The sequence below is a fragment of the Salarias fasciatus genome, chromosome 15 (assembly GCF_902148845.1).
Source record: "Salarias fasciatus chromosome 15, fSalaFa1.1, whole genome shotgun sequence".
NCBI classification, from domain to species: Eukaryota; Metazoa; Chordata; class Actinopteri; order Blenniiformes; family Blenniidae; genus Salarias; species Salarias fasciatus.
The window spans coordinates 18862730-19005619 of record NC_043759.1 but is presented as its reverse complement, the minus strand read 5'-3'; the positions used below and the strand labels follow the sequence as shown (position 1 = coordinate 19005619).

Genomic DNA, 142890 nt, shown 5'->3' with positions numbered 1-142890 from the left:
TGGAGGTCAAAACAAAGGGCGGGGGGAGACATCTGGAGAGAATGAGGGATAATCGCAGGACAAACAGGACAGTGGATCCCAGAGAACGGTCCACACAGGGACGCCGGGGGCGAAGAGACGGCCAGTGTCAATATCTCAGTATTTATTCATGCTCCCACTCTAGGAAAGATCACACATGTGTTTTGTTGTCTCCCCGGCCCCCCTCCACCCGCCTTTTCTTCTTCTATTCCCAACTTCCAACTGAACACGCCCACATCTCACTTCTTCATCCCCTCTCCTCACCACCTCTCCCAAGCTCTCAAACACCAGAGACAAAAACAGCGGAAATCTGTGGATTCCAGAAATTCATCTCAGCCTTTGTGTCAGTCTATCTCTGGCTCTTCTTCTTCTTCTTCTTCCTCTCTCCTTCTCTCTCTCTCTCATCTCTGTTGGGTTTCCTAGCAACTCAGAAAGCTGTAGGTAATTATGCAAACGATATTGATCTCTGGTTTTTGGTCCCTCTCTTTCCCCTTTTTGCTCCATTGTGTCTCTTTCTCTCTCTCTTGCTTCTAATTTCACTTCAGTCCACACTTTTAATTTCCTCCCGGCCTTGAAGCACCCGAGATAGCACAGCTGCTACACAAGGTGGATTCACTCTTTTCATGAGTCTGACAGCATGGGCTCGGAGAAATCTGGACACAAGAATGACTGGATTGTTCAGCTACAGGGATGCGGTGCATCATGTGCTGATGCTAATTACCATGACAACATGATGGGAAATGCAATACAGTGACTGCCTTCAAGTGGCGTTGTGGTTTTGGAGAGTTACACCAGAGACTCGGGAAAGGGCCTGTGGAGATGTTGATAGATGACCAGCATTAGAATTGCTACCTGATTTCCCTGGTGAGCAGGCTAATAACTGTGTGTGTGTGTGTCCTGTTATTTCTGACAGTGTGAGGACTTATATTCCTTCCGCTTGTTTCATTGTGGGGACATGTCTTTCTCATGGGGTCTAAACATAAAAAAAGCAAAGTGAATGCATGTTGAATGCTCATAGTTAACTCAATCTAAAGTTACATTTGGTTTCAGGATTGTGACTGGTTAGGACTAAATAAAAAATAATAGAGAGATTCTATATTGTCTTTGCCAATGATGCAGTTTTACAACTGACTGTGTGTGTGTGTGTATGAAGATAGGATGTTATTTTTATAAATAAATGTAATGTACTTCAATTAATCAAGGCATGATTGTTTATTTCTTTTTTTTGTTTTCCCAAAAGATGAGAAGACACACACTTGTGGAGCCTTCCTGCGTTGTGGGGACATTGATGTTGTGTGGATGATGGACTCAGGTCGCAGTTTGGCTTCGATCTGAATAACATTACTCTCACTTTGGATGGTTAGGAAGAGGATGGTTCTTGGCAACAAATGTCCTCAAAATTAAAACCAGCATGTGCCTCATGATTATAGCACATCTTCTCTCTTTTTTTTTTAAACTGAAAAATAAGGTTTTGACTCTTAGCCATACATGTCTTGTTTTGCTATTTATTTGGCTTTTTTTCATTCCCTCTTTCAGTGGCGCGCACACACACACACACACACACACACACACACACACACACACACACACACACACACACACACATGTTTGTACTTATATCGTTGTGAGGACACTCATTGACATAATGCATTTCCTAGCCCCTAACCCTAACCATCAAAATAAATGCCTAACCCTAACCCTTACCCTAACCCTAACCCACACCACAATAAAGCCTAACCCTAAAGAAATGTTTTTGCACTTTTACTTTTTTCAGTAACAACAACATGGTGAAGAAAACACTGTTTCTCCTACTTAGGACCGAAAAAAGGTCCCCACAAGGCACGTCGTTTCACGTTTTGCTATCCTTGTGGGGACATTTGGCCCCAACAAGGATAGAAATACGAGAACACACACACACACACAGACACACACACACACACACACACACACACACACACACACACACACACACACACACACACACACACACACACACAGACACACACAAATTTTCTCTCAGGGCACAATTTATGTTGAACCCATCTGTCAGGAAAGGCTGACATCACACATCAGTTATTTATATACATGTGTGCCTCCGTGTGTGTGTGTGTGTGTGTGTGTGTGTGTCTGTGTGTGTGTGTGTGTGTGTGTGTGTGTGTGTGTGTGTGAGCGTGTGTGTGTGTGTGTGTGTGTGTGTGTGTGTGTGTGTGTGAGTGTGAGTGTGCACTCCTGATGGCATCCCTTTGTGTTCCTCACCTCTGATGCAGCTCTGTGCCGTCGACACTCTCCTTTCTCTCACCTTTCATCTTCATCTTTCAGTCAAATCTGGTTGTGTTTTTTTTCTGTATCTCAGCTTCTTAAAGACATTTTTATCTGTAGTGCCGCACAGATTTTAATGTGAATGAGCAAATTCTGTTTTCATTTAATGACCAAACATTCTTTAGTTGTTGGGATATAACTAAACATTCATTCTGGTCAAATCCGTGCAACTTTGTCAACATCTCCCTTTGCAACAATATAAATAAATGTTCAGTATTTTTATGTGCTGTTGCTATCTGCAGTGGTAGAAAATAAGAATATTTGTGAGATAATACCCTTTCTTATGACTCCAGATCCAAGCTACATTTTAAAAACATATCACAACAGCTATATAAGTGATGAGAGAGTGACCCAGCAATGTTGGGGCACAAATCAAAACGAAAATTAACTTGTCTAAAATTCAGCTCAATTTCTTATTAAAGTTTTTTCTAATGAAGGTTATTATGATGAAAAAAAAATATTAGGTTACAGCAATTATGCATCTATTAATTTGAAACTGGCTCCAATTGCAACTATTTTGTATCATTTCTATTCTGACGTTATAAAAACAATATTTCATAAAGTAACAGCAGCAATAAAACTGTGTTGGACAACATTACTACAGCAATTAAAACGGCTGTAAAACTGTTGCACAATAATAAATAAAATGATGTTATTGTTATCATTATTCTGTACATAAGGCAGAACATCAATACCAAACCCATATGGTATATACATTTTTAATCGTGCTCCATAACTTCTGTACATTTCATTGAAATAAATCAAAATATTAATGATGACTGAAAAACTTTGATAAATCTAGTTCTTGTCCTAAATTTTGCCTGATAAAAGTAGGTCACACTAATACTCTAGCTTTTATGCAAATTTATCAGGACACATTCAGGACTCCTTTGTTAGTCACACGAATAAATATTTTCACAACAGAAAATTCCGCTTTTGCAAATATAATTTGAAATCAAGGTCTTACAGTGTGTTTAATCGAGCTCTCCAGTCACTTAACATTTAATATCCTGAGCACTTATCATATTAATTAACATGAAAGAACATAATGACAACTGCAGAGGAGAGACACTCAAGCTGCTCCTTCGCCCCCATGTTTTTTTGTTCATTTTGTTGTTTTTTTTTTAATGGAAATGAAGGTAGCGAGGTCCTTCAACATCTAATCAGAGCATCTCTTCTGAGGGGTCACCTGTGGTTCAGTGTGGCTTCATGCCTGAGTTTTAATTAAAGCATCAAACTGTATGCTCACTCTTCACACTGTGTGTGTGTGAGAGAGAGTGTGTGAGCACACTGAGGCACCATGGCAGGACTGTAAAATGAAAAACTGGGTCCCAGATTATTTAAAGAACCGTCTGGGTGAAAATGTCTCCTCACTGACATGGTTTTGATGTCCTTCAGGGAAAAAGGGGAGAGTTTCCGGTCAAAGAGACACGGTAAAGTAAATCCAGTGAGCAAAAGATCCAGAGGATGGTACTGGTGGATAATCTTTTTTTAAAATCTACTCATGAATCAATTTATGAGAATTTTCAACAGCAAGAAGGTTTCAGGTGTCTCTCTCACTGAGGTTGAGGTTCTTATATCATTAAACTGACAGTGCTGTTAAGTGCTGTTCCCTGAGAAAAATAAAACCTGTTCTTCATTTTAAGACTGGGAAAGAGACAACAGCGACATCTTCTGGCCATAAAGGTGCATCAAAGCACAGATGAATGGCGACTCAAGCTCAAAAAGATGAGTGTGTGTATAGAATAAAGCTGCTGGAAGCCCTCAGAAAATAAAGGACCTCAAACAACAAGCCCCAACTTTATCGTTATTGGTTACTGTTTCGAATAACTTACAAGCAACAACAACAACAAAAAAAATAGTTACAGATGATATACTCCTGAACTAAAAATAGAAAAATGGAAATAGGTACAAACCATATCACAGTAAAAGTTAGTATTTCACATCTTTCAGCTAAAAATTCTGCTGTATTAATTTCTGCCACTTGTTTAGCGCCTCTCTAGATTTTTAGATCACTTTTTTGTGTAAACATTCCTCCTCGTGTATTATGGGGCTGTTGAACTTCACAATGAATAATAATAAAGGTGAAACGAAGTCGAAGATGTGATGCTGATTATTTAATTGTCACCACTGGGTGGCAGCAGAGGGACAGAAAGAACAGTGAACGATGTCTCTCACTCAGGTTTATACACTAAACTGTTTCTGAGTCGTTTCTGCTCATCTATCAGTCTATGTATGTTTGACCAAAGAGGGACATTTGAAAATGTGGATTTTATGGGGATTATAGAGTTTAATTAACCATTCCATGTGAAGACTGAATACTGGATTACTTCATTTTAATCCTTCACTTTTCAGTGAATACATCCTGTTCTGTAACTTGAGGAAGAAAATGTGTAAAAAGAAAAAAAACAAAACAAAACAACATCCACATTTTCCGCATCAGCATATCCTCTGGTCACCGTGACCTTTGACCTCTTCAGATAATGGATGGTTATTCATCACAGTGATACGGTGCTGCATCCAGGCTCTGAAATATCTTCGTCTAAGTATTTGTGTTCCACCTCCAGATGAATTCTTTATCCTTTTTGGAAGCTTTGTGTTTTTGATTATCAGTGTTTGTGAGAATAATCAGTAGTGACAGGTTGCTGTCCACGCCTGAATAAATTAGACCTGCTGTCAACAGCAGAGCCAACCCGGAGCCTGCGTCCTCTAAAAACATCATGTTCCCAGATAACATATCGGAGAATTTCCCCATTCTGACAACTCTTATGTAACGACAAGGAATTTTTTTTTTTGTCTCTGAGGATGTGTGTTTGCAGGGATTGTCTTGAGAGCCTGACATTCTTCTGAAGGAGAGACACACATATGCAACATAAAATATAAATCTAAAAATGTATCAGGATTGTTATTTTCTGTACAGACAAGAGAGAACGGGAGTTATGGACAAGTCAAGTGAAATAAAAGGTCATCTGATTAAACAATGAATCAATCGGATTCTAATCAGTTGCTGACTTTACTTCTGAAATTCTCATGGAGGCACTTCCTGAAGGATTATTCTCTCAGCTTACAGGTGGAAATCGTATCACTTTAGAGGAAATATTAAATAATCACGTCTGAAGGAATGTTGTTGCTGTTTTCTTCCCCTGCGATATGCTGGTATCCGGCCTGACTGCTTTAAGGAGTCTGAACAATTTAAAAATCCTACAGAGACGTGAAGAGACTGACCGTTGAGACTGACATCATTCATCATAAAATGCACGTGTATCCACAGTTGCATGACTGTTTTTTAGAGGATGTTTCAGCCAGGAAGAGGTTCAAGGTAACACACACACACACACACACTGACAACAGCAACAGGATGCAAACATGAGTGACATGTGGGGTTAAATCACCTGGTTTGAACTCAGAATGCATTTAGATTTACAGAACACAATTTGTTTATGGTTTTATTGACCTATTGATCCAACACATCTGGATGAATAAGTTACAGCACATTAAGTGTTTTTTATTTTCTTGGTTTGTTTGCTTGAATTTGTTTCGGTATTGTCTTGTTCTCACATTTTGTTGTACCATGGAGACGGAGGACAATTAGCAGCGAGGTGTCACCTCCTCAGACCAACCCCGTGACTGCTGCTTCTTCGATCGCAGACAGTCGAAGAGTCACATGTGGACGGGTCAGTGCTCTCCTGTCCTAACGGGAGGTTTGTAAATGTACAAATCATATAACAGCTTTAATTCCATGTCAGTGAGTGGGGTTTAAAACCACGGTGCTGTCAAACTTCTTTAAATTCCGCAGTGTTACGGTGGCAGCAGTCATGACAGCGACGTGGACGTCTGGACGCTGGTGTGTGTGAGCGAATCATTCACACCCTGCGGTCTGAAATGCCAGCTCCCCTGTGTGTTTGGGCGTGTAGCTGCGTTTAATTCTGATGTATAGCTTCCCTCATGCATGTCTCTCCACCAGACAAACACACGCATCAATCACATTTCTGTACAATGCGTCCACCCTCCCACGCACGTGCACGCACATGTACACATTCATTCTGACTGTCCAGCTCAAGATATGAAGAGTTTTCCTGTTGGAAAGATAAAATACCTAAAAAAAAACTCTCACATTTCTTCCTTTTTGTGATTCTCTGAACTCTACTGATTTGTCTCTGTCTCTACTTCCATGAAATGCGGACGCACGTCACTGAACATACTTTTTTTGTATTTCTAATAATAATGTAGATGATGGTTTAACACGTGCAAAAGCGAAGCGGCCTCTTATCCTCAGGCCCGGCGTCGATGTGCTGGCGAGAGCGGCTGAGAGGGGTCAAGGTGGGACCGCCGGGAAATGGCGGACGAGGACAGAACTTCCCGTGTGAGAGGAGAAATCCGCGCCCCGGCCCTTCATGCGGCTGTTTTAAAAAAGGTCTGTAAGTCACGCTGCGAAGAGATGCTTGGCTTCCTGCCATGCACACGCACGCGCGCGCGCACAAACACACACACATATGCACGGCATTACTTGTGGGGCCAAGATACAGTCTGTTATTTCTGAAGTAAAAACGGGAAAACTTGCAGTTTTCAGCCTTTGGTTCGACACACACACCAACACACACGCTCCCTGTGATCATGTCATTGACATGCATTCCCCGTCCCCTGACCCGCCCGATCCTCAACACAACTGTGACCTTTGACCTCAAAGCAAATCCAGCACTTTTAACAGACATTAAACATGTTGTGGCCCCACAAAGGGAGAAATAAATAAATGCACACACTCTCACTACTCACACACACAGAGGCATGCATACATATGGGAATCCCTTGTTAACACAGCCGTGTTCCTGGTCCCAGGCCAGCATCTCATCTCTCAGCCTTTGTTTACTGTCGTTCCAGTTCCATGTCATGTTCGGGCCACTGCCGAGACTCTCCTGTGGAAATATGTACGCGTGAACATGCAGAAGTGAACAAACACGTCTGAACTGAGTGCATGTGGAAATAATGGTAGAAGGCGCAATCTGAGCTGAGGCTGAGGCCCTGGGAAAATAATAAAGGAATTTACATTTCACTGTCGTGCAGCTTTCCAACATTTTTGTGTGTTGGGGCAAAACACAAGAATATTTGTCAAACGTAAACTTTTTGGACTAATTTACATTCATACAATATACATTTCAGTATACTTCATATAAATTGGTTGTTTGTTATACTGCAAATAGGATATAGGAGGATATTTTGCATCAACTGAGCCTATTTCTGAAAACAAAGCAAGTTCCTCACTCACTAGTTAAACTATAGCTTTTCATTGTGAGTCTTTGTAATAACAATGGAACAAATCGTAATTCAGACGGAGTAGAAATCATCAAAAGAGAAAGTAAGTGGCGGGTAGAATTATGAGTCATTTCGCGGAAAAACACATTTTGTAAAACAGTTGACCTACTGCATCTAAACAGCACAAGAACAAGGATGCTTTTCATTTCCCATGAATCCCAGCATAGGTTATTAATGTAATATTCGAAAAACAGAAGTTATAGCATTCGGCACTCCAAAAAATGAATACCCTGGCATTAACAAGCCTTCTGCTTGTTCTTCAAATCATATAATTTGACTCTGTTTTACATGAGAAATGCAAATTATGACTCCAAATATGACTTTTCTTTCTTATAAGGACAACACCTGAATACTTGAATATAAGACTTTATTATGTTTTAGACTGTTTATGTTGACAGAGAAAGCAGTGACATATGGAATGACGCAACGCACCCCGAATCACAAAGTACGTACAAACAGAATACTGAAACACCAGTGTTTACGTGTATGTTGACCACTTCACAGCATTTCATTTTGCAATCTGTGGCTGGATAGAAACTGAGATCTGGCTCATCTTTAACAGCGAGCTCAACAGGCGGGGAAAATGTCGGAAGATTTTTTTTTATTCCACATCTGTGTACATGGAATGCAACCAATTTTTATGTACATTTGATTTTACAATAATAACAGCACAGAAACACACGGGGAGGGAAACGGAATACTCAAGAACTGGAAAGACTTGTGCAGTCCTGTGGATCCAAATGAGTTTCCTGACGTGGAAATCCAGGCTTTAGTTAGCCGAGTGTTTTAGTTCACGATGGATTTGTTAGATTCTGCCCTAATGTGAAATATATACAGGCACACACACATACTGGCATGTTGTTACAGTAATATATCTGAAACATTGTACAGAGGAATTGTGTTTATTACATGTTTACAATTTAATTACAAGACAAAGACGTCCTTCAATTACGTAAAGAAACATTTGAAAAATTTAGTGTCACCACAAAGTAAGTAAAGAGCTGTCCGTCCAGACTTATGTTAGGTTATACTCAATTACATATTATCTCTTTAATTTTCATTTAATGACCCACTGAATACTCCACGCTCAGTAGCTATGAGTGAATACACGTTATAAATAAAAACACTAACACATGTGGTCAAATGCAGGCATACAATATCTGGGACTTGCCCACAAACGAATGTGAAAAACAGCACAATAAACATTCAAATACAATTATGATGAGTGTGCCGTTATACTGTCAAGAATCAATACAGGTTAATGAGAAAGCATTTAGAAATCATAAGAGACATAAACCATTCTTCACTCCCCACTCATGGTGACGTAAAACCTCCACATAATGAACACACACATGTAAAGAGACTGAATTAATCAAGACGGTGCTCCTCTGTGAAAACCTCACACTGGAAAAATGAAAGTGTGTTATGTCCACATCTGTGTGTGTGTGTGTCCTGAAGCACTGTGATAAACATGAGGCGGTGAAACAGTCTGGACGACTCAGTCTGGCCTCAATTCAACAAACAGCACAAAGAATCAAAGATCGGGCTTCAGAGTAAAATGCTGCGGGTTTAAGACAATAACAGCATCACTTTCATGGAAACATACTGCATTTTAATACACATTTATCATATTCTGCTTCACACTGTTGTGACTCCAGTAGTTATATTGTCTTGTACTCCAGTGTTTACACCTCCATCCTTCAGCCTTCATTCATCGCTCAGCTTTCAATACAAAACAATATTGTTTTGTGTAAAACATAAAAGCCTTTTCATGTCTTGTCCTGTGGGAAAATTAATTCCAACGTAAAGGGTACATATAATCTTTGCAGTCAGCCTGCCAACACTCACTTCATTACTTTTTATTTGAACTTTTAGTATTTGAATTAAGACTAGAGATGCGACGGTGCAGCATTAGAGATTAAGAGCAGCTACTTTCATACTTTTTTTAATTTTTTGTTTCTGCTGTAATGCTACCGGAGGATCCCTCTGTTAGTAGGGAGTATTTCCTCCAAGGTGGGGGTGGGGGGTGGATTTAGGTTTAATCTGATATCTACTCTGGTATTTTCCTTTTGGAAGGAGGCACCAAGTGCGCAGGCAGCTCTGACGGGAGTTCGTGCCCCTCCAGCTTCACTTTGATGAGGTGATTGGCCAGAGCGAACTCCTCGTCGTCCAGCATCCCGTCCTTGTCGATGTCGGCCAGCTTCCAGATCTTTCCCAGCACCGTGTTCGGCAGTTTTGACTTCACCATCTCCTTCTTGGCGTTGGCGCCCGTCACCTTCCCGTTGACGGGCGACAGCGTGTAGAAGATCTCGTCGTAAGCGGGCTTGTCGCGCGCGACCACCCACTCCGCCTCGTCGATGCCCTCCCCGGCCCCTTCGCCGTACCCGTGGCCGAAGGGGCCGTCCAGAGTGCCGTCGAAGGCGCCGCCCTTCACCACGGCGTTGGGCCGCTGGGTTTCCTCCTGCCGCACCAGGACCATCAGGCCGGCAATGTCATTGGCCAGCATGTCGTCAACCGCCTCCAGCAGTTTGGGCTTCAGAGGCTGGAACTTGGTGAGATCCTGAGCTTGTAGTTGGTCCTGGAAGGTAAAACACCCGCAAGGTTATCACAACTCAAGGATTTAGGATTGAAACCTGATCTACTCTCCGGGGTCCGTTGACGTTCACCTGCATCTTCTTCAGATTGGGAAAATCTCCGGGTGATATCTGATGTTCTCTTTCGATCCGTTTGTAGATGTCTCCCAGAGTGCCGATCAGCTCCTTCTTCTTGTTCTCTTTTCCGAACACAGAGGGCATCTCTTTCTTCAGCGAGCTGATGATATAAGCGTGCACCTGGAAACGGACGGTGAAACACGTGCTCATCGACAGTTTCAATTATCACCAAAATGGAATTTCACGCTGACTTGGCTGCACTTCTTTCACTCTTTATGAACTATTTGAGTGAGCAGGCATTCTCTCAGAAACATAACAAAAGACGGACAATAAGTCCATGGGTTTACAGTGAGGATTCATCTGTGTAAATCACTTTATTTACGCAGATATGACTCAAGAGTTTAGAGGTCCTTGAATCTTATCGTGAATTGTACACACACCCAGCTGTTAAACAGGAAGACTGCACTCAACTTTGACAAATTCACACGCATCCAAAGTGTTTCCTCATGCGGACTGTCGTCTCTAATACCTGATTATCTGTACAGAAGACAATCCACTCTGAGGAGAAGAACCACGTGTGTGGCTCAATGTGAGGCACGAAATTTAACAAGTTTAGCAGCTGGACATGTGACGGGTAGAATGGAAGGGGAACAACACACACAACTGTGAAGTGTGAAATGTAAATCTGTTTTAATATCTGCTCATTTAATCCAAACCGCTGTATCTCACCTTGGCCAGTCTGGCTCTTTTGATCAGATCGTTGAGTTTTCTTAGCGCCGCGTTTCTCGGTAGGGACTGGATGTCTTTGAATAAGTCCTGCTCCTCTGCCTCGAACAGCTTTCTGTTGTCAGGAATCAGCAGGGGATGCGACCAGAAGGAACCGATGTAGACACGGACCACCTGATGTAGAGGGAACCACAGAGGAAAAGCAGCAGTGACTTGGACTGAAGATGGAAATAGGTGTAGTTTTCTATTGCATTGTATTTCTCAGATGCTTGTATACTCGTGTGTTTTACTGTACCTCAGGGGTATTGACGATTTTCCCCAGTGACCACATCAGGGCACCGTACACTCTCATCAGCTGCTGAGTCTCGATCTGGTCCGCCTTGTTCAGCACGACTCTGAGGGACGAGAGCAAAGCAGAGGTCATATTTAACAGAAGCCTCTCGCAGAGTCGTGTTTCTTATATTCTTGCAGTACCTGATCTTATCCTCATGGTTCTTCAGGGCCTTTATCACTTCGGAGAACTCGTCCGAAATGTCCAGTTTGTGGGCATCAAACAGTAAAATGATTCGGTCCACCCGCTCCGCAAACCACTCAAGGACAGCTGCAAAGTCGTAGCCTGAGAGGTGAAGGAAGAGGAATATACACATATGAGAGAAGAGGTCTCAAAAAGGGGGCTGCACTGAAAATCCCTCAGTCCGTTACTCTTCTCATATCATGTTAAATCATGAATGCTGATCCTGAAGGCAGTCAGTGGGGACGGACGCCGGAGGAGTCGGTACAAATTACACCCTTATTGCAACATGTTGAGAGAAAGGAAGGGCTGTTCGAACATGAAGCTGAAACTGAGCTTTCTGCTCCAATTTTATCATTTATTTGGCATCATAAATGCCCTGTTTCTACTTAAATTTGATCACATTTTCCATGAAACGGGGTTCGTCCTTGGATGAATGAGGTAATGACTCCATACATGCTCATATAATGAAGCTCAATCAGCGATTGAATCTGTCAGCAGGAGATCCCCTCTGACTCCTGCGACTTTCTATCCATCTCAAGGACGAAACTCGCTCTGAGCTGAAGAAATTCCACAGGATATGAGAGGAGAACAAAGAACAAAAGGGTCAATCGAAGGATTAGTGAGCTGAAGTTTCCTTCCAACACTGAAGGACACGCTGCAGACGAAGCTTCAAAAAGGAAATAAATTATTGGAGAAATCATTTTTTAATGGGGTTAAAAAACTTGCCATCTGTTCATAGGTAGTAGCTTTATGTTAATTCAGCGCATGTCAAACAATACGGTCATAAGAATATTGCATTCTGATCGTTCAGACATTAGCCCCACTACTGCTTTAAAGAGTTCCCTTTCTGCAGAACTTCAACAAGAAAAGAAGAATCATGTACAGTGCATCCAAAAAGTGTTCACAGCACTTCACTTTTTCCTGAATTTACCACAGGTGAGCTCTGAGCTGCAGAAACATCTCATGGGATGATGATTTGTGGAAACAGGAGGCACCTGAGATCAAGTCTGAGCTTCATGGAAAAGGCTGCGAATACTCACGGACCACGGTGTGATTTCCTGTTTTCATGTTGTCATTGTGGGCCATTGTGTGTGAAATTTCGAGGAAACGAATTGAATTCAAATTTGAATTAAGACTGTAAAATTACAGAATGTGAAAAAAGTGCTGTGAATACTTTCACGGGCATTAGTTTTTAGTTTTCAGACGAGCCTGTATTGAACAAGGCGAGGAGAACGACCACACACACACACAAACACACTGCTGCCGATACCTTGAAAATTTGAATTTTAATTATTCTTCACGTCTCACATGTTGAGAGGAAAAAATAGTTTATGTCTAAAGTGTGCAATGCTCCTCACATGTTAAAGGAAAACTAGTGTTGCTGAAAAATTAATGAATAACTATCTGCACCTTCATGAGGTGCAGCTTTGGAAAAACTCAGAGGAACTAATAAATATTTGGTTGAGTTATCTGTGTCTTAATTGTGGATTCTGCTCAGAGAAAACATTCTTTCCAACATGTGATAAGACTGGTGAAGAACACGGAACAACCCTAAAATCCCTTAAAGTCAAGATATCACATTTTTAGGATTTTTGTAGCTCGCTGAGGCTCAGATTTATTTTCTCCAATACCTCCATAAAGACACCTATACAGGCTGCTATAGCCTGACAACTCCCCATCTGGACACACACACACACACACACACACACACACACACACACACACACACACACACACACAATAACAAACATTAAAGGAGCAATGCAACAGGTGGAAGGTGAAGAAAACATGTCAAACATATAACATAAAACAAATAAAATATAAAATAATAATAGGTCAGGGGAAGAGAATATACAAAAAAAAAAAGGTGCCCAGATGAGCACGCACGCACACACACACACACACACACACACACACACACACACACACACACACACACACACACACACACACACACACACACACACACACACACACACACACACACACACACACACACACACACACGCATGATTTCTTCTGAGAAAACACAGCTGCCAGTATTTGTTTTCTATAACAGGATCTATGTTCAGCTTACAGTGTGTGACAACACCTAGAGAGACATTCAAACTGAAAGAAGGAAGTAAAGCAGGGTTAAACTACGTACATATATAGGTAGTATTATATTATATAGTATTCAGCATCTGGAATTCATAAACTGTTTGTTCAACAGAGAAACAGGGAACGAAAGTCACTCTCCAGTTAAATTAATTTCAAAGTTCTTGTTTGTGAAAAAACTGAAAATTCCAGATATTTTTTCCAAATTGAACTCAACTCCGAGCTCTTTACATTTGCAGAAGCATTTGTTCAAACTTTATTTTTCTGGCTGGTGAGCTGACGGTTATCACTTTCACCTCACAGTGAGAAGATCCTCGTTCTGAGGCCGTGGGGGGATTTCTGAGTTTGCTCCCACTGTGTGTGTGTGTGTGTTTGTGTGTGTGTGTGTGTGTTTGGGTTTCCTCAGGTTATTCCAGTTTCCGACATGCACGTGAGGTTTGCGATGCGAGCCTGCAGGGGTGAACGTGAATGTTTTTCCTGTGATCAACTAACAACGTGAAGATGGAAGTGAGATGTTCACATACAACAAACACAATTACATAAACAGTAGAGAAGAAAGGAAAAGTAATGTAAAACAAAAAGGCTTCATTAAAAATGATGATTTGTCGTGGTTTGATGCCAATATTACAGATTAAATCTTTGTTCAGTTGGATGCCAGCATGAGGTGAAACCAACACTAGTTTCTCTAACGTCGGACAAACAAGAAGGTAGAATGAGAGAGAACGAGCCGAGTACGGAAAGACAAACAATCCATCTTTGAAAGAAACTTAGAGCAGATAAATGCAGCAAAGAGTAAATTATGCCTTTCTTTAATGATCCCAGCTCTTTTGTTGATGTCCGCGGTTGGTATGGCGATGCCACTGTTGGGCTTCGGGAATGTCGGCCATGTTGGACTCGACTTGTGAGAAAACGTCTCTTCACACTCTGCGCTGCAGTTCACACTATCCGGTCAACGGCAACAACTTGGAAGTAACACTTGTTACTCATCAAAGAGCCGATGTGCTGAGCTCAGTGGAAATGAACGAGCGTCAACACAACTACAAAGGGAAAAATGTCAAAAGAAATGCGTATTTTTGTGCAAACGGGAGCAGATGAGATGTTGGATGGCTTTAAATGAACCGATAATGAAAACTAAAAAAAGATCAATTAGTGTAGAACTTACAAGAAGAAAAAAAAAATTGTGGAGAATCAAAATAGTTATATTAAGTGATTTAATGGTGCTGTGGTGCTGTTTGAGGTCCAGCAGTGACTCTGGCATGCTCCCACACATCTGTCCGGCTACTCCTTCTAGTTCTTTGAACCATCAACACTGAAGATTCGGGCAGGAAACACCAGGCGACAGCATACAGCATGTCAATGAACCAACGCTTGATTTTGTAGTGACGAAATGTCAACATTTCAATTCTGACGTGAGCCGTTAGTTTTTTTTTTTAATTCAGCATCATACTGCCCAAAGTGAGAGAGAGACAGAGAGAGAGAGAGAGAGAGAGAGAGAGAGAGAGAGAGAGAGAGAGAGAAAGCATCCAGAGCTCATCTTTTTGCCGCCGCTTCCTGCTCTGTGAATAGAACGAAGCATAATCCTCCTGATAGCAAAAGCTAAAATAAACACAGAGACACGAATGTCCAAAGGAAATGCTGACACTGTGGTCCAGAGTTCAGTGGGACTGCGGGGGGCTGCAGCTGAATGGGTCCAGTGAATAAACACACGCACACACACGCACAAACACACGCACGAGCACACACTTTCATGCGAGTACAAACAGAAAACAAAAGTGCGAGTGCCACGGGGCGCGCGGCTCACCCCGGCTGATTCTCTGCTTCTCGCCGGACAGGATCCCCGGCGTGTCGATCACACTGATGCTCTCCAGCACGGGATTAGGAAGCTGCGCACACACGAACCTGCAAGACGGGAGCACGGACGGCAGAGGCGGTGTTAAGTGTTTCAGTCACAACCAGACTTTTACCTCCTTTACCCTCTCTCTTCTGCTGCCACTTTTATTTTGTCCAGCTGAATAAATCCCCCCCGCTGACAGGCAGCTTTTCATGTCTCCTGTCGCCAGCGGTGGGTCTTCACACTGAGGAAACCACCACCACAGTTTTTGGCAGTTTCTTTTACTCCTACGGGGATGACTCTGCAAAGACGACTGGCTGGCTTTCTCCGTTACTGACACACACACACACACACAGACACGCAGCCATTAACAGAGGAAAGCCTGACCCGTGAGCACAGGGAAATTCAATCACACAGGAATGTCGATCTCTGGTGTGGATTCTCACTCATAGGCTCTTTGCTCTTTCTCCTTCACTCTTCTCCCCTCTTTGTTGACATACTTCACCTTCATATGACACTTGTTTTTTTTTTGGGTTTTTTTTCAAACTACTGTTGACACCTTCAAAGACATCCAACAGCCTCTGGCGTGATCCGTCTGTGTGTCTCACCTGTTGAGAAATGCGTTTCCAAACGCGTTGAGCTTTCTGAAGGGTTTCTTGGGGTCAACCACCAGAGCGTTGCCGGGGACGACTCCCTCTGTGTCGCCGTGCATCACCGCGATGAAGGAATCTGTGGTGGGCTCGGGGCCGATCCGCATGCCAGGAAAATCCTGCTCCAACAGGTAGCTGTGGGCGAGATTTGACAAAACAAGATAAGAGGCGAGTTGTTTTTTTGACCAACTCCACGCCCTGTTAGAATAAATCAGACAGAAAAATCTGTTAAATATGATTTATGGAAAATAACGCCTGAAACAAAGAACAAAGGTGCACAAAGGCATTGTAGAGCACAAGGAGAGTTTAAGAAGAAAGTTAAATGACTTGATTAAACAGTGTTTTAGTGATTTTAAACCGGTCTGCTCATTATTCCTTCATGGATCATTACAGTGATGCTCCTCTCTTGTTTGGATGCTGAGAAGCAGCCACATGTTTGAGATCCCGCTTCTTCATTAAAAGTCTACTTGAAAGTAAGATGGTTAGCTCAGGTACCAAAAACTTTTTTATTTTTGTATTTTCTGTGTACTTACGCACCTCATGCCTCTTTTTCATTGACAAAAATACACCAACGGTAATTATTTACCCTTCTGTGATCCAATTTTAGAAGCAGTGAAATTGAGTTGACATGACTGATGAGTCTGAGATAAGAGCGTCTGTGTACATTGTTCCATCTCTAAACAGGAAGTGTCAGAGGAGGGGATCCATTTGTCAATGTATTTGTAACTGGTGGGAAATGTAATAGTAATATTTGATGATTTTAAAGCCTTTGTGACTTTCTGTTTTTGGAAAGTGGACGTAATAAGGAGATCGATTCAACGTTCTGACACGGTTTCTAAAATCACTTAACGATTTCACACCATGAGGCCACTCGCAAAGTCCCGGACATCAAGAAGAAATCCATATGACAGGAAGAAGAATGGTTGCATACTTCTCTGAGGCTTGTTTACTAGCAGACTTCCTGATGAGTACCACATTAACCTCTGGAAGACAAATTATTTCTGAATGCGTTTCTCAGCAGACGCTCCCATGACCAACCCATGATTGATCAAAGTTTTGACTTAAAACTGTGGGTGCTGCTGTGGAAACACGTCTGATTTACAACTCTAATGTTTCAGGTTGAAAGGTTGGGAAAGGTTAAATTCTCAGCTGTTAATTCAGGGACATCCCACATGTTGCAAATGAAGATTAGTCCGTTTCTGCCGCATGTCAGAATCTCAAAAATGTAAAAGCAGACCATAAAAGACATATTTAGGCTGGAGATTTACAGCTGAAAGGGTCATACATCGCAAATGTTAGTGTGGGATGTTTTAACTGCAACCAGATGTAAAGAGGCTTCTCTTAAAAACACAGTCGAACACACACACACACACACACACACACACACACACACACACACACACACACACACACACACACACACACACACACACACATATAAATACAGGCACACATATATACACATTCCCAGTGGGCCCAGCAGTGCCTGGTAGAGCCATCTCTTTGCAAAAATGTGTAGTATGAGCCTGCCTGCCTTTAAAGAGGTCGTGCAATACAAACATGCACTAATGTAGCATGCTGGATAATGTATTGTTTTGTATTCTGCACAGTTTCTTCATTTCAAAATTGCAAGATTGAATTGTAAAATCACAGGAACACCACGCACCTTTCAGGGTTGATATCTTCTAAAAACGTTCAATTGACAAAGTATATACAGCCAAGTAACAGAGATCTGTACAAGAAAATCGGTTTGGACTCCAAATAATGAGCGGAGTGAGAAGAAAATCAATAATTTCAACCCAAAACTAAAGGCAAAGTCAGATTGCAGATTAATGAAATAGCTCCAAGGTTAGAGAGACTGTGTCACCCATCACCAGCTCTCAAATTTCTATTGTTTCTAGAAACTTAGACACATGACATTAGTACATTTTGCTCTGTAGTTTTGATGCTGGTTGCCCTTTCTGTCACATACAGGATTTGAACCCTGGTCTGCTACATCCCAGGTCAATAAACAGGAGACCTGTGTAATCCTGATACATTTAACTGTTTTTAAACAATGTGCTTTACAGAAACAGATCTCTGAGTATGCTTAAGGTGAGCTATTCTGAGAAAAAAACTCGAAATAGATATTGAATCCATACTTTTGAGCAGATTTATAATTCTTATAAAGCGTTAATCTGCTGAAAACACATTAGTGCTCAATCTTTCTTTCAGTTTGTAGGAGTTCAGTGAAAAACTGAACGTTGACCACCATGCTGAAGCTCTGTACTACTCAGATCCAGAGGGGTGTGACAGAAGAGCCGCTGGATTCAGCAGCTGGAGTTACTCAGCAGTTTGAGCATTCTACATGTTCCTGCCACAATGCCGGTGATGTGGGGTCAGGCGGCTGGCTGGTGAGTTTGTCATCAGTGGAACGGGGAGGCATAGGACAGATCATCAATGAGAATCTGACACAAGGAATAAAGAAGTGAGAGAAGAAGAGAGAGCAGAGGCGTGTGTGTGCAGTGACGTCTTACAACAGGAAGTCACTAACAGCATCCCCTCTCTGGCTTTCAAAGGCTTGACCGACTAATTGCCTACAAGTGTGTGTGTGTGTGTGTGTGTGTGTGTGTGTGTGTGTGTGTGTGTGTGTGTGTGTGGAGGCAAGATGCTAACAACAGCCCTGCAGCTCTAGAGCGCTCAACACCCAGCTGCTGACGGTACCAAAGCAGCTCCCAACTCATCTGCATTAATGTGGCCCTTCACAAGGAGGTAACGCACAGTTGTCTTAAAGAAGGTTACATTCAAAATGTATGACTTATAAGAAACCTTTTCAATACAGAACTTTAGAGTTTATGAAGTTTGACAGTCTTCTCTCAATATAAAGTTTGCAGGAAAGTGACTTTCATTACTGTTTTTGGTCATAATGCTATTATGTCTCAACAAATGAGCCAAATGTTTCTTCTTCCATGCTTTTGTACTGCAACGAATGAATGAAAGAGTCCATGCCAGAAAGTTTTCACTGATTATTAACTCTACAAAAGTTGGACGAGTGGTAAACTTCCAAAAATCTCAGTATTTAAATAACTATACCACTCATAAATATACTGTGTGATTCTGTGAGACACTTTAGATGAGTAATGTCATATTTCTAATTGTCGCTTCAGTGACGTGAAACTCCCTTGAGAGCCTGCTGTACATCATTTAGCTCCAAGACAAATCACAGAATGTGCAATTGTTGCAGCGTTTTCAAATTTGCAAAAAGCAAGTAAAAATTATTGGGGGAAAAAAATGAACATGTTTGCAAGAAGTCATTTAACAAACTTTCTGCTATGATATGCAAACACTGACAGAAAACTAAATAAAGTAAATGCTTCGGATAGTTTTCTTTTGCAATGTAGTAAAGAAGAAGGTGGCAGAAGATCAAAGGGCACCCAGGACTTCCTGGCCCTCGGGGAAGATCAGCACTGCATGACATCTGACATGGCATATCCCGGTCGTCCTTCTAATAAAGCTTCAACAACTAAATGAATCAGGAAGTCATTATTGATCACACCAGTATATAATGTCCCAAAAATAAGCAGTGAACAAGTAAATAGTTTCTCCTCACAAATGAAACAAATTGACTCAAACAGAAGTATTGCTGAAAAAGTACCAAATGAAAACATCAGTATTTCATGAATACTGTTGTTCCCAACACACACTCTGCTGCAGATATTCTCCAGGTCTGCATACACCTCATCAGGGAGGGCTGCAGTACCACGCAGCGATGACTCCGTATGCAGCAAGTATGTGCACAGTGTGTGGGTGTCACGGTGTCTGTCAAATAAACTTTTTTATGGATTCAGTAAAACTTGCAGAGGTGTGGCACATTGTTCTTCATCTGAGTGATGACCCTCTTTCCTACACGCATGTTTTCTCCCTCTTTGTTGCAACATTTGTTGGCAGAACTCAAGCTTATGTTCATGCACAAAAGCTTACTCTGCTCCCCGTGGCTGTCTAATGGCACCGAAAGTCAGTTTTGGGTGTGTCAGCCTCTCCCTTTCTGTTGGCCTCTGTCACATCCATCAGTGAGCACAATGTGTGTGTTTCCTCACCGTATGAAGCTGGTCTTGCCGGTGGAGTACTGTCCAACCAGGAGGACCATGGGCTTGTTGTCGAAGTCTGCATCCTCCAGGGCCGGAGAGTGGAACTCGTGAAACTTGTAGCTCTCCTCCAGAGGCAGGAGTTTGGTTTTGTAGAGTTTCTTCAGTCCGTCGCTGACGGTCTGAAACACCTCTGGCTCCTTCTTCCTCCTGTCATCGGTTCCCAGCCAGCTGAACATTGTGGTTTACTATTCAGCTCGTTTCCAGCTCCAGAGGGCGTTAGTATTCAAAATAATGACTTAGGCGTGTCAGTGTGAACTGATCTTGCAGGATCTCAAGATAAGTTTTGTCCTTGAGGCGATGAATACCGGTTTAAAAAAGCTGAGCTTATTAATAATAATGAAGAGAAGCAAATTAAGGACTAAAGAAGACAAACTGACAAAGAAAAAACCCAAAGTGAACTGGTGGGTAGGGTATGTTTTGTGTCTTCTTTTAGGCTACAATTTGATTTTTTAAAATGCTATAAAACAATTAAAACGCTTTGAATATGTTTTATATCATATACTTTTACAAATATAAGTGAATAGCAGATACAATCCGTACTACTATTGTAATAAACACAATATAAGACTATTTTAAAATTTGATCTAAACGTGTAAAAATAAAAATAATCCAAAGCACACACGCGTGTCTATTTATCAGATGTTAAGCCAGCCCATTCAAATGCAACCTCACCCCCGAGTCCATTGGTCCTCCTAACCCTAAGTCCAGGCCAGCCCTGCTACAAAGCCTGGAAAACACAGCTTTGTGTTTGTTTTGCGAGTCGATTTCAGCGAACAAACATGTGGATAAAAGTCTAAATCATTCTCCTCAGGCGCAACATCACGTTACCGCTCTTCAATATCGTCCCTGCAGAGGAATCCTAAAAATGATGCACCGAGCTGCTGCTGCTGTCACTGAGCGAGCCCCGTTATTGTTCAGCAGCTCGCGCTCCTCTGCCCCGCGCAGACAGCCCGGACCTCTGCTGGGGGAGGAACGAAATGATATTTCTGTCGGTTTCCAGTCGAAAAACAAAATACGCGCTGCGTGTCTCGCTGGCGGTGAGGCTTATTTTCTATCGGCGCACAGTGCAGCGGCTGAGGTCCTGCACCTCAATTTAAATGCCGAGTCGGAGGAAACCTGAGCCCGGCGGAAGTGCCCAACGACTGGCAGCCCGGCCCACAGAGGACCCGCCCAGTGATGGAGGTGAAGCCCTCCAGGACGACGCCATGATGCATGATGGGGCGATGGAGGAGACGCTGGGCAATCTTATAGCGCCCTCTAAAGGTTGACACGTTGTTTACATGTTAGACTGCTGGCTTGTGGACCCAAATGAGGCTCTTCAGCTTCTCAGAGGCTCTCAAATTATATATGTAAATGTGTATAATTTTAATCCAGGAGAACTCTGTCCTTCTGGATTAAATCACACATTTTTGTTTATGAACAATTTCACACCACCATGTTTGAAAAAGCCATGAGGAATTTGATTTAAAACACAAGGCATAAAACAAAATAAGGAATAACACGATAAAATACAACTAAAAAAAATTGAATAAAATGGGTTTAAAAAAACAACAAAAACCCAATAAAATAAATAAGGTCAACAGTCAGTGAGCAGGTTTCAAGATGGCGTTTAAAACTGGACAAAGAGGCCTATCTGATGTTTTAAGACAGATTGTTCCAAAATGACTAAAAATACAATTATATCAAAATAACAAGAAACATTTTACAACCTTTTAACCTGAAAAAAGTAGGAGCTGAAAGAGTCAAAATGTCTAAAATGGCTTCACTGGATGAAAACTGCCTGGAAAGTAAAACTTCTAAAGACATCAAATTGATCATCTGGCCAAGATGGATTAAAAAATAATAATAATAATAAAATTTTCTAAAACAACACAAATGGTTGAAATACCTAAATCATCTAAAATGGCTTAAAATACCTAAACTAGAAAAAAAAATCACCACAGATGAAAAACAATCACAATGGCCAAAATGGCTAAGAGAGTGAAAGTAACAAAAGCATTTCAAAATTACTGAAGTAAGTGAAAAATGCTTTTTAAACAAAATTGAAAAGAGGTTGTAAGAAACAAACAAGAGTGTCAAAAAACGGAAAAAAGTAACAAGTGGCCTAAAAGACTGAATCCACAGAAAATGGTGAGAAAGGCTAAAACACTTCAAACTGTCCAACTTTCACAGTTATCTTTTTGAGACTTCGTAGATATACTGTAGCTTTTGTTTGTCCAGCAAAACAATTTATATAACTTAATGAGCTTCATTATCTTTATTACTTTGGTTTTGTTTGATTTTTGGTTCGGGTACGTTTTAAGTGTAGGAAAGTGTTGAGCAAAACACCTGCTGTGATCATAAAGACCGCACCCATCGTCCATCGAATTCCTTCACCTAGACTGGGAGTGTCTGGATTGATTTATTGGTTACATGGGTGTCTCAGCTGCCATGGCCATTGTGACCCCATGAGCACTAAGCTGGGTGTATATAGATAGTGTTAGAGCTATTTATTAGTCTTTAAGTATTTTCTGAATATTTTCTTAATTATGTTTTGTTTGTGTAATTTCATATAGTGTTTATTTTGTTTAGATTTATTTGTTTATTTTGCATGTTTGTTTGGGTAATTGGCACATTATTTTCTGTTAGGCTTGCTTTTGTAGAGTTAATTGATATCACCTGCACTTGGAGGTTATTTAAGGAGGTTGCAGGCAGAGGATCAGGGTGCACCTGGGTGGGGCTATGGTTTTTTATCAGCGCGAGAGAAGCAGCAGGAAGTGATCGCTCCAATTGTTGCTTGCTTTGGAGAATAAACCATGACAAACCTCACTGAATTTTGTTGGATTATGATTTCTTTTGCCTGCGTAAACCACGACCCGGTGCACCAGTGGCAGTTTGAAGTTTGAGTTTTGATTTTTGATTTTTGTTGCATTTTAGACAAATAGCCACTACATAACGTAAAAAAACCCGCCCTTGGATCTAAAGGACATTACCCCTCTTCAATGAACTTGTTTGGATTTTGGATTTTGGATGAAGATTCCCGGATCATCTGGTTTCTCGCTTTTGGAATTTGCTTCTTCAACAAGACGGCATTTGGATAAGATCAGCGCAGCAGCTCACCGATTGTCCTCGTCACATGCTGGTATGTTCCTGCAAAGCTGTAATGGAAAACAGCCAGAGCGATTGGAGTTCTGCAAGTCTGAAAGTGTGATGATTCGGAGTGAAGCAGCCTGCCTTGCTACTTTGCGCATTTAATGCGGAATGACCGGACTTTGATTGTGGAGCTGCAGCAGTTTAGGAGATCAGAATGTCTGATGCTGCGCCGTTGAAGAGTGACGCCGAAGGGCCGTCAGCAAAGAGAAGCATTAAAATGACTCCTAAAGGCTTGGAATTTTACATCAAAGTGTGTCAAGAAAAGAGAAGTTCCAAATGTAGACAAGCCAAAAGGTACATGGAAAAAATCCGCAAATTAATGGAATCAAACGAAAACATCCGGTTGGTGAACTCTGAACTTTACAAGTTTATTTCCTGTTATCAAGATGCAACTGAAACGCATGAAAGCTTCATAAGCCTACCGTTGCCAGACGATGAAGTTGCAAAGCAGAAGGATTATTTCCAATCAAAAATGACTGTTTTTTGTGATTTCACCAGTGAAGTAAAAGCCTGGTTAACTGAGAAAGGACATCCGTTTGTGCTGCCGGATAAAGAAACTCCTGATGCACAAAGTGTTGCAGATTGTGAGGAAATAAATCCTGAAGACAGTGTTTCCAATATATCGCGTGGAAAATCACAAATTTCAAAGTTGCAATCGCGGGTCTCACGGACTTCCTCCACATCATCTGCACGCATCAAAGCTGAAGCTGAGAAAGCAGCGCTGACGGAGCGCGTCGCTGCGCTCAAGAAAAAACATCAGCTCGAAGCTCAGGAGGAGCAGCTGAGGAGACAAGAGGAAATGCTGAGAAGACAGGAGCAACAGCTGAGGAGACAAAAGGAGCAACTGGAGCTTGAAACGGAGCTGGCAGTAACAAACGCAAAGCTTCATGTCCTAGAAACCAACGCATCTCAGTGTGGCTCACACAGATCAGATGGCATGAACTCTTATTTTGAAAGAAACTGTCAAAACACGGAAAAGCTGAATCCTGATGCAGACACATTCGTTCCAACTAAAGATGAAAATCGCGTTGCGTCCGTTCCCGATTCTGTACCTCAAATAAAGACTGGCGGGTCTCAACAAAGGGCAGACACCCAAATGAACGAAGTGACAACTAATGTTGAGGTCCCAGCTCCATCGGTACGAACAAGGGATGAAAATGAAACAACACATCACGTTCAAGCTGAAAATCATCCAGACGACGTTGTCACCATAATGCAAAGGCAAAACGAGATCACTGCTTTATTGGTGCAGCAAAATCAATCCTCTACTCTTCCATCTAGAAACATTCCAGTGTTTGATGGAGACCCGTTTCAATACAGGTCCTTTATTAGAGCATTTGAGAATGGAGTGGAGGAGAAAACAACTAATTGGAATGACTGTTTGCACTTCCTCGAACAATACACCAGGGGGCAGCCGAGAGACCTGGTGCAAAGTTGTCAGCATTTACCTGCAGAACAGGGATATTGTAGAGCCAAAGATCTTCTTGCAGAACACTTTGGGAATGAGTACAGAGTTGCTTCTGCTTATACGGAGAAGATTCTTAACTGGACACCTATTAAAAGTGAAGATGTTGAAGCACTACAGTCATTTTCCCTGTTTCTGAGAGGATGCTCAAACTTAACGGAGCAAATGATGCACATGAAAGAGCTCGATTTACCATCTAATATGAGAAGCATCATTTTTAAACTTCCTTACAAATTAAGGGAAAAATGGAGAAGTGTTGCTTGTGATTTGCATGAGCGATGTGGTCAGAGAGCAGTTTTCACTGATCTTGTTACTTTCATTGAGAAGCAAGTTAAAATAGCCTCTGATCCACTTTTTGGTAACATCCAGGACTCACAATCCATCAACCCCAAAGCTTCCAATGCTAGTTCCATCAGGCAAAGACAGAAGGGAAGTTTTGCTACCAGTGTCGCTGAAGTGCAAGATGCAGTTGTGTCTCAGCAGACAGGACATAAACCCAAATCACCCTCTGTTCAGAATTGTCTGTTCTGCTCACAAAAGAGTCATTCGTTGGATAAATGCTCACAGTTTAAAGTGAAAGCTCACCGGGATAAGATTAATTTCATAAAAGAAAAAGGAATTTGTTTTGGTTGCTTGAAAGTAGGCCACACGAGCAAAGACTGCAGGAGTCGTTTGGATTGCAGTGTGTGTCACCAGAAGCACCCGGGAGTCCTTCACATAGAGCGACAGGATAAAGGTACATCCTCGGCGCATAGTCAAAGTTCTGCGAGCTCTCCAAGTGTTTCCACTACTATGACTCAGACCTGTGGCCATATTGGGGCCGGTTGTGAAGATAATTCTATCTTTTCTATTGTGGCAGTTAAAGTCAAGAGCCAGAAGAGTAATAAAACGGTGCAAACATACGCTTTTCTGGATCCAGGAAGCTCAGGCACGTTTTGTACAGAAACACTGGCAAAAAGGTTGAACTTAAAGGGTAAAAGCACGAGTATTCTGCTGAGAACAATGGGCCAGAAGAAGGTTGTTGATACTCGGGTGTTGTCGGGACTCGAAGTGTCTGGTCTGGATGTGAATGATTTCATTGAGCTCCCAGATGTGTTAACGCAGAGGACCATGCCTGTTTCTGTGTTAAATGTCCCACGTCAAGAGGATGTAGACCGGTGGTCTTATCTAATGAATGTTAAGCTTCATGATATTGATGCAAACATCGACTTGCTTATTGGCACAGACGCCCCAAAGGTGATGGAACCTTGGGAGGTGATAAATAGCCAGGGCGAGGGTCCCTATGCTGTCAGGACCAGGATTGGTTGGGTCATTAACGGACCGCTGCGTGGCAGAGCTGACAGTAAGAGCAAGAGTGGCTGCCTTACTGTAACAACCAACCGGATCTCTGTTGAACATCTGCAAGAAATGCTGGTTAAACAGTTCAACCATGACTTTAATGAGAGATCATCAGAGGAGAAGCTTGAAATGTCCAGAGAAGACATAAAGTTCATGGACATTATGAACAGTACAGCAGCATTAGTCAAAGATCATTATTGCGTTGACTTACCTTTCAGAGAAGAAAACCCTGTTTTCCCAGATAACCGCTGTGTTGCAGAACAGGGCCTGCAGTGCTTGATAAGAAAGTTTGACAAAAATGAGCATTTCAAAATGGAGTATGTCACATTTCTTCATGATATGATTCAAGGATATGCAGAGAGAGTGCCTGCTGACCAAATGATAAGGAACTTGACTCTGCTTTGTCTCAGAAGATTCAAGCTTTCAAAGTGGATCAGCAACAGCCGCAGAGTGCTGGCGTCAGTTCCAGAGGACAGCAGAGCAAAGGAAGTTATGGAGCTGGACTTGGATAAAGATCAACTTCCAGTGGAGCGACCTCTGGGACTACAGTGGTGTGTGGAAACTGACAAGTTCAAGTTCAAGATCTCCGCCTCACAACAGCCTCAGACGAGAAGAGGCATTCTGTCAGTGGTCAGCTCACTGTATGATCCATTGGGATTTCTGGCTCCGTTCATCATGCCGGCCAAGCTGCTCCTGCAGGAGCTCTGTCGAAGAAACCAGGGCTGGGATGAAGCTATAACTGAGTCGTTTGGAAAAACGTGGGCAGACTGGCTTGAGGACCTCCACAGGGTGGCGGAGTTTGAGGTTAATTGCTGCTTTAAACCCAGAGACTTTGGCGACCACGTAGTTGCACAGCTGCACCACTTTTCTGATGCAAGTGAAGTTGGATATGGAACGGCTTCCTTGAGACTGGAAAGTGATGGTGAAGTTCACGTTTCATTTCTCTTGGGAAAGGGCAGAGTTGCTCCGCTCAAGCAGACAACAATTCCTCGCTTGGAGCTCACCGCTGCAGTTCTTGCTGTCAGAGTTGCAAAGATGCTGCAAAAGGAGCTGCAACTTCCGCTGAAGGAATCTGTTTTTTGGACCGACAGCACAACTGTCCTGAAATACATCTTCAACGAAACCAAGCGATTTCACACCTTCATGGGAAACAGAACTGCTTACATCAGAGAAGCCACATCTGTTGATGAGTGGAGATACGTGAGCTCAAAGGAGAATCCAGCAGATGAAGCATCCAGAGGCGTGCGAGCTGGGGAGTTCCTGAGAACCCAGAGACAGAACCTGGAATGCAAGACCAAGATGCAGAAAGAGTTGGAGGATGTCAACAGCCTCCTGAGTGAAGCGGGGGGCAACAACATCAAATCCAGCAAGGACCTTTCTTCGTTTGAATCTCAGCTGCAGGATACACAGACGTTGCCTCAAGAGGAGACTCTGCAGAAGCTCGGGCTGTCAGGCCACCTCAGGCAGCTGGAGGAGCAGAACAACCTGCAAGAGATGCTGGAGGATGAGGATGAGAGGAGGATGAATGTGCAGAAGCATCTTGCCTCTCTGCAGGCCAACTGTGTAGCTCACCTCAACCTCAGGAAATGGCAGTGGTGGAGACTTCTTGCTGAGGTGAAACCTCTGCTGCAAGTGACCCGGCAGGAAGAGCGTCAGGAGCTGGAGAAAAACCGCTGTAAGCTTGAGGAAGACTTGACTGAGCTGAACGGCCGGACCGCAGATGTGCAGGCTCAGGTCACTGAACTCCGAGCTCAGCTGAACAAGAAGGAGGAGGAACTGCTCGCTGTGTTGACCAGGATCGAGGAAGAGGCTGCAGCCCAGAAGAAGCTGCAGGCCCACATGCTACCACTCCAAGAAGATCATGGATGATGGAGCCTGGTTCAGTTGTTGCGCCTTCAAGCGCTGCTGGAGGCAGCAGCTTAGCATCATTGACCAACTTCTCTCTCTCTCCCTCTCCCTCTCTCCCTTCCAACAGAGACGTCCAAGAGAAATCACTCACAGAATAGCTATGCTAATAGTTTAGTTGGGGTAATAGCTCATTTTGAGAAGTAATGGTAATTGTGGGTTGTACACAATTAGGGGCCGGAGTGTTAGAGCTATTTATTAGTCTTTAAGTATTTTCTGAATATTTTCTTAATTATGTTTTGTTTGTGTAATTTCATATAGTGTTTATTTTGTTTAGATTTATTTGTTTATTTTGCATGTTTGTTTGGGTAATTGGCACATTATTTTCTGTTAGGCTTGCTTTTGTAGAGTTAATTGATATCACCTGCACTTGGAGGTTATTTAAGGAGGTTGCAGGCAGAGGATCAGGGTGCACCTGGGTGGGGCTATGGTTTTTTATCAGCGCGAGAGAAGCAGCAGGAAGTGATCGCTCCAATTGTTGCTTGCTTTGGAGAATAAACCATGACAAACCTCACTGAATTTTGTTGGATTATGATTTCTTTTGCCTGCGTAAACCACGACCCGGTGCACCAGTGGCAGTTTGAAGTTTGAGTTTTGATTTTTGATTTTTGTTGCATTTTAGACAAATAGCCACTACAGATAGATTTTTTCTTTTTTTTAAATAATGTGTATTGTGAATTGTTAAGATGTAAAGTTGATCATTTTCCGTCTGTGTGGTTTTCTGTGTCACCTTTGCTCCCAAGACACTGCGTTATTTGGTCTTTTTGAAGCTATAAAGACTGATAAGTTACTCTGTTTATTACCAAATTCCATTTTGTAGACCATTTATAGTGGCAGACTACCGCAAAATTCAGTGTGAAGTAGAGATTCTCTATCATCCTGGCTCGACTCTTGTTTTGATGAGCTCACTCAGAGATGCAGTCCTTCTTGTTTTCAGATTGTCAGCTCTCCACCCGTTCTGATTTCTCACCTGCAAACCGCGAAGCCAGACTGGCAGGTCACACTTGTGGCGGCAAGTGTTCATGACTACATCACTGTTTGATCCTTCGATGTAGGCTCTTCCTATCATTGTGAAGCAGAAGCATTGGACTGTTCACCCATTAATAGGGAACGTGAGCTGGGTGCCACCACTAACTGCGCATGTTATCAGGTTATTTAACAGGACTCTCGATCAGCACTATTTGATGCAAATTGCATATTATAAAATGTGTGCTATCTCACTATTAAAACGACTCAGTCCAGATAAATGGATTGCTCAGACGGTGTCTCTTTGAGCTTTATAACTTAATCATATCAAGCAGTGTAATAAACAGAGCAAATGTTACCACAGACATGCAGTTCCTTTGATCATGCTTTAAGGGTGGAGATGCCAAAGCACAAACCTCAAGGGAGAGAATATGATTGTTGGTTAAACAATTTGTGGATCTTGATTCAAACAAATCAGAGACAAGAATTTATGGATCATACACTTTAATCTTTGTTAGGAAAAAAAAATATAGCAACAAGTGCAACAGAAACACACAAAAGCAATAATGTCATAAAAGAGTTGAACTTTGAGAATGAATCACAGAGTAAAAGTACCTTCTGCTAAAGTTCCTTGAGCAGTAGATAAATGACTTGCCAGGCAACAGGAAGAGGATTTATAATAATTCCCAAAATGAGATCACGAGATAATACATAGTATCACTTTAAGTTTGGGTGTTGGTCTTTTTTTTTGGTTGTTTTCATCACTAACATGAGTCCCGACACTTCATGAAGATCGGGCAGCAAAATGAAATACGGAAAAAGGAAGAAAACTGACATAATGCTTCATCATTACATCATTAAACTTGTTTCTTTTTGTAACATTCTTCTGAGAGAAATATTTACTGTCCTTTAATAGTCCCTGACAACTTGTAAATTACAGACTATATACTTATGCTTAACAAACACAAGTGAACTCAACATAGATACAAAAAATAATAAAAAGCAGGTAATTATCCACAGGTTGTGCTTGTGAGGCTATTAGACAATCCCTTTGTATATATATAAATATAGTATTCGGAGGAATAATACATTAAGTGCTATGCGATGTCTAAAAATCCGAGGTAGACTCCTCAATCATCTCATTTCTGGTGGTCTGTAGAAAAGAAATTTCTACAAAAGCAAAAAAATAAACCACTAATAAAAATAATGAATTCTCTGTTCAGTACATTTCTTTGTTCTTATGAAAAAAGCATGTTTCACTGGAAAATGTGTCAGATTAGGAACTTACATTTTGTGGAATGATCAGAAAAACATTCTGTGGCCTCAACACATTTACCAAATCTCCATAAATGACATCTTCTCTTTCTTTTTAACACATTGCTTTGAGCTTCTAGTGCCCTCAGATGCTGATTATCAGTTGTCTGATCGGCATATCAAGGTAATATAAACATGAGATTCAGAAACCAGAGGTATATGGTGATGGCCTGGGAACAAACTACAGAGTGAGGTTTAACAGAGACCACCTCCAGAGCGATGAGTGAAGAAGGCACGAGAATATCCTGCCAACGGTTTTAGCCTCAACCCTAGAATAAACTCTGATTTCAGCGAAGGCATGCTTTTCATGCTCGACTGACCCAGACGACCGCAAAGGATTCATCGCTAGGAAGCAATCTAACAAGTGTTCTCTACTTTTCAGTATATACTGTAGTTCAAATCCTTTCATGGTGATTTAGTCTGGGATAACACCAACACAAATACTGGCCCAGGGTTTAGTTCAAAGTGTCTCAACAAAAGGAGTTTAAGTGCTTTGTTGAACTATTGAAGGTAAACTGCGATAAACCAAAACAACTCTTAACTCTTCATTGGAGCACAGTCAGTTATTAAGAACATATATTTACAGTGATGTACAAACTAAACAAGCAGCATTAATCATAACTGAACAGAATTCACCTTGGTAAAGCTCCCTTCATTTGTTTTTTTTCTCCCCCTGTAATACTACTGTTACTGTTTTGTATCAGAAGCAACACACCAGAATAGTTTCTTAGCGATTTCTTGCAGAATTAAAAATGGTTTTTCACAGTTACACCACAAGCATTTGATTCTAAAAAAAAAAAAAAAAATCAATTTACAAAAATAAACTACTATGTAAACACACATTTTCCTTCTGAGTTGAAGCTATTAGCTCGCTTCATTTGATTGGAGTGATTTAATCAATCTGTAAAGTGCTGGTTAGAATGAGACAAAAGCAGCAACTTTCACACTGAAAATTCACTTTGTTATGCCGTTAAAAGTTCTTGTTTCCAGGATTTTGTTTTTGTGATAACTCTGTAAATATGTTGATGAATGTGATCTACTCACCCATGGAGATTTCCAAATTCCATTTGCTCAAAAAATCATCCACCTCCCAACCCGTTGCTCCACCTCTTTCCAGCTCTCTCTCTGCCTCTTCTTCCTCAGATCCTTGTTGAACAAGCACATTCTCCAACCTCAGTTCACCCTTCATCACATATGCCTCCACATCGTCTTCTCCAATCCTCCTTTCTTCCTCTGACTCCCTGAAACCATCCCCTCTTTCCTCCACGCTGAACACCGGCAGCACTAATTTCCCAGTTTCAGGATCCCAGTCAATACAAATCCTTCCCCCCTCCTCCTCATCTTCATAATCACAATCATCTTCCTGGGTTTCCTGACTGGCGCCTGCCACCATGGCGTAGTCATCTGGTAGGTAATCGGACTGGGCAGGTTGGAAGGTACTCGTGTTTTGGATATTTTGGGATGCATAAGCCGACAGGAGGGGTTGATTTTCTGGTTTGTGCCTTTCATCCTCATCTGTGTTACTGTTAGGAAATAAACCTGGAGGAAAAGTGAGTGACGGCACTTGATTTAGTGTGGGTAAAGCTGAACTTGTGAGCTCGTGAGTGTTTTTCTCAGCTTGTGGATCTATCAGCGTGTGTGTTTCTCTGCATGTCTGCAACAAGTTCTGCACTTGGTAAGATTTCTGCAGAGGAGAAACTGGAGGGGAGTGGACACCCACAGCTCCCAACCAGCTCCTGGGGAAGCTGCTTCCAGCGGCGTGTGTCTCAGCATTTCCTTCATCATGCCCTCTTTCTCTTTCTTCATCGTCTTCTTCATTAATTGTAGGTGCGACAGCGACAAATCCATAGTCAACAGACAAATTATCTCCGGCTTCCTCTGGATGCGCTCCGGCATTCTGCGGTGAATAGGCGGGAGGGCAATCAGCGGTACACTGCTGCCTCCTGAAGCACTCAGGGTCTGATACGGTGCTGATGGGCTCGTTCTTCATGATGCTGACATTGTTATTCCTGGGCTTCTCAGGTGGAAATGTCGCCGGGGCTGGCTGGAAATATGACGAGTTCTGGAGGTTGAAAGGAGGAAACTGTGGAGTTAGGAAACAATAGTAAAACTCATAAAAATTAAGTGCTTGGGTTTCAACAACGTATACTTCACATTAATTCCAACAGGATGACTACAAATGAGTCAACACTTCTATTGAGCATGGTGATATGGATAATTCTACTTCTAATTCTACATGATGCATGGCCAAACTCTTTGAGGCATATACTATTTCATAGCTGGTTCATCTATGTGTGTTCATTGGTGTTACCAGCATGTTTGGGGTCTTCTGTCCTTTGCCCGTCAGGTAATGATGGAGAACATAGCCAGCCACCGCAATCACACCGAAGCACAAGCCTGGAACAACAATGCTTACAACCACCTTCTGCAGATGCTCGATCAGAGGGTCTGGAGAGAGAAAAATGAACAGTCGACAAAATGTCACTGTATATTTATATAGTAGACATAGCACCTTTTTAATACCGTGTGTAGCACAAGCAGCAAAATCCAAAACAAAAACCTGGAAAGCAGTTTCATGTTGTCATTTTCAGGTGCGTACAAACTCAACAGATCTCAAGAACAAAAGCAATAAACATCTGTGTCTCTTTAAGTTTCTGTTCCATGTTCAGTCACATTCCTGTCTAATTGTCAAGCAGGCGTACAGGATTCCTCTGCGGGGCCGTCATGTAGTTTTTACCTTTAGGCGTGACGATGCAGAGCCATGCTGACGGCTGGCACTGCACGGGCATGGCGAGGAACCGTGACCGAGCAGAAAAGCAATATTCTGTGTTGTAGTCCAGCTGCCGGTATTTGTGTGGACTGACCGCCACAGGGACATGGTGCTACAGACATGCAGAGATTAGTCACTGTACAACATTAAAAAAAAAAAAAAAAGATGGATGGTACTGTATGTGTATGTACTCACCACCTGGTTGCGGTAGGTATTGTTGACCGAGAGGTTGTAAGTCATTTGTGGGTAGATTGCTGCCATTGAATGGACGAAGGAGTGGTTTTTTGACTGATACCTCATGGGACCCTTCAGCGTGATGATGGCGCTGTTGTTTTCTACTTCCACAGAGACCAATGGAGGACCAAAACTAGCTGAATGGGTTTAAAAAACAATGTTTTGGCGTGTTTAGAATAGTGAAAGTTAACAAAAATTGATTTTTATCTTAAATCAAATTTCAAATGTTTTAAGCAGAATGTCACTTTCACTTACTGTCCACCTTTGGGTCAAACCGCCTCTGTGTCAGAACCCATCGGGACGAGGCCTTCCTGGTCACGGCCCGGACTCTGGCATGGTAGCCCTGCTCCTCGTCCTCCGTCTCCCCGCTCAGATCGCACCAGGTCCGCACTATTTCCCGACATTTCTGCACGGGCCTCCAGCGCACACGCCGTCCTTTATTGCCCTCAATGCTGTCCCCGTAGCTAAGGAAAGCGGGAGTAAACACACAAGGATTAATGTTTAACTGCTCAAGATCTTGATAACAGCCGAGGGGATTGACCCGCAATAGACACCTCTTCCAGCACTTAAACACCGTTTCTGAGATCTGGTTACAGTTGTTGTTCAGTTTTGTTTCACTCTCTGTTCTCTGAGAACTTTACTGTATATGTATTTTTGACTGTTCTGAAATCAATAAACTCCAAAATCTTCACTTACATTGAATATTCCACAGTAAAGAGTGTGTCATCAGGAGTGTTAATTCCAGGAGACCAGTGTAGGACGTTCCTTAGATTCACAGAGGAAAAGCTGACATTGACGGGGCCGGGAGGGGGGATGGACACTTGAGGGAGAAAGAGAAGAAAATGAAACTACAATGAAACCGAGATACCTGGAGATATGTTACATACCAATTGTGTGGTTATGTAAGACTTTCTGACTACTTCCTCAACATTCAAGCAGTGTGGCTCATCCTTAATCTCAGTTCTAAGCATTTAATACTAATAAAAACCATAAAACCACACAGTGAAATCTGAAGGATGCTGCTGTTTTTTAATCCAATTCAATTCAATTCAGCTTTGTTTATATAGCGTCAAGTACAACCCAGTCATTTCTACACACATTATAGAGAAAAACCCAACAGAGCAAGCAAAATTGATTAATCGACTGGCTTTACACTTCTGACAATATGTCAGCATGAGTACTGCCTAAAAGAAAGCACTTTGACAGCCTCTCATGAATAATCTTAATGGCATTCAAACACCCAAATGCAATAATCAGTTTTTATCATGCACACACAGAACAGTGTTAAGTCCACTGCACAGTTACAGTGCATTTCTATTGCTCTGTCTTGCAGGGATTCATAATAAGTTTAACATAATAAACTAGATGTGTGAAATTTCAGTCTGTGCTTCAAGTATTTTCTTGGATGTCTATTGCATTCAAGGTTCAAACATTAACAGTTTACAGAGGCAAACAGATAGCCATGGAGAAAATGTGTTGTATTTCCATTGTAAAGATAAATCTCCCTTACCTGAGAGGGGCAGACCCCAAAAGATGAGAAAAATGAATCCAGCCCACATCTTTGAATGAGTTCATGTTTTCAGATGATGCGGGAACATGTTGGCCCAGCGGCGTCTTTCCAGCGCGTCTGCCCGATCGCGCAAAGGCGCACAGAGCCGCGACCGCAGAGAGAAAAGTTACAAACACATGTTCGTGGAAAAGGCAAGTCCCGCAGCAGACGAGGGAGGTGCTGGTAATCGAAGACCAGTCAGATTCTGACTGTTTGCTGTTCAAGCGAAAGAAATACCTTCGCGGCACCTTCGGTTTCCGTGTTTGAGGGAGGAATGCGATCTCACCTGTTTGTCTCCGTTACACACCTGTGCGTCAGGTGGACCTGGAGACGGTGTGCGGCTGCGTCTTCTCACACCTTGGTCTTGAAAGGCGGGGGCAACAACCAAAAGACAAAATCCATGGGCAATGTTGAAATAAGAAAAAAAAATATTGGCTGCAAATTCACAGCTGAACTTGATGGGAGAGGACTGAAGGAAAAAAATAAAAGAATTAAAAAGTGTTCTGAATAACACCAGCAGCATTTATGTATTTTATATACAGTTTTATCTTGAGTGACCAAGAACCAAAATTTTTGAACAGAAAAAAATGACTACTAACACAACTTTAAAAAATTACATTCCTGTTCCTAAAATGATGGCTTTTCCCCAAGATGTCAACTTTTCATGAACAGCACAACTTAAAAAAATTACATTCCTGTTCCTAAAATGATGGCTTTTCCCCAAGATGTCAACTTTTCATGAACAGCACTTTTCACCTCCACTCATAAGACATCTGGTGACCAACATATGGTATCACGAAATAAGAAAAATAAATAAATAAATAAATAAATAAATAAATAAATAAAGTATAAAATTTTATCACAAAAGTAGAATTTGTCATCACACAAATACACCGAGTTTACGCTTCAAGATAACTTCATGTCTTCTCTAAATACTACTACTACTACTACTACTACTACTACTACTACTACTAATAATAATAATAATAATAATAATAATAATAATAATAATAATAATAATAATAACAACAACAACAACAACGCTTAAGGGGTAACGGAACCTTTAGGCGCGTCTGTTTTATTTCCGGAATGTTTTTGGTGTTACACCGCTCCGTGTGCAGCCTGGTTGCTCTTAGCATTAGCTTCCTGGCTGCATTGTCTGCTGTCTTTCTGCAGATAAACCTCTTCAGTTTTTGTGATGTTTGGCTGAAGACGCACACCTTTTCCCGTCAAACATGGCGCTTTCGATGGAAACGCAGCTGCAAAGCATCTTTGAGGATGTTGTGGTAATTAGCATCTTCTTGAGCGCTTTTCCATTCGAGCTAACAGTAGTGTATGTAGCGTTAGAGAAAAGCTTCACCTTTTCCAAAAGTAAATTTCCTCAGTTTGAAAATGTGTGGGTTTTACTCCAACAGTAATAATATTAATTTACAGCTGAGGTTATTTTTGGTTCACTTTGGCTGTTCATGTGCAGCTTCATAATTTAGAAGTATATATGACATTTGTAGTAATATCATAAAATATCTTTGTATTTTGTTATTTGCATGTTAGTATTTATATTTATATTCACAAGATATATCGACAGAGGCACGTATAATGTCAAATTTGGTCCTTATGGTTAGTAACATCTTTACTACAAAGTCCATCAGGTCTTGCTCTGCAACATTGTAACAAACAGGCAACGAGATGTTATGAGTTCGTAACTACAAACTTCTCTGTTAGATTCATTCTTCTTTTCGTTTTCTCAGAAAACTGAGATGATAGAAGAGGCCTTTGCTGGGTAAGAATATTCCAGATTTATGTTTATATCTCCCCATGTTTTTTGTAACTTGTGATTAAAGGTGTTGTATTGGATGTTTCATCTATGTGTTCTATTGGAAATATTCACCTTACGTTATAATTTGCTGTGCAAAGCAAAGTGATTTGACTGAAGTATTGTGTGTTCAGGATGTTTATGGACACTCCAGAAGATGAAAGGACGAAGTTGATCAGTTGTCTCGGGGCATTCAGACAATACTGGGGAACTCTACCACAGGTTGTCACACACACTAAAGCATACCATCACACGAAAACAATAACAAGTTTGTTACTTTTTCTTAATACCTCAATTTTTATGCACAGGATTCCCATGAACAGTGTGTTCAGTGGATAGTGCGCTTCATACACAGCCAGCACAGTCCAAAGAGAATCTCCTTCCTGTACGACTGTCTGGCGATGGCTGTGGAGACCAGTTTGTTGCCACCCAGGTACCCGAGAAGCACATTTGCTAACACTTAGTGCTGCACAATATATTGGAAATTTCTCATGATCTCAACGTCAACGTCACACATTACATAATTCTAATGAATGACTGCGCTGTGATAAATTGTTTCTGAGCAATCATACTTTGTGAATTCAGCCTGAAAATTTTTTAAATATGAATGAAATCTGTGATTTTTGGAAATTTTCTTGAAACAGTTGCGTGATTAATTGATGATATAAGAGAAAAAGCACTGAAAACAAAGACATTAACGCCATTGACTTATGAACCTGTATTCATTGCAAATCATGCCATCATTGCAATACCCAGCAATATTGAAAATTGCATGTTTATCATGTAGCCCTGCTTTTGGTACTATTTAAAACAGTGAAAAGTCCCCAGACACTGCATTGTTTCTGCTCTTCTGTGTGTTTTATATTTTAATCTGCCTTGCTTCCTTCAGGATGGTCTGTGGAGCTCTGTTGAGCTCAGACAGTCTGGAGTGGGAGCGAACACAGTTGTGGGCGTTAACTTTCAGACTAATCCGCAAGATCATCGGCGGAGTGGACTACAAGGTCTTTGACAAACATACATGCAAAACACACACACTGAAAAAATGTATACGGCTCTGCAAGTAATATTTCTTCTGGAATTATTTCAAATGTTTCAACCACTGGAACTGTTTCTCATTTCTTACTTTCATTGTAATATGTTCTGCATAGTCTAACATCACCAGATGCGTTTTCAACTGTGTTTGCTCCAGGGAGTCCGTGACCTGCTGAAAGCTGTGCTGGACAAAATTCAGACTATTCCCACAACTGTGAGCTCAGCTATAGTCCAGCAGCTTCTGGCTGCCAGAGAGGTAAGCCGTGTTCCTACTGCTCCATAAACTTGGATTTGATGGCTGACTTGAATACTTTTCATTTGCTTCATGTAATGTATCACTTTTGTGTGATTTTTGTTTTCTAGGTGGTTGAATACATCCTGGACAGAAATGCCTGTCTCCTGCCAGCCTATCTTGCTGTTACAGAAATCAGAAAAATGTATCCTGAAGGACATCTGTCCCACTGGGTATGTGGCACGTTGTTGTTTGTCTGTGTGTGTCTGTGTGTGTAAAGCATGTTTATTACACGTTGTGTCTTTCTGTCTCACTTGTAGCTGTTAGGCAGTTTGATATCAGACTTTGTGGACAGTTTCAGACCCACGGCCAGAATCAACTCTATCTGTGGTAAGATGCCCAGAAACATAACTCCATAAAAACCTCACACAGTATTGAAAAAGATAAATCATCACAAGTCTTATGATGTCCGTCTTGGATTTCTGTCTGTTTAAGAAAGCATTATTTGATCTATGCCACTCTAAAACTTGTCAGATATGTTGTTAATAATGAGTGTTTGCGTTCACAGGACGATGCAGTCTGCTACCTGTAGTGAACAACAGCGGGGCCATCTGCAACTCCTGGAAATTAGACCCCACGACTCTCCACTTCCCTCTGAAAGGCATGCTGCCTTTCGACAAGGTAGCACACGCGCTCACACACAAAAACCCAGGCTTTCCCTGAACACATCGGCAGCGCTAACTAGTTCTTTGTGCGTTCAGGACCTGTTTGAACCGCAGACGGGTCTACTGCGCTACGTGCTCGAACAGCCGTACTCTAGAGAGATGGTGTGCAACATGTTAGGCCTCAACAAACAGGTAAACCCGCCCGCTCGTCCACGTCTGCGCTTCCGTTGCTACCATTCAATTCCTGAACCTGCCCTCACTTTTCCTGTCCCCATTTCCGTTTCCTCAAGTCTTTGACTTCCTATATGAATTTCCATGATTTATCTTTTTTTTTTTCCCCCGTTTCTTTCTCTTTGTGGTCTTGGTTTTGAAGGAGATGACCATCGCACTGAGTTTTACCTGAGATTGTTAACATTTACGCGATAGTAGCGCGGAGGAGTGTATCCCTCCCATGAAAAGAATGAAGCTATTTTCATAACAATCAATTGCCCCGACCGAGGGGTTGGACTTTCCTCGTGATTGGATAATTTGGAATTCACATCGGCTGCCAACCGAAAGCTGACGTTGCGTTAAGACACTGGCGTGTGGGTGTTGTTACCTCCGGAACATCTGTGTGTCTATTTCCTGTTTCTGGCCGTGTTGACATTTGATAATACATTTGGCACGATTAGTAATCACATTCAGCACATGCAGCAACAACAACTCTATATACGGTTGTGTAAGATGGCCCACCCGGTCACCCCTACGACACAACATCAACTCTTCCTCTAACTATTGTGAGCGTCTCCTTCAGTTTTCATATCAGTTTTAACTTTCAAATTTTACTTTGTCTGCCTTTTTTCTTTAACCCCGTCCCGGCCCACCTTTCACGCCCGTCTTGTCCCTCGCTTCTCCCTGTAATCCTTGTAACACAGCAGTATAAGACCGTTTGGAAAGCGATGCTGTGAGCTTGACCCATAATGCACTGGTGTCACTTTGTGCTGTTCAGTTCATGCAGTTTCAGCTCAGCCGTCACCACAGTCTGTCTGGATTAGTCAAAGTCTCTGGGTGAGAATCTGAATCTCGTTGGGATGCTTCCACCGGCTGAGTTGATGCTAAACGTGCTGAACAGACAGTGAACTACCTAGCTCCTTAGTCACCACTTTCTCTGTCTCTCCTCCCCTCCCCCTCTGTTTATTTCTTTCTTTCTCTTTCTCTCTCTCCTTTCTCTCTCTCTCTCTCTCTCTCCTCCCCTGGTTGTGTGTTGTGTTTGTCTGTCTCTCTGCCATGCGCTCTCTAGACTCTGAACATTTCCCAGGTATGTCGTTGTTCCTCCTCCTGGTCACCTGACCTCCTGACTAACCAGCCCATTGGACGCTTTTAGCTTCTGTAGACACACTCATGTCCTTTAAGAGATGGGAAGCCGGACAAAAAGAAAGGAAAAACAAAAGGGAAACACTGCAGAGCTTGAGATGGACACAGCAGGGCGTTTTCAGATGTAGAACTCCACCGGGCAGACTGGTGAAAGGGCGAAATTTAGCTAAATTTGATGCAGCCACTGTTAATATAGTTTGAAATGCAAGCTTGTTCCATCTTTTAATATGAAACAATCCGTACTTTAAAGTGATCTCTCTACTTTCACACAATGTTTTATGTGTGCATTTAAAAATTTTTATAATGTAGACTAGTGTCACTATCGCACCACACATGTTCTTTGGACCATGTTGTGGATTTCGCTTCAGTTCTCGATGTTCAATACTTTTGAATTTAAAGATGTTACTTTAAACAGCTGTGGCTTTTCTTGACTGATGATTTCATTTGGAAATCATAAGCTATTGTGAACTTTCTAAATACAGCCTCTGCATACGGCCTTGCATTACATCAGATTTTATAGTCTAAATGTTTCTGTGTGACATGAAGGGAATATTCTGTTAAAAAATCTTTATGCTTTAGAAAATAAATAATAGATGTACCTTCTAATTGTTGCTTTTTAATCTTCTTATTGCTTTAAAAAGAAATTGCAAGTCCCCGCCTCTACGTTTAAATTGAACTGCCACTGATTATAGTTGCATCAGGAAGAGAGTGTGTTTAGATTAATCTAACAAGACGACCTGAAGCGCTCAGTGTTTGAAACCCTGCTGTTGACATTTCAAGTTCTGCCGCGTTGCATGTGTGGATGTAGTCTGGTGCCTGCCTGTCGTTAGCTGGGTCTCCATGTGTCGGACCTGCCGCTGCTCTCCGTTGTGCTGATCTGGGCAAAACATCAGTGTGTTTGCTTTAAGTTGTGATTCTGTTCTCTGACAGTATAGGCTTTCCGAGCCGCATTCCTTCACTGAGATGCACATCAGGTATTGCTGTTGTGTTTCCTCTGAGCGGCAGGTGCAGTCATGTTTATGATCGGACCACAATCTACGTTAGCAGCACATCGTCACAGTTCAGTGTCTCGTATTTGAAGTGACCACAGCGGAGGAAAAGACACAGCAGTGACCTTAAATTTATTATTGCACCATGAAACGAAACGCAGCTCAATTGTTCTGCCCAACATAAATAAAATTAAAATGTGGGATCATGTGCAGAAGTCACAGCAAACAATGTCGTGCAAAGCATTGTGGGGATGGATCAGCTTACTGAAATGTAAGTGGGACAGTTACAATTGACCAGAATGATTATAAAGGACCATGTAAAAGCAGCTGCTGGAAATTTGATTTTTTTGTTTGTTTTCTTTACTCAACCAAAAGCTTTTTAGATTTTTTTTTTAAAACAAACACCTACATATTAAATTTCCAAGACAATAAAACATTTGTTTTCCTTCCAGTTTAGGCATTTTTTTTTGTTGCCTGGACATTATTAAGCCATTATTCCAGTACAGGTTGTACAATCGATCCACTCAAACATTAATTTGAATGATGAGCACTTATGTGATATTACAGGATGGTTTTATATCACTAAAAATGAGCCACATATCTGCACATTCAATTCAGACTCCAGCAGTAAAAGCAGAAGAGTGTTTCACACTAAGTTTTCACAGTTTTGTTAATCTTTGTTTTGCCCACGTCAGTTTGAGTGTATTTGATCGGCTGACTGCCTGGATGAGTGGAGCGTGTCGGGTAAAGTCCTTCAGCCACCAGATGATTATTAAATAAAGTTTTTTTTCAGGTATTTTATTGACTTCCTTGTGTTGAAACCCGAGGATTGTTGATGATCTGAATCTGGAATTGGAAAATATTTTGAAGGAGCCCAATAGTGAATCCCTCTTAGGATACAAGGCAGGGATAGAATATTTGAAGGATAAATGATGGAGAGCGTTTTAATCTAGTTAATCAATACTAGGTCCCATGTAAGCTGTGTCACCTGAATAAAATACTGGAATATAATCACTCCGTATGAACAGTGCACAGTCCAATTCAGCTGAAGATCATCATGCATGCAGCGACAGCTATTGCTGAAGATAACCCCACTAAAACGCGCTTCAATTTAGCTTTTTTGAAGGTAAAATCTTCAGGACGTTACTGCGCTGTGCCTCCTTCTTCTGCAGAGTTTAAAATAATTGAGTTTGCGTGTTGAAAATTGAGATTAAGGGCTGAAATTCCCTCTTGAGTAAGCCTTGTTTTGGGTGTTTGCGTGTGACAGGCTGGGCTTTAGCGCGTTCTTCAGGGTGAGCTGTGTGGCTGATTGCTCTGTGGACAGAAGATATGCCTGTGGACCCTTCTCCTCTCTCCTGTCCTCTGTCCCTCCGTTGCCCTGTGTTTCTCTCTCGCTCTCTCCTCCGTGTGAAGCATGTGTGTCCGTGTGTGTCCGGGTGCAGCAGAGGAGAAGTTGTAGCAAACGCAATTTAAAAGATGGAGCATTTAGAGGGGGGGGGGTGTCATCTTCGCAGCTCCTCCTCTTCCTCCCCCATCACACTCCACCCCCCCCCGATAACCTGTCCGGTGTGCATGCAGGCGTGCGTTGCGCTCTTTGCTTTGCCGTCCAGTGCCGTGCCGTGCTTGTTGGTGCCGTGCTGTTCAGCTGAGCTGTGTGTGTTTGCCGTGAGGTCCGAGGCGAAACTATGGAGGAATTCTCTCACTTCTCACACTTGTTTCCCATGAATTCCCTCAGAATTCTAACCTGTCAGAAGTTAAAGAGGGTTTTCTCACTAACGGCTTCACCTGAGTGCTGGTTTCAATCTGATGCTGAAGCAGTTAACCTGCTTTTCTTATCAGCGTCCGCCTCCTTGCCTCCCCATCTCTCCATAACCCAGTGACCCAAACGCCCCTCCAGCTCCCCTCCAAACGCTTCTCCTACTTTCTTTTGATTTCCTCCCTTCCTTCCCTCCCTCACTGCCCTGGACATGAAAAGCTCCCCGTTGTTGACGAAAGTCTTAAAGCGTTTTCAATGAGCGTTGTGTGTACACACTGTTCACTGACGGGACAAAACCCGAGGAGCATCACTTCCTGCAAACACGCTGCTGAAAGAAGTTAAAAGTTTGAATGGATTCAGCTCAGTTCAGCTTTTGTCAGCAGTGTGAGGAAAATGATGCAGGACTGAAGCATCTGCTGACAAACACTTCGATTGTGATGTGATTTAATTCTGATCTTTCTTTTTGCCTTTCTGTTCTCTCTTTCTGCCTTTGTATTTCTGTTATTCTTTTATTCTGTCTTTGTACTTCTGTTATCTTTTATCCTTTCCTTCATTCCTTATTTCCTTCCTTCCTCCGCTCATTCCCAACACCTCCCCCCCCCACCTCCTCCTCCTCTTCCTCCTCTCAGCAAAAGCAGCGCTGCCCGGTGCTGGAGGAGCAGCTGGTGGACCTGGTGGTCTACGCCATGGAGCGCTCCGAGACCGAGGAGCACTTCGACGCCGACATCGGAGGAACCAGCCAGCTGCTGTGGCAGCACCTGTCCTCCCAGCTCATCTTCTTTGTGTTGTTTCAGTTTGCGAGCTTCCCTCACATGGTGCTGTCGCTACACCAGAAGGTAAAGGAAGGAACTCGGCAGTATGAAGTAAAACCAGTCGGGACGGGTGTGTAGTGGTCAGCTCTGCCGCCTCCAGCTCCCGACAACCGAACAATGTCTAAAGCACGTATCAGGTTTTAGAATTATATAACAATCTTGTCGTTCCCTCATTTTTTTTTTTTCTTCTCAGCTTGCAAGTCGAGGTCTTATCAAAGGGAGAGATCATCTGATGTGGGTCCTGCTCCAGTTCATATCAGGAAGTATTCAGAAGAATGCCTTAGCCGACTTCCTGCCTGTCATGAAGCTTTTTGACCTGCTTTACCCAGAAAAAGAGGTACAGATGTTTATTCAGTCATTTCAGACTCAGACTTTTGCGTTTTGTTATGGTGGTGATATTTGTAGTTAAACTAATGGTGCTGGCTGTTTTCTCTGTCTCCCTTCAGTGCATTCCAGTTCCTGACATTAACAAACCACAGTCGACTCATTCTTTTGCCATGACCTGCATCTGGATCCACCTCAATCGCAAAGCTCACAGCGACACCAAGCTCCAGATTCCCATACCACACTCTCTCAAACTCCACCACGAGTAAGGAGACGCCGGACATGAAAGCCTCTGTCCTGACTTCCTCTGGTTTAAGAAACAACACCAAATATCCTTTATTTTGACGCGTTTTTCCTCCTTTGTTCCATTTCTCTTAGATTTCTTCAGCAGTCACTGCGGAACAAGTCGCTGGGCATGTCCGACTATAAGATTGCGCTGCTGTGCAACGCCTACAGCACCAACTCCGAGTGCTTCAACCTGCCCATGGGCGTGCTGGTCGAGACCATCTGTGGAAACGGAGCCATGAGGATCAACCTGCCCGGCACCAACTGTGTGGCGTCAGGGTCCGTCACCCCTCTGCCCATGAACCTGCTGGACTCTCTCACCGTGCACGCGAAGATGAGGTAGGCAACGGAGGGCAGAGATCTATCGTTTAGGAGTGATCGTACTCATCCTGCTCTCCTCTCTTCAGTCTGATCCACAGCATCGCCACACGTGTGATCAAGTTGGCCCACGCCAAGTCCAGCAACGCTCTCGCTCCCGCGCTGGTGGAAACATACAGCCGGCTGCTGGTCTACATGGAAATCGAGTCTCTGGGCATCAAAGGATTCATCAGTGAGTGTGTTGAACTGACTGACGGTGTTTCCTTTCTATGAAAATGATATAGAATCTCAGTTTTCCTTTGTAAAATTTAAGAAATAGGGGATTCTTCTGGATGAATGAGAATATGCATAGACATGATAATGAGACGCTCTCTGTTCAGGCCAGCTGCTGCCCAACGTCTTCAAGTGTCACGCTTGGGGGATCCTCCACACGCTGCTGGAGATGTTCAGCTACAGGATGCACCACATCCAGCCGCACTACCGGGTCCAGCTGCTGAGTCACCTCCACAGCCTGGCCGCCGTTCCTCTGACCAACCAGAACCAGCTCCATCTCTGGTAACATGGACCAGCACGAGCACCCCCCCCACACACACACAGCTGGATCATGAATCAGAGCTTTGTGCACAGCTCTGTGCAACATTGTCCAGGTCTTTGATTCTGTCCACTCTAAGGATAATTCATCCCCCGTGTCTCCTCCTCCTCCAGCGTTGAGAGCACCGCTCTGCGGTTGATCACCGCTCTGGGCAGTTCTGAGGTGCAGCCGCAGTTCACCCGCTTCCTCAACGACCCGAAGACGGTCCTGTCGGCCGAGTCCGAGGAGCTGAACCGCGCCCTGATCCTCACCCTGGCCAGAGCCACACATGTCACCGGTACCTCTGGATTTTTCTTTCCTCCTCTTAGACTTTATGACTTTATTTTTTATGTTTTTTTAATCGCCGATTGCTTTGCTATGGGCTCCGTTTGCCCCCGTCAGTGACAGGTTCTTCGTAGTCATCCTCTCTCTGTGTGTGAAGACTTTTTCACAGGCTCGGACTCCATCCACGGTACCTGGTGTAAAGACATCCTTCAGACCATCATGAACTTCACTCCTCATAACTGGGCTTCACACACTCTGTCCTGCTTCCCTGCTCCGCTGCAGGTGCGACCATCACCAAAGCAGATTCAAATATCTTGTTGCAGTGACTCCTATAATCTGTCTTTTATTTTCTTTTTAAGGCGTTCTTCAAGCAGAACAATGTTCCTCAGGAGTCTCGTTTCAACCTGAAAAAGAACGTGGAAGAGGAGTACAGGAAGTGGAAGTCGATGGCCAACGAGAACGACATCATTACCCACTTCTCCCTGCAGGGCTCCCCGCCGCTCTTCCTCTGTCTGCTGTGGAAGATGCTGCTGGAGACGGACCACATCAACCAGATCGGCTTCAGGTCTGCTGACGGCGTTTTACCTCCCTGAGATTTAGGTTCATGTATAAAGAATGAAAAAGTGAAAATCTCTCAGTGCTGCAAACATGGGGGAACGCAGAGGGAGAACGCAATCTGATGAGTTAACTCGTCTTCATCACCTGTTTGTCCTACAGGGTTTTGGAACGCATCGGGGCTCGTGCACTGGTGGCTCACGTGCGCACGTTCGCGGACTTCCTCGTCTACGAGTTCTCGACCTCAGCCGGCGGGCAGCAGCTCAACAAGTGCATCGAAATACTGAACGACATGGTCTGGAAATACAACATCGTCACACTGGATCGGCTGATTTTGTGTCTGGTGAGGAAACGCACAGAAAATCCAGTTATTCTTCATCTGATACAGGGCGCAGGCACCTCACTGCTGCTGCTTTCTTTTTTCTTTCTTGTATTTGCAGGCGATGCGAAGCCATGATGGAAATGAGGCTCAGGTTTGCTACTTCATAATCCAGCTGCTGCTGCTGAAGCCCAGCGACTTCAGGAACAGAGTCAACGACTTCGTCAAGGAGAACGCTCCCGAGCACTGGCTGCAGAGCGACTGGCACAACAAGCACATGAACTACCACAAGGTACACCGCGAAGCAGACAGATATGAGGCGATGAATCCACAGACTGATGGTGGGAATGGTTTCCTTTCCAGAAATACCCAGAGAAGTTGTACTTCGAGGGTCTGGCAGACCAGGTCAACCCACCCTTGCAGCTGCAGCCTCAGTACCTGCCCATTTACTTTGGCAACGTGTGCCTGCGCTTCCTGCCGGTCTTCGACATCGTCATCCACCGCTTCCTGGAGCTTCTCCCCGTCTCCAAGTCTCTGGAAACACTGCTGGATCATCTGGGAGGACTTTACAAGTTCCACGGTCAGTGAGCACCAGAGCACTGATGTTTTCATAGTTAAAAAAAAAAAGAAGGGTTTATGGATTTAAAGGGAAGGGTTCCTCATCACTCTCTGGTTCTTCGTTGTCTTGATGCGCAGACCGCCCAGTGACCTACCTGTACAACACTCTGCACTACTACGAGCGACATCTCCGAGACAGAACCAACCTGAAGAGGAAGCTGGTTCATGCCATCATGTCTTCACTGAAGGTAAAAGCACATGAGTTATATATTAAACATTGATGTCACATATCATTCTTGGCCGCCATATTTTATCAATCATCCTCTACAGTCATTCTTGATGCGTGGCAGCAGGTTTTGTTCAGAGATGCTGATTGTTTTCCAGGACAATCGTACCCCGGGCTGGTGTCTGAGTGAGACCTATCTCAAGTTTGGGATGAACGCCAGAGAGGACAACATGTGGATCCCTGACGACACCTACTACTGCAAACTGATTGGCCGCTTGGTGGACAATATCCTTTAATGTTTAATGCTTGTAAATAGTAACTGTCCTCCTTTTCAGACAGTGTTTTTTTTCTATGTAAAGTGTTTGGAGTGGTGCTGCGATGAGCTTTAAAACTCCTTCACTCTTTGCCACCCATGGCTGGAAAGTCGCCCGGCCCTTTCCCCAACTGCGACTGGAGGTTCAACGAGTTTCCCAACCCGGCGGCTCACGCGCTGCACGTCACCTGCGTGGAGCTGATGGCCTTGGCGCTGCCGGGGAAAGACGTTGGCAACGCTCTGCTCAACGTCGTGCTGAAAAGGTGAGACTTATAAACATCTGAGATGCTTTTGGGAACAGGCAGGTGTTTTGTTTAGTGTGGATTTACTGTTTTTGTCATTTTTTTCGTTTTTCAGTCAACCCCTGGTTCCCAGAGAAAACATCACAGCGTGGATGAACGCCATCGGCCTCGTCATCACGGCACTTCCTGTAAGAGAAACATCCCAGACGCTCTGCTTTTATAATTAATCTGAAATCACGTTCACCACAGCCACCTGCGCCGTCCTCTCTCAGGAGCCCTACTGGATCGTCCTCCACGACCGCATCGTGTCTGTGATCAGCTCTCCGGCGCTGACGTCGGAGACGGAGTGGGCAGGCTACCCCTTCGCCCTGCTGGACTTCACCGCCTGCCACCAGAGCTACAGTGAAATGAACTGCAGCTACGTCCTGGCTCTGGCGCACGCCGTGTGGCACCACTCCTCCATTGGACAGCTGTCTCTCATTCCCAAGTGAGGGGACGCTTCTTTCTCATCTGTCCCGTTGGGAATTTCGTGTTTTTTTTTATGGGTCCGTGTCTTTGTGTGTTTTCTAGATTCCTCTCAGAGACTCTGAAGCCCGTCGTCAAGACGGAGTTCCAGCTGCTCTACGTCTATCACCTGGTGGGGCCGTTCCTGCAGCGCTTCCAGCAAGAGAGGACGCGATGCATGCTGGAGGTACGCTCACTGGTCGATTTGTCCGTTGCGCCTTGAAAAACGTTTACCTGAACAGTCACTTTCACTGGATGCACGTGTTCCAGATCGCTGTGGCGTTCTATGAGATGCTCCTCATGGTCGATCAGCACTGCCAACATCTCAGCTACATGGATCCCATCTGCGACTTCCTCTATCACATCAAGTACATGTACACAGGAGACAGTGTGAAGGAGCAGGTAGGTTTGATGAGTGTGAGGCTTCTGATCGGTGTGTCAACATACGTAGCATGGACCAGTTGAGATGTTAGCTTAGATTTCACTGTTTTATTGATAAATCGCACTTTTAAATGTTATATTGGAAGCATTTGTGTTTTCGGGCTGTGAGAGAAAGTCAATACGCTTAAGTCTCACAAAAGGACATTTACCGAAAGGATATTGATTCACAGAAATACTCTACGGACTTTTAGCTGATAGTTAGATGTTGAATGTTTTCCATTTTGTTTGCTTGTTAACCTTGTGTGGTTTCTGTACAGCTGACTGCTTCCCAGGATAATAGGGATGAAAACATATTACAACTGTGTTCAGTTACTTCAACAGGTTAAAGGGAGGCTTTTACAAGTTATATATATGCATTGGTGTGAAAGATTCGAATTTTGAAGGTAGATATATTTTCAGTGTCGCTCACAGTCTCTACAGTTTAATTTCAGAGTAAAAAAAAAAAAGATCTGATCTTGGTTTCTTGGTTGTGACAAAGTCCTGAAATCAAAAGAACAAATTGCAAGTATAAACTTCAAAAATCCTCCAGCAGGTTAATGGAACGACTCTGATAATCCAGATGTTTGGGGATTAATTAACTGTTGATCCCTTTGAAGTAGCGACACAGAATTCTTGCCCGTCTCTCTTTCAGGTGGAGAAAATCATCATGGCGCTGCGGCCGGCCATGAAGCTGCGGCTCCGCTTCATCACGCACAGCAGCATCACCGACTCTTCATCATCGTCGTCATCAGCGGCCGCTGCTGCCGCCGCCGCAGCCGCTGCCGCTGCCGCCGCCGCCGCCACCGCCGCCGCCTCCTCCGCGTCCTCCGTCCCCTCCTCCTCGTCTTCGTCCGGCACCCCCCAGCCCCCTCCCACATCGCTGTCCTCCTCCGCCGCGGCCGCCTCGCCCTCCTCCTCGCAGCACTCGCACACGCCCATGTAGACGGTCCGAGCCTGAAACGTCACGCTACTTGCTCTTTGGACTCGGGTGGTTTGGTGTGTTATAGCTTCAGAAAAGGTGGAACTAGTTTAACTGTACGCAAAAAAAAAAGTTTCCAAAACTGGCTGTGATTAGACCCAGGATGTAATTGATCTGGAAGAGAATCTATTTAACACTTTAATGGTATTTTTTAAATGTCAACAAGCTCCAGTGCATTCGGAGGGGTCACATCGACACAGCATTTCTTCTTTCTCTCATGTCGGTTTTTTTTTGTATAAACTTTTGTATTGCTGTATTAAAACTATTTTTAAAAAGTTTTTGGTGACTGTAGGGTTTCATTCGCTCCAGCAACATTCGCCTTGGTAATTTCATTGGGTTGTTGCGCCTTTGAGGAACTCCGTGCTGCTGTGTTGTCATGGTTACGGGGAATGATGCGTGAATCCCAGTCTGTCAGTCAGACCGGCTCATCCAGGTCTGCGGAGGAACACCGTCTCATTAGATGAGTCACAGTGAAGCAGGTTGTGGCCTTGTGTAATAATAGTCTACAATACAGTCTAGCTTCTCACCAGCAGGGGGAGCTGCAGCACAGTTCACACCAGTCACTCTTCTAACCTCAGCAGAAAATATAAAAACCAGCAGAGGAGCATGGTGAGGTCCCACAAGCTGATGGGGTTCAGTTTCCAGACAGGATCTGACTCTTATTCTCCCCATGCAGGCAAAGAAATGGAAACACACACTAATAATGTGCGTCGCTGTTTCTGGGTGGGCGCAGCTGTGAGTCAGACCAAGATGTCTGGTACTGGAGGATACAGGAGATAAATCCTCAGCCTGCTTCCCCCTGCTTTGCTCAGATCCTCAGTGGGAAGAACTTGAAACGTCTCATATCTGCCCTAATATGTAAAGCGCCTGCAGGGCGGCTGGGTAGAGACGTTAAAGGTGAAATGACAGACTCTGCTACTGGAGGGTGATGAAGGAGCTCAACTACCACCAGACTGAGATGGTCACTCTCAGTTTACTGTTGACATTACAACAACAGAAGGACCCTCCCCAGTAAAGAGATGCCACTCAGGGTAAACTGATGTATTTCTGAGGGTCGTCCACACAATTCATCCCATAATTGTTTGAGTCACCCTGAGTCCATATTTCCCAGAGTTGGAATAAGGTTACGACCGATAATCAATCATTCCTGCTTACCCACTCTCAATTACATTACATAGTCACCAGGTCAGCTGTAACTGAATTACGCGACCATTATGCAAGCTCCGTCTTAATTACATTAGAGACTCTTGTGACTTCCATTGTGACGACGGAACGACCCCGGCCCGGACTCCCTCTCGCTCCCGGCCTCAGACGATGCTAGATCCATATCCAGGTTTAGCGACGTTGGCGCCTCATAAACCTGCAGCTTAATATTCTCATTTCTCTCCTTTATTAAACTTCCATGAATACTAGGTCAACTTTAATCATATCACTAATGCCATGTACTTGGGGCGTTTAATCCCATTCTTCAGTCTGTGTGTGCATGAGTCATCATCACATGATCTCCCTATAAGGCCCCGGCTGAGATTTAGGTCAGGGGATGCGCTCCTGGGTCCATGGCTTACCCATGAAACCGCGGCCCTGAATACAATGTGGCAACACGTCGGCCACTGGGACGAGGGCGATGCGCGCAGCTTGATGTCGCAGCACGCTCGAGTAAAGCTGTCGTTCCATATGTATTTTCCCCGTTCCGTCCTCCCTTATCGTTGCGTGGGAAGCAGCGGGTTTAAATTTAGCGTGGCGTCACAGGAGGCTGTGCACGGATTGTGGATCTACTGTTCGTCTGCACAATCTTAACTTTTATTCGTGTTGAAATAGGACAGAATCGAGTACCTTTCAGAAGAATTAGCATTTTTGTTCAGTTACACCATGCAGCCTACTTGAGCAAGTTCTTATGATTATGCAGATAATTTGCAATAACACTTAAACCTTTTGATCTGCATTTTAATGGTCATAGCAGGGATACGCTTACCGGTATTTAAAAGTTGCTGCTTTCCGTCTGCATCTGTGGCAAACCAATAATGCAGTAAAGCAAATAATGTAATAACTGCCAGGAATGTACTAATTTTGTCAATTTTTAATGTAATAAAGGCAATAAAGTTATACAACAGGAAAAGATTTTTTTTGGAACCATAATTGATACCTACTGGATAGGCTGCAGGATCTTTCCCCATTAATGAAAAACATTGATGATCAAGACAGGAAAGGTTGCAGTTATTACATTTTAAGCAGATTTTTAATGCTCCTGCTTCATGTAATAACTTTTCAAATTGTTGGTAAGGTTTTTTTTTTCAATAATGCCTCAAATAACCCACTAATGGCAGGGATATGATGCTGACTTTATTACAATTAAAAAAGGCAACACTATCGAAAAGTATTTTATTTGTGGAATAAAATGTGCACATCATTGTTTCGTGCAGGTAGATTGTCTGCTTTTGTCTACATAATTAAATGCTGAAAAAAGCAACTCATGCATGAGTTTTTGTGTGTGAGGATTTCCATTAATTATATATGACTCACCTCAGTCACAAATATAATAGTTAATAGATTCATTCTTTTCACTGAGCAAGCCGCAGAGGCAAAACAAAAGCTATTAAACTCCTTTGTTGTGACCAGGGGAAAACCTGTCCAGGCTGTACCTGACCTTTGCCCTCAGTCAGGTCCAGGTCCCATGAACAAAAGTTAGATTACAGCAGTAATGAAAATTAGTAGTAATAGTAAACAAGGTGATCGGTCTCAGCTTACTGCTAAGACCAAAATTAGATTGAGCAAATTCTCATGAAATGAAAGGTAATAAATAGTGACACATACTGTAAATATGGCTGAGCTGGATGTGAAAGAGTTAATCGCATTAATATGCTCATGATTAAACCTTTTTCACGGTTCGTTACGAAGCTCTGGCGACACGCTGAAGTTGCTGCTTCAGTTTAAAAATGGATTGCCTTTTTTATTTTTCCTGTCTTTTTGCAAATGAATGCATGCCCACACACTCACACACACAAACACTCCGAACACTCCAAACACATTCCCATCTTTGACATTGAGTCATTTTTCAATGGGAAGCTCCACGGAAAGCACCCAGCCTCAAACGCAGAGCAATCCGTTTCCTCATCTGGGGTTGCCATGGTAACGGCTATCCGTGCATGTGTGTGTGTGTGTGTCCGTGCAATGATCTCTTAACCCTATCATACTGAATCACATGTGATGATGCTATTTCTCTGACAAGGGCCACAGAGAGAGAGGAGTGTGTGTGTGTGTGAGTGTGTGTGTGTTGGGGGATTCAAGGAAAAGCAGAGGTGAGAAGAGGAGTACAGGGGAGTGATAGACGCACTGGAGTGACAGCAGGAGGTGTCGATTGTTGTCTCTCTCTCCACCTTGTCAACCATCACAGCTGATCCACGCTGGATGTGAGCGAGTTCGAGTGGGAATCCAAGTTGAGGTCGCGCTCGGAGTCACGGAAGAAAAGCGTGCAGCCGGAGAAGGCAGCAACAACGCCGGAGAGGAAGCAATTACTGACATAATTATTGTAAACTGCACAGTAATTACGTGCACTGGTAAGGACAGACACAGATGGACAGTCGGAATGAAAACATCCGGAAAGCGGACGCTTCAACTGAGCCTGCGATGAGACGCTTCCAGTCAAACTTCATTTAATTTGTCATGTCGACGCTGATTCTTAGATTCAATCTCAAATAAAGCAGAAATGATAAACTATCAACCAGAAAAATAGCTGCAACAGCAGAACCATCTCTGCTGCAAATTCTTGAAGAAAACCTGGAGAAGAGTCCAAACCGATGAAACTGTCTTCCAGGCTCTGAGAGGTTTCTTTGTGGGTTCTGGATATAGATTAGATTATTATTATTATATAGAATTATTCATTTTTGAGGCTTCACTGTAGAAAATGGCTGCAAATTGTGAAATGAAGTGCAATACTCATTAAAATCCACACGTTTCATCTTTTCAAGCGGAAACAAAATGCGATGGATTTTTCTCACTAGATCTGCAGTAGATTACCCGCACAGAGCCGAACCCTCCTATTCAGCAATATGACGACCGATTAACAGCAGAAAGGCCTTAACAGGACCTGCTGGACGGACATTCGAAAGACGCCGATACCAACATGGGTCTCATAATTGTCCAGTATGTTGTTCACATAATCGAACGGACAGGACAGAGGCGAACATCTCGCTGCGAGCGTGCTGCTCGCTCGCCAAGGAGACGCATGTGTTGTTGTGAGTGGGCAATTTCCCGTGGACGGCCCACCGCGTACACATCCGTACATTCCAATCTGGAGCCGGTGTCACTTCTCAGCTTTGATTTCGTTGCGGCTCCTTCCTCCTCACTGCTTCTAAAAATGGCTCTGAGGCCCACCCATCTCCATCCATGCACTCATCCAACTTTCATACATCTCTATTCTTCCATCCATTTCGTTCTTTGATATCTTCTTCTTCAGTTTGCTGATGGGTGATTGCGAGCCGGGAGCCGCCGGCTGATTAGATCAGAGCTGCCGCGTTTCAGAGCATTAAAATCAGAACATGACTGTGTGCACCAAACGCAGTTTAATTCAAGCTTTGCTATTTGTGTGAAAGATAATTGGTGTTGAGTCAAAAAAGTAAAGCAAAGGAAATGAAAAGAAAGCTTTACGATCACTCCAAGCATTTCCACCGTGCAGACGACTCAAACTGTGCTTCGGATGCCGAGCGCTGAGCCCAGGCTTTCTCGGGAAAATACTGCCGACTAATTTTGGTGAGTGCAAATCATTTCAGATGCGTTCTGATGGAATCCCACTGGCTCGGCCGCATGTGCACGAGCGCGGCCTTAATCAGCTGAACCGGCAGGGAACAAATTCCGATTGTACTGAGGGCTGGTGTTATGTGTTGAGTCAGCCTGTGGTGAAATAAGGGTTTGGAAAGGAGCGGTAGGGCTGCAGGAACAACTGTGTGTGAGTGTGTGAGTGTGTGAGACGTTACATTAGCAGGACAACATCTCGATCGACACATCTTAAAGATAATTGATGAAATGAGCAAGGAAAAAATAAAACTGCCTTTTCATCCTCTTCTGTCTCAATCAGTGTTGCTAGGTGAAAACTTTCTCAAGGACAAACTGAATAAAGGAAATCAGCAACGGAGAGCGGAGAGTGGAACATCCTGGTTGGAGAAACGCTTCATCCTCTCTGTCCGGAGGACATTTGTGTGCCTCAGATATACGAAGTGAATCTTGCAGCAGCTTTTATGCATCTGCATGTTTCACGTACCGGGTCGTTTAATTTCCTGATGGAAGCAAAGAAATGTAAGAAATACTCATCACTCCAGCTTGCATGGGTAAAAATGAGTTTTGATGCAGGTTCAGACTCACACTCAGAGGCGTCCGGACCGGTCAGACTCTCACAGATTCATTTTCTGGGTGACAGTTTTCAATCAATGTGTAAATTGGTGCTGTTATCAACAATTTCCGTTCAAGGCGGGAGTGACAAAGGCAGGACGACCAGATTCCAGACGTGAGCCGTCAATGAAGTCTTTGTGCACATTGTGAACATTTATTTTTGAAAAAACTGAGAAATAGCACATAAATAAGTAGCCCCAGCCTTTGCTCAGTGCTTTGTTGATGCACCTTTGGCAGCAATTACAACTTCAGAACAAATCCAAACCCGACAGCACACTGTGCAGCGCAAAGCTGAACAACTTCATTATTTTTGTTTCAATGTTATGAAACTGCTGCAAGAACAAAAACTCAATTTGTTAAAAAAAAAAAAAAAGAAGCAACCTGTCTGCCTTTTCCACAGTGTTTTCTGACTCTCTGTCTTACAGATTGAATTCATTTTTAACACAGACCAGAAATTGACAAAAGCATCAAGCTCCTCCGACTGAATGTCAGGGCTGCAGGTAAGAGCCAGAATACAGAAATAGCGAAGTGCTTCTGTTGTTCTTGGCCTCACTACTTAACTAGTGACCTTAATTCACGATTGACTAGTTGACATGTCAGAGTTTCTGAAGCTCCCCGGCTAACTAGTGTGCGCTTTTGACTTGTGATATCAAGGATGCATAATAAAGACTCACTCGGCTTTCCATGAGGGTGTGCCCTGCAGCGGAAGCATCGACTTGGATGAAACCGTATCGACATCCAGTGGGAAATCAGTTTTCCTCAAGAGCGAGGCTGTGAGGGGTTAACCTATAAATCAGCTTCACTCGCTCCAGATAAATATATTTCCTCATGGAAAGCAGTCTGTTGCACGTCGCTGCTGTTTCTGCTCTGCAGCAGTGTTCTTTTTGTTTCTGTTGGTCGAATTGTTTGCTCTTCGTTCTACACTGATACATACTGCGTTCGCTGATGAGTTCCGGGTGTTTGATAGAAATCGGCCAGCGGTGTATTTCATCAGGAGAAAGTTGTGCTGACAAATTCGTCACTTGAGCGCCAACAGCAGCTGGCTGGTCCGGATGATTACGTTACGGTGCAGTTAAAGCGGTTAAAGATAGGACTGCAAAACACTGAACCCACTTACTTACCCGCTAAATCTCAGATTTAATTCTCCGGCGGAAGCCTGCCGCTCTCTGTTAACCTACTTAAAAACTATTGATCCACTTGACCCGCTGACTGCGTTCAGTGGGTTTTCCTTCACGCTCGGCCCTGCTCTGCCGCACACCAACATGCTTCACAGAGTTTAGAGTGAAGATTCAATTAACGCAAAACAAACGCTCCCTGCCAATACCCATACCTGTCCCCTCTGACCCACCGCTGTACCTTTTTATGCTTAAATTACTGTGGATATTGGGATAATGGACTGCTGACTGCTCCTGTGTTGGAGGGTTTCAGGTGATTTGCAGGGTGTTGCAGCAGCATGTCAGGTGTCGGCCGCTGTTTACAAGGCAGAGCAGCTACACGAGGAGACGCGGTCGTTCATCACTGCTGCCTGCCGGTGGGAAAACTGTCAAACGTCGCTAAACGCTTTAAAATGAATGTTAATCATTGAAAATGTTGGCTGCGAAGATTTCATCAGTTTCTTATCAGTGTCAGAATGATGCTCATTGCGAAGATTTATAACTTAACTGATTTTATTGTTGGAGTAAATTTATGGATCGACGCATTCAAAGATAAGGAGAGTTTAAGAGAATTTACTCTTGGGTGTTTTGAGTCAGAGGTTCCCAGGACTGCCAAAAGCGTTCGAGATTTTTCAGTTTCCCTTCCAACGAAGCCAAACATTGGCAAATAAACGCAATGTATGATTTTCTTCTGCTCAAGAAAGTATTGAAAAAGTATTATTCTTTCAACTAGACTAGTCTAAACAAAGCTATTTTTGAAAGTAATTTTTTTTTCCTTTATTTTGCTCAAAATCTTTGGTCCCGTACATGTGACCAAAGAGTAACCGCTGCTAAGAGGTGGAGCTACCAACAACCAATCAAAACGAAGCTGGAAATGACATTTAGACCAAACCAGCAAAGAAAAACTGCTTAAATTTGGGCTTTGCTGACTTCTCTCCTGAAAGCCCCCGTGGTGTTTGGATGATATAGAGACTAATGTTGAAGAATGAAGCGGTCTTCACCTCCACTTCAGTGCAGAGAGAGGCTTTGTTCAAATTAACTTTTTACTTTCAAGTTTATGAAATCCACCTTACACCATGTAGCAGACAGGAAGTCCATTAGACTGAAAAAAAAATCTGTTTAATCAGTATGTTTTAATGCATTTCCCAGTGAAAAGTTTAAAAAAATGGATTGAAAGGAAATAAGCTTGTCTGAAAATAACGTTTTGTGAGAAGAGAAACATAAAAAAAAATTAACTTGTTTGTACACTGATGTGGCATGAGCGGCAGATGCTCGTAGAGTGTTCTCACAGTGCTCGCAGGCGCGTATTATGTAAAACCACGGATCGATGTACAGTTGCACAGACTTGGAGGAGGGATGTCGTACGCTGCGTCCTGTTCACTTCAATTCACCCTAACCTCACTCAACATCTCGCATCGTGAACTGTGGGTGGATTGATCTCATGATCAAGGTATTTTAAGATCCCCGTAGACCAGCCAGTCTGCTGCGGTCCGCCGAAAATTTCAAAAATCAGCGACAGTACACAGCCCGGTGTGAGAGGGGGTTAAGCAGACAATTCGACCTGAAATTTGACATCCTGCTTCATCCAACCCAGGGTCAGAGGGCACATCCTGATGGGTCACAGTCTACCAGGGCAAATAGAGAAACAGTCTCTCTCTTCTCACACACAGCTACACCACTTTATACCTTTTAGTGATTTGTGTTCAAAAGCAGCCGTCAGTCAGATAAGTGTTTTTTTTTTTTTATAGGCCCAAAATTTAAGCATCACTCAGACTTTAATCATTGCATCATGTCGCATTTCTTCAGCTGGAACGTGTAGATCCTCCGCCGTGAGAGGAGGGAGCTGTGATTCCTGCTGTGCTCGGAGGCAGAGCACTTTTTCTTTCTAATAGATCTGCTGCTGTATCTGGATGTGGGCGGGAGGAGGGAGGTGTGGGAGCTCGTTCATATTCCAGGCATGTTTGTGTCGCCGTGCAGCTGAGACTCTTCACCACAAATAATTACCCTCTCGTTGGAACCCCTCTGTTTGTCCCGCCCTTCAATTTCTTCAAGTTATTATTGTGATAATTGCCGTCTTTGAGCTCAGCGACGTGGCTTTATTTGTCACTTTTAATTCTTTCCACAACGGTTCGGTGTGGATTTGGCACTTGCAGCTGAATTTCTATGTGAAAGACATGAAAAGGTACCTATGATAAAGCGACTAAGTCAGATGGGACAAACACACACATACACAGAAATGCATGTGTTCAGTAAAAGGCAGATGGAGATATGAAGTGAGACTAAAATAGAAAGAGAGAGAAAAAACAGGGGGAAGATACTTTGTCTTTGAGAGCAAAAGCAGAGAACAAGCCTGTGGGCTTCAGAGAACACACAAACACACACAACAGCACCAACATGTAGGCCTACAACAACACAGACACACAGCGCAGAGTAAGCCAGGAACTGTTGTGCTGTGATTGCATGCTGGCCAAGTTTCTGCTACTTGCTTTTTAAAAAAAAAAAAAAAAAAAAGCTCTCTAAAATCTATCAAAAGCTAAAGATAACCGCATCAGGAGGTGTAAAAGCTGACACCCGCATCACGATGCAATCACTTCCTCTCAGCTATCCCCTGCAAAAGTTTCCATTCAGCGTGTTGGATTTATTTCAAGTGGTGCCTCAGCTGTCATTCCTGTGGATGATGACAAAGATAAAAAAAAAAAAAAAGCAAACTAGTAAATTTCTCCAATAGATCAGCAAAGGCTCATTGTCTCGACATCTCATCAGTTAAATTCCATGTTTCTGAATCTTCCATCATCATTCTAATAATGTTTTGATGACTTGTCAAACTTCACAGCATCTTTGGCTCATGCAGCCGCTGACTATGATGACTTGGATGATAGAGGAGTTTTCTAACCTCGTTCCTGCTCCAATCAACCCTTCACACTCTCTAAAATAATTTTTGGAGATGGTCAGATTTTTCCATCCCTCCATACATCTATCTTCAAACGATTATGCGGGACCGGGTCGCGGGGTCCACCCCCCGCCTGCATCTAGAAATTCTGTCCATAAAGATTATGAAAAGAAACTGTGATAAAGGGCAGCGCTGCCGGAGTCCAACATGACAAACAAGGAGCCCTGGACTCTGTATTCTCGAAGCAGCCCCCACAAGACACCACGAGGGATGCGGTCAAACGCCTTTTCCAAATCCTCAAAACACACGTGAAGTGGTCCCACGAGCCCTCGAGCACCCTATGGAGGGTATAGAGCTGGTCCAGTGTTCCGCGACCAGGACGAAAACTGCATTGTTCCTCCTGGATCCGATGTTCGACTATTGGTCGAACGCTCCTCTCCAGTACCCTGAAATAGACTTTCCCAGGGAGGATGAGGAGTTTGATCCTCCTATAGTTGACACAACCTCCCCTTTTTAAAAAGGTGTTGCAGAGACGTGTCAACCAAGACAGTCCATGCACATCCAGAGACTCAGGGTACTCCGGGCAAATCTCGTCCACCCCCGGTGCCTTGGAGGAGCTTACCAACCACCTCTGTGACTTCAGTCACATTTTTAAAAATCACAAAAGTAATTAATTGACATATCACACCTCTGTGGGAAAATGTCAAACTGAACAAAATGAACATACTGTGTGTGTAAATATATTTCTTCCTGTGCGTCTAGAAGATTTATTGAGTCTTCCACGGTGAGAAATGTTAATAAACATGCCCACCTTGTGTGTCTTGCCACTGTGATTGAGCAGTTTTAATAGTATTTTTGGAAATAAAAGCATAAATCATGTGCAGTAAGTCGTAGTGACAGGTGATTTTTCCAAGGCACACAAACGTATCAGTATAAGTTTATAGCTTGGGCGTCATGTTTTGTCTTACTTGCAAATCTTACTCAAGCAGAACTGATCTTGTTTTTTTTTTTTAGAAGGTACGATATGATCACTCGCCTGATAAAGGGGTAAACACCATCACAATATCCTGAAAACCACCAGGGCAATTTAGGATCAGTGGAAAAACAGCTTTCATTTCTGCCAGGCTTCAAACATTTGATAAACTACTCTCTCATGATTGCAATACCTGGATTTTCCTAAGCTGAGGAGGCTGTTTGCTGTTTGGTAACTCGTCCACACTCGTCCATCAAGGGCTGCAGAAGATCCCAGTAATCCAAATAAAGTCACTTTCATCCTGACTGTGCGGACATGATAGAGACATTTGGCCTGAAGTGGCGAGAAACATTCTCATGAAAATGATTTGACAGATTTATTAAACTCTTCAGTATTATAAATCACAATATCCTGTTTGTTGAGGCATCATCAATGGTCCTTTCAAATGTTTCATGAATATTCAGCAGAGGCTCTCTAATAATCTCTAATTATGAAGAGGCACAATGTGAGTGAGGTCCAAACAGCTGGCGTCAAATGCTCTAAATGACCCTTTTCCTGCTTTAATAGGTTGATATTTTGCATGAACAAGCCTAAAAGTAATTAATAATTGAAATTTTCAATAAATTTATGGGCGGCAAATGAATTCCAAGTAAAATGTAATCAGTAGTCCTACTCCCAGAGACAAAGTAAAAACAAAAGTCTTTTATCAGCAGGGATTCAGACATATATGAGAGGTGGGGATGTTTGGAGGATATTCTGAAGAGATCTGTCTTCACTTTCAGTGTGTTATAGTATCCTGATTAAAGAGGAGGAACTCTGCAATGCAAGCTGCAGTAAAGGGGTGAGGGTCATTTCGCTGCTGCTCCAGCCGGTGTCTGCTGAGCTTCAGCTGGTGGTCGGCCGGCCTGATGTTATCCTGCAGGACGCCCCAGTGAACGTCACAATTCATTTTCCCCACTATGAGCTGTCCAGGCTCAGAGGCAGCGCAGCAGCCCCAGAGCCGCGATGTTTCATCCAATGTGACTTCCTCAACAATTCAATCTCGGTTTCATTAGTCCAGGAAACACATTGTCAGTGTTGTTGTGGGGATGTCAGTGTGTTCTATACTGAAATTGTCAACTGTAGACCTTCAGAGATGTTCTGTGGAGACATGGCTCCCATCAGGTTGGGGGTTAGACAATCACATTTCCTACCATGTGACTGGAACACATCAGAACAGGTATCCATATCTCTCCAGTGATGCTCTGATTGTGGAGCAAACAGGAAGAAAACAATTTCAATTCAGTCATTTTGAACACATACGTTCAAAAATTCCCTCCCCAGCCTCGTCAGGTGGAAATCAATCACGACTCCGCCTGACACGGACACAACTGGCAGGCTATTAATTCTCCGCAGGCTTTCATGAAGAACACTGAATGCGCCGTCATTGCTGCAGTATATCACGTCGAGGTCAGCCTGCTGCTAAATCACACGATCGGCCGGGAAGCTTCACTCCTCCAGATTCAGCAGGTTTCTCACCTTCTGGAGGAAGCTGCAGATCAGGTCTTTTGACTTAGTTCATGCTGTTCTAAATGTTGATGTTATAATAGAAAGAAAATATACTTCAGCAAATGTGTCTACTACACGTATGTGCTGCATATTGGTCTCTATTCTGTCCCATCCACGTCTGCCTTCACTCCCGTTTTTGTGCCTCACTGTTAGGGTTAACACTCATACACACACATTGATGGCAATGGCTGCCATTCAAGGTGCTTGACCTCCACTGGGAACAACTTAATGTTTACTCTTAAACTCAAGGGCAGTTCTTTTTTTTTTTTTTTTTAAATATATATTTATTATTTCTTTCATTATATACGAGGAATATTTCAAATATCTAAAAATCCCAGGCCAGATACTGCTTACATATGCAGCCCATGGCAAACCAATGGCCTTGTGAAAACAAAAACACTTGTTTTTAACAATATGGCCTAAAATCCAATATGAAAATAAACAGACAGTTATCAGGGGGTCACATAACAAAAGACAAGTCCTCATAGCATATATTGCCTAATAAACATAAACTTTTTTTTTTATCTAATGTTGGTCTCAATACTGTGTAAAGTTTCTGAGTTACCTCATATCTTAACTTTTCAATATGTAAAATTCTAGTGAATTCTCGGAGCCACGTTTCAAATTGAGGGGGAAAGTCCGACCTCCAAAGTTTCAAAACACACCTTAGTAACAAACATGCCATAAGCTATCACAGAGTTTGAGTTAAGACCCAAATTTTCCATATTATTGGAATATCCATGTAAGGCAGTTTCAGGCTCAGGATCGATATTTACTTTCAGAGTTCCACCTAAATATAGAACCCAAAAGCTTTGGAGAGTCGGACATAACCAATCTTGATGTGCTGGTGCACAATGAGCCTTTTAAACCCACAAAGAGGTGAGGTCTGGGGAAATATTTGCTTTTGAATAATAAAGCCGACGTAAAACCTTGAATTGTATCAATCGGAGTCTAGCATTAATGGAGCAATGATGAAGATTATTTAAGGACTGCTTCCAGACATCATCCGTGACTGAGATATTAAGATCCTCTTTTGTTTGATCTTCAGGTTGAGCAGTTTTTTGCAGGAAGAAATTAACCAACAATGAAATCAATCTTTCCGCTCCTGGAGAACCAAGTGAAATTTCAAATATAGGATTTTCATCAGGGAGGGAGTTAAATGATGGCAAGTTTAGTCTCATGTAATTTATTAATTGCAAAGAATGGAAAAAAAAAAGACTTTCGGGCAAAGTATATTTTACTTGTAATTGATCAAATGAGCAAAGACTCTTATTGATATGATGTTCTCCTTTGCGTGTGGCTGCTGGTCTTGGTGACGAAAGCAGGATTGCCTGCAGAGATGTTTTTGAAGTCAAACTATGCTCAGTTGCAAACCAAGAGGGAATTTCAACTGCTGGTTCTGGGATTAGATTCAGTTGTCAATACACCGTTGACCTGAGATTAGCAGCCTCCATTTCCCTCTGGTAAGATGCTGTTATATAGATATTCTATGAGCTTTTTAACCCCAAATAAAAGGTAGAATAACTGAATCAACCTTGGAATACATATTGGAATATTCAGCAATAAAACTCAAGGACACTTAAACTCATATGGCTACATGGAAGGATGAAAAGTCTTAAGGCGTTTTACCGGCTGAGCCACACCTTCCACTCTTTATTTTCCACTCACTGTCCACCTCTCTGCCCCCTGCCTTCCTTTCAGAGTCATGACGCGGCCTGCAGACGCCACGGCGGCTCATTCACTCAGCCTTTTCCCAGCATGGACGCCTAACTGAATGATGAGCTCCTGACTCCTGAGACCAGAGGGAAAAATACACTGGTCAGAACCTTCACATCTGCTTTTTGTCGCATGAAGCAGGATTAAAGTGGTACAGAGACCCAAACACGCAAGAACACCCATCTTCCTCCATTGATTCTGTATCTCAAAATGAAATTAAGTTAAGCTGTGATGGACTGAAGGGCTGTCCAGGGTGTTTCCCGCTCCGTGAAGACACATGTTCCAAACACACCTAATGATAACAAAATGACTAAGAATGATAATACAACTAAGTTGGAAAAAAAAAAACAGTTCTACTTTGTCTCCAGTCCACAATATGGATTCAAAAGTAAAGAACAACCATCATCAAGCCAGTTAAACTCTGTGACTCTGAGTCTGAGGCTAAGAGACTTCATCCCGTTCAGAGACCTGTGTGCCCTCATGGCAGTTTTCTAAGCTCTGCAGGGATATAAATCTAGGGAAGGTGTCCAAACCATTCAAAATAATTGCTTTTTACTTTTTCCTGTAGCTGGTAACCTTTCATGAGGGAAGATATTAAAGATCTCCCTGAACCAGAGTGAAGCCAGGTGGGAAACGCGTTGACCCAGTTTAGCAGAACAGTTCACACTTCCGACTTCTAGTGTGATGTAGGAAGGTGTGAGTCTCTAGAATGGAAGGAAACCCAGGGTCTTTCTGAATTTTTTTTTTTTATATACAACTCCAGACATGGAAAGAAAGTGCAGAACCAGCAAAAACAACAACGGATTGCTGCATCCTGCAGCAGGAGATAGCAAAGGAACAGCTACACCAGATAGATCAACCTATCTTTGAGCCCAGATAACAAACCTGCGTAACACTTTCACGTCTTTCTGTTAGCTGAGAAAAAAAGAGGAAGTTTGCACAGCCATTAAAAACAGACGTGCACTTCTTTACACTCCATGCTCATAAAAGTGCCCCAGGTCTGAATTCTGCTTAGTTTGCAAAAGTTTGTCAGCAGCTTTCAGCTGAGTGTTTCCCTCTTAATGTCATCGTGTGTTTATCTATAATTCATACTGCTTATAACTCAGCCCTCTGCCGCCCTTCTGTTTGTTTGGTTTGTTTAGTTTTCTTAATCAGTAGCTGACCAAAAAGGGTGGCGCCCCAATCAGACGATCCAGCAGCTACAGTTATTATTTTGGTTATTATTAGTTAAAATATTTGATGCTAAAAACCGAATTGATCTTAAAGCCAAACATGACATTAGCCCGGTGAGAACGCTTGTCAATATACAAAGCTTCTTGACAAGAAATCCTACAACAACATTGACTCGGTTCAATTCCCAGGGAGATCTGATCGTGAGCGGGAAGCACGGCGAGCGATTAGCCGTCAGGCTGCAGCAGGTAGCAGGTGCTGAGCGTCAGTGGCAGTAATGCTGGCTATCCTGCTAAGCATGGAAATGTGTTTATCTGTTTATTCATTTATAGCAGTATAAATGAGTATTCAGATTTTATCCTGCGTGAAAATTATATCCAATGTGTTGCTTTTTTGCAGTCTTTTCATGGTAATGTGCATTACAACTGCACTGTGTCAGAAATTCAGTTCAGTGAGTGATCATGTTGTTGAGTCTTACAATAACGACATGATTTGCAATAATTCCAAACTGCAATTTCTTACCGCCCCAACTTCTTGGCCCTAATGTATTGGAGCTGAGACAGGTATCTACCGTTCCCATCAGCAGTTTTAGATGCAGAGCAGCTTGTTGACTTTGTAGTTTTTGGTCGTTCGTCCTTGATTTTTGTGTTTTAGTGTTTCAGATCTCTTTTGCAACATGTGTGGTGCTGATACGATACTGTGCAGCCCTTTTGTGCCTGAATTCTCCTGCAAAACATGCATCATACGACTAAAAAAATAGCATATTCATTTCTCCTGTAATTTAATTCAGACGTCGAAAACGTTCATGATTTTTTGAGGTATTCTCTATGATTTTGAAAACAGGAAGAGAAAAATACAGTATCGACCTTTTAAGTCATTGTGTTTTGATTTTTTTGAATTTTTTTCATTTTTCTTCTTTTTCGTCTTTTTCTGCAGGATAGTTTTTCTAATTCGAGGAACCTTACAAGCCTGAAAAGGAAACAAAGTAATGGACTGGGTGAGCTCAGTGACGGTACCAGGAAGGTCCAGCGTCCCAGCATGCACCTGAAGTACCTGCTGCCTACATGTGTGATGATAATAATATAATTAGCAGTACTGAAATCTACATAACAGATTAAATAACCGCAAAAGTAATTAATAAAGCAAACCTTTAAGAATGCAGCTTCATAATAAACACGTTGCTTTGTTTGATCTATTACTGAACTGCGGCGTCCACCGTTTGGCGCCCGCCCAGTCTGAAAATCACGATACAGAGAGGAGGATATTGGTTTTGAATCTCATATCCTGTTTTATTGTTCAAATATGGCAGAACAAGATATACAACACAATACAAAGAAGTCACCCACACGGCTGGATGTGCACACGTGGAAAGACAAACAGGAGGAGACAGACTTATGGCTGGTCTTTCTCACACACAGACATGTACCACACACACACACACACACACACACACACACACACTGCTCTGAGTGTTGTCATGATTGGTACAGACATGAATTTCTCAAGGGAACAACTGATCAAACATCCCACAGACGCCATGTGAAAACACACATAAATACACACACACACACACACACACATGCACACGCACACACTTCCAGAGGAACAGATGAACAGAACAACAACAGGCCAACAGGACAACTTGTGTATTAAAGGGGATTTTAAGGAGATTAAGGATCCGGTGACAATAAAAAATCTTAACGAAATCGTTCAGAGTCCACCTTAAGACAGGATCCACCTGCGTTACTGACGTGCGAAGCCGTCCGCGGTGACAGGATTAAGTGGATTTCACAGGGATGAGGGCGTTTTGCGGCTCACTCCTGTCTGCGCGAGAAGGGGAATAAAACAAAAAAAACCACCTCAAACTGCTGAAAGTCATGAACCCCGTCACTCTGTTCACACACTTCAGTAATGAGAAACATGTGTTCTGTTTTATGGTGGACTTTTTTTTTTTTTTTTAAACATTTGATTCAGAAATCCAACTTCAGCCACAGGCTAATAAACTCCGCAGGAAGAGGAAGGACATTAGTTGTTTGGTGGAGGAAACAATCCAGCTGCTGCTGTAGAGCTTAACGCTCTCGCCTCGGTAAAAAATCAGCTTTCCGTGTGGGATATTGTCACCAATCTCAAACGTCCTAACTCTTCGTGCGGCGGTTTTACTCGGCAGACGTCGGCCTCCGATGCCACGGCGGCTCCAGACGTCCCCCCTGCGCGCCGTCGCCCCCAGAGCACTTACAAGAAAACGGAGACGTTGAGTGACTGAAGGCCACTTCGAACGGAGGTGATTTAAGTTTACCTGCTCCATAAAATCTGAAACCAAAGGCTCATAAAAACAAAAACTTTTAACATTTTTTGTGCTTTTAATACCATCAAAAATGCAAAACTGAGTGGTTTTTTACTGTCATCTTGAAACAAAAGTTTTCACATTTATTCATACTTTTTTTTCCAACAGGGAATAAATTCTGCGGTAAAAGCAAATAAATAGTTAATAAAAAGATTAAACAGTCATTTTTTTTTCTCCTTTCATTGTACGGTTATTATGCTGTCAGTTGGAAACCTCATCTCCTGGAGTATTTTTTTTTTTTTAAAAGGAACGATTCTCCTCCAAATTCACATTAATGCGCAAGTGTTTCTGAATGGCACTGATGGAGGTGGCGAGCGGTGGGGGCCGAACACGACGCGGGGAAGGCCGATCTGTTTTCAAGTCTGACGAAGAAAAAAAAAAAAAAAAAAAAGAAAAGTGGAAGACGCTAAAACGAAGAGCCGGAGGGTTTTCAGCTGACAGCAGCGATTGTCTGAGTTAACCTCTCAACCCTTGCGTCTCCTTGCGAATCGCCGCTCCGTGCAACGTTACAGTACGAAAGAGGGGAAGGCCTCTCGACTCCAGCCGCCTCTGCTCACCGGTCACTTTACCATCGACATCCGGATTCCTACCCACAGTTCAGGAAACATTAGTTTGTGGGAACTTTGGGGTAAAATCCCACATCGGTGTCTTTGTGAAGGCAGAATTCATGTCAAAGCTGTTGTTTCGGTTCAAGTCTGACTTGACAGTAATGTGTTGAGTGGAAGATCTCTTCGTGTTTAGAGGGAAACAAACAGAAAAATGGAGCTGGGACAAGCAGACCACGATTAAGCTTGTATTAAAAGAAAATTTGTGCTCTTAGCAACTCATAGTATATACTGAATTAGTAAAGCATGATCACTGGCCCCACTTGATATTTCTCATGGAATTAGTGTTTTTTTTTTTTTTTTTTTTTTTAATAATGATACAGCTGTATCCCGGAGTGTGTGTGTGGATCCATAAGGAGTCCAGGCAGGATTCAAAATCAGCTATTTCTGCTTCAATACTGTATTTATCTTCACTTAGTGATTGTCTCAGTGCTGCCTCAATGGGACACCACACTTTGTTAATTCAGCACTCAAAGCAGAGCCGCGAGGGACGGGGGGGGGGGGGGGGGGGGGGGGCTGCGGGGAAATGTAATTTAGGAAAACGAACATCTGAAGCATATAATTAAATGCCGCTAGTTTAAAGAAGATTAGCTAACTGAAGCACTGTGCCTGCGCAGACCGAACGTAACGAACCGGGTTTGACACAAAGGCTTGAAGGAAGCCTCCGGTCAGTCACTCTTCAGCCGCAGAGACGAGCAGATGAACGACCGACCGCCCGTCTGTGTGCGAGGACGCCGCTGATATCAAAAAGCAAAGAAATATACGAAGGCGAGTGAGACCATCTTGTTCTATCTTCACCTGTTTTCCAGAAAGTTTTAGAAAAGGGAAACTAAAAATCTGCTTTCAACCAAACTGTCAACAGAACCAAAGCAGGACGCCTCTGTCTTTCAGACGGTTTCCGAGCAGCAGGTCACAGTGAGGCCCACAGGCGCACGTTAGTCTTGAACGGCGGGCTTAGTACGTGTTCCGACTCTGGGAGAGAAACGCCCGCCGGGATAGGAGAAACAATGCGCGTTCCGTCGGAGTGGCGGGTCAGATTATGGGCTTTGCTGGAGGGGAGGTCGTCGAGCACTGATCTCAAGCTACATTATCTAGTTAACTAGTGTCGAGCCAGGGCGGGTGGACAGGTGCTGGCCAGCAGAGGGCGCTAACTGCGTCTCCGGACTCGCCTCCCGGTGAGGGGCTGATGGTTCCACCGCTGCTGTTCTCTTGATTTTTTTTTTTCTTCCTTCTTCTTCTATTGAATTCAGTCCCCGTCCCGCAGTCCGGTGATGTCACTTCCTGTTGTCCGTGGTGGAGTTAGCTGTAGTGTCCGTCTTTGTGGCCGCGTCCTCGGCGTTCCCGGGGGGCTGCGCTGCCGCGGCGGCGTTAGGTCCGCCCCCGTTCTGGAGCGTTTCCTGTTTGTACTGCTGCAGGGCCCGGTTGACGGCATCCTCCACCAGTCGCCTGCTGACCCTCAGCAGCTCCGCCTCATCGGGCTCGGGCCGGCGACGCCCACCTGGACACGACAGAGAAAACTTGGATTAGTTATCAGATTCAATCTCAGCAATTCTAGTACAAAAAAAAAAAAAAAACTCCTCCCATGATGGAATGATCTCTGCTCCATGTATCCATCCATCCTCCGTACAGCTTTATCTAATTTGACTGCAGCTGACTCGATCTGACAGGAGGTGAAGGCAGAGCACGCCCGGGACAGGTCTCCAGTCCGCCGCAGCTCAAACACACTCACATTCACACCTTCAAATTCAAGCCTGCGGCTAATTTCATGTCACTAATTAACTTAATAAACTGGTCTGGACTGTGGGGAGAGAAAACCCAGGCACACCTCGAGAGAACATGCAGCCTTTAAATAGAAGGGCCAGAAAAACGAGCCACAGCACGTTTCTGTAAACCACCAGACAGTAAAAGTGTGAGAATAGTGAAATGTGTGGGTTTGTTTTTTTTAGTAAGAACAAGAACGAAGTTAATTCTGGTCAGAATATTTCATAATTCACAACACAGTGAGCTGCAGAGCTGCTGAAGTAGAGCGAACTGAGGCGGTATGTTCACTCTCCTGCTGAAACCACGTGCACTTGAAATTTCTGAACACTCGTGAGAAAAAAATGTTCTGCCTAGGTTATGTGATGAGACCTCTGAGAACTTCCAATCCAGAGACGAATCGCAGGTTCAGATCAAATCACCGCACTGAGACTGCCGTTCTGAAGATCACTGACACTGTTTGACTGATGTCCAGCTCCTCGTTGCCTCCTCTAAACCCTGACAAATGACAGACTGCATGACTGAAATAGAATCCTGGCTTCAAAGAAACGTCCTCGAGGTCAACTGCAACAAATCCAAAGTTAGGAACATCGGACCAAAAATCCATCCAGAGCTTCACCCTCAATGTTGAAACAAATGTTATCAAACCAGACGCCGAGTTTCCCTGAGATGTTTTACTGAAAAGAATAGGATGAATGTGAGGAGAACGTCATTATTGAAGAAATGCGTTAAGACGTGGGGAAATTAGAGGATTCCACACGGATCGTCCAGAAACAGCAGAACGATTTGTGACAGGTACAGCGATGAAAACGAACTTTATTTAACAGCCGAAGCTTGTTATTGTACAGCTTGTTCTGCCTGTGCTTTAGAGAAAATGGCCAGCATGAAGACAGCAAGACAGTAAAAAAAAAAAAACACAGAAAAGACAGAAAAGAGTCTGACAGACATATTGCCAGGGAGAAGAAGCGGTGAGATGTGCAGAAAGTCAATAATTCATGGACAAAGACGGTTCTGCAGGCGGGTTGCGAGATGGACAGCCTGGACTGAGCCACTCAGGAAGAGAGCAATAAAGAATCTCTCAAACGTGGCCCGACACACACACATACGATACTGCAGAGGCACTGAAACACACCGCAACCACATCAACGATTACCAAGGACAGACGTACAATCTCCAAGCTAATCTCCGATACCGCAGCATCCCACTGGGCCTCTCGGTCTGTTTCCTCTAAAAGCATCGCACTGCTCTATTAATCATATATACACATATATTCAGACACATATACTGCAGGAGTCAGGCGGCTAATGGTTTGTTGAGGTCAAACCAAGCCAGAAACCAACATGTCCATTTTTATTTGAGTGAATTTTTTCCTTCCTAGCTTTTCATACCAGCTGCGGGCGACACATTGTTTCCCTGTTTCACTTATTAATATTTCATTTTCAGATTTGTAACAGACAACCTGGAAGGCACCGTGCAATAAGAAAATACATCTCCCAAGGGGTCGCTTGTTAATTATTCACAAATCTGTCACTACACATTAAATAGGGAAGGCAAAAAAAAAAAAAAAGCATCCTCTCAGGTCATTTCATTGGGAAGTGGTGCAGAATGTGGTCTTTCTCTGGCGGTCAGTGGAAACACAGTATTCGATCGGCTGGAGGCAATTTGGCTGACCCAGTGAAATTCCTCATAATTGCACTGTGCTAATATATATCTATCTATTTTAAACCACTATAACAAAGACAGAAACCCTCAATTTTCGGTGCTATCATGCTCAAGAAAACTAATAAGTTTAGCCCACTGCTGAAGAGCGTGAGGAATCTTCTGACATTTCCAGTGTGTATTTGCATTTTTGCGCGCATGAAAAAAAAACAGGTCCGGAGGTCAGAAACTCCACGGGGAGCCTTTCAGACACAGCTGACTTTCAGAGCGGCGTGCACATGAATAATACATACGTCCTTGCCGTATGTATGCATGTGTGGCCGCTGCATGAAGACCGCGTGCGGTGGTGGACATCTCGCCGGTGTTCACCCCCCGCCGGCTGTTTGGGCCGCGGCGGCATCCACTCGTCGGCCATTTACGGTCGCCGTCGCGTAAACGTCTCTGCCGCCAGCAGGAGGAGGCGGCTGTGAGGATTTATGCCGTCTCTGGTCTGAGCAGACGGCGTCTGCACGTTCCTCTCAGGGCTACCTATTCCCACCGTGTCCTCACATCGGCCTCGGCGCTCTATATTTTCGCGGAATTGCTCCGAACGTCTCCGTGCTCTTTTGTCGTAACACAAAGTTGATTGAGTTGTGATTTCTGAGAAGCGCCGCCGTTTCTGCTCGGAGGTGCCGTTTGATTACCTTCCGGCCGGCCCGTCAGCCCCGGAGTGACTCACACGCCTCTTTGTGTTTGTTCCCCCCCCCCGGAGGAGCCGCACGCTGCCTTCATCTTAAATAAGTCTTTCTGAGGAAAATGTGGGCGAAAGTTCTGAGTAAAGCGAAAGTGGCGCTCCCGGCACTGGTGATTAGATCGAGTTCACAGTCATTTGCATCGTGTGAGCCGCCCCGCCGCTCGGTATTCCCACCAGCCGGAGCACTCTGACATTCACAGCTGTAAGCCTCGGCTCGTTACTGATGACTGCCTCCCGGTTTTTAGTGACCACCAGAAATCAGCCGGTCGTCAAACGGACACATTTCTTTCATTTTGGGAGCAAATTCCTGCTGCGCAGGCTTTTCCAGCGGCTGTCAGTTTAAAGGTCCATGGCAGCAAAGATGTAAAAATAAAATCAAGACATATTTTCAAGGGAAGCAACAGCGTGGCGTGAAAACATAAACTTGTCTGCCCCCGACAGATTTAATTTACACCTCAGCTGGCTGCATTATTCAAATTAAAAACACGCATTTCTAGATTAAAGCCTCTCCATCTAATTAGGGATTCCAAACTTTTATACCAGCAGACTATAGAAAAAGGTAGAGTCAACATGGATTTAGTCCATGTTTAGACACAAAAAAAAAATCTTATTTTCTCTAAACTTTGATTTCAGACACATAACTGAGTGTCTGACATGGAATGAACTCAAATCTGCACCACAAAAGCAAACATTAAATAATAAATCAGCACAACCATAAAGCTCATTTTTTTGGCGTATCTCTGATTTTATGCACTTATGAATCAGCCAAGTCAATAAAAGCTCCGTTGGAGGAAAACACAAAGGAAATGCTTTTAGTGCAGTGATTTATAGGATTAGATGTCCTGAGGGAGTTGATCTGCACCCCCGGGCAGCATTAAGAAGAAAAAGAATATTCTCGCCTGAATAGTCGGACTGCAGTGTTGCCAAAAGCCGTGTGACAGAAGAGCAAAAATAGAGCGCAGGTGTGTACTTTCTAGGACTGGAAGGCCAGAAAACAGAGCATCATTTACTACACCCATTTAGGCACACACACACACCAACACACAAACACAATATGAAAGATCACCACTGAGATGTTTGTGCTGTACGAGGTCCTTTATTTTGGAAAATCTTAAAAGTGAATCCATGTGCCTGAATGTGTTACATAAGATGGAGAAATCTGCTCGGCAAGCCTTCGTTTGCTGAGGTAGAGGAGGAAGGACAGACGGAAGGTAACGGGACAATTCCGATCTGACAACACTGAGGTCTTTATGATGGCAGTAAAGTTTCAAAACACACACACGCAGTGGACTTGTACGTCTCTGCTGCGTCTCTGATGTTTCTGAGTTTCGTGCTCTCGCTCTCCTCTTTCAGGGTTTCCTCTCCCTCACCTGTCTCTTTTCACACAAACACATCGGTTCCACTCTCACTACCTTTGTTGTTGCTTGCGGTGTTGTCATGGCGACAGAGATGGGAGCCAGACTGGCACTTGAACATTAACGACATAAGGGCATTGCATTGATTTCTGTCTGCTGTTTTTTTTTTTTTTTGGGGGGGGGAGGAGGTCTCCCTCTCTTGTCTGAGCGTCCTCTGCTCTCACACCTGTTTGACTTCGTTGCCGCCGTTACCTCGTCCACGCTGCTTTCCTTCTCGCATTCTCAAATCTGTCTCTCGCTGTTGCGATCGACCTTTAGAAGCAACAGCTGCGTGTTTCACGGGAGAAGATTTCGCGAAATGATAAAACTGCTTTGAAACGTGCGGCATTAACATGCAATGTGAATATTTCCCAGCGGCGTGCCGACGGCTCCTCACTCACTGTCAGTTCACAAAGAGCCTGACTAAATCTCTGAGCCCATATGGAGCAAACCAATTAGCAGATTCCGGTTAAGCCTATGAAGGTAATAAGATTATTTTGGGGATATGTAGTCTACTGTCCAGCAGTCCCTCGATGACATTCAGACAGGCCTGCCTCTAGAAATGATACGGCTCACCTTGGTAGTGGTTTTACTAATCACTGCAATCACCTCCTAATCAAAAGGTCTCCGAATGGCTTTCTTCTTGGAATCTGTTCAATGTTCTTATGTCGAGCTCAGACGTCCAGTCTGTAAACTCAGGCTAAAGGAAAAAAAACACTGTCCAGGACAGGAATGAGAGGAATGGAGGGTCTGGCTTTTCTTGTTGATGCATTCGCGCTAAATGATCAAACATCACATCAAGGTAACCCTGGTCTCTGAAATTTCTGTGAGGAATTTCCACATTTCCTTTTTAATACCAATGCTCACAAAGAAGTGAATGTGTGACATATTTGTCTCACAAAGATCCAGGAAGAGACTGTCCCGTTCAGAATACTCTCTATTCTCCAGGTTCCCTTCTGGCAAACCCAGAGTCATGAGAGAACGCCGCAACAGCCTGAAGAGACTGCTGCAGGAATCATGATTCTCTGCGACTGCACATTATTATTTATTTGCACCATTCTTTTTTATATATATATCTGCTACGAGAGGTTGCTGGGAACACATGTCGTGACTATACGTCGACAGCGAGCTTCCAGGATTTGCGCGGCCGGGTGACGGTGCGTGTCAGCTCAGAGTCCCCGCTCGGCTCCCCCCAGGTCTCCGCTCCGATGTGATTTACGCGCCGCTCCGTCTGAACCTTTCACCAGCGTCGCTCCAGACCCGCTCACACGCGTATTTATCCTGCTCTTCATCTCTTCCTTCCAGAGAACTCCACATCCTGGCTGAATTAGAGCTGACACTCTGCTGAACTCTGCCAAAAAATGTCCGCCATCCGCATTTCATACATCCCACTTTCCGTGATGGTGGGAGCTTTTTATTACGGCCGGATGGAAAGACGGATATTTTAATGATCCCGGCGGAACGTTTCGTTGGAGCCGCTGCTGGATGATAACTACACATAAACACCTCGCGTCGACATGCAGCAACAACATGAACTCGGTGTTCAGATGGAGGAAGCTCAGTGAATCAGTGGCCGCTGCAGCCTGTCTGGTGACTGAGCTGCTCTTATGACTAATCTCTGCTTTCTCCAAAACAGCTGATGTTTCAAAGGCTCCAGCAGGGATCTGAGCGGCAAATTAATGCATTTGGCTAAAAGCAGGAAAGAGAGAAAGAAATGGCTCAAAGAGGAAGACGAGGATGAGGAGAAGGAAGGCAGGCACAATGGAGGAAGAGCTCCAGATACAGGAGCTTATGGGCCCGGTTCCTCCTTAATGGAGGTTAAAGTGACAAAAACGGCGACAGAGCAAGGTGGAAATGATTAGATTGGGTGCATTTGAGGACAAAGAGACGAGTTAGGTGAGAAAGAAAAGAGATCTGTTTCAGTTTCTTTCTTCATTCGGACATTTTGGGCGAGGAGACAGGGGGCATGTTGGGATAAAGAGTCAAGACGATGAGGCAGTTTCCTCAGGAAATGCCAGAGGCTCTTCAAGACTCACGGCACTGACTTCATCAGATTTATGTTTATGCGTTCCTCCCGACAGATCCTATCCTGGTTAGTGGCTGAGTTAAGAGGAGATGTCCAAGCATTGTTCACATTAAACACACATCCTCTGCTCCCAAAAAGCCTGGAAAAAAAAGCTGGCTTTTGCACATTCGATTGAGATTAATCCAGTTAATTAAACATTTGGCCAGAGGTTGTGATTTTTTTAAACTTTTTTTTTTTTATGGTGGAGAGTGGTTTATGAGCCTGCAGGATCGCCATCCCCCTCGAATAGCCTCCAAAAAGCAGCGGAGCTATAACAGAATTAGGGACACAGTGCTGAACACTAATTAATGTGTAAAAAAAAAAGAGATGAGAAAGCAGGGAAAAACTGGAAACAAGTAATATTTTATGTCTTCATGAAATTCAGCAGCTCTTTAATAGATTGGATTCTTCCTTAAAGACCTGATGTGGCCTAATCTGTCTGCTTTTTGTGACTTTTCCAAAAGAGGAAAGCGTTCACATTCCTGACTTTCTCTCCTTGCTGTCAGAACAATGGGGGCTGAGCGTGTTCGTGACTGCTCGTCTGCAAGGCCTTTCCTCTGCTCTGGTGCACCCATGATAATTTCATGGCTGATAAAGTCCTTCACTCACTGCGAACGACACACATTCGTGCCTTCAAGATCCAAAATGAGAAGAGGAAGACTTTTAAGTGGTGCACCTTCACGACGGAAACAGGCTGCGCTCGCGTGACGATGAAGGAAACGGCCTGAAGAAATCTGGATTTTCTTCTTTGACGGATAAATTTCAACATGATGACTTGTGACAGAAAAGAAACCGACATCAGAGCAGCTATTTAATATTAGTTTCAACTTTAAATGTACATGGGTAAAACACGATCATGACTTCTTTCTACTCCATTTCAGACACAAGACACACATTTGATTTGGTTTTCTTTGTTGTATTATGAAATACAGCATAAATATTCTATAATCAATAGAACTGATCATTACATTAAATTAGGCTTGGATCATTAAGCTGTCGTCCCGCTAGTTTGTACAAATGAAGACACAGCAAAGAGTTAAGCTAAATCACGTTTTTGGACTGTGGGATAAAGCTGGAGAATTTGGAGAAACCCCACGCTCAGGGAAAACATGCAAACCCCACACAGAAAGGCCTCGGACTGGTAATATTCTCACTGTGAGGTGACAACCCAGGCTGATTACTGAGCGTTTAAAAAGCTGCTGCCTTCTTCTCCACTGAAGTTATGTAAACTCAAGCTTGAATGTTTAAACAGCACTTTTGGAAGAACGTGTCAACTCAAACACTGTGGAAATGTAGAACATAAACTATTTACTCCCATGGTGTGCTCTGAAGTCATTTCAGAGAAACGGCGGTTGGAGCGTCTGAGTGCCGTCCAATTAATCATGAACGATTATCAAGCAACAGGCCTCTAATTAGTTCAGCTTGAAAGATTGCGATCGCTTTCACAGTATCTTAGAAAGACAGAAAACATTTGGTAATAAATGTTTTTTAAAAAGTGAACAAGGAAAACAGCGGAGGCTACAGGACGTACATGGAGACACTATGCAGGAAATGGACCAACTGAGAGACCATGAGCATCCCATCTGTCGTCAGCAGTTCTTTCTTCGATTGCAGAAAATAAACCAGATTCTGGTTGTTATGTCTAAAAATAAAAGGCAACATTGAAGCCATGGAGCTGCGCAGGTGTGTGTCCTGTGATCCACTCTAAACCGTACATCAAATGAGCCGTCTGGCCTTTCTACTGCAGACAGACAGACGGCTAAAAAAAAAACACACACTATGATTTGATTTGACATCCTCTGGTATGTCGTCTGAGTGGCAGATGACACATTGCATCCTGGTCTGTTGGCTCACATCCAACAGCGTCACGAGCCGTGAAGGGGGTCCATATTCCATGCTACACCGGATCAGTCTGAGCCCCGCCGTGTCCGTCACCATGTGAAAACCTCGACGATCAGGGCGACGGACGAGCCCGATCAAATTGAGACATGAAACAGTAGTTCATTGTCATGACTTCAATCGATAAGACGTGACCTACTGCGGCTGAAAATGAGCTGTGAGTCCTCTGAGTGGCCACAGGGAGCACAGGGGCCTGTTTCTGCATCTGGAGATTAAACTGTGTCCGGCCAAAAGGCGACGCTGGCCGCCGTCCAGTCAGATATTGGCACAATGCAACACCGGGGGGACGTTAAAAAAGAAAGAAAAAAAAAAAGGAGTCTAGTGAAAGTCCATTATTGATTGCATCCTACAAAAAGCCAGACACTGAGCTCTTGCCATTTGTCTTCGTACAACTAAAAGGCAGTCCCCTATTCCCTCCGGCTGGGATTCGGGTAAGTGATCTGTAATTTAAACCCCCCACTCCCTGCTGAGATCTGACTTAGGGGGACTCTTCCTCGGCTCACTGACCCATCCCACTCAGATGTCAGACCTCTATGGACACACACAGAAGATGGAGATTTAGACAAAGGATGTGAATATTTCAGCGTTTCCATACTTGCTGATGCAAAGAAGCACAAAAACGAGACGAAAATTTGGCATTGAGGCCCGAACGCACAGAAAGAGATGAAATAAACGGCTCTAGATGTATCTCCTCCTCTCCTCATCCCCCTTCTCTCCCAGCTTACATGATCTCCGTACGTCCACAGCTGAATATTTAACGGGTTGCCACGGTTGTGCAACAATAACAGTGCATAATCAAGCCCATTCCTGTTCTGATGTAACACAATTAATGCAGGTAAAGAGCTCATGCGATAAGCAATCAGAGGCTGAATCACCCTTCATATGTGCATTACAGACAAACCGTGTGACCCAAGCTGTGAAAAAAGAAAAGAAAAAAAACCTCCAACTGAGAGGAAAAAAATAAAAAAAAAAACACCAGTGTTAAGACAGGAGCGGTTTCATATTATATGTGGCACACAATCCAAGCAATAACTGCTTTGAGGGAAAGTGTTGGAATTATATGCAAATTGCATTCAGGACGGTGAGCACGGAACCTGCTGACTGCGGTAACATAAGGAGCGTTTAACAAGAAAGGAGAGGTGAGATAAACAGCCACGACCTCTCCGGGAGCAAAGCGAGGGAACGGCAAAACAACCACTTATCACAGTGCAGAGCAGCGACGGGCCGGCATGGACAGCTTTACAATAAGCCCCGGTAATTATCAGGAATTCACTTCATTAGTCACTTTGTTTGTCTAATACACAGCCGGGCTTTAAGAAGGGATCCATACATCTGAAATACATTCACTGGAAAGTGAGGATATGAGCCAGGAGCAGTGGCCAGAGCTCAATCAGGCTGCCAATAACACTCAGCTCCTTTATTTTATCAGCTAATAATCATTAGTTTAGTGGTTGTTTTGTTTCTATATTTAAGGAGCAGGCAGCAGCAAATGTTGATTATTTTCTGCATATTTTTTCCAGATTGTTTGAATGTTCTTTAACGTTTCACACTACTTGACCGTGAATATATGCGTTTGATTTTAATTCACTGCCGAGAGGATAAAAAATAACCACAAGTCTTATAGACTCCACTCACAGCATGTCAGGATTTTTTTTCATTGTGTTAAAGGAACTGTATTCTGGACGTTTCATGAAAACAAGAATTACAAAGAGACTAATCGATCCAGTTGTTAGTTGCAGCCAGAAGGAAAGGAGCAAATTCCAATGACTGAACACATTAGGACATAATGAATGTTTTTCTTCTTGCAGCAGCAGAGCGGCTCACATATGGCTTCAGCGTGGAGTATTACACTATTTTTTCAACGATAGAGAGCGAGGCGCTGGATGTATACACATTAAGGATTGTCAATATTAGCGAAATCAGACGGAATTGACAGGCTTATCAATAAGACTACTAATCGCTAATATCAGTCAAAGAATGAACATTTATGTTAACAAAAGAGCATAAAACAACATTATCACTATCTTTTTAAAGCAGGGATGTCAAACTCATTTCAGTGAGAGGCCACATGCAGCCCAGCTTGATCATGAAGGGACCAGAACACCAAGAAGAAGAAGAATACGAATAATATTCAACACTGAGAATATGGATGTTTTACTCCTACAGAGTCATGTTGGCAAAATCCTGAGCACATCTTCACAAACCATTTCTCACAATACAGCTTTGATGCCAATTCTATCTCTATGGCTTGAAGATAGCCAGCTTTGCTACCATCTGTTATTAAAGTCTGGGTCTCAGTGCTGTTTAACGTTCAACGTTCACGATATAATCGGGAGCGGCTTTTACTTTTATTAAAAGAAAAAAAAAATACTACTGTTACTGGCTTATTTGTTGTTTTTAACACGATGCAAGTTCATCCTACAGAAGCCAACAGATCCTCTGATTGGCCGACTTCACCGGATGAGCCGCAAATTTGACACCCTGGATTTAAATGTACGGTCGGGTCTCACAAATTACAAAACACTCAAGCCCTGCCTGGATGTCTCTTTACTCCTCAATGTGTTTGAACTTGAGATTCAGAAGCTTAACATTTTACGAGGTCAATGACGAACGGGAAACCTAACCGACCTAAAATACTATTCATCACAGCTCATCAATGACTTGTATGGTAGTGGCTGATCTAATAAATAATATAAAATAATACCAGTTGAATTTGTCAAATCATGAGTGAAATTCACATTCAAATGTCACTATTCTTTTTATGTGCCAGTATTTGCATGTAGGCGGACTTTCGCTCGTTTGTTCGTGTGTGTGTGTGTGTGTGTGTGTGTGTGTGTGTGTGTGTGTGTGTGTGTGTGTGTGTGTGTGTGTGTGTGTGTGTGTGTCATCACCTGCAGTGACTGCTGGCTGCCACTGTGCAACACCTTGTCATACTGGTCATGGCTGAATTCATAAACAGACCCACTGCAAGCAGCCATGCACACACCCACACATTCCCACACACACACAAGCGCACACACACACAAGCGCACACACACACACACACACACACACACGTGTCTTGCTGCGCTCACGGGGGTGACTGTCACCACATCACAGGAGTAGCATCTGACCTACAGTACAACCCCCCGTTCCTCCTTGGCTCTGCCTTTGTTTCGGCGCCACTGTTTCTCTTACAGCTCGTTCTCTCGCTTCTCCTCCCTTCGCTGGGCTTCGCTCCCTGCATCCCTCTTTTCCCCCCTTCTCTCTTTGAGCTCAGAAGTAGGGCACAGTGGCTCGACTGTTTATAGCGATGCAGCTGCAAGCGAGAAACGAGTGAGGAACACATCGGGAATGACACAGGAGGGAGGAGGAGAGCAGAGGAGAGGAGCAGCAGTGTGTGCACACACACAGCCTGGTTGAAAACTGTCTTTACCGGTACAGTACAGGGTAAGAACACATATGCATCCACACAGAAGCCAATATTTCAGAGCTCACTGTGTCAAAGTCTTCATTTATGACTTGATAATCACATCTCATGCAAACACAGGCTGCAGAAAATAATGGATTTTTTTGTTTTATTAGGTTGTAACCTTGTTTAATCATTAATCCAGACAGCATGTCTGCAGTACTGTAAAGCTACACGCTGTACCCTCCAACTTCAAATCCATGGGCCAGTTAATAGCATAAGACAGATTAAGAAAAAAATGTGAGTAAGACTGAATTATATGTGTTACACTACAATGAAAACTGGAGCAAACAAGTTTCTCATCTCATTCACGCTCCTGAACGCTGCAGGGAAAACCTTGAATTCAAGTTCCAAGCGCCGAAGCTTTCCTTTCATCACAGCTAATCTACACGACGAGAACAGCACGAGAGGTCAGTTCAACTCCGCGGACGACATTCAGGTTCCCTTCCTCTCTTTACTGGAAAGACATAATCCCCATTAGTAAACTGCTACACTGTCCGGCACGGATCATCCCTCTTCCTCACATCAGTGAAGCACAGTCACAGAGAGGGGTCCAACATCAGAAAACAGAACAACACTATTAGAGCAGGCGCTCGCGTGGACTTGAGGTGCTGTGAACAGTTAAACTGAATAACCAGTTACTAAATCACGCTAAAGACACTAAAGCTGCTGCCGAACAAGAGAGAAACAAATCACATCTCCGGGCTTTAATCAGACCACTAACTGCACCAGTAATTATCCTCTCGAGCTCGTTCCTTTTCATATGACCTGAAGATGAGCAATCACTTCATCCTCTTCATCACTGTCATGCAGAGGAACCTTAATGGATTTATTTCAAGGATGTGTCCATCTTATTTCCTTTTGTCAGGCCACAAATAACACTGGTGCTCAGAAAAGTCTTCCCTGGAAGAAGCTGTGGCTCGACAGAGATGTGAAGATATCGGACCGGCCTGCGATGAAGCCCAAAGCTCAACAGTTCCTTCAATGCAGTGGTTCTCAAAGTGTGGGGCAGGCCCTCTCCTGCGGACACCACGGAGATTCAAGGCGGCCACAACAGCAGGGAAAATCTGGGGATCAGGAGGATGCTCTTTTCTAGGAATATTCATCATGAAATACTATTATACATAAGACAGCTGAAGTCTGAAAACACAATTTCGTGATTTAATTTCTTTATAAGCAAAATGTACACAAGTTAACATGATAAAATAGGCTTCAAGTGAAACCATACGAGTTGCGAACCAGCACAAAGACCTACCACATTTTATCTTGAAGAATGTCTCCAAAACTCCAAATAATTCAAAGTGCCATCACCATACAGAATTATTTGCCTTCACAAGACGAATGCTTTTAAAGTATTCTACTGAATGCAGGAATCTTTAAATTATTGAGCGTCAGTGTAAGTGTGTGTGCCAGCGCAGCCAATTCGGAGCCAACTGGATTCAAAACGTTCCTCCGTGCTCGAGTCCTGCAGCTCACAGACAATTGACTTAAAGACACAGGAGGGATCTTCAGACTCTTGAACTCTTCAAATATTTGAACTGATATGATTCACACTGTTAACTGGCACTGCTAAGGTAATTTTCACCCTGCAGGTTATTAAATCAAGACAAATAACTCAAAATGAAAGTGGTTTTCTAAGAAACCTGAAGCATTCATATGAACTTCAATGTTTTTTCATGCTACAGATTGTGACTTCCCTTGCTGGGCTCTTCAGCCACCCTGGTTTTTCTTGAAGGAATCACTGTTGTAACATTTCAAAGGTACACTGTAGAGTTTTTTGTACCGGCAGTAGCGCTGTGGAGCACTACGTTTATTGGCGACTCATGACTGTTTCAGTCGTCTGCAACAGCACCATCGCATGAATATGCAATCGACAACTTGCTGCCAGCTTCACGAGACACTGATGAGCAACAGTTGGTAGAAGTGATGAGAAATGCAAGAATGGATCAATGAACACAGTAAAAAAATACATTAGGAAAGAGGTATCGGCCATATTTCGTCAATTTGAGAATCTTGGCGCTCACATCGACAGCAGAAGAAGACTTCACTGGGAAGTCTGAACAAAGAAAGTGTCTTTTCTAAAGTTGCTTGTTGAACATTCAGGCCCCAATCATATCAATATATGAGCTGCAGCATGACAATTACTTCACAAATGGATAAAAAGAGGGGACACTAAGCTGCACATGACTGCGGTGCTCTCCTCGCTGACACTGCTTGACCATCTGCAGGTCACACACAGTCATGCATGTAGCCGTGTGCTCGCATGCAGACGGCTGACACAAAGCCCCGGCTGAGCTGCGTGCAGTCTCTCCCTGCGCCGCATGCACACACTCCCTCCCAGCACACGGCGCCGCCGGAGTGTATCAACCCAATCGCTTTCTCCAACAACACACACCCACGCATGGAGACGGGGTGCGGGAGAGACACTTACTGATTTTCTCCTCGGCTTGGGAGAAAGGGAAGCAGCACAGCTGACCCATGGCGCCTCTGTCCCTCTCCTCCTGATCCCCTTTCCCCCGCTGTTACCCCTCTTTTTTTTTTTTTTTTTTTTTCCACAGCCCCTCTCACTGAGACGGATGGAGTGAGAATCCTGCTTCTTTCCTCCGCGCCTCCCGCTTTTTATCCTCCTTTGCTGTCACTCGTTCGAAATGCAAGGTAAACCCGGCGAGGATGGAGGTGACAAAAAAACCAAAAAAAAAAAGAAAGAAAAAGGAAAAACCCTTCCCTTCCCTCCGTGCTGCCTGAAGAAGCCACAGCAAAGCGGGAGGTTGCTGGAAAAAAAATGAACGAGCGGCTCCTTGCTCTTGCTCTACTTTGCACTGACACAGGGAGGAGGGGGGTGTGTGGTGGGGGGTGTATCACACAGGGAGAGAGAGAGAGAGAGAGAGAGAGAGGAAGAGAGAGAGACGGTGAATGGGAGTGTGCCTTGTGTGTAGGAGACAGAAAGAGTCATTTCTTTTTGTTGAGTGTTTGAAGTGGAAAAAGCGGAGGAGGGGTGTGTACCAGCGCACGGAGAAAAAAAAAAAAAAAAAAAAAAGTGAACATGTGTGGAAGTGGATGGTGACAGAGGAGGTGGGCTGCGCAGCGCGAGCGGCGCTTGACGGAGTGCGTGCTGAAGGAGGAGACGGAGTGGGCACGCCGCGGAAAAGGGAGCAGCGGCGTATGAGGGGACGGCGGACACTGTGCGTCGGCGTGGAGGGGGAGGGGGAGGGGGAGGGGGAGGGGGAGGGGGGGCCGCGGGCCCCGCCTCCTCTCGTCACTGTAGCTTGAATAATGGTTGTTGAATAGCCGGCAGCTGCAGCTCGCAACTGCGCGGATTTGTGTTATTTATGAGGCCGGAGATGGAGTACGGAGGCGTTCAAACTGTCAAAAAATATCGTATTAGAGCTCTCCTAAAAAAAAAATAGGCCAAATCTGATTGACACCGTAAGTAAAGGGCCACGGAGAAGGCGGCAAAGAAGATTATCTGTAGTTTTTCATTTACATTCAATATATTAAACATTATGAATGAAGTGATCATTCATAAAAACCGAGATTTGTGATGAATAATGCAAATGTTCCGTGTTGTGTTCACAAACACTGGCTGACATTATTGTTCAGCACTGATGCTTCTCTTCTGTGGGCGTCTTCTCACTTGGAGTTAACACAGCAGTTCATCCTCTCCTAATACCTCCTAACAGCCTCTTTTGTTATCCTGCATGAATTGTTTTGTTTTTCCAAAGGTGACAAAATACAGACATGTGAATTAAAGAAGCCTGGTCGAAGGTCATTTTAGAGATAACAGTCGAGCGTGGGATGATCCAGTGGGAACATTTGGAGACAGCTAGTGATATTTCACGGTCGGCACCGCGGACTAAGTCGCAGAGACGTCAGTCAGATCGATGTGAGGACGAGCAGACGGATAACAGCAGCCCCTCTGTCCCCGCTCGCTATCTGCTACTGAGAGACAGCAGCAACGAGAGGATCGATGGCGTGACATTTGCACAGGTAAATTATGACGAATCACATGACGACATGCGACATGCATACGACGCAATACATTCAGTCCAAGCTAAGTGTGTGAGAAATTCTGATGTGTAATTCTTTTGAGTGTTATGGTCTCTTTTATGGCACCACAAACCGTTACACCTATCACGAGCGAACAAACAAGCACATTCGACCACAAAATAGCTTCCCTATCTGATTTCACTGTCACTAATGCGCATCACCATGGCTCGGTCTGCACTTAATCCAAGTGTGTAAAGTCTGCAGGCTGAACAGAAGTTGGAAAGTCATGATGCAGCTCTGCAGTGGTACCTGAAGACAGCTTCCTCTGCTCTCTCCCTCTTCAGGCTGAGCATTGAACTCTAGAACAAGGACCTCAAAGGGCGACTGCAGTCAGAGCTCACTTACTGAAAGATTTATTCTGAAAAAGGAAAAACAAATAATGCGATTTATGTCATCTGTCGACACAGGAGCAAAAACAGGCCACCTGGCCCAGGCTTCTCAAACTGCTTCCAGTGTTCATGTTTAGCTCTTGTGCTGCGCGTGCAGAAAACAAAACCCTTGTGACACTTTGTACACAGACGTGCACACTTGATTCTGTCGTAATGCACAAAGCGGCCTCTGTCTGCAGAGGAGCTATTGTTTCCTCTCCTTGTTGTCTACTCATTCAAGAATTATTGAAAGCATTTCGAAAAAAAAAACAAAAACATTCTATCTCATGTTAAAGTGTGCATAATGTTGCAATACCGAATACAGCACTGATACGCATACATGGTTTACTCTCCAGTCAGTTTAGCGGTCTTTGTTTGCAGCATTGAGTTGTTATGAGGAACACTGAATGAAGCGATGAGGAAGGAGCTCGACAGGTGATTAGAGATTACAGACACAGCTTTTCATCCAGGAGGCCTTCATTCAAGCCCTCTCAAAAAGCTCCCCTCAGAGACTCGGCTGATGAGTCCTTGAGCGGGAAATGACTCTCCACCAGTTGCAGGGGCGCGTGTGTGTGGCAACTAGAGGATGAACCCGGCAAACGCATCTTTGTTTGTGGCTTTGATCAAGGAAAAAGGCGAGAAAAACAAAGGTTTGCAGATATTTAGTGCAAACTTAACCATGAGAATTAAACATGAAGTATATGAGAATGTTGGGCATTTCAGCAATTTTAGGACGCGACCGTGGAGAGGACTTGGGTTTTAACAAACAGCATTACACACCGAGCTCAGCTGTGTCGGCTGACAGCGGTGCCTTGTCTCCAACAGCAGCATTCAGCTCACAGCTGCGACTTCGCACAAGCACGCGCGCACATCCATGCAGCTGTGATGATTGCTTTTTGTGGGGCTCAAGTGTTACTACTGAGGAGACCTGATTATTATGGAGTGTCAATTACACTAATAACACACGTATGTGTTGCTACTACGCATCGCATGAGAAAAAAAAAAAAAAATAGCGTGCACACGTAATTAATAAGGCGCTTTAATGATTTGTGATTTCTAAAAAAAAAAGGGGAAATCTGGTCAGCGTTTATTGTCCAAACTCATTTCCCGGGGCTAAACTTCGCTTTCACAAACAGCATGTGATTTCTCCACGACTTATCTCACCAACACACATTTCTTTCCCGCTAGATTCACAGAAATTTGAAAATAATGAGCTGCTGAAATGACTGCTGCATACTATGGTGTGCGACAACTAGTTTTAGTACACTTTTATCTAATCCCCACAACACAGGAAGAAATGGGTGGAAAAAAACCCCAACAACATTACAACAGTGTTGACTTTATTCAGCTGAGGATCAGCTCCTGTTCCCTCGGCACTTAGTCACAAGACAGGTTACACAAACAGGGAGAGAAAGATAACCGCATGCTGCAGATAGCAGGGATTTCACTCTGCTTTGTCCACTGTTTGCCATAGTATTTAGATACTTCATTGTATTTAAAAAAAACTACTTAATTGCACAGAAACACACCTGAATTAAGCATGACATGTCAGAGCCGCACACAAACCTCAACATGCGCTTCGCCTGGCATTTTTACATTTCTACAGTATTCCCTTACTTCACGCTTTACTTGTTGGGGATAGCTGCTCAAACAGATTTAACCGAGCAAAACCGTCACTGTCTGCTTTTATGGCATCTTTATCACTTCTCGTATCAGGACGGATCCTTCATCAATATGTACACAAAGCCACTTTTATTGCTGGCTTGTTCCGCGACTCATGTCGAAACGTCCATTCGCCCATCTGCTACGCCACTTTATCCAGCTTATGGCTTTGGTGCGCCGACGCCAAGAAAACATAGGGAAGGGTGGAGGCAGGTTATGACCCCAACAGATTGTCAGTCCATCAAAAGACAAATGCACACAAACACACACACAGACGTACACACACTCATTCACCAACAGTCAAGTCAAGGGATTCCTTGTATTCACAATCTGAACTGGGGAAACCTAACTAACTGATGCTAAGCTTTGAGTGTGTTCCTTATTTTGAGATGAAACAGTCTCAAAAATGTTCATTGAAAGAGAAACGTGTCACCAGGACCATCCCCAGTTAAAGGTGCTGCATGCTGTCGTATATTTTAAAATGAAGATCGCCTCTGATTACAGGATGGATACAGGATCTCTCCATACGGACTGCAGCTCTGAGGAAATTCAGCCATTTGGAGGGATTTTTCTTTGCAGCATCGCACTTCAGAAGACTTTTAATCTGACTGACAAAGAAAGAAGCCTATTTATATGCATCGCACATTTGAGTCAAGTTTACCACAGAACTGAATGAGCTTGAGTGTAAAATGCGGGCCTTCTTTTCTGCATTTCGATGAAATTGGCAACAGACGAGGCTTTCCGATCACACTGTGAACTGATACCATATTTTCCCAATAGGACAATACAAAAAAAAAAATGCACATTTTTGCCATGAGACTGGTGATGTGGCTGGTTTGCCTCTGTAAATCGCTTCATCTCTCCCACACATTTTCAGATTTATTGTTTCATTAATTAAATTATCTGAAAAGTTTGACAAAAGGCAGGCAGTGCAACATTTACATAAGAAGCTACTGACACAACGTCTACAGGGCCTCTAGTTGTGTCTCGTTGCTGAATAATGGTTTACTCCCACAGTTCAAAAACAAGCGCTTAAGGTCAGCTGGTGACTATAAATTCTTGTGAGTGTATTTCTTCTGTCCCTTTGTTGGCCCTGTGATGGATTTACGACCTGTCCAGGATGCACTTCCCCGACATTCAGTTAAAACTTGCTCTAATCCCCTGCAGCGCTACGTCGAATCGAGTGGCATATAGAAGATTGATGGATCGGCTTTCATGGAATAAAACAACACTACACTCAGAAATAGACCAAAGCTTATAAAAAAAAAAATCCTGAATAAATGCTTCAGCTTAATACAAAGCAGCATTTTTCACTCACCCTGCTGGACAAGCCAACTAGTGAGTTAGCAGCTGGTTTAAAAACGACCCCGACTCCCCTGAAGTGCTTTCTGTTGCTCGGCCAGGCCGTCAGTGGCTGAGCGTCTCTGACTCAGCTGTGCAGGGTGTGGCTGTGGGGGACTGCTGGGACGGCTTCGGGTTATTTCTGCATTATTTACATATCTCTCTATTCCCTTTCAAATGGAAATGGCCGTGTCATTGCGGGATACGGATTTGCATAAAAGAGAGCTCCTGATTATGTGAACTGAAAGAGGTTTAGTGTACATTTCATTGCAGGGCATGGAGATCACAAGAGAAACACATCAAGTGAACCATTTTACAAATACTATTTCCTTAATGTGCTGCTGAATTTCTTGTTTAATGCATTTGGAAGCATAAATAATCGGCGAGAACTATCAACTTGTGCATCAGACATTAAATTAGAGGCTTCGCACCAGGCTGTTCAGAGAAAAGGGATATTTTAGTTGGTTTCAGGTGATTCTTATTTCGTTTGGGGAAACAAAAAACAACCTGAGGGTGACTTCTCATCTTCCAGCCTTCTATCCAAACATCTGTTATTTTCTTCAACCACTATTATTATTATTTCTTTTTATCCTTCTCTTGTCATCAAAACACCCAAATCCTCGTTCCTGGGACCCACTTATATCCTCCATCAACCTGACCTCTAATACCGAGCCTCACTTCAGTCGACTGTTTAATGTCACCTTCACTCAGACTCTCGGTTTCCCCCCACCGTCTGTCTGGCCGTTCCATCTGCCCATCGCAGCCTCGCTATCTGCTTAATTCTCCTGCTTCTGCAAGCTCCTCTTCTCTGCCCTTCTCTTCCAACGCTCATTTATCATTCTTGTTTGATCTCGCTTATTCCCCTCTCACTTGTCCTTCCGTTCTCCCGTCTGCCCAGTCGGTGTTGCATTATTTTCTCCCACGTCTTCCTCCATGCTGTCCTTTCTCGCATCCTTAATCTTGCTCCAGTAGGCCTCTCTATCCTCTTATCATTGGCTAGCGCGGGTTGTCAGGTGCTTATTATCTGCTGCCTTCAACTAGACTCAGATATCTATGAGATAGCAGCAAAGTGCGTGAAAGCTTCACTTTTCTTGCTGTGACCACATCTGAAAAGAGCTGGCAGGGCCGATTTGCTACGAGAACACATTCAGGATGCGGCTGGATTCTTTGAGATGTCCACAGTGTCCGTTCAGCATTCAGTGAATTAAATATCGGTTTGATTTGACCAAGAAGCTTGGAAAAGTGCAGCTTGAACCTGTATGAATCAAACAGTAGCTTACTGTTTTTTCTACTGCGTGTAAAATGATTTGTCTCTTCTGAAAACCACTTCATCAAACCCACCTCCTCCTCTGTGGCCCCCCTTCATTCATGTATTCATAATGAACTGTGTCATTCTTCCTCTACAGCTAATTTTCTCCAAAATTCCTCTCATAATTCCTCGGGTGACGAGACGTCACTTCTATCACACTTTCTGGAGGAATAAAATGTTTTCCTGGTGATCGGCATCGTCGTTCAACAATGCCAAAGAATCTTAAGGTTTTTCTTTTGCCGATGAGGCTGGGCATTATAGTAATCTCCAAGTAATCTCTGGAGAACGGGAAAGACTGGAAAACACTGTGCTTTTCAGGCTTGGGAAAGTTAATGCATGATTGCACCCATTGTTAGCTTCTATTAACTTCCCTAGTGTTTGAATCGGTGCAATTAATAAGCTTCATTAAGTGGTGAAATCAAACTACGCAGTACCCCAATAAACAGAGTTTCCTTGGTTCTAAATTAGCCGAGCTGATTGCAGCACGCCTGCAGGTGCTCACGCCATTAAAGGCTGCTTCTGCCGCACATTACTGGGACAAAGATCATTCTCTTAATTCAACTTTGCATCGAGTCGTTCTCTACACAATGTGGAGCGGACGTTACCTTAACACCAGGTATTATATATGTATTATGACAAATGCTTCAATGTTACTTCAATAATATTCATTATTATATGAAAATGAAATGTGTGAAAGAATAAAAGGCCTGACTCTGATGCTCCCTTCAACAAATCATACAATCATAACCTCTCTCACGCAGCATCGTTCTCAGAAGAATGGAAAGGAAAAGCAGTGTGGGAGTCTATTTGGTAAATTCAATTATTGGAAACAGCCAGTAGGGACGTGCCAATCTTTCCACTTGGAGAGTCCTTAAAGCAATTACGGCTCCAGTATATTTAAGAATCGTTGTCTTCTGTTTTCACTGCTATCATTTCCCAAAAGCTGTTGCGTTTTTTTCCAGCTTAAGGAGGATAATGACCAGTGTTGTTTACTGTGAAATAGATCCACAAGCAGCGCAGACGGCACAGAAAGTGTTTCCACTGCAGAAGAAGTCAGACGAAGAGGAGAAAATGTAAGAATCTGAGTCTTAAAACACATTATGAACATGTTTCTAGTAGTGCAACTGCTATTTTTGTAGATAGTGACTTTATAATGTGTCCATGCCAGACAGTTACATTACAAAAAGTTCAGTTTTAGCCTGTGCCATCTGTTGTTCTGATTTTTTTTCTTTTAATTTTTGAGTCATCAGCAACATCCCCATGCTGGTAAACAGACCATTCCTCTTCAATTTTCAACTTTAAACTATCACGGACTGCTGATTTCATGTTTCTCCGGCGATAAATTAACCCACTTGAATGCTAATCGGCAACCTGCGTCATCTGACCGGCGAGTTGAAAATGAAAAAAACAAAAAAAACCTACAGCCGCAGCGGTCTGTTCATCATCGAGTGACCTTATTTCAATTAGATACCAAAAGGTCACGGAGCAACAAACCGCCCTCGCCGGTCCATCTGTACGTGCTGCATTAGTGTTGTGCTTTTCTTTGTGTGGGCATTGTCATGGATGCATTTATTCATGTAGGTGTAAAGCTGTAGATGTCAGTGGGAAATACCAGCGGGTCATGAAGTCAGCCATACCAGGGTTTTACTGAAACTGTAATACCTGCACACAACAGTGGATAATCCTACCGTATGCTTCAGGTGGTTTCTGGACACAAACCTCTTTCAGAATCAGTTTTCTTCATTGTGACAAACTACAAAAAAACATAAAAGACTCTTCATAAAGGTCTCACAAGCACTTTCTGCCATGAAATTGTAAGGTGTTGCAAGAAACCTTGGCTTTGGCTGCGAGTGACGAGACGGTTTGAAGAATATTTTCCAGTCTCACTTTGGCGCCTCTAAATATTAACGGAGCATTATTTTCAAATATTATTAATGACCATGTCCGCAATGGCTACTTCCAGTTGGAAAGAAACATTAACTGAACTCAAAAGGCCTCCATAATCACCAGATTTCAGCATGCAGTGGAAGAGTACATTCAATTCCTGGTCGTTCACGTCACAAATCTGCAGCAAAAGTGCAATGCCAACGACAACCAAAACCTCTTTTAGTTTTCATAACCTCACAGCTGAACCAACATAAATAAAGCTCCTGTTCTTGCTGCTGCTTGACTTTTTTCCAGGTCCTGTGAGGCGCACGTGACTGATGCGTATCCTCAGAGAATTTTCCCTGGGGATTAATAAAGCATTTCTATTATAATTTCATTTGTTGACCTCTTTTCTGCACCCTCCCTTTGACATGAAAGCAATTTAGGAAATCACACTAAATAAAAAAAAACAAAACATTTTGCACACAACCGAACCAAACCATAATTAGTGTAGCTCATTGTACCTGGTCATAACTTTATGGCTGATCGGTGAACACTTCTTTACTTATTGTAGGCGCTTTACTCACATTCGTGTCACATTTCAACACAGCTGTACGTGGAAAGAAAAGACCTTTTTGTGTGAACTTGTACCATCTGTCTAAACACAAGGGAACAAAATAACATCTTTTTCCTTTTATTTTCACTTTCTAAATGAAACCTGAATGCTGAGAGGAGAACAGAGAGGAGCAACGGTTTGTGTTCCTCGCATCTCTGCTCTGGTGCTCCAAGTAACTGCTGTAAAGATTTGTCTAAATTCAAACCTCGCTCCACTGTGTTTCTAACCAAAACACCGGGTTTTGTTTGGTTGAAGAATAAACAGACAAGTTCTTTTTTGTTACACACTGACAAACTTACTGAACGCGGCAGTTTGTAGTCTGCTAAGTTAATTCCGGCTGAGAACGGGCGAAGGGAAAGGTTCCCGCTGGACGGAGACACCACTTCCTCCAATTTAACAACCAACCAAGATAAAAAGTCGACTATACTGCACACGGTTATAAACGACACAGGGGGACTGTGGGCTGCTGTTACTGCTGGCTGTACTGTCTGGTGTATCATGGGCTGCACTGTGGATTACGCCGTCCTGCGGATTACAGGATTAACATATAAACACATAGTCGGATACTGACCACTGTACACAGCAAGGAAAGGTCTGCTGACATGTGGCGAGATGAAGATGAAGAGAATAATTTAGTCGACATGATGGACTGAAATCTCAGGAAGCAGCTGCACTGAGATCAATAGTTTAATACAGGAGATATAAAAAACTCTTTTAACAGCCATCAATGGTTTCATAATGACTGCCATGACGGATTTTTATATTTATGCAACATGTTACAGCATCAAAGCAAAGAGAAAAATAACAGCGTGAAATATTTCAAATATACATGCTGTCAGAGATTTCATGGTCGTTAAATTGTAGCTGGAGCATCTTTTTTTTTTCCATTCCCAGTGCAGCCTGGGCTCCATCGAGCCATAGGACAGCGGTGCGCTGGCCAAATAATTGCCCTCCTATGGAGACGCTGCAGCCACACTGTGCTCATCATGTGTTTCTTGGCTTCAGACTGCGGAGGCCTGGAACTGCAGTGGGACTGCTGGCTGATCTCAAACCCAGAAGTTTAAAGACTGATGAATGTTTTTTTTCCCCCCACTCTTCAGGTCTGGATTTGTTATTTAATTGACGCAAAAGACACAAAGTCATTCAAATATGCATGCTGTCCATCAGTCTGAACTTCTAGTAATAGTAGCATGAGAAAATACCGTAAGTTATATTTGTTTCAAAAACTGTCTAAAAATCGGTCTTTATGAGGCGAGTTTCAGCCGTATGTCCTCTGGCACCTCTTCCTCTCCTCTAGGTAAATCCATTATGTTACGGCCACTGACTTTGTGTGGATGAGAGTCAAACTCCTCATTGGTCCTCATTAAAATGATGAACTGAGCGCAGCACAGACGGTCCGTATAGGCCAGGATGTTCATTTTGTTTATTCCCTGTTGGTGACGTGAGAATCCCCACTAGATGATTGGAGTTATTAAACTTAAAGAAGAGTAAATTGTACACAAAATGTGCAAACTCTGCAGCTTTATGAAGGTAATATCAAGCTGGCTTTCCTTAATATGTTGTCCTCCTGCGAGTCTCCTGGTGATGTTACACAATTTTAATGTCTTTTAATAAACAATTATGACTAACGGATAATAAAAATTAACTTAGTGAGCTGAGCAAGCAGTGCAACTTACACAAATAAATCCTACATAAAGTTGGAAACACTGACGGCAAGGGATGTGAGAATACACCAGTTTAAATTCTACATAGGTGGCAGTATTGCAAACAGGACCAAGGTTTTTTCTTTTCTCTTGTATTGTAGGGAAACCCCGTCGGGGATCTGCTCCAGTGACCTGCGACCTCGAGTTGGATGAAGGACGATAGAAGTTGGCTGGATCGATGGGCGTTGAACCATTTTCAGGAAACAAGACCTTCCTCCTAGGATCATTAAGGAGCAGTACTGTTACTGTAATTGGGGATGTCAAGTATGAGCAACTGGTTTACTCGTGATCCGATTAGTCAACAAGTCGCAAAAAATAATCGGTGACGAGTCGATTATCAAAATAATCGCCCGAGTTGTAATCCATCCCTCCGGGAGAATTTCTTCAAGAGCAAAGGTCAGGGCAGCAGGAAGTACAGCCGCATCGCATGTCCAGCTGTTTCTGAAGATTTGGCTTCATTAGAAAAGCTTTTACTGCTTCATGTGGTGGCACCTCGAGCATCTATTTTTTTTTTTTTAAAAAAGATCAGCACTTGTGAACTATTAAGCAATTTTTCAAGCCTTGTTTTTATCTATTTTTTGCAACAAAAGTACACGTTACTGTTGTCTAACATATAAATCCAAACTTGAACAGAAGCAGTGGAGACGAGCGGAGCCACTGCAGGTGCTCGGGGTGGTTTTTATACGTCTCAGCAGGTCTACGACTCACTCTGCTCTGATAGATGTTTTCATTTCACTCTACTTCAGTCTCCAACGTTATTGAAATGCTACAAGGCGCTGCTTCTTTTTTTTTTTTTTTTTTGTTGGTTTTCACACATCTTATCCACCTGCATGCTTTCATTTCTCTCTGTTGCTATATCCATCCTACACCAGGACACTCAGCGTTTTCTTCCTCCCCCTTTTCTTCTCTCACAGAATGGTTTGAGTTCAGTCCGATCTTACGTGTGATTTCCCACATGCTCACCCATGGAAATTGAATCCCGCCCCTGCTGGCATAAATTGTTTGAGGGAGCGGCCGAAGAAGATTCAATTCTCCCTCACTGGAGTTCGGCTCTTCTTTTTTTTTTTTTTACTGTGAGAACCGATCCTTGGAGCTGGCTCCTTCCCAAGCAGCACGGCGCTAAACTGATTTGAAAAACATCCCGCTGTTCCGATAAATCCAATCATCAATGACATGTTCCACTAAACAAACAAAGTAAGTAGGTGGGGGGGAGGTATTAATCATAAGGCCTGTGGGCCAAAACTGGCCCAAAACATAAAGGAAACTGTGAACAATTCAAAGAAAACACTGATTTACCAACAATGTTTTTAAGAGTAGCTGACACAACACAACACTGAGATCTGAGCTGAAATATCAGTGATGCTGCCATGAAAGACAGAACCTGATTGTGAAAATGATCATTTTCGTTATCCTCAAGGAATGAATCAGGTATAGAAGAAGTTTTTTTTAAAACATTTCACTGCATTTTGCACCAGAAGGCAGAAATTGTTTGGTTTTGTGAAAATAATATATATTTTCATCATCTATACTCTGCACCATGACAAAGAAAAATTTTAAAGTTTTAATTTAAAGGCACTATTTTACCGACCCGGTTGATTCAAGACGAAATTAGGCTGCATGTGGCCCCTGAACTAAATGTGTTTGACACCCCTGGTTTAGAACCTTCACTTTATAGAGTTCATGTAACCTGTAAGCTTTTGAAAACTTCACTCGCATCACTGCATAAATATTTGCATTTAAACCCTTCACACGGTGAATACTTTACATAATCGCACCCCGGTGGGTGCAGTGCTCGGTTTAAAAGCCGGATCATTTTAAATATGTACATTGTTTTGTGTTTTTGGGAAAACAGACGCTGTTTGATGATATGAAGTGTGAGGTAAACATCCCCTCTGCTCTGTCTGTCACTCCCACGCACACGCGCACACACACACACACACACACACACACACACACACACAGGCGCTCTTTGTCTCTCGTAGACAGCCCAGTGATCCACAAAATATTGTGACAGCCCCTTTACGCTCACACTGACAGCTCTCACACACACACACACACACACACACTCACAGAACAATTAATCTAACTATTTGACAGTGAGTACAATAAAATCTCTGATCAATTTGTTGCATGACATACAGTATATGCACATATTAAGCACATGACTGTGTGTGAGTGGGAATCACTAATCTAATGAACAATTACACCAGTGGATCAAAGAGTTGTGTGTGTGTGTGTGTGTGTGTGTGTTGTCAGAAGAACAGTCTGAATAAAAACCACAGAGCACTTGAGCGAGAAGTTCAAAGCATGTATCTCTGAGGAACAGATACGGATCAGTCCAGATGAAAAGGCACGATAGGCGACTCATGAGGAGTCGTGCATACCTGACCCTGGGAAAAACACGCCACTGCTGCGTCTGCTGTGCACCATGTGACTTCACTGGTGGGATATTTCTGAACAAAACAGGCATTTTTACTGAAATCTATTATGTCACTGGATATCTTTCATACACAGGCTGAGGAGGCAATTCAGTGAGGCACTGAATTTGCTTTTATCACCGTACTATATGGCTCAAACTGACACGGGGTCGTACTTGTTGCATCTCGTATTCCTGTGAGATCTCCTGTTTCTCTGCAGCAGTGACGAACAACATGCTCTCAGATATAAAGATGCTCGTAAACAAACCGTACTTGTTCTCCAAGACTTTCATTTTGCGAGACGCATCGGCCTCTGTTAGCGCTCAGCGTGCAGAAGAAGAAAAATGGCTCTGCTGACAGTCTGGCCGCCCGCAGTCTCACAGTGGTCAACAGTGCCGTCCCGAGTTAATGTCAAACTGCAACGGCAGCCGCATTTTTACGACCGACATACCAAATATCACAAGAAGCACAAATTCATTTGGAAGTGGAACCAGCCTGTCTCCGAATACAAGTACGCAACAAAAATCTGAAACTGGCACGTCAACAGCTGAAAGTGAGCTTGGCTCAAAGTGGGCCATTATTTAACGCTTACACAACATGAATTGCCCATCAAAATACTCCAACAAATGTTTAAAGTGCGATTGCTTCAGTTCCCACATTCATTCAGCGGACAGTAACGGTTTCTATTCTACAATACTGCCAAGTTTTGTCAAAACTGGCTCAATAGTAAAGCACAAGTTGGCAGCCTAAAATGCAAAAATGAGATTTTGAGTGTGCCCGTGGTGTTTGACGAGGACGGTCTGCCTCTCTTTTTAGCTCCGGCTAAGTTAGATGGTGTTATGTAAACCTACGCAGAAGCGCTCTCTTGCACCCTGGCAGCACCTCTGTGGCATCGCTAACTGGTCTGAACGATCAAACAACACAAACAAACTCCTCTTCAACTCAGCTCAGGGATTAAAAATACACCCGGCACACAAAATGCTGCATTATTTTACCATAAAATATGTTGCAGTGAGCAAACTCTACCCAGAGTTTCAGAGTGAGATGAGTGCGCCCTCTGGTGGAAGAAGAGTAGAGTCACAGAGAATTTATTTGAAAACATTGGGAAACAGTGGTCCAACGTTTTACAACTACTATTATTGTGCAGATCTGGAAACAGTGATGAATCTGTGGCTGTAAAATTTCTTACCCTCAGAATATTTTCTCAGTCTGGGTCTGACTGCGTGACTGCGAACACAAACCTCCCACTGTACTGTGATCCAAACGATCGCCGCTCATATGACTGACAAAACTGCACAGCGTACGTCGGCCTGAAGGAAGTTCTGCATGCCCGTGCACTCACCGAGTGGTAGTGAAGTCTCAGTGTGGTAGTATCCATCCTGTTGCTTCTTCTTCAACATAGAACACAGATCGACTCGCTCCACGGTCTGGTCTCCGAAAAAGCTGATTTGTATTATTAGAAATTTGTATTATCAATCTGCAGCAGTGGCATACACACAATGCACAACATCTTGTGTGTACTTTTCTAATATATGACCAACGGTACTCACTTGTCGGTATAGTTGGAGTAAAGGGCGGGATCCACACGTCTTATACCCTGAAGGATACAAAAGACAACATTTGGCTTCTATCACATTTTACACAGTGACTTCTTGACAAACGCACAGATCTGTGAAAAGTTGCACATGGCCGCCGCCCAGGAGGCTCCAGGCAGGGTGACGTGCCATCGAGTGGAAGGGGAAAAGACTGATGCTCTCCTTCCTCTGCAGCAGAAATGACCTTATCTGTTTATCTCTTCCTCCCGTTATCGTCTTCAGTCTTGCTGCACTTCCTCTCTCCTCTCTGATTTTCTGTTGTGCTCAATTTCTGTTTCTGGAGCTCTTGTCTCTGAGCTCGACATCACAAACTGAAAAATACAACAGTTTAATTTTCTTTTAAAGCACTAAAGTTACAGTGTGGAAGGTGAGTTCAAAGAAGGAAAAAAAAATGAAAAAACCAAAATGTGGAACTATTTTAAGCAAAGAGCCATGCAGGCCATCAGCTACAATGGCTCCTGACTTCAGAATAACTTTAAATATGTTTACACTCGTCAGGTCGAGGCGTGCGGCTGCTCGAGGAGGGGGCATCTGCTAGGGGACGGCTTCATCCTGCTCTTCCTCTCACTTGTCGGGGTTTGTCAAATTAGAAGCGGGCCTGGCGTGATTACGCTGGCCCTGCAGATCATTAAGCTCTGCCACCACAAGCCGAGTGTGAAATGAACAGGTAGTCTGAGAACATAAAGCTGCATCTCACTGAGCAGCGACAAACAGCCTTCACCAGCGCCTCAGACTCATTCTCAACCTTTCTCAGTTTAGTCTCCACAAATTACAATTTCATTACAACACTTTTTTTTTTTTTAAATTAAGGTAAATAGATATTTCATACTGATTCTGTCTGCTGGATTGGTTCTTCCTTTATCCAGAGCATGGGAAACTCTGTGTTTACCTGTGAGCGTAGCTTCGGCGCTTTAGACAGCTTCATAATGGTGAGGTGGGGTTCAAACCCATGGCAGTCGCCTTGGAGAAGACCTTGATCCGCAAAGTGACGCCTCAACAACCCTGCGGTGCAACATTGAGAGAAAAAAAAAAAGGAATTGTTGAGGGTAACACAATGTGTACAAGCCACAAAATAGTTCTCATTTATAAGAAAAACAAGTCTGTATTGATCCCGCTCACATTTAATCCCGCTCAATAAGATCACATTTATTCCATTTTTTTTCTTTAAACCCGAGTGAACAACAACACAAATACTGCAGGTGAAGAGGACCGGAGAGGAGGTGGATCTTCCTGCCCTGATACCCTGTGACCGTTTAAAGAAAAATAAATGAACACACAGACGACGCACAAGGGCAGACAGACCCAGACGGAGAGGCGCACACGCACACACACACACACACACACTGATGGGGTTTAGAGGGAAGCTACACAGGTATTTTTAGAAGAGGAGCTCTACAGGGAGAGAAAGGTTAGTATATAATCAATAACGGTGTTGGAGAGTACGGACAAGATGACAACAGAGTCCGTCTTCCTGCACCATCCCTCCTTTGCTTGTTGCAGTCCTCATTTGGCCTTTCTTAGCGTACTGTTCTGTTCCTGCAGTCGGTTTTTTTCCTACGGGGAACGGGAATGTGTTCATTAATGCGCCTTCTTCAAATCCAACTTGTGTGGAAAGCCGGACAAGGAGCTTAAGTCTTTTCTTTCTCGGGGCAGAATTTTGCTTGTTGGGCAATTAATCCACTAAGCTTGCCTTGTTTACACAACAGTTTTTTTTTTTTTTCTAATGGAGCATGATATAGTCAATTTACAGGAAGACTGATGAAGTGATAACGAGACAAAAGAAAGCGACTGAGAGAAAAAGATGAATGAAATAAAAAAAACTCCTTAGAAAACAACAAAACAACATCAAACTTAAAAAAAACCACAAATTTAAAGCACAGAACAAAAACATTTAGGAGAAAAGGGGAATATAAAACAACGTCAGCTGAAGCGGTATGTTTTAAGGTCTCATATGAGGAGTGTTCAGCTACTCCGCTGTTTCGAACGTCATTCTTTTTAAAATATCCATTAATATTAATACAAGGTAACAGTTGAAACTTAGAGAAAGAGCAATTCATTGAAACTCAGTGAAGCGACGCCCACTAATCTTTCTTAAAATCCCTCGGTGAGGCACCTCATTGTGCAAGTCTCACTGAGCGAGGAGCTAATGCTGAATACGTCCACACATTGTTCTACTCAGAATGGTAAATAAATATACACAAATATGATTTATTCCATGAAAATTAAAAGTTTAGCCCGTAATATCTGGAGAAAATAAAAAAACATGGAACATAGCACTTCCTCTCAAAGATTAACTTGTTGTATCGAGCCATGGGGATAAATTCCTTTGGGGATTTGTCTTAGTGAGGCAATGCTAAAATGCCAAATGTGGTATTTGCTCGAATCTGAACAGTTAATACTCTGAATTAGCAGCTTGGGAATCTACAGTAAAGCAAAGCCCCGAAAAAGTGAGAACATTTTAAAATCATTTATCATATTTATGAAGAGCCGGCACCTTGAGAGTCACACACACATGTGACGATGAAAATCCCACATATCCCGATGTACACAAACACATCTTTCTACTTTTAGAAGCTGGATTACATTTCCGGCGTGGAAATGGACAGTGTTGAGTACATGTGACCGTGTCTACGGCGTGTGCTGGTGTCAGAAGAGCAATGGAGCGGGAATCCTCTTATAAATGTTGGCTTAATCCTGCTGCTGAAGACGCAACGCAAAAACATACATGCAAATGCGGCCATGCGCGGACACGTGCGCGCCGGCGCAAGATGAAGGTGGAAGACAAATCCTGCCAATAGGCACATGCATACATGCAAAGACACATCAGGAAAGAAAAGAAACTCTCAATGTGATTATTATTAGGGTTTTTTTGCTAGAATACTCCAATTCTATATGGTTTGATGACAAAATGGAATAAAAAAAAAGTTTTTTTGAACTACTAATGAGGAAAAAACAAGACATTTTTAAGCTGATTATTTGTATTTGATCATTTTCACATTTCAAAGAATTAAGCTCACCTAATAAATGAATCATGTATATAATATTTGAACAAATCAATACTCAAAACTGTCATCAGTTACAGCGGTCCTCCACAGGTCACTCCGGGACAGGAGTGAAGCTTAAACCATCCAGGACTTCAGAATGAGAAGGTTATCCCAGTCATCACCCGCCATAATATGCCAGACAATCTCCTAAAGCTGTCTAATCTCCAACACCGGAGCCCCGGTGACAACAAGCGCCCACCACAATAAAAGTGCTTTGAGCAGTGTGATGTCTTTAGGAGTAAATCTTCCCACCGGCTGCAGGACTCCGCGGCTGACACTAATTTCACACCGGCCAACGCTCATAAAGAAATGCATCCTCCTGTGAAGCGCAGGCAGACCCAGAGTGATAGTCAGAGTGGAAGTCGAGACGTAAAGAAGCTCCTGATTCTGCGTGAATACGAGAGAGGATGAAGTTTGCCACTGACCTGCCAGGGCGTCCAGAGTGTGTCTGTGCTGTCCGCCGGGCAGCCCCACGAACACCACCTCCTTCCTGAAATGACTGATCCCTGTGAAGGGCAGCACCAGGTCCCGCCCACCCAGCAGCTCAGCCACTGAGGGCGCAGCCTGAGCCAGCACCGCTGCCGCCCTGAGAGGAGGCATGCACATGGATGTGGACGACACACACACACACACCGACACAGAAACACACTAATTCACCACTTAATCCTCTCTTCCTCTTGTTGTCATATTACATAATGAGAGAGAATCTAGTGATTACCAATGACACAACCTCCTTCCTCATGAAGATTAAGCATCAGATCAGCATCATCACATAACTCTGCTTCAACTGATCCAAGAGCAAGGGGTTCTGGGTACTACGCAGAAAATGTCTCACTTTAAAAGATTGTTGGGCCCCATAAGTGTTGATGAAAAAAAAAAAAAAAATTACTCTAAAAATATCTGGTTGTTCTATATATATATACGAGTATTGTCCACAATTGTTATAACAGTTGCAGTGTGTTGTTTTAATAAAGGAATCAGCAGCTTTAATCACGATTTCTTTTAAAAACAAAGCATAAATAAAAGCAAAACTGTTGGGACAAAGATTTTCAAACAAATGCATCCAACCTATGAAAAAAATTCACTAATTTCTTTAATAAATGACTGATTAATTAAATCTTGGGAAAATATCCTGAAGTTTATTTATTTGCACCCAGTGTGGCGTTGGCATTTTTTACACTTCTTATATTCAAAAAAACTAAACAATCTGTTCAGGAATTCAAAGGAGGCCTCATGCACGGATCGACTGCAGAGATAATTAAACATAATGAAGTTAAAATTGAGCTTTGTGGTTGACATGATCAAATGATGTCCCTTGAATGGGCTTAATCCAATTGAGGAACCTTCTTGTTGATTTTCTATATCTATGCATCTGTCTAAAGCTTGTTTTTGAACATCCACCTCCCTAAAACGTACAAACCTATTTATGACTTTTTCCCGGACGTGCTGAGAGGAAGAGATAAGACAGAAGGAGCATCTCATGTGACACGCTGGTAATCAGTCACTGCAGGACGCTGCATCCTTCAGCTAGCGGCTCTAACTTTGTTCTGCACATTTACGCCTGCAAGTATTTGTTGGGCGTGTTGCGATGATGCACTGCTTCACAGAGATCAAATCCGATTCCTGCAGGAAAACACGATTGTGACGGTAAAGCAATTTGAGAGCACTCTGCCTGATTAAAGTCCCGCATTTCAGTATTACTGTGTGTCATATCCAGGGAGGATATAAAGGAAAATGGAAGAAAAAAAAAATAACAGGACCAAGGAAAACATTTAATTGTATTTGATCTTGGAAAATAAACCACAAAATGAACAGGAAGTAACAGCTTACTGTGGAAATTGAATGTACAGCTCTGGTGTGCGAGCGCAAGTAATGAAGAGCTCATCAGTCCAGATTAACCAGGATGTGGAAATTAATCTTTATGATTAAAATCTGGATTTTGGTAAACATAATCGAGAGAACGAAGGGAAATTTCCTGTTTCTACCGCTGATAATGAGAGTGGTGTGACAGAAATGGTGACATTTCCACTAATCTGTTTTCTTCTGAAAACAAACAATTGTAACATTCATTCAAATGACTACAGTCAGCTCAGATAATTGGAAAAAGGTAATTACACACTCGTAATAGGTGTGTCTATCAAATAGCCAATCAATAGCGATTAACAGGGATAACCCCGAAAACAACACAGCATTAATAAAAAAAAAAAATCACCATCAGCAGACTCAGAGGAACTGAACTCTGCTCCGCACTAACCACAGTTTTAATAACAAAGGCTATGGACTGTTTTCCATGCAGGTTATCAGTCCTCTCTTAAATTAGTGTCCAGAATGTTTATTGAGGATTTTTTTTTAGTGTTGTTTATTTGCTAAAAGTATGAATGTGTCCTTGAAGTTAATTTGCTTTTATCTGTCATCTTAGCAAAGGAAAAAAAAATCTGTTTCATAAACAATTTTAGGTCAAAAAACAGTCAAACCAAAATCATTGATATTTCAAGCTTTTCTACGGCAGACGAAATGTCTGAAGGCTGATTTCAGACATCGTGGATGCATGTCTGCGTGTGCGTGTGTGTGTGGCATGTGCGTAACTCACAAGTCTACTTGCTCCTGACTGGCGAGATGAGTGACTAAAAGCGTGATGTGAAGAGTCGGGATGGGGATCATGGCTTTGGCCAAGCGGGGCTCCTGCTGAAGCACGGCCTCCTGGACCTCAGCCACCGCTGAGCTGATCTGTGATTTGGACAAATTAGCTTTCAATCATTGGCAGCGGCAATTACAATCAGAACCTGTTCTCTCAACACCACCTCTGTGACTGTAAAAGCTATCCTGACAGGCATCAGCAGAGGGACCAAGGTGAGGGGAAGATGTATTGAATAGGTGAAAAAACACAGTTAGCTTGTACAGTTCAATATGTTACAGTTGAGAAAGGATCAATGACTCGATCGAGGGTCTTTCAGAAGAGATTTTGGGTCAATAAGCAACAAGATTTCAGTAACATTTGGCCACCAGGTAATTCAATTCTTATTTACTTCTGAAAAGGTTCCAGTATGTTTATATTGATGCTTACTGTGGACATACAGTCCACAGAGCTCATTAGAACAGATTGAAGAAAAAAGAGAACAATTGAAAGGATTTCAGAAATTGGAACTTCTGATCGGTTGCTGTGAACTCATAAAAAACAGTAATCATGCTGCCGTTGTTCTTCCTGACAAATTAAGAAACAGTTTCTTACCTGAGTGTTTGTAATTGGGATTGAGACGAAGTAGTTGGGCCGCTGGTACTCTTTCTTTTTCTTCTTCTTCTCGCCATCCTCCTCACTGTCCACTCTCCCTCCACACTCTCCTCTCTTCCTCTTCCTCTTCTTCTCCCTAGCGTCGGAGTTAGTGACTGCAGAAAAGAAAGAAAAGAAAAGACATCTGCATAAACTTCACTGAACTGGAAGAGAAATCAGAGTTTGGCGTTTGTTAGCCAGTAGCTTGAAGATCAGCTAAGAGATGCCGGTTTATAGTCTTTGCGCTTCAATGGTACGTACATTCAAGTGCTTTCCACGTGGCAGGGCTGGTCAGAGCAAATGGAAGCTCCGACATTAAATTGTCAGACGAATCACCAGACTTCACTTTTTTCTTTGACAGCTTTCTCTTCTCTATCCTCATCTTCCTCTTTGTCTTCTTCGCGTGAGATTCTGTAGGAGATCAGAAAAAAAGCATGTTGTCTGGGTAGGAAACATGCTGAAAAATTACACAGAAATCACTGAAATTGTGCTTAATAAAGTGGGAAACCTTGAAAATAACATGTTTAAGAAGTCAATAAGCTGGTTTTGCAAGATTAAATATCTTGTCAGTCCAAACACTTCTAAAATACAACTAAATAATGCCAGGTCAAGCCATTTCATCAATACACTCATTTGTTTATCTCTTTCTCATTTTGTTCCAGGTGAGAAATGTTGCCAGTTTATAGCAATTCTAAATGATGTTGAAACCAGGGAGCACAATATGAGTTACAAATGTTGATTTACTATAATACTGAATATTGTGTCCACATTCTGATAAATAAAAAACTCTTTGGCTTATAACGTCAATGTCTTTGTGCTGAGGAATTTCTACTTCCAAATAACTTTGTATTCTTGAAAGCAATTTAGAGAAAGTAACTGCATTTTTGTTAATCAAGTGTACTGTATAGAGGATTGGTGGATGCTGATGTTGCAATGGCAATGAACTTGGTGCACCCCATTGTAGGAACACAAACATGAACTGTTCACCAGTTTCATTACAGCAGCATTACAGCATTATACACATCCACTCACCAGCAGCAGAGTCTGTGAAACCTTTCTGGGCCTCCATGCTGACTACATCCACCTGGTCTGTATTCTTCAGCTCATTCCTGATCTCCCCCTCTTCTACTGTACTCTCCTGTCCTACAGGACATCGGCCACCCCCCTCATCTTCACCGTCACCATCACCCGTGGCAACTGCAGAGGCTTCTCTTCCGTAGGAGATCCCAGCTGGCTGCATGTCACACACTGACAGCACGTGCAGGCTGGACTGTGTCTGGAAGGAACGAGGATTTGCAACAGAGTGATCACGGCCATGAGCATGCACTGGGTGAGTCTGAGGCTGCTCCCCCCTCACCTGGAGGTGTTCAGGTGGGCTGATGCAGACTTTTTGGAAGTGCTTGGCAGCCGAAGGGTGCAGCCTCCGAGCTGACAGCTCACACGCAGCACGTGACCTCCGGACGCAAACAATTGATGAACACGTGCACCTGAGGGTCAACACGAAGCGGCCGAGCAGCATGACACGCGAAATGAAAGGCTGCCCATAGCACTGCTGACAGCTAATGGTAGCTAACTAACCCGCAACAACAAGAACCTGCGAGACGTGTCCGGGAGAGGTGGCAAACCGGAGGACCTGAACTTCACCTGTTGAAATAACTCAACGCGGAGCAACTCGGCTGGAAGCTAACAGTTTCTGACGGCGCCGCGCTGATATATATGTGAAACCAGCCGGGATGTTGTTCATAACCTGACTGGATATGGCGAGGAAGACGCGCACAAACGGAATATTCACTCGGTAAACGGTAGGAGAGCGTAAAAAAAGATCTTTCAGGACGAGCGGTGACAAGCAGCACTGACCGGAAGTACGCGCATGTAAACAATGTGTGACTTCCGGTTTCCTTTTTCAAAGTAAAGTAGACTTTTCTCAAATAAGAGCGCCAGGAACATTTGAAAAACAAGTCCCCTGACTGCTTTACTGAAGTTATCACCTTATTTAGTGACTGTACATCGCTTTTTATTGAGCATATTCATCATTTCACACACTTCAGTTCAGAAAGTGGCAATGAAATGTGCTTAACATCCACCAGGAACATTTTTTTTGTTGAGCTGTAATGATGGATCAAACCTTGTTCTTGGAAAATGACCCACTCTGCCCACGGTGCAACAGCTGCTCCTACTTTTAAGCTCAATGCCATTGATCAATGTACAAAGCCTGTCCTGTGTGCAAATGTTTAGTCATATCCTAACTTGGTAAGTCCAACTTGTACTTGTTCCTATTTGGATTCTTTATGCATTTCAGTAAAAGCTTCTTTAAGGAAAAGAAGGAGTAAATAGTATTTTAGATCAGTGATTCCCAAACTTCAGGGACCAAAATATTGACTATTATAAACCTGTGCCACCCCAACCCCCGATAAAAAAAGGAAAATATTAAAGGAACCTCATAACACATGATAAGTGAAAAAATTCTGTTATATTCTGGAATAAGTTCCTTTTCTCTCTTTGGGTTTACATTCCTGTCTCTGGATATTTGGCTTTGCGTGGTTTCAAGCTTTCATTCACTAGTTTTACCCTGGAAAAGATGCATTCAGCTCTAATTTTGTCCATTTCTTCTATGAAGCCATATTCTATGAAACTGTCTTAGTATACTCTTGTTTTTTGGTCGATTCATCTTTGTTTTTAGTCTGACATGCCACCAGTTTTTCTCTCGCTGCTTAAACCTTTGAAGACTTAAAGCTTGTGTCTGGAGTTTTGAAAGAGAGGGGTTTTTTTTAATCCAACATCTTGAGGTTCCCCTCCCTCTGCTTTCGTGAGCTACCAAGCCACGCCCCTTTAATTGTGCATGCGCTTTATCTGTCGGGTGAAAATGAGAGCCTCCGAGTCCTACAGCATCCTACATGTTTAGCTGTTTACGGTGGATGTTCAGCAGACCATGGATATATCCGAGGTAAGCGGGGCGGCTGCTGTATAGCTAACTCACCTCTGCCTGGGCGAGTGCTCGTGCTCTCTGGCTGCATGCACACGTTTGATTGGCAGCAAGACTCGAAATCTATTGGGGGGTCTATGAGACGAAGGTGGGGCTCATAAATACATTTTTATATTGCTTTATGCTAATATTATGTTGTAGTATCGAACCAGACTAGCACATTTAAGCTCTGTTAAAAAATGATACATAAGTTGGAAACGAACAGAAACTCCAGACACGAGCTTTAAACTTTGTTTTATGACATAAATTAAATGTTGTCTTATGTATTTTTAAAACAAAAAATTAATACCCCCTAAAATTAAAGCTAGGGTTGGTGATTTTGGAAAACTAGCATGTAGCACGAATGTAGCATCTCCTTAAGGCTCCGCCTAGCTCCCGTTGGGAGCGGAGACGCAGAGACATTTGCGGCGCGCGAGGTGCTTCCGCATCCAGTACGTTCCTGGTGTAACCTGTCCTCAGCGCTTAGTTTCTTCGTTTTTCTTTATTTGCACTACGCCAAATTATGGCGCACTCAACGGTAAGTAAACCCCCCAAACATTCTTCTCCGCCATTCTGCAACGACGCTCCGTCCTTCTACGCACACACTGAACCAGGGTCAGTGTACACCATTGACATGTACGCGCAGAGGGCAGGTCGAACAGCGAAGGGATTTGATTGGTTTAAAAAAAGGTGTCCCGTCAAGACTATTGGTTGCTGTTTTTCCCGTTTTACTCCTGCTGTAGGATATTTTCCAAACTACTTTAAAAGCACGCTCTGAATTGCTTCCCATTGGGTCATAAAGATCATTTTAACCAGTATTTAAAAAAATGTATCTCATTCAGATCGCCAACCCTAGCTTTAAGAGGACTTCACAACACCACATAAATCACAGTGTTAGAGGTGTATAGGTGTATACCACAGCACTCAGGATTGTGTTAACACAGTAGGATTTTCAACAATGCCTTTATTATTCATTTTGATAGCATAAACACTAAAAGTTAACAGTTTCAGTATTAATTTTGACATATTAGTGATGTACAGTCTCGCCATGCAATTCAACATTTATTTCAACCTAATAGGTAAACATCAAACAAGTGATTACTATTAAAGAAGCGTACTGACAACACATTCTGGTTCAACGCATTGATTTAAATTTCACGAGCACTTGCAGTGCAGCTGTAGAATTAAATATTTTTGTTGCCTTTTACTTTTTAATTTTTTTAAATTGATGACACATGCAGTACCCACACTCCACATAGCAAACAGAAGATAGTAGTTCTATTAAATAAAATTAACACAGTTAAATACTCTCAAATGCATCCATGTCATTCACCTATAATAGCTGACAAGATACAATTGTCGCTAACATCTGCACAACCAAGTGTAGGAGTCATTTGTTGTTTTTGTCACTTGTATTTATTTGTTTTTGTTTATTTTTGTTTATTTACCATGGGTGGTAGTATAAAGCAGCACTAGAAGCGGCTGCCGCAGGTGATAGGGAACCTTTAATTAGGGACCGAGCCCGGAGGGCAAGGTCTCTATTGTTTTTTTAGCTTGGGTGTAGGAGATGACTCGGTTTGTACTGCTCCCGCTCTCATTCTCCTTTCTTGTTTTTGGAATCTTTAGTGTTGATCAATGATGTCATCTTATTATTAAAAATAAAGGAGAATGTCACCCAGCATGGACAGTGACTTTGGATGGATTTTGTTGGAAGTGTATTATCTCTCCCTGCACCCAGCTGAGTGACTAATGGTGTAGTCACTACACCCAACTATTAGTTCCTGAAACCTAAAAATGACAAATAATTACTTTTTCTCACAATGTTTGATCGGTTGATGCTCTGAGCAGGCGCAGGAAAATCCTGAGCAGGAAATCTGTCACTGTTACCATATTCAGGGACCGCAGACTCTTCGGCGGTCTCAGAACTGTGCTTCAGCAGCTCTTTTCTGATCTGAAAGATGGCGTCGGCGTTCTCTTGACAGTTCAACAGCCCGTTCACCGTGTCATGATAGAAAACAGTAGTATGCAACACAATGTTGGGGAAATAACTCCACGTTCTCTGCATGGCAACAGATTTGACTTCATGCGAGTGGCGCATCATAACTAAAATCACCAGTTGGTCATCTGTGGAGAAAAAAACAATTAAGATGGGAGATGAGACAAGGAGAAAAGAGTCTCAAAGAATTAACAAGTACAAGTGTAAAGGTAATCTGGTGGTCTATTCCTATGTAGTTTTATACATTATCTTAGGACAACAAAATAAGAAATCCATGTCTGGTCAAGTATAACATTAAATTCATGTCTACCTCACCCATACCTCTCATTGTTCTGTCTAACCCTTGAAATTAACTAGCAAGATAATCCTTCTATATTCAGATTATGTACCTTTTTAAAGCATGACAAACAACAATTTGTTTGATTCTGTTACACATTCAACCCTTCAAAATTTCTCATCTGAAAATGAAAAAAGTGTTGTCTTTTTAAGCATCTCAAACCCAACCGTGTTCCTTCCTTCGTCCTCTTCCAGAAAGCAGTTATCCTTTCGTATGTCTGATCTTTGAATCCAGTGTGTCTCGTGTAAATCTAAGTTTGTATTACGAACACATGACTGAAATTGTATTATGGATATTACTGTTTTCTAAATTTTAAGAGTCAATCTAGCCTGTTTCAATAGTTTTTTTAAATAGTGTTTTGTGAGCTGACAGCAGACACTCAGCTATAGTTGCGTGTAGGATGATGGGAGCCATGTTCTCTTGAATTGTTTTAAACTTTGCATCATGAGATGTGTTACAGAAGCACACCATATATACGTGAATTAACTTTTTCTTCCCACATGAAAATGCTTTGGGCCTATCTCTTTTAATTTCAAACTCAACAATCTTCTACAACATATGATATCAAGCTTAAAACTGAAATGTTTTGAAATGTATCTGAAAAAAAATATCATTTTTTCTTTGCACAAAAGGTCTCTCACCTTTGATTCTTTTCATGGCTGCTTCAATATCCGTCCCAGCACGTGAAGAAATTGGACAGAAAAGAAGTGTAACATCACTGTCTCCGACAGGACTCTTCACCAGGCTGAGCGAAACCGAGGAGGAGTCCTGATTCTGTACTCTGTCCAGAATCTGCTGATGGGCGCCCAAAGTTTTCCCGCTGATTTCCAGCTTGCATTTTATTGTTCCTATTAAAAGAATAGAAAATATTGTATTAATCCCAGTGTGAAAATCATTAAAAACAGGCACATACAGTAAACAATTAAGTAGTTCATTCAAAAACAAATTCTTTTCAGGTATACAATCAAACCTGAAAGTGAGTCTGTTAAACAAAAAGGGTTGAAATGACCGTATAATATCAAAGATGTTTTCAACATGCCAAAAAAAAAAAAAAAGGAGTAGACGTTTCTTAGTGTTCATTATTTAACATTGAAGACCCATTGCACTCAATTTCTAACTGAACTCTCTGTGACAAGAGACAATTCCAGTATGAAGAGACAGAAAGTTATGTTACGTTTAGTCGTCTGTGGAGAGAAACCGGTGGGATTAACAGGGAGCGGCGGACCAGAGCTGGCTCGGCTTGTACCAGGTGAATCAACTGCAACATAAAATATTACACATAAAGCTACTTATTAAACCCACTTTTTTAATATATAAAATCTTAAGTACACTGAAGTTACAACATAAAATACTTAATAAACTGACATTAGTAGACTGGAGTTATAATTTAGCAAAGCAAGAGCCAATGAAAGAATATTGTTAGTAGTACTGAAACAGAAAATAAACATTGATGCCTAAAAGTAGAATGTTAAGTGCAAAAATGCTATTTACATTGTGATCTTCGAGGGTTTTCTTGTGGGGATGTCTGGGTCGTCACTGGGACTCTGGGAGGTGAAGAACTCATTTGTTGTTTGGGTTTGGGTTCTGTGTCCGTTAACGCTTCAAAAACCCCTGCAGTAGAGATTGAAAAAAAAATTAATGACAGAAGAAGACGCATACTAAAAGACACAATGTCCATTTGTCTACTGCTTTATAAATCCACTTCAGGGTCAGATCGGTCTGGAGCTGGTCTCAGCTGACTGTGTGTCAGTGAGGATAAACCTCAGATCATTCAACAGTTGTATTGTGACACATATTTGCAATCTCTAAAAAAAAAAAGATAACTTAGATGAAAACTATTTGTTTGGATTTCTAGATATGAACATCCAGTCACGTTTGAGTATTTTATAACATTACAATCAGTTATGAAGCTTTGAATCTAAATGCATAGTTCATATCTGAAGAGTTCTGTTATTGTAATAAAAACTTCTACTGTCACTCCTTCTACTCTACATTACTAGCTGTTATGTGCTCAATTAAGAGAAGCAGTTACTTTCATTTGGAAAGTTAAGAAATAACTTTTTTGGTCTCTGTTTTTGATTGGATTGAATCCACGGGTCAGTTTTGGCTTCCAGGCCAGATGTTTCAAGAATAATGTGACAATGAGGTGAAGGAAGAACAGAAGTGAGACCTTCATCAGGTTTCTTGTTGGGCTGAGTTTTTTTGATGTCCTCCAGGAGACTGATGTGTGCATCGAGGAAAGTCTGCACATTGTCCATCTGGGCCTTCATGTCCTTCAGGATATGTAGGTAGTTCACCAGAACGCCACTGCCGTTGAGAGCAGCTGGATGAAAAGTGTGATAATGTGTTAGATGGTGTGTACAACACTGTCTCACTTTATTTATTTATCCAAATGTTTCACACCAGCAAGAGCTGTTATGTGCATACCTCTCAAAGACTCCTCAGGGATGAAACCCTTCATCTCGTTCAGGAGCAAACTAATCGGCCTCTGAAACAACAGAAAAAACCATAACACACACCTTTCATTCAGAATGTGATTTGGGTCATTTGTGAGACAAATGGTTTTTTTTCTCATTTTTCATCCTTCACAGCCTGTTGGGTCACCTGTTGGTGTATTGTTTCAAAGATGGTCTTCCTCAGCCGGAGGTCACGCTCCCCAGGAAACAGCTCCCGCAGGTCTTCTCGGGTCAGACACTTCAGGTCTGAGTCTGTGCGAAAGTCCAGCTCTGAGAGAACAGATGTTTCGTTAACTCTCTGAGAAGTTTCCAGTGATACAATATGCTGCAGTCAGAGAGCTGAAAGGAAACAACAGCAGATCATATTTCTCCACCTTAGCTTCCAGTAAGACAGGATTTGAAATTCTTAATGTACAAAGCTCTTAACAACAAGCCTCCATTATATCTTTAACAGCTGTTCAGACCGTCATACTCCAGCAGAGAGCTGCTTACCTTAGCTATCAGGCAAGCTTCTCTTCTTTTTAAGATCTACTTTATATTTATATTGACCTCAGAAGCCATCAGAGCTCCAGATGTCTGTAGTGCAACTACCAGCGGTCTCTTTTAGTTTCAGACCATCTTGTATATCACTTTGTTGCAGAGCTCTGGTGAGGCGGTGCCTGAAATATGCTGCTGAGGGAGCATTACACACTGCAGATCCAAAAGCTTTAAAAGTGGTTACAAACCAGACATACTTAATATACTGAGCAAATAAAGATCCCTCCCACAAGGTGTTTAATGAACCGATCAGTGTTCTCGTGTGTTGTGCAGAGCTGTGTGTCTTCAGAGTGAATTGTATTTGCATCAGTCACCAGGATCCTAATCAGCCTAAACTAGTGGCAGATGTGGGGCGTTTGGTCTACTACAGAGTTTTCACTGTGAAAGCTCCATCAGTGATAGCTCTGTACTCCACAGCATTTAATTTTTTAGATGTCATATGTAATTGGTTTTATTGATGCTTCCAGCTCTTGAAGCATCGATATTACAAATATTGCAAGTGGCTTCTATTGTGAAATATTTCTACACAATTATGTTTAAGCTACTGTGTTGCTGATGGCATGTCAAGCTTTCATTAAAAAACTAAATAAAGCATAATAATAAATGGAGCTGAGCTAATCAGTTAATTTCAAAACCAGAAGATCAATGTCTTATTCTCTTCTCTCTTCATTCACATATGCATGACAATAATTCTCCTTCTGCTTCGGCCTGTGTTCTCTCCTCTCTTTTCTCTCTCTTTCAGTCCTTTCCTGTAGGGTATTTTAGCATTTCTCTATGACTGTTGAATTTTCCTCTCACTTGCATTCAGAAATAAAGAGTCATCTTGACTGGAAATCGCAACTCTAAAGTCCAGACTCACCTGAACGCCTCTCTGTGGCACACAGTGATCACGTGAGAGAGGAGAGCTCAGCACAGAATGGCACAAAACGAAACCAACACTTTGACTGTATTTTCATTGACACACACACATATTGTACTTTTGTCATTTTCACTTAAAACGGTCACTTACCTTCCAGTTTGGAGGCTGCTCTTTGGTCGATGCTTTTTATTTTCTCCAGTAAAACAGACATGGTTTCACCTGAAAATAAGAACAAAGACCTCCAGAAAATAGAAATTCATCACATTTTGTGCTGTAAATATTGTCTGTATAATAACAACCAGCTACTTTTTAAGAAATGTGTAAAAACAAACCTGTTGTTTTAAGTTGAGACTGCAATAAACCAGAGGGACCGAGGAATCCGAGCCTTTCAATTCACACCAAAGACAATCTCTCCAGCAATTGTTGTGTAAAAACTCTACTGCAGCTGGAGTAACTCCACTTATTTAAAAGAATAACTCAAAAATGCAAAGGATCGTCTTTTAGTAGCAGAGACACTCAACCTTCTTGGTTTACAACGAAAAGAAAGTGAAACCTTCATATCTCATGTCACGTTCTGTGGGGCGCTTCACGCTCTCATTGGCTGGAGGAGATGTCGATCAATGTTAGCCCCGCCCCCTCGACCTAATTCCCACCACTCATGTGAATTTATACCGGAAAATTTTTATTTTTCAACCTTTCCTAAATCTGAGTGAGGCACACATTCAAAAAAAAAAAAAAAAAAAATCCATGGCTCTAGTTCAAGTACACCATGTTGAGTTTGCATGTTCTCCCTTTGTGTGCAAGGTTTACTTCAGGTCTCCTCCAACAGACCAAAAACATGTGTTATAAGTTAATTGAGTACTTTAAATTGCCCATTGGTGTGAATGTGGTTGTGCATGACTGTCTGTCTCTCTCCGTTTGTACAGTTTAGTACAATCATCAAACTTTAAGTTTTCAGTGAAAAGTCAACATTCTCCTTGTTCCCTCTGACCTTGACAGTCATGAGACCACAACATGCTCACATGTGCCTCACATCCAGCAGAGTGCAGCACTGCACAGTGTAGCTGCACCATCCAACTCTGCTCAAGTTAAGTATTCCATCTATAATCAGTAAATAATCTGATTTCTACTGAATGAATAAGAATTTTATTGAGGAATTGTAACACTTTCAGCATAATATATAGTAATATACTGTATTATTAATTTTAGCCTTTTATGTTTTCCCTTTTGAACAGCATGAGCTCTGCTTTTGAATTCTGTGCAGCTTTTTCATAATAGATCAGACCATATGATTGATATTATTGATGCTTAACTATATCATTATCATTTCATTCAAACTTGAAGAAAAAAGCACTGCAGCCTTTGTGATCCACTTGTTTAGTTCACTCATCGGTACATCGATAAGTCTGATCTGTGGGCAAATCCAGGTCGCACCAAGTCGTTCACTGAGTAACTTTACAGTCTCGCACTTCTCTTAGAATGGTGGTAAAAATCATGAACACTCAGAAAAACTCATGCAAACTCTTTAACCCAACATATCTAAAACTAAAGATCTGGTTATTGATTTTCGAAAACAGCAAGACAGGCATGGAGTGACTTTAATTAAAGGTCATAAAACAGAGCAAGTGCAATCATATAAGTACCATGGGACAATAAGATTAACTTTAATGAACACTGCGGGTCTATGTGCTGAAAAGTCTGTCTCTGTCTTCAAGAAGCTCTCATTGTCGGAGCGACTGACTCTCTCGACATCATAGTTACGTTTCACGTCAAAGGAGGCTCAGACAAGCTACATTTTCTCACCCTGCGTGCCCGTAGGGCGCCGAAAAAGAAAGAAAAGTACAGAGATATCTGGAAGTCGGTATCAGCGGTGGGCTGCTCTGTTGTGTCCAGTCATCAGCCGGTTGTGACGGTCGCTGCTGGAAGCAGCAGTCGCTTTCTCCCGGAGACCCGTTGGCACACACTGACAGGAGGTGAAGTGTTTTTCTCTCCCCGTGTCAGACTTTCTGCAGGGGGCGAGACAGCTCCTGGTGGCTCTGCTCAGTCTCCGACATGTACGGGGAGAGGAAGAAAATGCAGTTTCATGTGGATCCGACTGTGTTGCTCTCTCTCCCTCTCAATCCGGTGACATTTCAGGCTGAAAACGTGTGACTATCTGCCTGCTGCAACATCTTCACCGAGAGGCCTTTAACTGAGACTTTGAAGCTTCGTCTGTGGTTCAATTATCAATGATATCTATTAAGGGATTAAAGTTTAATCTGTAATTTATAAAGCCGGAATGGTTAAATATTTAAACTGCGTGCAGTCCACTGACCGTAACATTGTTTTTGAGAAGCAGTGACTTGCTTTAGCCAGAAGATGGTAATCGGGTATCAGAAGCTTCTGTGTTTGCTCCAGCAAATGCAGGAATCTGAGCAGAGAGGTTGAAAGGCGGATGTGGCCTCTAGCCTAACTTTGAGTGGATGCCAAGTCTGCAGCGCATCAGAAAAAAAAAAAAAAAAAAAAAAAAAAACTGAGATGGAGCCAACAGTGAAAGCAAACAGATGTCTCAGTCTTCTCCGCTGGTCTCAGTTACAGCTATCAAGATCAGAACCAACATATTTAATTCGGGGCTTGTAAGCAAGCTGTACATAATCATGATGGCATAAAAACACAAACCGCAAAAAAAAAAAACAACAGCAGCGAACGTCTCATGATGTGTTGGATGCCGAAGCGTAATAATAGATTTACGGAGCAGTTTTAGAAACAGCGAGGAGCCTGTTAAGCCATTTACTTCATAACATGGAAGAAGCTACAGAAAATAACTCCTGCTTAGAGCCCAGTACCTTCAGTAGCAGCTCAGACCTGAACAGAAATGATATAAGATTCAAGAAATAGTACATGACAGCATAAAGCTGCACTTAAAAATGTAAAGAATTGAATATGAGTCTGTGCTGAATGTGTTTTCATAAAGACAGGATATAAAGAACTTTATATGGATTACCAAAAAATGAAAGTAAAGCAAAATGACAATAAGTTTCGCACAAAAAGATACAATTTTTTGTTGAGTCCGGCCACACAGATCAAAGAACAAGGAGTGAATTCTGAATGATTCTCAGCACGACTGTATGGAATTTCTGATAATTCCCAAACAGCTCCAGTGTATTTTCTGGTCATACTTCTGCTGTATGGTGTTGATTGTTTGTTTTAAATAGAGTTTACATTACAAAAACATTGCAAAGTGTAAGCGAAATCATCATTTGTCCATTTTTTGCATATGTAAACGTGCTAAGATTCTTCATTCACAGTGACTGAAAGGTAGAAAGCCAACACAGTGTAATTTTTTTCCAAGCTGCCAGAATAAGACATTGATTTTCCTCTTACAAATGGCAGCAGTCAAAGCACAACTGAAAGATGAAATGTTTCATTTTCGAGTGGATCCAGGTTTTTAACAATGTGGTCTCTGGTCTGGGTCAATAATAAAATTCAGTCACTTCTCCTTTGAGGCCCCAAAGCGAGACGAGACAGTGGAGTGAACCGAGTGTTTTTAGTTGTTTCTGATTCTGCAGCGAGCGGATTGATGCTTGTTGTTACTCGTAGTCTCTGTCCTGTTTCTCACTCTCACTATCCTTTAACCCCAACGAGTACAACATAGAAACCGCCGCCTCTGTAGGATTCTTCCTGCTGAAAAAAAGGTTTTTGTTTTTCTTCCTCTTCTCTGTTGGTCTTGCTGCTGTGCTCACTTTTGTAGGGTTGTTGGGACTTTCTAGTCTTATTGGAGCCATAAAGATAAAAAACCGAACTGAATTGAAATGATTAAATGAAGAAATGCGAAAAATTGGAAGTTTAAATAAATATTGAGTCAATATTTTAATGGTAGTGCAGTTTTGGCCTTTATTATTTTGTTGTACATTTGTGCTTGTTTAGTGTTTCTCCATCATAGGCGGTAGTTCTCTTAAAGCAACTCTTACTTTGTTTTAACCAACTTTTGTCTCACTTTTGGCATTTCCAACAAAGTTTGGAACCTCCACTGCATTCACAGTCTCTAAACAGATAAATAAATAAAGTCTCTGCTTGTTGTTTTTATGATATGAACACTTGGCATAAGCAACCAGTGAAAGTAATAAAATATGAAAGGTAATAAAGGTTCTGCTTTTTCTCCCATTTTCTTTGTCATTTTTATGCAGATCTGCACAAAACTGCCAAAAAAAAAAAAAAGGAGAAAACAAAAAACACTGCTAAAAACCACTTTAGATAGAAAATGCTTACTCCTGTGTGTGCATCCCGTGGAGCGCGCATATTTACTTTAGGATTTTATTATGCAAAACACTGACATGAAAATACAATGTCAAGTGGGGAGATTAACTACTTCTGTGTTCAGCCCTTTGATATGAATGACAACAAGATAAGCAAGGGAGCGAAGCACCACAGCGGAGATCCAGTGATGCAACCCGAGCTCCTGAACACCAGCAGGGGTCTGATCTGCCCCTCTTAACACGCTCAATTATCGCAAAATGTGATTTTCCCTCATCCGGGCACAGGCAAGACGTTAGATTAAAAGTCAATGCTTTGTAGACACAAATTCACACACACACATACACACACACACTCAGCTCACAGTCACAGACATTGCCCTCAGTTATTATGCATTCATAAATCAAAAGGTTGTGACGGGAATTAATCTAAAACGATGGTGAGCGTAAGTCACCGGATGCAAATATGACAGCTTTATTAGAAAACTAGATTGCTTGAATTTGTCTGAATTAATGTGACACTTTTTTTTTCTTTTTTTTTTTGATTAAATAGCAGTCCCTTCCCCTTTCTGACTGAGCTGGGGCTTGAAGGGGGGGGGGGAGGTGAAAAAGGCACCAGCAGAAAAACAGAAGTAATTTTCTCTTGCTGTTGTCCGTTGCGGGGCGAGGACATAAATGAACAACACTTTTTAATTATGTCTAACTATGTTTATGAAATGGGCATGGGAGTAATTCAAATCGCACATTGTCAATGAGCTCCACAAATTGAGAAATGTTATTCTTATTAAGCTGTAAATATACTCATTAATTTGTACTAACACAGAAATGCTGTCCGAAATGATATCTGAACCTCCTGATAGGTTGAGGATTAATATGCATCTGGCTCTCTGTGTTGAATTAAATATACTTGAACAGTGGCGAAGAAAACTAAACTGTTTGCTGATGTTAAGCCCTTTTCCTGAGGATACCTTGCTCCTGTGGTGATTTTGCATATTCTATTGTATCTTGTACGTGCACACATACCCTCTTGTCTCATCTCTTCCTCGTTCATTTCTCTGTTCGAAGATAATGTGACGAGATTTGTTGTTTCACCTTCTCTTAAAAGGTTGAGAGAAACGCTCAATTCCCCTTTTTGATTCAAGTGCACTTTTCTCCTTTAAACAAATAAACCGGCACAAACACACGGTGTAAAAGATCTTCTCACAACGCGTGTGTGTGTGTGTGCACAATACAGCAGGGAGAAGGTGAGGATGGTCTGGAGGAGGGAGGAATATAGGAGAATATGAGATCTGAGCCAGACGTGAAGTATACTGTTTATTGAAGAGACAACCTTTTTTGGGGTTATGATGAGTGACAGCTTATCACACTGAACTGAAGTTATTCCAGTTCTGGAGAGGGGGGTGAGTGAATGAGTGAATGTGAGGAGGGGGTTAACCAGGCTGCCGCTGGGAGAGGGAAAGCGAAGTGGCAGGCAGCGACAGGATGCAGATCACCGGCTGACAAGCACAGCTCCACTGAAGGCTGCAGGTTTGAGCAGTGGAGTTTGCATTCAATACAAACCGCCTCGTGGAGCCGGCGGTGGGACTGCAATATGCGCGTGTGTGGTTGGTTGTGTGTATTTGCGTGTGTGTGTGTGTTTGTGTTGCTGGTTGTAAAGGCTAAAGAGTGCTTTGGGAGTTGTGCCAGGAGGGATGTTGCAGCAGCACCAGGCAGGATGACTAAAGCGTGAAAGGAGGGTTGAGTAGATTCCCCCCGCGAGGGAGGAGGGGCAGGTGGTGGTGGGGGGTGGGGGGTGGGGGGGGGCTGCAAACGTGCAGCATCGACGACAAACCGTGGCACAGCACAATCATCCCTTCATAGTCGCAGGAAGGAAAAAAAGCAACTGAGATTCAACCTCCTTTTGTAACGTGTCTCATATTTTCTGTGGCTTAGCCGCTGCCTTCAGATCATTCAAATGACTCTCTGGTGGATAAAAATCCTCCTGCCTGCAAAAATTCAGCATATGTAGGAATGCTGAATATTTCATACTGTCAGCAGTGTACTTTTTGAAACCACACTGGGACCTCGGCATGAAGCACATCTTTATCCATTTCAAGTAAATCAAATTAAAAGCGACGTTCGACTGAATGAGTCTTGTGTCTTATACCGATGCAGTGCATGTTAGTGATTAAAAAAAAAAAGGTTTTTGTGTTATTTCTGCAGTTTTAAATAGTGTGGGAGCTCCAGCTGACTTACTCCCTTGCTGGATGCTCCTGTGCAGCTGCTTTGAGTATTTGTGTGTGTGTGTGTGTGTGTGTGTGTGTGTGTGTGTGTGTGTGTGTGTGTGTGTGTGTGTGTGTGTCCGTTCCTGCACTGCCGGCTTCACAGCAGGAGTCGAGCTTTTTTTAAAGAAAACACACAACATCAAGCGGGAGTGAGATTTGCCTTTGTGTGTGAGTGTAAGTCGCTGAGCCCATGCCGAGTGTCAGTGTGTGCGCCTGTAGGTGTGCATACGTCCCGGTGTAGTCATGTGCCTTTGCATGTGGGCTCGTCGTGCACGGCAGTCATGGGAGCGCGATTCCTTTGATCACGACAGCTGCATGGAGAAACAGATTACCTCTCAGTGCCGCGGTGACGGAAAAAAACGCTCTCAGGTTGACAAACCTCACCAGCAAATTTAATATCCTTCCCGTTTTACTGACAAATGCGGGGGTATGAGAAGTTGTGCGCGGAGTCAGATTGAATTTCGTTTGAGTATCATGCTAAACAATGTGGGAATATCTGTCTTTTAAGCTCAGTGGTGCCATGCTGTGTTGTGGTTCTGAGCAGACTGCAGCACGATCACAAATTCATATGTGAAAAGATTACAATAGATTTCGACGCTTTTGATGTTGTGCAAGCATCTTTGAATGAATAAAGATTATTTATAGCAAAGTTTGTATTACCACTACGTCTTTTTGAATGAAAATGAAATGTTGTGCTGAGCAGAGGGATATGCACAAAATAAACAGAAAATTTCAAGCTTTGGGTAGTCGTTGTACATTTGCCGTTGTACGTGTTTTGACAGATCCTTTTCTGATTCTGTTTTTGACATTCATTTATGCTTATGTTATTCAGTTATGCAGTGCTACTCCAAGCAATTACATGTTGAACTGTACTGTACAAGAATGCTGTTAATTACGCGTTAAGATGTGGCGCAACCTAAACTCAACTCCCACTAGCACACACACACACACACACACACACACACACACACACACACACACACACACACACACATACACACACACACTCAGACAAGGGTCAGTACCACGGCGGTGCTTCTTTGTGGTTGAGTAGAAAACGGTCAGATCAGTGCAAAGCTTGAGACTTGAGAAAAAGTGACTAGTTAGCTTAGCATGAGGTTTGAAAAGATAAACACTCTTTTGAGCTTCCTCACCACAACAAAAAATACAACATAAAGCTTTAATTTCAACATCTGTCTCTTCCTTGAGTTTTTCTCTTGTTCTGAACCTGTCCTGTCCAGCATGGAGGCAGCAGAATGGAGGTCTGGCTGCTGATATTTGCTCTTCCAAGCGGAGCTCATAAGTATAAAGCTCCTCTTGATGAAGTAATCTGGGATGTGCAAGCGGAGGATCCAGGTGTCAAATTACACAAGGGCATCAGGAGAGACCCAACACAGGTAGTCATTAGTCCAACCCACCACAAGACAACAAGGCGACCGAGTCCACATGCAGAATATGAAGAGTGATTAAAGATCAGTGTGATCATGCAAATGTGACAGTGATCATGCGGATATGACCTCTGACCCCTGAGAAGACCATAAGCAGGCCAGAGGGGCCCTCAGGGCCTTCCCCTGCTCCTCCTCCCCTTACATCACACCGCCACTGTCTCTTCATTGAGTTTGTGAAACAAATGATCAGGAATTTTTAAGGTTTTGCACCTGTTTCCAATCTCTGTGCCAAGTTTAGCCGACAGTATCTACATTATATAGGAATTGATCGCTTCATAATACTCTTGGCTAGAAGGCAAATTATTTCCCAAAATATCCAACCCGAACCATTACATTAATAATTGAAACGGCCAGCCGTCGCATTAACTCTCATCTGATGCTCATTTTAATAACCGTTCATATTTCCTGGCTTAGTCCCATCCTCAGGTTGTCGTGAATGAGAGTTGATAATGTATAAAAACAATTACAGTGAGATTTCACCTTCTGCTTTAAAACATTTGTCTTAGAAGGTCATTAGAATTATTTATTAGTAATATATTTCTTGTGAAGCCCGGCTCAGTCAGTGTTCTTTTTCTTATCAAAAACTCCTCAGTTCCTGCCGAGGCAGTAATAAGACCAGCGGCAGCACGCCACGTAACACCGGCCGGTGTGTGTCGGCTCCTGCAGAATCATAATCTGCTTAAATATTGACTTTTGTGCTTGGCGCCCGATTTTTGGTGTAAGATTGTCGGCGGTATTAATGATGGAAATAGGAGGAGGCTTGTACAGTCTGGAGTGTATACAGATTATCAACTCGCCATCAGCGACAACCCAGGGCGCTGTAAACACGGCCTGTAAACACAAGCTGGACATTTGGCAGCGTGGCGCTCATCATGGGGCGAGTGTCACCAAAGGTCTGTGGCTCCACTGATCCTTAAATCTGTCTGGGCGCCAGGGGGAGAAAAATATCAGACATTAAAAATCTGCACTCGAAACCAGTGAGTTGTGCGATTATATCTGTATAAACTCAAGTGAAAGACACACTCAGATTAAAACAGTATACATCTTGGTGGTGTTGTTTGGTGTTTTTTCATGGATAAATTCTTTGATGACACTCAAAGCTCACTCATAGAGGTATAGCTCCTCCTGGTTATATCATATTTTGCTCTAAATTGATATAATGTTTAGTTTTTCCCAAAGAGGATGTTTGCGAAAGTAAATGTCATGATAAAATTTAACAACCAAGAAATAAAACTTTAATTTACACAAACATAACACGACCAAGTTTATCTCCAGGAACACTTAAACTGAATTCACTGCTATATTTTGTGATTCTTCTTTCCCTCTGGAGTTTACTGTGTGTCTGAGATTTGTGTGTCAACCCACATCAGGCCACATGATTTACTATGGTGTCTGAATTGCGAAATCTCATTGGCTTGAATGTTTTAGTAAATGACTTTAATCAACTCATCCTCCTGATCAGTTTGTAAAAAAAGTTGGAAAAAAAGGATCATTTTTAAGTATTACTATTTAAAAAAAAAAAATCCCCAAATATCAGGGTAGTAATAATCTCACTGTGATTTTTTTCCAGCCTGACTTCACGACACCATAAATGAATATTTAACACTCACATGTCTCTTTATGAAGGTGTCAGACAAATTATCTTTGAACCACAATTTGCATACAAGGTGTGAAAGGATGCATGTGATACCTGGTGTGTGTGTGTGTGTGTGTGTGTATGTGTGTGTGTGTGTGTGTGTGTGTGTGTGTGTGTTTGTGTGTGTGTGAGCATGCATGCAGCCCTCCCGGTGTGGCTCAGTTCTGTGTATTGCACCTCGCCGGAGGGCTGAGGTTGCCAGGTTGTGTAAATAAATTAAAGCAACAAATTATGTTTAAAAGCTTCTCCCTCCGGCCATGGAAAAGTGCGATCCATTATTCATGGCTTTCCTGAATCTACAGGCAGGTGTCTGTGCATGTGTGTGTGTTATTTAAACATCAACCCTTCTCGCATCACCTTATCGTGTTAATGAAGCTTAATTTACGTGGTGATGCCGGGAATGAAAACACAACAGCGAGTGTTGAATTTTGTTCATTCTGAAGTAAACGATGGGATTATGACCTCTGGGGAAAGAACTTTCACTGAGATGACGCTGCAGTTTTGTTTTCTTGAATAAGCAAAGAGTAAACACAGAACAGTTCTTTACTAAGGCTCAATTAAACATTTTACAAAGGAAATTATTTCACAGAGGTGCTAACACATCTGACTCACTCACAGGTCTGATGAAGAGATTATTGATCCTATTAACTCGACCGATCTTGTCTAAGTACGCAGGCATGTTCTTAACCGTAGAGGGAAATCATTCCACTATTACGGTGGCTGTGGTTCTGTTTGAAAAGTAGAAACGAGCAAATAGCAGCTCATTGATCACATGAAGGCCCATTCTCTGAAAGCAACTTTCCAAAAACGGACAAATGATTTTCACATGTAGGATGTCGAGCTTATTTCAATTTAAATGAGTTTTTTTCAGGTTTTCCAGTTTCAAATACACACATAGGGGGGTTAACTATAAGTGTAAAGTGTGTCTCAGTATAAACAGGTTCAGGTCCAGATGGGTGATGGCGTTGACACATACTTAATTAAAGGAAGGGATTAAGAGGAGGAAAGCGTTAAAAATAACACCCGAATGCCAAAATTGGCCACGTGGCCTGGAAACCTCAGTAAATCCAGAAAGAAACTCACTTGTGCAGCTGGAACACATGAGGAATAATGTGCTAATCAGTCAGCTGCAGCACGGGGAACTTTCACACAGATAAGCCTGTTTTCCCAATTATAAATATCGTCCTCTAAGTTGTAGGAAACTAATCAATACAGTACGAAAGAGCAAGCCCATTTCCCATCCTGCACGGCTTTTTTTTTTCTTCTCTCCTTAAATGAAGTTTGTTTGTGCAATCAAGCCTCGGTTTAATTGAAAATAGTTAATCATTTATCTATAATTCAGTGCTGAAGCATCATCAGAATGCCTCTCTGCTCTCAAACAAACCAGCGTTTGATTTGCTGCCGACGAGAAGGTGCAAGTGTGTGTTGGGGAGGATGAAGTGTTTGCTCTGACAAATCAAAGACCTTTTTCATTAAATCTACAGAGAAAAACACACTCGTCTTGTCTCGAGTGTGTGCATGCGTGTGTGTTGGAGAAGTGACGCGATATCGCCGGATCAAGAAATATAATTATTCTGAGGTTTGCCGCCATTGTTAATCACTTTTATCCTTAATAGAATGAACATTAAATTTGGAGACACTTCATGCAGTTAAGCCGCTTTTTTATGATTTCTTTTCAGAAATGTTGATAAGTGAAAGGAACAAGGACACACAGTGTAAGATCGTGCTGAGTGTTCAGTTTTCCAGAAATATTTCTCCAAGCGATGATTCTTTAAAGGAAGAAAATGACATTGAAATGTTAAGATAAACTGAGAATATATACTGTTGGATAAATATTTCAATATAAGCTTCCTACCATTGTACATCCTTGATAATAACTGAGACTCGTCACGTATATGGATGATTATTAAACGTCAGTAATGGTGAACAGTGCGACGTTGTAAGCATTCATCTTCCAGCTCAGGTCTTCTGTCAGGTTTTTTTTTCATTATTCTTTTTCCCATCTTTTCAACTCCACTCTACTTTTCTTCAGTCAGATTTCTCTGGTGTTTCTATCGGCCTTATCGTCCTCTTCAGCTCCTTGGTCTGACTCTGGGGGGGTCTTGCCGAAGGGAAGGTGGTCCTTATCTTCTCGCAGTCAGCTTCCTGCTGGCAGCCTTCAGGTCGTGGCTGTTGCCCCGTCACTCCTCCAGAGTGGACTTGGGGCTTTTCTGCGACTGGTCATCTTTAACTCAAGCCATCTCCCTTGCAGATAAATGAGCATAGTGAAGAGGGAAGAAGGGAAACAGACAGCAACAGAGCTGGCGCGAATGGGTTGGCGAGGAAAGTTTGCAGTTTGTCAAAGTTTATTTATTTATTTATTCATTCATTTTTTGCAATGACGAAACTTGGTTTTCAGCTGGTTGGGATCTGCTTTTAGCATTGTAATGTTCTGGTTTTTGCTCCTTGTTTGTGGTTGGAATTTGTCTACCAACCTTAACTGCCTGCACTTGCATCTTATAAGATAAGTATAAGTCTTGATCACATTCAGCTTCAAATTACTTTCATTCCTACATAACTGATGAACTTGACCATCTTCTGACTCACTTTTCTCTAGGTGATCGCTGTAATGCTCCATTTCTTTAAACACAGGTTGCCGTTATTTGTTAGGAACATTTTTGCTCCTACCAAATTGTGTTTAATGACTTTTGAAACATATATAATGTAAGATGAGGTCACTTTTTCAGACCGACATATTTCCCAGAGTTAGAAAAAAAAAAACAGCCTTGTTATAAATGGTGACAGTGAAATTCATGACCAGGTATAGAGGGGACTGAGGGAATTTATTAATTGGATCACAAGTTCATTATCTACAATGAAAGGATATGTAATTTATGCATAACAATGAAGGTTGTTAGACAATGAACAATGTTAGATTGCTGATATTTGAAGAATGTTTTTGGGAGCATCTCCAGACGGTTTAATACGAGCCAGTCCGTTCCAAAAAAGCAACATTTATGAGAAATGCTTCAGTGTCTGAGTTTTTAATTCATCAAATTCACAACAGGGAGAAAAAAACAAACAAAGCAGAGCATCACTGGGTTACGGTTCACTTTCTGTTGCTTTACATCCTCTCTTCAGTTTCTCAACCCTTCTTTAAGCCTCTCTCCAGCGCTTTGTTCTCGTGCACGCTCGTCCTCTCTTCACATCTTCTCCTCAGAGCTCCTCTGAATGGAAAGCTGCAGCACACAGAAGAGTTCAGGAATTTCAATTCTCCAACATATAGATATCATTGGATGTTAAATGGCACATGTCACTCTGCTTCTCGGAGAAAAACAGCTCTTTTAATTCAACAGTCACTGGAACAATTAGCAGTAATTCAGACTTGGCGGAAAAAGAAATAATGTTTTTCTTCTGTCTCCTGTTTGTTTTGACCTTGCACCATTTTCTTGTTGAACAGACAGTTTTAATAACTCTTACAGTCTTTCAGTCTGAATGAGAGCTTCTTAGCATTGACAAAACATTGTGAAACACAAGTGCAAAAGTTCAAGCTTTTAAATTCAGTTAATTAACAATATTTGCATGGGAGACTGCATGTGATAATTGAATATGGATGTTAAGATAGAAATGTTATTTCTCTGCCTGAAGTGAATCGGTGTTTAAAGGGAATCTATCATGACTCTGTTAGTCAGGGACTGCAGAGGCATCGGCAGACTCAAATCGTGGATTATCTGGAGCGTGCAATGGCTCTGCTCACGGTCAACTGTTAGCAAACTGATGGTTATTATTGCGCACGGCTGTCATTTGGAGGTTAATGGGCGTGAGATGATGTTTTCTTACATGTGAGGGTTTCGGTTAGCTGGTGAATACCTTCCTCCTCCTCATCAGGAGCGACCAGGCTGGCTGCAAAGGACCACAGCATCTCCAGCCAGTCGGAGCTCTCCGGAGCCGAGACGGGAGCAGCGGCTCTGGCAGAGCTCGACTTTATCGGGCGGATGCCTGAAAAAAAGGAACAGAAGTGAATGACGAATCACAGAAAATATGAAAAGCAAGACATTTTGTTCTGTTTTGAGTGCTGGGTGTTCATTTATATCTGTGCTTCTACTTTTTCAGAGGTAACCTTCCAGATTGCCTGTAAGAAATGACAGTGGAGTCATGCCTTCAAAGATCTTCTCTGTTTGATTCAGCTGCACCTTTCACCTTTTTTTTCAAAGTAGCTGATTTTCCACTGACTCCCCAAACAATCAGACAAACAGAGCAGTCACATCTTAAACACCAGAGTACGTAATTCGGCTGTCGGAGAGCAGCAGTGTCTGGACGGGCGAGCTCTTCAGTGGCATCCTAATTACACCTCAAACACACAGATGGGTTGAAATATTTATAGTTTGTTTGAGTAACCTAAAATGTTCAATTATACCCAGAAAAAAGTTTTGTTTTAAACACATTCCAATACTGAGTCATGCTGTGGAAGTTTGATTAAATTAATTAAAGGTGCATTAAGGAATTTGCACGTTTCGTGAGAAACAGCGCCCCCTGCAGGCCTTGGGTGTAACTGCTAGAAGCCGGTCTTTTCTTACTTTCTGGAAGATCCATCCTGAGTACTGCTCAGTCGTTGCTTGCTAATTAAGGCCAAATTCCACTGCCTGCGTGTCCGGTCCGTCTCCGCTCCGATGCGGCAGTGGAGCCGATCCGTTTCAATTATTAGCAATCTGACGGAGCAATGGCGGACAAAACGAAAGCTAAGCAAGTCAGGCCAGCGGGAGCGCGCATTACGTCACATCCTCTCAAATTCTCCCCAAGAAATACGAATTGCCGGACCAGTGTTGAGCCTAACAGTGCTTGCCTGCCAAAAACTGATTTCCGGTCTGTGGACAGCTGAAAAGCACAGAGTAATTTGATCCCAAGCAGTGCTTTGTACGGTTTGTAAATTGAGTAAAGGAACCTTATGTCAAAATCAGCTTATTTTGCTTGCCAAAAGCTGATTCATGCCTCTGGTCAGAGGTGGGGCGTGCCAACAGGCAAACCAGGCATTTGCCTGGGGCCCTGGCCTTTCGGGGGCCCCCGCTAGGTGCAAATTGTGTGCAAAAAGCTATTTTTTCGATGTGCATGGATGGGGTGGGGGCCCGATGAATTTCTTGCTTGGAGCCCCCACGGACCCTTGCCCCACCACTGCCTCTGGTATTGTATATAGAGGGATATTTTGCCCCAAAATCATTTAATATAACACAGCAGAGTTAGATTTATAACATTTGAACACAACCAATGCTTTATACCACTATAAAAATGAGTAAAGGGAGATTACAATGTCAAAATCAGCTTTTTTTGCTTGCCAAAAACCTGATTCCGTGGACCGGAAATCACTTTCTGGCAAAAATCAAGTTTTGACACGACACCGGCACCGCAACTATTCAAGTGACAATTTAGCGCTGTTAGCAGTACTTACAATGAATATGTCAGGGCACATTTTACACATCACTCAATATTTGTAACATATTTATGGTGGAAAATAAGTATTTTTAGTTTGAAACTCCTTAATGCACCTTTAAATACGACAATTCAGATTTTACTATTTGAGCTTAGTAATTCCCCATTACCTGGCTACCTACAAATGAAGTCAAATTACAAGTTACATTCAAACACTAGCCATTCAAGTCAATAATAAAAAAAAACTGTTCAGAGCAGATTTCTCAAATGAATGAATTCATTGAGGAATTTGATTTATAAAGAAATGCCAACATTCTATCTTATAACCTACAACGAATACCAAAAAACTAAAAATTTGAATCTTAATTAGGATTGTGTGTGAGGTGATACCCTCAAACTAAACTTCAGTTCTGGTCTTTTCTCAAACACCTGTCTGTATCTTCGTCTGTTATTCTAAACCTGCATGTGGTGCAGTTAAACACTGCAGATACATTAAACTTTAAAGGTCAGCTTGTACAGAGATTTTTTTTTTCTCATCCAAATGACCCTCGTCCATGTGGCTGTTGGATGTTTCACTTTCTAATAATATCAGAATCTGTTGTCACAATAACATCAGCCTGCCGGGAGCCCCACTGCTTTCACGTTGACCACACGGCCTAATTAGCTGATATCTTATTACCTCGCACCATTTTGTTGCTTTTTTTCCCTATTTTTTGAGAGCGAAGCGCAGGTTGAACTCAAAAAACACAGAGAATCCTTCTGAATGACTGATTATACGACCAAAGATGAAGACAGTCGCAATTTTTCGAAGTTCTCCCGCTGAAAACTTTCTGCACTTTTCATAAATAACTGCTCTGTTTCAGTGAGACGCGAGGGTGCCAGCTCACGGTCACATGGGCATACACAGATACGTATGTACCGTATAAATAAAAAGCATGTGTAGGTGTTATTTTCTTCACCCCATGCGGCTTTTCCGAGCTCGTGCACTCTGATATTGTTCATTATGTTACTGTAAGACTCTGTTTGTTCACAGCAGGTTGCCACCCAGAGCAACACAGTATAATATTAGATTATTTAAATTTCGTCGGAGGGAGTGAATGCGAATGTGATAGCTTAGAAGTCTCTGCTTGCCTCTAGCCTTTAAACCTCTCTTGGCAATGGAAGGAGGAGGATCGAGACCTGAGAGCGAGAGACACACAAACATGACGTTAACAGAGGGAGCGAGGATGTGAAGTAGCTGTATACAGGGTGCTGAGGGGGGAGAGAGGGCGAACAACAGAGGAAAAAACACATAATAAAGAGAGAGAGAGAGAGAGAGAGAGACTCATGTGGGAAATACAACGATCAGCAGCCATTGTCTGAATACCAATTTCCAGTTATCAATCATTCACAGCCATAGACGAGGATTATATATATATATATATATATATATATATATGTATATAGTGTTTTTCTTTTTTTCCTGAAATGCAGAAAACATGCATAAAACCCACACATCACATTTGGCATGCAGGTCGTGATGCAGAAGACAGGCTAAGTGAGAAACGCGCAACAGCAGATTCAAAGCAAAACATTCCCGAAGCTTTTCCTACTTGTTCATGCACCAGTGACATTGTCTACAATATTACAAGGTTGTGTTGCTCTCGAGCCTTTTCCATCATTGTGAGTTTTTGCAAGAAACACAGCAACACTTTCTTTTTTTTTTTAACCAGTCATAAGCTTAAGAGGAGTTTGTTTTTTTGCCATCTCTCTTCTAAGGATCCCTCTTTACCGATTTAAAACTGAGATCCAGAATGAAATCCAACAATTAGCAAACTTCAAATTCTAAATTTGCATAATTATACAAAGCATGACATTTGCAATAACCAGTCAGTGTGTTTCCAGCTGCTCTCTTTTACATGGGCTGGTCTAATCACTGCAATTTGCACCTAAGAAATGACTAGTTTAAGCTGAATGCATCCCAAATCTCCCAAAGTCATAGTCCACATTTAACGGCCACCAACAGGGACACTGAGCTGAGTGTGTCATTGTCTGATTACCATGTGTCTCTGATAAATAAAAAGCCACAGTGCTATTTGTTTGTCATTTACATCAACTCATCGACAGATTGAATAGTTAGATATTGTTGTGTAAAATGTTGCTGTTTTTCATGAAAGAGACAAAAAGAGACACAAAATATGCGGAACTTTTGTGCTCTATTTTGCAGATAATTTTAGTTTCTACACAAAAATTATTGTCTTTGAAGTACTTTCCAATTTAAAACAAGAAGAAAGAAAAAAAAAAGTCATTTCAGGTCTTTTCCAGGCCCGTATGAATGGTTTTACATCTTCTTTTGATGGTTTTCTAAATGTTTTTACAGTGTTTCTTTATTTCAAATCTCTCTCTGTCTCATTAGTTTAGTTCTTTTTCTTCCTCGAATCAACTGCTGTGTTTCTAGGATGTGAGTGAGGGACTCCTGACCCTTCAGACCTTCTGTCTCTTGCATCCGCGACACCCTCTCACTAATCCTCTCTTCCTTTAACATCTGTCTGTAATCTGCAGGATTAGCACACATAACCAGCCGAGGCGCCTGCTGTCAGTTTATTGAAGTTACTGAAACTATTCTATACTGCACAAAGGGACCTGAATTGAGAGTTAAATTCTCTGTTAAATTTTAAATCTTCACTCTATTTGATGTGATTTTTTTTCAGACCGAAAATGCTAGTGCAGCAGCATTAGCTTCTCTAGTCGTGGAAACAATGGCGGTTGTGAAGCTGCTAATAGTATTAACACATAGTGTGATGATATACAACTGTTGGGCGGGTGCTTTGCATTAGTCTTAATGAGGAACGGGAGAAGTCGCACATTTCTGCCTCCGTACGTCGGATCCGCTGGCTTCAAAGTGCTAAATGCATTGTTGTGATTTTCTCCGTGGATCTCTTTAATTTTCCCTCTCGGAGGCAGAAGGCACTTTCTGCCTTGCTTCTCGCCCAGTGTGGAGGAGTTGCAGAGGCTAATGGAGCCCCACAAACAGCTGATTAATGCATTGACATTTCTTTGATTGGCACGCCAGACACAGCCGGGGACGGAGGGAAAACAAGACCAGCAGCCCCACCTACAACTCTGCCTCCTCTTTATTTCACTCACTCCGCCTCACCTTCCTCCTCATCTTTTCTTTCTTTTTCCGTGTTCTCTTATCCTGTGTTCACTCCTTAAATCTACTTCCTCTTACAACCTCTCTTTCATGTCCTGATCCCCTCACCGCCGCGCCTCTTTGCCTCTGTGCCGTTGTTTCTTAGTTTTGTGAAGTTTAGCAGACACATCAATATGATCGCGCACCAAGAAAGAGAGGGGGGGGGGGGGGGGGGGGGGGGGGGGGGGGGTGAAAAAACAGTGAGGAACCCAGGAGGGTCGAAAAACTCCTCAGACAAGAAGAGCACAGAGTAGTTTAAAGTGCACGTCTGAGCGGAAAAAGAAAAGCGACGCCTTTCTTTCTTCCTGCCAGACGACAGACATTGCGAACACATGGCGCATTTCAGTTTTACAAGCCCATCAGCAATGTCTGAACTAGAAAATAAACAGCGGATTACCACCAATACATGTTTTCCATCTGTCTCAATCTGAGCACTTCCTCTCTTAAAGGAGAAATGCAAGCCTGGAGAAGAATGACTCTGGTTTCTGCCTCTCTGTCAGAAGGATAAATAACAAGGGTTTGAAAAGGCGACTGATGAAACTCTCATGCTATTTGCTGTGTCGTCTCTGCATTTTTTTTCCCCCCACGTTCCTGCAGGTTTCAGGTTTTTTTATATTTGTGTAGAGGAAGTGTCTGCTCTGAAGGCATTGCAATGTGACTTTGTTAGGTTTTTTTTTTTGCTAGATGTCAACCCAGGACTCCACAATCAGGATCAACACAAATGCTGAAGCTGTCTCTGCTGTTTCTACACACTGACACATCAGTATTAACAGTCTCATTTAGATTCATTCTCAGTTAAATAGAGTTACCTTTTTTATATCTCCATCAAGTTTCCACTCTGAGAAAAGATTGATTTCTAATTTGTGCTTGAATATTGTGACGATAATTTAAAGCGATACTTCAACATTTTGGCAAATTGGCCCATTTAGCGCAATTCCTTAGTCATTTCGAACAGCATACTTACTTTTTTGTGAGGGAGAGCTGTTGTTTATTCAGAGGTGAGTCGGGGAAGGTTTTCGGGACGGGGACAATGGAAGTGGGAAGTATTTTTGTTCCCCCTCATCAAACTCATCAAATACACAATCCAACAACCCCAAAACACTTTGGTGGGCACATTATAATCCGCACATTCACTACGCTGTGAAATAGTAATGCAAAATTACGAGATTGAGTTGTTCATGCGAAGATTGCTAAGACGGAAATACTTACTAAACATGGCGTCTGGGCATTGTGATTTCAAAAGAAAAAGTAGTTCCCAGTATTTGCTTCAGTGCCGTAAAGCTACATTATTATTTGTTGGTGTTCCACAGCGTAGTGAATGTGCGGATTATAATTTGCCCACCAAAGTGTTTTGGGGTTGTTGGATTGTGTATTTGATGAGTTTGACGAGGGGGAACAAAAATACCATCCACTTCTATTGTGTTCGTCCCGAAAACCTTCCCTGACAACAGCTCGCCCTCACAAAAAAAAGTAAGTATGCTGTTCGAAATGACTAAGGAATTGCGCTAAATGGGCCAATTTGCCAAAATGTTGAAGTATCGCTTTAACTTTCTGAACAAATGTATAGTTTCACAAGAGATGCAGAAGGTATATAACAGAGAGCCTTCACTGTAATGTTAAAATTTGTGGATTTTATAGATTTTTTTTTTACATTGTTGCAAGCTGTTCTGCTGATTGACAGTCATCATGAAACAGCCAATCAGTGACTGAAGGTCTGTTTTAAGCTTGTTTTTTCACTTCACGACAAGTCCAAAAGAAAGGGATGCCGTTCCAGTTTCTAAATGCTCGGGTGCAGATTTGTCGTTCACCGAGATAGTCGGAGTGAGAACACACTGCCGAGCGGCAAATTAACGAAAGTTCTGACTAAATATGAACATATGGACATACTGGGAGCAGATGCTGCGATTTGAAGCAGCATTTAAATATATTTTTATAATGTGTGTATGCGTCCTTTATTGTAGCTTTAATTTCCACCAGATATCAAACCATTTGGGAAATTTTCAACAAGCCGGGACTCTAATCAACGCTTAAAAAAAAATAGATTTTTCTCCCAGTATTGCTGTGCATTTCTCCAGCCATTTTAATTTATTTATTTCTTTATTTATTTAAAAATAAATAGCAGAGATGACGTCAGGGAGCTCTGAGTCTATTTTGGAAGCCGGCGATGGCCAACCACCTTTCTGTTGTATTTCCCTTTAATTTGCCACCCATCTGTAGCTGAGCGGCTTGATAAACACAAGCTGTTTACAGCTGATAGCGGACCAGAACAACAAGACACGGAATTTTAGCGAATAAATAAATGAATGAATGAAGGCTTTATATCCGAGCTCTGATGCGTCGGGTAAATCAGCATTTAAAGTCTAGTTGTACGGTCTTTATGTGCACTTTGATACTCTCCAACCTACATTAGTCATTTTAAGTGTGTATGACATTTATTTAAGCACTTAAAAACACTGATGCATTTGAAACTCGTCGATGGCGGCGCTGTAAACGAGACTTTCCCTTTATCAGTCGAGTCATGAGCCATCGTAATCAGAGGATCTGTTGGTGAAATAAAATAAAAGTATATGGGAGGAAGGGGGTTTGGATGGAATCACGAGAAAGCTTTGAAACAAGATGATGACAGATCTGTGTCCTGAACACCTTCAGCAATCTGAAGGCTTGTGTTTCCTATCTGACACACACTTTTCATCTTTCATCTGACTTCACTTAAGACTGACCACAAACACTTTCCTTGAAACTTCACTGAGAATGCGTTTCACTTTTATGAGAAAATAGTTTTTAAGAGTCCAGTTTGAAAGGGTTTTCTCTCAAGGCTCAAGGCAGCACTTTTTTTTTTATCTGGTTTAATTTTATGTTTCTTTTCACCAAAGAATGGCTTTAGTCATATCTGCAGGAGCCGGAGCGACCCGATCCATTAACACCACTTTTTATAATTTAGGCACTTTGGCTTCTCTCAAATGGATGGCTTCCTGAATGGCAGCACAACTTTAGTTTTCCAATCTTTGTATAAAAGCACTTGCTCCTCAAAGACTGTTATCGGTGTGCAGCACCCGCCTGGCGTTGGTTTTGGCATCGATTCATGCTTTTGATACGCCGGATCCAGAGTGGCATAAACTGAAAAACCAGACGCATGCTCGACAGAGGTCGCTTCTGTTTACGCCGGACTCTGGATCATCGCAGTGATCTACAAGCAAGCCGTGCATCAAACTGTTGCTGTTGTTTTTTTTTTTTTTACCAGGATATAAACACACGGGGTCGTCACAGTATGACGTGTAGTCTTTGGATGGGATGGCAGGTGATTGACAGCATGAGGATGGAGAGGAGGAGGTGAGGGGATGGTGGGGGGGGTGACGAAAGGGGAGGGAGAGAGTGAGGAGAGGAGTTAAAGATGGACATGTTGGATGTGTGAGGCAGGACTATCCTCCCACTGCAGGATAGTCCGGATTCATGGCGATGTGTAGGAGAAAGTGGTGATAGAGCGGATATGCGTAGAATTGATAGAAAGGTCATTATGGCAGTAAATTAACTGCACTCTGGGACATCCCGGGTGATTTATTCCCCTTTTTTGTATGGAGGTTGGATCAGCAGCGGTTTGACCTTTACGAGTCAAGTTTATTCACTGAAGTACATTGAGTGTGTATTAATGTTCATTGTTACTGTTCCAGGAAGTTTCCTACAAAGAGCAGTTACAAAATACGCAAGGGGGAAGAGGGAGTTTTTCTTGGACGAGAGCCCAAGTTTATAAACCAATGCAGATAAATCGCCCTTTAAGTCAATCTGCTGGGTGAACTGGAGGAAACCAGTGATTAAATTATTGATTTAGTCTCTACATGCTGCCTTTATTTTCCAGTTATTGAAGCTCAATTATGTGGAGAGACTGCCACCAATCGTCCCTTCACACCATTTTAGCCTCTCATAAAGTAGCGTTGTACACACTGTAATCTCTGAATATATGGCATGCATATAATTCAAAATACGAAATGGGAGAATTTACCTTTAACTTAGCTATTTTGTGCCGTCTAATCCTCTTTTTGTTATTAACAAAGTTCTGTCTGTTCAGCAAAGTTCCATATGAAGTCCTTGTTTTCATGGATTTTTAAGCCTCAGCCTGGTCGCAGAGAACAGACTCGACATGTTTACGGGTGGTGAGATATCGACTGCTACGTTCACCTTAATCAGTGGGTAACATTGTCGTAATCTCATGGAAACTCATTTTCTGTTATCTCGGGACAATAGAGTAATTAAAGTGGGATCAGAGAAGAAGTGTAATCACTGAAGACAATTAAGTCATGAAAGTGAGATAGCGGGATGAAGAAGGGGGGAGAAAACAAAGCTGCGCCCGGTTTTTCAGTGAAGCAGCAGGCGATACAGAAAAGTCCATTAAGGCCAATCTAAACCACCTTATTAGAGAAACTCTGTTACTCGCTATTTCTTGTTATTGCAGCAGACCTACTGACTGTATCACCGGTTGAGCCTTTCAATCTATTCTACGGGTGTATGAGTCAGATATTTAGGGGAAATGAGGAGTATGCACACAGTGGTTACACTTGTGCATAAACTGATGGAAGTGGAAACATGTGTGAGTGTGAGAAGAAAAAAAAAACATTTCTTTAATCATTTCCACCGCCGTCCGTATAGTGTGAGCAGGAATCACACTTTGTGTTGCCTTAAAGGTAATCGGCGTTAAAGCAACACAGAAGCTAATGCGTGAGGCGATTACCGCGAGCATTGGCGTAAAGTGTGAGTCCCCGATCTGACCACGAGGGCGACGCCGAAAATGACCTTCATGAGAGCTAAAAAACACTTTTGAAGACCGCTTCAAAAATGTCTGAGAGTTTCATTGAGAAATGTTTGGATGAAATGTGACTGAAATGTGAAGGATGGGTAATGCATGAGTGGACAAAAAAGGTCAAAAACATCGCAATGACATTTGGATTTGGAATATTTAAACATTTCATGATATTAAAATGCAAAAAAAAAAAAAATCAAATAAATTAAATGTTACCTGCTAGAGTCTTATAATCAAGCAGATCAAACAAAACAATAGCCACTCCTGACCAGGTGATGATCAGTGCGACAACCAGCAGCCAGGCCATCGGGGAGCTAAAGGTTACGATCATGTCGTCCAGGAACGTCCTCTGACTGGGTCGAGACGCGGGGACCGCCTCGCCGCCGTTGCTCTGAACGCCCATTGTTGAAGAGATCTGGGAAGACAAGATGAATCATTTGGTGATCCCCATATTTAAACACAGGAGGTTGGTGAAGTGAGCTTCCCACTCAGGTCCCAAATACCACAGACGAGCAACAGAAGAGCCTCATGTCCTACTAGAGTGGACCGTCAGCTATTTAGCTTTCCATTTTACCCAGTTTTTTTCCTTTTCATCATTAAGTTTTTCCTCTCTAATTCCTTTCCCCGTCCAGGTTTTCTTGTTTACATTTAGTCTGCTGTTTCTCGCTGTCCTCCTTTTCCTCTGTGGATCCATGCTCCTCCATTCATTGTCCCAGTTGCGTCTTTCTCCTTTTACTTTTCTTTAAATAGAGTCAAACAGCTGCTTGACATCAGCAGGTGCTGCTCCAACTGAGAAATAATCTACCAAACACAGATTAATTTCCTCTTTGTGGATAGTTTAGATGTATTTGTCTTTATTTGGCCTCATTGATGTTTTCTATTGGTTTATTAATTCCCTGTCTTATGCTGTTTAGTCATTTTTTCCTGGATTTTGCTTAAAAGAATACTCCTAAGATTTTGGACCCACGCCCTATCCCTATCATGTACAAAGTGAGATAAGCTCATAAATACCTTTTTTGTGTCCGTTCGTCCAGTGCCTGGCTAACAGCTGTTAGCATCGTAGTTAGCTTAGCTCAACTACGGCAGGTGAACAGGAGACAGAGCCAGACTGAGAAAGTGGACAAAATCCTCCTTCCAGCGGTCCAGGGGACGGCGTATTAGCACGCAAAGTAAATCCGAATGGTTACAAAACATTTTAAAAGACGTGTTTTCTTTTCAATCCCTTAAAATAGCGTTTTGATACACACAGACCTGCACAAGCATAGTGCGCTGCGGAAGGATATACCAGGCGCACAGCGGCAGAGTCCATGCTTCTACTGCTGTGCTCCGGTATATCCTTCCGCGGAGCACTGGCATGCGCAGGTTTGTGTGGATCAAAACATTATTTTAACGGATTGAAAAGAAAACACGTCTTTTAAAATGCTTTATAATCATTCGGATTTACTTCTTGTGCTAATACGCCATCCCCTGGACCACTGGAAGGAGTATTTTGTCCACTTTCTCAGTCTGGCTCTGTCTCCTCTTCACCTCCCGCAGTTGAGCTAAGCTAACTACGATGCTAACAGCTGGGAGCCCGCGGCTGGACGAACGAACACAAGAAAGGTATTTATAAGCTTATCTAACTCTGTAAATGATCGGGATAGGGCGTGGGTCCAAAATCTTTGGAGTATTCCTTTAAGCCAGACCCAGTCCTCTTGTTTATTTTTGGACTTGTTAAAATTATACTTTTTCACTTACAGATTGTTATTAATTATTCAATCTGCTTCTACACTTTGAGTCATTTTCCTGCCTCTGAAACATGATAAAATACAGGTTTGTGCAGAATGACTTAGCCACTGAAACTATTTTAGAAGTTTATAATTGAAACTGGGTTGTAACTATGAGTTCAATCAGGATGATCTCTGCACGTTCTGTACCTGTAGTCTTAAAAATACAATAGTTTGAACATTTCTTTCAGTGTAGAAATTATTCATTTTTAATTAAGTATTGTTATACTTTTGAATATTCTGTTTAAATTTGACATTGAGTTGGTTCAGCGTAAACTTTGAGTCACACACAGCAATAAACTGTCTTTCATTTTTCGTTGCAGACTTTAATTTTCACAGAATTCTAGAATTTTTGCAAAATTTTATCGAAGGTATTTGCACATTATTTACTACATTTGTTGAATCGCTGCTAGCTAATAATGTTTGCATTGAATAATCTTCAGCAAACTTGTTTCAATATCTTTCCACCTAGTATATTATTTATTTAATGGTGGTTTAGTCTGAAAGCAAAAGGCTTTAAAATATGGCACACCTTAAAATCCCCACCATCACTTAACTCTTAATTTCATTAGCATAACGTCAAAACCACAGTGGACCCAAAAGGCAGCGATTTGAAGGGTTTATTGGACAATCAGTCCAGAGGTGTGGTGTCAAAATACACAGAACAACAAGAGGAGGTTGAAATAGGGAACACACAGGTGCAGCACATGAAGATAACGAGCACATGGAGCGAAGAGCATTGGATGATCGGAAACAAGAGGGAGATGCATGGAAAAGTTCACCGAGACTCCGTACTTTCAGTTTTCAGTGTGTTAATCAAGTCACATAAAAACACGCATTTACACATTTACAAGCCTTCCATTGCCTCCAAAACGCCAGAAGGCCTCATTCAGCTGGTTTTACAGGGTAAACAGCAACGCTCCATGACCTTTACATGCACGGTTTTGCGACACCTCCGTAAAACGTCGAGAATCCAGTGGATGTCAGCTTTCATCCGTTTGCCCTTTAACTGAAATGACGGCATATTATTGCTACAACTGTCCAATAAATAATGCTGGAACAGCTTTTACCAGGTCTCGGCTAATCATGACCTCGCCATTCAAAGTGCCGACATCTATAAATCAGTGGGGATCAGCCAGGCTGTGCTTCTGAAGGGAAGCCGGATAGAAACGATGGATCCTTGCACCATTAAGAAACATCCAGTAAAATGTTTGATTTGCCTACATGGAAGTAAATAACCCAAGTATGATTTGTTTTTCTATGTGAGAATAAGAACCATTGATTTGAAAAAGGAGATGAACAGAATGAGAGGAGTGGCGACAGAGGCAAGAAGGAGATTACAATGCATCGTCCAAATCAGTGCTACAAGACAAACTGCTCTCAAGAAAGTTTCCATCACCGCGCAGCAGCGGGGTCGTGCGCCGTAACGTGATTGCGTGTCCGCGTTGGCTTGTTTGTGCTCATTATTTGGTGCTCGAGATGACTTACTTTCCTCTCGGTTTCTGCGGGTGCCTGGCGGAGGGCATTTCTGCAAAATGTGAAGTCACACCGACACTGGAGGTTTGAATTAAAGCAGGACTGACTCATTCCCAATAATGAGACTCTGAAGGATGCAGATCTCTGCGAGCGCTGTGCAAGTCCGCACAAGATGTTTATCATGATCTATCTATCTATCTATCTATCTATCTGTCTATCTATCTATCGGTGGTGCAGTGTACAGTACGGTGGAGCAGTGTGAGGAATTGGTGTGTTTTGATTCAGTCGCAGGTCTTACTCTGACCTTTCCGTTGCAGCATTCAGATAACAAACTGCAAAATCAATTTAACATAATTCTACCCACACACGCTCTAATGTCGGTGCGTGCGCACGCATGTGTGTGCGTGCGTGTGCACATGCATGTGCGTGGTACAAAAAATGCTACACATTGATCTGATGAGCAGCAGCCAGTGTTTGTGTGTGTGTGATTGTAACTTCAGAAGTAGAATTAAGACTTGGTTGTTTGTGTGTGTGTGTGTGTGTGTGTGTGTGTGTGTGTGTGTGTGTGTGTGTGTGTGTGTGTGTGTGTGTGTGTGTGTGCGATACAAAAGCTGGCCATTGATCAGGCAAAGCCTTGGCAACGGTTAGTCAGGCCAACCTATTGATTCACAGCAGGTAAAACAGCCCCAGTGTTTCAACGACAGGAGACTGGAGAGCAGTCAAAATGTCCTCCAGCAGGCAGAAAAGCAGCGGCTGCACCGAGCAATCATCCACTTCATCCAGCCTGTCATTACTGCACGGCTCCACCACGTTCTGGAGGTCCTCCTCGGCCTGCTCTGATCTTCCCTTTAACATAAGTACAAGTCTGTCCTCTCTTCAGAATCAGGTGACCCTGCCCACCTGTCGCCACCACGAGGTGCTGAGCTGATCTTCACACACACACACACGCAGCAACACCAACTGCTGCCCCCGCGCACAAAAGCAACGAAGTGAACTCCAACAATGTGGGCGCCGCGAGCTCCTCGCTGGCATTTGACGGTAAAAGAAAGGCGACGACAGCTTGGGCGAAATTGTGAGTCACTGAAAGCTGTTTTCAGTGCGACGACTTTCTGACGAATATGTTACTTCTTCTGGTGGACCGTTCCCGGGCGATCGACCAACACGGACTGTCAGGACTGCGGCTTTACTCTAGCACTGTGGCTCATTCGACAAGAAAGTTTTCAAAAATGCAAGTTTATACGAACGTCACCACACAATGGGATGTTTGCAAAAGCGAGTGTCTCTAAAATGGCTGTTAAACCAATAATGATTCATATTTCATTGTTTTTACACAACAGTTCATTTACAGGCAATAAGGTTGTGTCAGTGTTCAGATAGTTTTGGATGAATTGTGTCAGCAAATCTTATTTGCAAAATTGTGAAATACTTCAAGGCAACGACTTCAAATAAGTTATTTTATTTCTTGTAGGATTTCAGGTGAATCATTACATTTTATGTTGTGAATTTGACAGACAGGTAGACATCAAGATCCCATCGGCTTTTGTTTATTGCCACTAACGCCCATTCAACTATTGTCAGTTGTGTGCCGATGTATACATCCAGTTTACCATTAGAGTTGACCATGGGTAATGACATTTTACATCATCTGTCCATCACAGCTCAACCAGAGAGGAAGATAATCACTTGATTACTTTACTTTTACCACTGTTACACTGAGCATAAAGGTTCGGTCCACCTGTTGCTGTACTCTTCAGGAGTTTTGCTGCACGTCGTCTCAGATCATGGTTACACAGATCAAACTGATCTGATTAAGACCTGAGAGTCATTCTCTTTTTTTTTCCCATCATTCACAACATGAGTACTCGGATCTGTGTCAGGACCCATTTGAGGTATTCATGTTTAAATCCCAAAGACTGATGTAATTAATTGTAAAGCAGTTAAATCCAGCTCCATCTCAGCTGACTCCCGCTGCCAGATATTACTCATTGTAATTTATAAGGAAATTAGGACATTCTCTTTTTGAATAGTAATAAAAAAGAAGTCCTTACTTTTACTTCTGGACTTTCACCAAAACAATTCCATTTGTAATCCATATTTTGGCATTGTTGAATTGGAATATTTTCTTGTGCAAAGGATCAGACAGATCCACCGCCACTGATCCAACACTGTGCACAAAACACTGCAAATACTAACACCGACCTGATAAAAGCTTTTGCACATTTATGTTGTGACCCGTGATGAATGCAGCTTTTAGATGGAGATAATCGAAGCAATGATTAACATATCACTCTCTCTTCTAGGGTACATTTAACAAATTACCTAATGGCAAAAAAAAAAGGATGAATAAAAGGTAATTGATCATCCTAACTTCAGACTGATGGTTTTGCAATACAGCTGTACCAAACGTGTGGCAAATCAGAAAAAAAAAAAAAACACTAGATGATTTAAAGAAGGAAAATAGTTTTATAGATTTTTTTTAAATTTCCTTTGAAAACACTTCACTTTCAAACATCATGTGTTTTCATTTAAGACTGCAAGTGATTTAGACATTTATATTTGTATTTGGTAAAACTGCCTTGTTACAGCTGCAAGCGTCATATAGAAACTGGTTACAGTCCAAACTGTTTCATTACAAAAGTGGGATTTTGGATTATATTTTTTTTTTCTTTCCACGAAAAAAATCGCTTAAACATGCAACGTAAAATCGCTGATTAACATCAAATGCATTGTTTGACCGCCTGGGGTCAACAGCAATACTCAGACAAAACCCAACACGTGGGGAATAACATGCAAACTCCAAACAGGAACAAGTCCAGACTAAAAACTATAAAGACAACTACCATACTAGCAATAGGAATAAATTACGAGGTCTCAAAAGCTACAAATGTTTACGGAAAACTGCGAAAAACGGTCTTTCGCTTCAGCAGTAAGGCCTTATGGCAGCTGGCCTTCATTGGATATTTCAAAGGAAATAATTAATAATACTTGCGGACAGTACAAAGACACACTGTATCAGATCATTAGTGAAAGTTCAGTCAGAGTGAAATGGATTTTTAAAGTACCTCAGTCTTTAGGGTGGCTGGATGTTCACTGATAACCTTCAGTCCTTCAAAGGCTCTGGGAACGCAGCGTTACCATAGAAACACTCATGTAACTCCTTTGTTAAATCCTTTTTGGCCCCAGTTGATTGTGAGAAAAGACGATAAAAGGAAACACTCAAATCCAGCACCAAAAAGCACACAACAATTGTCTTTAAGCTGGATCACAGCCGGTCTAAAAATACACTAAAACTTCCCCACGGGAGAAAACGGACAAAAAAAAAAATCCACCGAGCAGTTCTTCAGTTCTTCCTGTTTGTCTTTGTGTTGGAGTCGCTCTTCGGGGTTTCAGTTTCCCTTCAGTGGCTTGTTAAGCCAGGTTTCTTTGAGATTTTAACTGTTAAAATGTTGGAAAGAGGGAGAGACGTGCGGTGGAGAGCCGAGCAGGCCGACCCTCCGAGAGTCACCCTGCCCCCCTCCTCCGAGGGTCCAAAATAGAGAGGAGAGAGGGAGGGAGGGCGGAATGGAGGGGAGGAAAACAAGGTGCGAGCGGGCAAATGATCAAGAGACGGAAAAGGAGGTGGAATGAAGTGAAAAGATGAAGGTCTTAACGTCTCCTGTGCCTCAGCCACACAGCTTATTAATCATGTTATGATGGCGGAGGCAGCCGGGAGCGGCTAGCGGCTGATGCTTTAGCGGCGTTTCCTCCTCCGAGAGGCCTACGTTGCCCGTCTCTGATTACACCTATGCAGCCTCGCTCGCCGCAATTAAAGCCGGCGTTCATTTCTACTCGTAAATTTAATTAGACAATACCGCCACATATTATCCCCCCCTCTTCAGTTTATTGCTGGCTTTATTGTGATTTACGGGACGTCGGGAGAGCAAACATTGCGCCGTCCTTGACAACAACTTTAAAGAATAAAGTGCTCACTAGTTACAACTTCTAAATCTCACCAAACCTTCTCCGGGGGAAATATATTTCCTCTAAGTGCCCGAGCTTGTCCAACAGAGGTCAAAGTGAAGAGTAAATAAGTGAATAAATATCTCGCTGAGCCCCCGTGTGGGTCTTTAAGCC

General features: G+C 42.6%; 6 protein-coding genes across 10 annotated transcripts; 1 reads left to right on the top strand and 5 right to left on the bottom strand.

The window, feature by feature from the left end:
- Nucleotides 1-7997: 7997 nt before the first annotated feature.
- On the bottom strand, nucleotides 7998-21338 carry ehd3 (EH-domain containing 3). Its single transcript, XM_030109924.1, has 8 exons — nucleotides 20193-21338; nucleotides 16075-16251; nucleotides 15437-15534; nucleotides 11499-11640; nucleotides 11320-11419; nucleotides 11028-11198; nucleotides 10314-10478; nucleotides 7998-10225 (listed from the first exon to the last, which is right to left on the bottom strand). Exons 1-8 carry the CDS (start codon nucleotides 20417-20419, stop codon nucleotides 9698-9700), a joined length of 1608 nt encoding a protein of 535 aa, XP_029965784.1. The 5' UTR covers nucleotides 20420-21338; the 3' UTR covers nucleotides 7998-9697.
- An 8381-nt stretch (nucleotides 21339-29719) lies between these two features.
- il20ra (interleukin 20 receptor, alpha) lies at nucleotides 29720-35171 on the bottom strand. Of its 2 annotated transcripts, none has more exons than XM_030110946.1 (7): nucleotides 34878-35171; nucleotides 34064-34187; nucleotides 33623-33831; nucleotides 33329-33504; nucleotides 33101-33245; nucleotides 32675-32811; nucleotides 29720-32446 (listed from the first exon to the last, which is right to left on the bottom strand). In XM_030110946.1, exons 1-7 carry the CDS (start codon nucleotides 34924-34926, stop codon nucleotides 31400-31402), a joined length of 1887 nt encoding a protein of 628 aa, XP_029966806.1. In that variant the 5' UTR covers nucleotides 34927-35171; the 3' UTR covers nucleotides 29720-31399. The 2 variants fall into 2 exon arrangements, with proteins under 2 accessions (XP_029966806.1, XP_029966807.1); XM_030110947.1 differs by having other exon boundaries at nucleotides 29720-32425.
- Nucleotides 35172-36025: 854 nt separating this feature from the next.
- Nucleotides 36026-49592, top strand: med23 (mediator complex subunit 23). 2 transcript variants are annotated; one of them, XM_030110174.1, is made up of 31 exons: nucleotides 36026-36202; nucleotides 36665-36696; nucleotides 36864-36951; nucleotides 37038-37162; nucleotides 37619-37730; nucleotides 37919-38017; nucleotides 38125-38226; nucleotides 38314-38383; nucleotides 38562-38674; nucleotides 38755-38850; nucleotides 39938-39955; nucleotides 43386-43592; nucleotides 43762-43905; nucleotides 44015-44157; nucleotides 44271-44516; nucleotides 44585-44727; nucleotides 44876-45050; nucleotides 45201-45364; nucleotides 45509-45633; nucleotides 45711-45916; nucleotides 46069-46249; nucleotides 46347-46517; nucleotides 46589-46805; nucleotides 46922-47031; nucleotides 47168-47294; nucleotides 47420-47585; nucleotides 47680-47752; nucleotides 47837-48051; nucleotides 48135-48255; nucleotides 48339-48470; nucleotides 49141-49592. In XM_030110174.1, the coding sequence occupies exons 1-31, from the start codon at nucleotides 36152-36154 to the stop codon at nucleotides 49429-49431; spliced, it is 4263 nt and encodes a 1420-aa protein (XP_029966034.1). In that variant the 5' UTR covers nucleotides 36026-36151; the 3' UTR covers nucleotides 49432-49592. The 2 variants fall into 2 exon arrangements, with proteins under 2 accessions (XP_029966034.1, XP_029966036.1); XM_030110176.1 differs by lacking the exon at nucleotides 39938-39955.
- A 16599-nt stretch (nucleotides 49593-66191) lies between these two features.
- Nucleotides 66192-105283, bottom strand: akap7 (A-kinase anchoring protein 7). The gene is made up of 10 exons (XM_030110463.1): nucleotides 104799-105283; nucleotides 104474-104717; nucleotides 103703-103852; nucleotides 103403-103557; nucleotides 102764-102900; nucleotides 100599-100759; nucleotides 98019-98131; nucleotides 97085-97131; nucleotides 96877-96977; nucleotides 66192-68747 (listed from the first exon to the last, which is right to left on the bottom strand). Exons 1-10 carry the CDS (start codon nucleotides 104958-104960, stop codon nucleotides 68524-68526), a joined length of 1494 nt encoding a protein of 497 aa, XP_029966323.1. The 5' UTR covers nucleotides 104961-105283; the 3' UTR covers nucleotides 66192-68523.
- A 2071-nt stretch (nucleotides 105284-107354) lies between these two features.
- Nucleotides 107355-113117, bottom strand: LOC115401901 (uncharacterized). The gene is made up of 9 exons (XM_030110281.1): nucleotides 112921-113117; nucleotides 112739-112807; nucleotides 111341-111462; nucleotides 111164-111224; nucleotides 110907-111059; nucleotides 110228-110347; nucleotides 109911-109994; nucleotides 109378-109584; nucleotides 107355-108527 (listed from the first exon to the last, which is right to left on the bottom strand). Exons 2-9 carry the CDS (start codon nucleotides 112797-112799, stop codon nucleotides 108178-108180), a joined length of 1158 nt encoding a protein of 385 aa, XP_029966141.1. The 5' UTR covers nucleotides 112800-112807; nucleotides 112921-113117; the 3' UTR covers nucleotides 107355-108177.
- A 12058-nt stretch (nucleotides 113118-125175) lies between these two features.
- Nucleotides 125176-142270, bottom strand: LOC115401958 (triadin). Of its 3 annotated transcripts, none has more exons than XM_030110357.1 (6): nucleotides 141840-142270; nucleotides 135752-135950; nucleotides 133982-134023; nucleotides 128703-128750; nucleotides 125988-126146; nucleotides 125176-125386 (listed from the first exon to the last, which is right to left on the bottom strand). In XM_030110357.1, exons 2-6 carry the CDS (start codon nucleotides 135936-135938, stop codon nucleotides 125364-125366), a joined length of 459 nt encoding a protein of 152 aa, XP_029966217.1. In that variant the 5' UTR covers nucleotides 135939-135950; nucleotides 141840-142270; the 3' UTR covers nucleotides 125176-125363. The 3 variants fall into 3 exon arrangements, with proteins under 3 accessions (XP_029966217.1, XP_029966218.1, XP_029966219.1); XM_030110358.1 differs by having other exon boundaries at nucleotides 126018-126146; XM_030110359.1 differs by lacking the exon at nucleotides 133982-134023.
- Between the last annotated feature and the right edge of the window lie 620 nt (nucleotides 142271-142890).

Bases quoted from the DNA above. Each gene is read 5' to 3' on its own strand.
- LOC115401901 (XM_030110281.1), bottom strand. From the start codon at position 112,799: ATGTCTGTTTTACTGGAGAAAATAAAAAGCATCGACCAAAGAGCAGCC. The intron at 111,225-111,340 runs GTGACCCAACAG...CTGTTGTTTCAG, and splicing joins TTGAAACAATACACCAACAG to AGGCCGATTAGTTTGCTCCT. The intron at 110,348-110,906 runs GTCTCACTTCTG...TCTCTACTGCAG, and splicing joins CAACAAGAAACCTGATGAAG to GGGTTTTTGAAGCGTTAACG.
- akap7 (XM_030110463.1), bottom strand. From the start codon at position 104,960: ATGCTGCTCGGCCGCTTCGTGTTGACCCTCAGGTGCACGTGTTCATCA. The intron at 102,901-103,402 runs GTAAGAAACTGT...TCCAAATCACAG, and splicing joins TCCCAATTACAAACACTCAG to ATCAGCTCAGCGGTGGCTGA. The intron at 100,760-102,763 runs GTGAGTTACGCA...GCCTCCTCTCAG, and splicing joins AGTCAGGAGCAAGTAGACTT to GGCGGCAGCGGTGCTGGCTC.
- med23 (XM_030110174.1), top strand. From the start codon at position 36,152: ATGGCGCTTTCGATGGAAACGCAGCTGCAAAGCATCTTTGAGGATGTT. The intron at 44,517-44,584 runs GTAGGCAACGGA...TCCTCTCTTCAG, and splicing joins ACCGTGCACGCGAAGATGAG to TCTGATCCACAGCATCGCCA. The intron at 47,586-47,679 runs GTGAGACTTATA...TTCGTTTTTCAG, and splicing joins CTCAACGTCGTGCTGAAAAG to TCAACCCCTGGTTCCCAGAG.
- LOC115401958 (XM_030110357.1), bottom strand. From the start codon at position 135,938: ATGGGCGTTCAGAGCAACGGCGGCGAGGCGGTCCCCGCGTCTCGACCC. The intron at 134,024-135,751 runs GTAACATTTAAT...TCCCATCCAAAG, and splicing joins TGATTATAAGACTCTAGCAG to ACTACACGTCATACTGTGAC. The intron at 128,751-133,981 runs GTAAAAAAAAAA...TCTCGCTCTCAG, and splicing joins CCCCGTGTGTTTATATCCTG to GTCTCGATCCTCCTCCTTCC.
- ehd3 (XM_030109924.1), bottom strand. From the start codon at position 20,419: ATGTTCAGCTGGCTGGGAACCGATGACAGGAGGAAGAAGGAGCCAGAG. The intron at 11,641-15,436 runs GTGAGCCGCGCG...TTCACCTCTCAG, and splicing joins GAAGCAGAGAATCAGCCGGG to GCTACGACTTTGCAGCTGTC. The intron at 11,199-11,319 runs GTACAGTAAAAC...CCTCTACATCAG, and splicing joins AAATCGTCAATACCCCTGAG to GTGGTCCGTGTCTACATCGG.
- il20ra (XM_030110946.1), bottom strand. From the start codon at position 34,926: ATGTGGGCTGGATTCATTTTTCTCATCTTTTGGGGTCTGCCCCTCTCA. The intron at 34,188-34,877 runs GTAAGGGAGATT...TTCTCCCTCAAG, and splicing joins TTGGGGTCTGCCCCTCTCAG to TGTCCATCCCCCCTCCCGGC. The intron at 33,505-33,622 runs GTAAGTGAAAGT...AAACCCATTCAG, and splicing joins GTTTGACCCAAAGGTGGACA to CTAGTTTTGGTCCTCCATTG.